Source organism: Pteronotus mesoamericanus, unplaced genomic scaffold (genome assembly GCF_021234165.1).
Source record: "Pteronotus mesoamericanus isolate MK-2021 breed Mesoamerican mustached bat unplaced genomic scaffold, CSHL_Meso_final contig_74, whole genome shotgun sequence".
In the NCBI taxonomy this organism is placed as follows: domain Eukaryota; kingdom Metazoa; phylum Chordata; class Mammalia; order Chiroptera; family Mormoopidae; genus Pteronotus; species Pteronotus mesoamericanus.
The window spans coordinates 33,707,794-33,810,539 of NW_026555247.1; the positions used below are offsets into that span (position 1 = coordinate 33,707,794).

Below are 102,746 nucleotides of genomic sequence, written 5' to 3' on the forward strand. Positions count from 1 at the left end.
AATTAAACAAGGAGGCCATGAGACTGCGGTGGCTTTGGTGGCTGTTTGGTGCTCCCACCAGCACACCAAAATCTAAGCCTGTAAAGACTTTAAGATAACAAAATCAAAACGCTGAGGACAAGCACAAACAGCCAAATGGGCTTTCAACTATAGCCAGTCAAGTAGGTTCGTTTCTTTGTTTCTGCACTTTCTTCATGTCATTCATTCCCCGGCTTGTGTAGGTGGAGTGCTTCTACCCACCCCGGGGCCCCCATCTCAGGTTGGGGACTGTTAGGAACCGGGCTGCACAGCAGGTGAGCTTGAATGTAAGGCTCTTGAATCATTCCGAAACCCCCCACCCCCACCCCCCACCCCAGCCCGTGGAAAAACTGTCTTCCACGAAATCCATTCCTGGTTGCCCAAAAGGTTGGGGACCACCACTGCTCCTAACCACTCTGGCTTGCCAATGCCTGATTAGCATTGATATTTTTCTCAAATAAACTCATAAAATTTTTAATATGCTCAGTTTATCTTTGGACAGAACCCCACCCCCACCCCTTCAGGCTACTGAGTGAAAGGCCTGTGCACGCGTTTCCAAAGTAAGGCTCAGGAACAGGGAGGAGTCTTTGCTACAGAGAATCTATTTATGAAATTGACTAACAAAGGAAAAGGAAAATCGTTTCCTAGATCTCCCCTCAGTTTATTTCTGTTAGGCAAATAGCAATTTAAATCTGGATATCGTTTCTTTCAAGGGTATGTTTTGGGAAATAAAAAAAAAAAATCCCGATACTACTACTATTTTTATGTTAAACACAGGAGATTGATTTTTTTCCCTTTGCTGACCACTCAGCTACAGATCTTTAAATGATAATTCTAGTGTTCAACAGTATAGTAATTCCTTTTAAAACATGCCAACAAATTGGACATATTAAACTCTCTACAAATGCCTAAGTCTAGCTTCATTTAGAGCTAAAAAATGTGTAGTTCAAGTCACAGGGTGGGCGGCTGAGGACGGTTTTCAAGGACTTTTGATGGTGAGATAAAAGGCTTTTCTTGTTTTTCTACTCCTTTCCCTCAAGGAACACACCTTTGTGTGCTCTGCCTAACAAAGGAATTTTCCCAATTTCATAGTGGAATTTGGGGGTGGGGGGATATGAGGTGTAGACTGATATCTATATAGCCTGCAAAGCCAGCTTCGAATCACAAAAGGATTAAAAAAAAAAAAAAAAAAAAGCTGGGATTTTGCAATACACTGATTGGAGGAAAAACCTCAGACATTGAGAGTTAGCAATAAAAACAGCAACAACCAAATCCGAAAGGGTTTGGAATGCCTTTAGTTTCTATTTGGTGTGGGAATAATATGATTTCTTTGTTCTGTCCCTTCTTATCTACAGCACTCAAATAATAGGTTATTTCATTCTTGCCGTCCAGTTACTTCTCCTATTGTTGCCCAAAGCTGAGTGGAGCCCGAGATTTACATATGTAGAATAATAGAAATAACGTTCGAACTGATTTTTTGGGAAGAGGGATAGTGTCATTTTTTAAAAAAACTTAACACTAAAATTTGTTTTTTCTGCTGTGCAATTGCACGATTTCATCCCATGGACTAAGATGAGTGCTCTGCTTTTAACTCTTGCTCTACCTGGCTGGCAGGGAGGTTTCTCAGAAACCTGTAAAAATAGAACCGAGACAATTTGCAAGAAATTAACTTTTACTTTGGGTTGTTTATGGTTTTTAAAAGTAGATGCAATGTTATCTGTTGCTGTTTTTTTGTTTGTTTTTATTTTTTTGCAAAAGATGAGTTGTGTTTTCAAGCTCATTCCTTCCAGCCTAGGTTTGACCAAAACACTGGGCTTTGCACCAAGCTCGGCTTAAAAAGTGTTTGGCATTACGAAGCCACCAGGCAGTTCTACACCGAGACACTTTATGATCAGCAATCCAGACTTTAGTGCAACGCTAACCATTCAGACACTGCTGTGCTGTGCTTTCAGCTCTTAAGGGAAGGGGACGGGGGAGGGGCAAGAGCATTTGCAGTAAACAAAGATTTCGGATCTAGGAAACCTAGGATTTACTCTGGTATGCATATTATGAAATTCCATATATTGTGCTATGTGTAGTGTTATCGAGATTTCCGATAAGCAGGCCTTTGGATACTTTTCAATGCATGTAATGTTTTCACATGCATATTAATAAGGGCCCACTTTTGGGAGAAGAAAAAAGGCCTCCTTTCAGATGAAATCAAGCCCAGGTAAAGCTGAAACTCAACCCACAGAGTACTGGCACTGTTTTCAGGCTAAAAGAAGATGAGTTTCTATTTCATCATCTTGTAACACTGATAAATGTGAGGCCATGGCTGGCAAAATTTGCAGATTACATAGCTCTTTCTAAACACGTGTAAATATGTGTCCCAATTTACGTGCAACTCCAAACAATTTGCTGTTTCAAATGAAAGACCAACGACTCGTCTGTGAGACAATCATTCGGTTCATTTACATGAAAAGCCTTAAATAGCAAAAATGCTACTTGAATTTACATCATACCGTGTCCCCATAACAGAGAACAATGGCTTCCTCAATGGAAATTAATGCAAAGGAGAGGCACACTGAGATTTAAAAAAAAAAACAACAAAAAAACAACCGCCACCAACTTCTCAGCACTTTGCAAATATTAACCAATTAATCTAATTGAAAATAAAACCCAAAACCGCTTCCTATGCTGGGAGTTTTCACTGGAACAGGAGTGAGCCTTTTGAAGAGGTTATGGTGACGTTTTTCAGATCCCTTTATTTTGTACTATTTCTCGGGTACGCACAATTAGTTTGACATGGGGATTCTCTCTCATTTTAAACGACCTCTCCATTGAGTGCAGGCCTGTGAACCATGCAGGAACCAGCACGCAGGACTGGATAAATAGCATACCTGATGGGGTGGTAATATATTGTCTCTGTCGGACGTGTTGACGATTACACACCTTTGTGGGCTTTACGGGGTTTATGTATCCTTTTGTGTTCTGTAGGCTAGGACCACCTGCTGTATGCGCAATATGTGCTTGCTACCTTTGCACACCACCTCCCTTCTTGAATTTAAAGACCTGGCTATTACATCTTGTTTACTCAATACCATTCCCCTATTAAAAAACAAACAAACAAACCAAAAAAACCCCAAAACCTAACTACATGAACTGAACATGCCATGTTTCGATTTGGCCCCAGTGGCTTTTTCTCTGCAAGCAAAACGTGTGTCTTTTACACCAGGGCTTTCTCCCCACCCCAGGGGGTGTCTTCCATTCTTTTGTAGCTCAGTGTAAGGCGAAGAGGGCTCCAAACCACTAACTAAACCGAAGAGAGCCCCTTCTTGTACCTCCAGGGAGAATTTCAGATTGAATTTATCTGAAGATAGCGTGCTCTCTTCTTACTTATTTGCCACCATTACGAGGATAACAAAACACCACCTTGGCTTCAAGATCCTGGGTAGAGGCTCACGGTCTTTCTCAACCATCTTTGGCGAGGCCTTGCTTCCTTCCACTCGAGTAAGTTGCGGCTTGGGGCCATGGAGAGGACTGGGTGAGAGCCTGAAATGTCGTTTGAAAAAAAAGCAGCCCTCCCTCCATCCCCTCACCACCACCACCACCCCGCTCTCCGGGGCGAAGCTGCAATCCAGCAGCCCCAGATGGGCGAGACTTGGCAGGTCTGCGGGGCTCGTCTTCCCTCCGCGCCGCGGCACCGGCCGGCCGCGGGGCTTCGCGCTCTGGCTCCCGAAGCCTCCCTCCCCCCACCGGCCGCCCCCTCCCCCTCTCCCGCGCTCCCTTTTGTTCGCTCGCCGCTCGGCCCGAGCCACCGCCGCCGGGCACGCACCTCCAGCCGTAGGCCCCGGGCTCCCGGGCCGGCCCGCCACTGCCGCGCGGCCTAGAGCGCGGCGCCCGGGGAGGCGCGGGGCCCGGGCCGGGCGCACGGCGAGGGCGCACGGCGAGGCCGCGGCGGCAGCGGCGGGTCGGCCCGGGAGCCTGGGAGGCGGCGGCGGCGGCAGCTGCGGCGCGAGGCCGCTCCACCACACACGCACACACAGACCCCGGCAGCGGGAATGCAGATGACACGCCCGTAACATGGAAGCCGCCGCCGCCGCTACGACGACAGCAGCCGCAGCCCCAGCAGCAGCCGCCGGCGGCGCCGCGCGGAACAGAGGTCATCCGAGCTGCGGCCCAGACGCCCGGGCTTGACCGCTGTGAAGGCCAACCCCGGGAAGGGGGTGGGTGTGCGCCTGGGGGGCGGGGGCCGGGAGGGAGTCGGCGAGCGAGGGGCGCAGGGCCGTGGAGGAAGGGGCGCGCGGTGAGGGGGGGGGCCCTGGGGCGAACTGGGGGCGCGGCCCCTCGTGCTACCCCGCGGCGTGGGGTGAGCGTGTGAGGCTCAGGCCGTTTCGCTTCACTGCAGTGGCCTGTCCCACCCTGGCCTTGGGGACAGCCAGCCTTCGCGCCCGGCCAGCTTCCTTGGGGGGCCAAAGACAAGAGGGTTCTGCTAGGCCCCACAGGTTCAGAGAGGGGGGCCACGTGAGCGCAGGAGCTCGCCTCCTCCCCCTCTGCGCGGGCTGTGCACAGAGGATTTTTAAAGGCCTCTGTGCCCCGCTTTCCCACTGCCCCTGTGTTTGCCCCCCACCCCCACCCTAGGCATCTCTAGTTTTCTGCCCCGAGGTGAAGGGATTTGGACTTCTCCCCCCAGGTGCTTGAAAGAAGAGAAGGTTGGAGGAGGAGGAGACTGGGGGGGGGGTTGCTGGTGGTGGTGACAGGGCTGGGAGAGAGAGAGAGACAGAGAGAGAGGGAGAGAGGGAGAGAGGGAGAGAGGGACGGGAGGAGGGGGCTGGGTGGGGTGGGGGTGACAGGCAGAGAGGAGCCTGGTCAACAAGCCAGCACCACTCAGCCAGGAGGCCGAGGCCGGCCGGCTCCCGCAGCCGACGCATCCAGTGTGAGCAGACACATAGATTGCTTTCTTGGGGGCTCTTTGTCAGCCACCAACACAGAGAACACACACTGACACACACGTACACAAAGATCTGAGCCAGGTTGTGGGAGGTAAGTGGGGGAAGGAGAAGGAGGGGGCCACAGTGTCTGTGGTGGGCTTTCGGGTGGAGGGGAGGGGGGATGGGCCCTGAGGGGCTCTGGGGTGCTTGGGAGGTGGGCATTTCCAAGACTGTGTGCTTGTGTGGTGGTGGGGGACCCATGATGACCTTCCCCTCCTCAGGAAGCCCTAAAAGGGAAAAGCAACCCCCAGTTAGATCCCCCTGTGCTGATGATTTTCAGGGACTTGTTGGCAACTCAGCGAGGGTTGCCATAGCTTTTTTATGTAGGGTGACCAGAACCGGCTGAAACTGGTTTGAGGCAGATCAGCTCCTGAACACAATGCAGTCACTGAGCTACTACAGTGGGATAGCAGCTTCCTCCCTTCATGGCAGCCAAAAGCAGAGGAGCTTGCAGGAAGGTGCCACCCCAACACAGTATGTGAATGCACACTTAGACACCACACAGCACTGGTATGTGACTGATGGAGTCCTACAAGATTCTGTGTAGAGAAGATGGGGAAAAATGTGCAGGTTTGCAAGGTCTGAGATTACTTGGGCTTTTCCTGCCTTTTTCTTTTGCTTAAGGGATGGACAAGGAGCTGAGATTTATGACCCTTATTAAAGAAAAAAAATGTGACTTGCTAGGGTGGGGACACTGGTTTCTGCAGTCTCTCTCTTTCTCTCTCTTCTCTGTTTTTAACAAAACCAAACCAAAATGAACTGATGGATTTGTAATGGTAGTTTGTTTGTTGCTGGAGATTGCTACTTTGCATGCTTTTTTTTTTTTTCTCTCTCTCTCTCTTGCAGGGTATGTTCTGTATTGTGCTTTTCCTTTTAGAAGCTACTAAAGGGTGTTGGGGATACTTCTGACTATTATGAAGGCCAAAAGGTAACAGTATTGTTCTAGGAAATGAGCAGAAATGCTTTCCAGTGATGCTGTAAGGCATACATGCTGTCTTTTTTTTTTTCCCTTGTAGGCCTGTTGACTGGGGCTGCTTTTAACCCTTTCATGTTTGCAGAGAATGCATCTGTGTGACAGTAACTGAACACTGGTCCAAAGTCTTTCCCAAAGGTCAAGGTTCACAAGGTGAGATACGATATTTTGAGCATGAATTTAAGTATTTATTTGAAGATCCATTCAGACGCAGAGTGACAGTGGATTGGTTCCCTGGAGATAATACTGGGTTCGGAGTGGAGAAGAAACCTTCTTAACGTTATCCATGTTTAATGGGAATAGGGTGTCTTTTCGATGGTGTTTGTGTCCAGGCGAAATGGGAATGACTTCATTAAATCGCATGTATCTAGTCATTTAGAAGAGTCAGGCCTGGAAAGAAGCAAGTTTAGAGGATGGTAGGCAACAGGGCCTTGTGGAGAATGCACTGTTTTGCATAAGACTAAAAGCAGTACACAGGTAGCATTTTCCTCGATGATTACAAAAAAAAAAAAAAAAAAGCAAGGACTTTGCAAATCAAGGCAGCCTCACCACCTTTTTGGGTAAATTTGCCTTTTGTTCATTCATCACCTTTCTTTTACCTTGCTCTCTGTGTTAACCTGAAAGGTTTTTCACTCCGAGTCAAGTGGTGGAATGGTTTTATTGATTTTTGGGGGCTGTTGACGGTGAGTTTGCCATTGGATTATTTGTGGCATACATTTTAACGTGGAATCCTAATGCAATACCCAGAGGAAAGCGGGTAGTCCGGCTTCACCTGGGAAAAGATGCCTGTTCACTCAAAGCTTTCCAGCCCTGGATGGCAGAAATGTCTAATGCCTGACGAGACTGCAGTTAGGTTTGAGCTGGCTTTTTTATGCACCCTCCAGAAGCAGAGGTTTTGGAGAAGAGAGAAGAAAGCAGTAATGAGTATAGCCAAGCGAAGAACAAAGACAGTGAGGGCTTACTGGGGAACACTAAACATTTTGCCTTGGGGTTCCTTGTGAAAAGAACTTCCACTTCCCCAAACAGGAAACCAGCAGCTCCAGAATCACATCCAACATGATGTCATCAACAGAACTGGTTCTGTCCTCTGGCTCGGTGAAAGCACAGTCGAGGGGAGCCCCTACAAGACATGAGTGAAAATAAATTTCTCCCCTACTTTGAAGAGGGTATTTTATTCCTCTTCATGGTCAGAGCAGAGCCCTTTCAGAAAAGTCCAGGATCTAGGAATTGGTTGTGTGCAGGCAGTCGGTGGAGGCAGAGTATCTGCCCTGGAGGGTGTCAAGTAGGCAAGGGTTTTTATTGTTCAGAAGTGTTCCATCCGATGGCAGAGCATCCAGCGTGTGAGAAAGCTGGCGAAAGGGAACTGGAGTGCGTGGTTAGCTCAGAATACTTTCTGTAGCATTTAATAGAGGGAACTGTAATCTTGGCCTGGCATACCAGGAAAGAGCTTACGTGCAGGAACACAGTTCTTTACAAGTCACTGCTGAAACTGGTTTGCAATTCTCCAACGTTTTGGACGGCCAGGGGTGCTGTGTCTGAGTGTGGGCAGAAATCTGCTTGCAAAGCAGAACCCGGTCCATGTTGCATGATGTGCTGCTCGGGCTTTTTTGGTGCCAACTAAAACTCAGATGGCTAATATGATAAACCTTCATTAGCTTAATACAATAAGCTGTTTTATAATTTAGTCCTTCACTCCTGTCTTTAGAAAGCCAGTGACTTGTATTTAACTTTGACAGCTAACCCTTTGCAAGGACTCTTTCTTGACGTAACATGTTTAAAAGCCCTTTTGGTAAAGCGTTGCATGTCACAGAATGTTCTGGTTTACTCTCTCTGTGGTTTTTAGCTTTGTTCCTCCCCCTCCACCAGAAGCCTCCGGGAAAATAGCATTCGTTTTGCATTTAGGCCGGTCTTTCCAGCTGCATATGCAGTGTGAGGTGGGAGAGCTAGCTCCCCAGGGCGGCCATGGGGAGCTCTTCTTGGATTGAGGTCTGTCTCAGGTGGCGGCCTCCCGCTGAGGTATAACAATGGCTGCCCAGGGCCCCGGGGAGAGGATCAGAGTTTTCTGAGCTTGGGAATGCGCATGTGAGCCTGGAGGGCAGCCACAGCATTAGCATTCTCTTTCCTGGAGGAGCCAGGAGGGAGCAAACTGGGTGGCACCCACGCTTGTGGCGGGGCCTGCGTGCTGCTGACCCCGTTGCCTTGGAGGCAGCCACACCTGGAGCCGGAGCCCAGCGCCGAGTCGGGGTTGCCCGCGGCAGTCCCCAAGGCGACCATTCCCTCTGGAGGAGGAATGTGTGGGTTTGGCTGAAGAGGGTACACTGGAAAGAAAGTGTCACTTGGTGTCGAACCTTTGCTTGTTTTTGTCATTTGCCTACTGAGGATCATTTTTTCCATGTGAAAGAACATTGGATCCAGGGTTTTCAGAACTCAGCCTCCTGGTTCAGGAGGCCTCTCTATCTCTTTTATCCCCTCTTTTGTGACAAAGAGATTCGCTGCCCCCTCCCCGCTCCCCACTTTTTAAAGGAGGGTCTAGGAAGGAGGCCGCCAACAAGTAAATGGGATTTTTCTGCTTACACCTTCGACTGGGATGGGCTGGAATTTTAGGATTTCCAGTTGCCCAACCCTTTTATTTTTTTCTCTTGAAATGCTTTCTTGGACATTGCTGTGCCGTATAGTGTGCCTCCTGTGGATGTTGAGTAACCTTCCCCATATCCTTGGTGGGACTCCATCTGGCTGAGCACAGTTGGGGCAGAGGTTGTCCAGACTGGGAACCTCACAGAGGTTGTCAACACAAGAGAAACTGAAAGTGTCCGGAGGAGATCTGGGATTACTCCCTCCTTGGGCCCCCAGTATCTCTCCCTAATCAGTGCAATTCAGTAACCACAAAACACTAACAGCCGCCACACCTTTGTGTTAATTACATTTAGGGAAGGATCTTTAAACCAGTCGTGATTTAATAATTAATTGTTTTAATTTTTAAATTTTCACATGGTAAAATTGACTTGGTGGTGTGCGGTTCTCTGGGCCTGACTAGTACATAGCACTGCGTGTCCGCCACCTTAGCATTGGTCTATGATAAGGAACAGTCCCGTCGCCCCCAAAATTGTCCTCCTGCAGCCCCTTTGCAGTCAGACTCTTCTCTCAACCCCCACCCCCTGGCAGCCGCGGATTTGTCCTGTTCCTGTATCTGTGTCTGTCGCAGAAGGTCGTACAAATGGCTTCTTTCACTTAGCGAAGTGCGTTTGAGAGCCATCCATTTTTCTGTATGTGGCTCTTCTTTATTGTCAAGTTGTAGACCACTGTATGGACGCACCTCAGTTTTCTGTCCACCTACCAATGGGAGGACATTGGGGTTTTCTCTGGTGTTGGGTGATTGTGAATAAAGCCGCTGTAAACATTTGCCTACTGGTTTATGTTTGAACATACGTTTTACGTCTCTTTGGTAAGGACTTTGGAGTGGGAAGGCTGGGCCGGATGGTAAGTACAGGAGAATTAGAAATTGGAATGAAAATAAATTCAGCTCATCACAGCTCACAAAAAAAGACCTAGCCTTGTCAGCTGAGTTAAGACTTTTCAAGTAGGAGATTGTAGTGAACATTCTCTGAAGACAAATGAGAGATGTTCGTGATAATAGACCACTCACTAACAGGATGACATGCTTTATAACCCAGAACTAATCGGAATTAGCCAAAAGTGGAAACAAAAAACTGCAAGTGGTAAAATCTCCTTTATTTCCTACAGCAATTATTTTGAATCTCTTCAGAAACATTTGGCAGTTTAATTTTTACGTTTATCTTCAGGTTCAGTAAAACGCCAACAATAATAGAACCAAAATTTTGGAAAGTGGTACCGAAGATCTTTGTTGAATCTTAGTTGTACAAACAACTTAATTATAATTTGTCTGACTTATTGACTGCCAAAATATTGGTGGTATTTTAATATTGGAAGTTATTATTCAGCTTTTATGCCTTTTAAGGAAGTGAAAATACGTAAGCATTATCAAAGCAGTGAAGTAGGTAGATTTTGGAGGCAGGTTTTTGTTTTTTTGTTTTTTGTTTTAAAAGAATAAAATGCAGTTAAGGATCGGGAAAAACAAATAGGAAGAACAACTAGACCAAGGCCGTGATGATATAGAGAGGGAGAGCCCAGAAAAGCGGGGAGTGATGTTAAATTGGGGGTTATCTCACCTACTTAACAGATACTTACTGACTGTTAAGCAGTGGGAATACTGAAGGGAGAGGAATCCAGAGAAAAACGAGTGGGAAGTAGCCTTACAGATGCTATGGCAGGAATGTGAATGGGCCACCCAATGGCCTGTGTCCAGAGAGGAGCCCTTGAAGAGGTGGCTTGTGCGCTGAACTATGAAAGACCAGTAAGAACAGGTAAGGCAGGCAAAGACTTGTGGGGGGAGAGCTGGGTGGAACAGCATGTGGAAGGGCGCTGAGGGAGCTTGGTGCGGCCCGCGGTGTGGGAGCATAGAGGAAGCTTAGGAGGCGGGCAAGGGCCAGACTTCTGAGGGGCAGTTTGTGCAGTCCGTTTGCATGTGGACTTCCTTGTATAGACAGTCTAGGCAGAAAGACTTACCTTCTAGTCCTGGCTGGGCAGCTCAGTTGGTTAGAGTGTCATCCTGATACTCCAGGGTTGCTGGTTTGATCCCTGGTCAGAGCACATACAAGAAGCACCCAGTGAATGCATAGATATGTGGAACAATCCTCTCTCCCCCCCTCCCTCCCACTCTCTTCCTCTCTCCCTTCCTCTCTTTCTCTAAAATCAAGAAAGAGAGAGACTTCTAATGACAGGTCCTGGGCTTGTCCCTGGGAGGATGGAAGGGAGGCTGTTCAGGCTGGAGGCAGAGAGGTGAACTGATGGGACCAAGGCAGATCCAGGAGAACAGACCAGGGCCCGATCCAAGGTGTGGGCGGTGGGCGTGCAGTGGTAGGTGGTGGCTGCCTCGGAGCAGGTGTACGGGGGATGGTATCCGGTGAGGTGCAAGGGACGGGCCCTCGGAGATTACTTGCCACCTCTGTTTCTGTTTCTGAGCTCTGGAATTTAGAAGGCAAAATAGATTTGGAGGGGGGAGGGGGAGGGGCTTGATAGGATGTGTTCATGCTTGGGTTGGGTTGCCTGTGGGAGTGTCCTTTGTCTCCCTGATCTGTTTGGGCTGGAGGGCTAGATTGGGAAGGATTTGTATACACCGAAGATGATAGAGAAAAGATGGAAAAAGGGTTGAGTTTGGGGTCCCTGGGATAATGATTTATATGATAAAAACCATAAGCAAAGTTGGGGGTGGCCAAAGAACGTGAGACGCATGCTTCAGGAAGCTGGGGGGCCAGACGTTCCCAGAAAGGCAGAAACTATTAGTAGTTAATAGTCCCGCATGGTGGGCCCTTCCATGTTACATCATTTATACTGAAACGTGAGGTGAGCTGAGTATGATGGTCCCCTGTGGTGCTGGAGGGGAAACTGAGGCAAAGATCCTGGCCTGGCCACCGGGGTGTGCCAGCTCAGAAGTGGTAGTAGAGGCAGAATTTGGAGCCTCTCACTGCCTATTCAGTCAGGGGGGAGCACGGGGGTTGGACCTAGGGAACTGCTGGGGAAGGTGTTTAGGGGCGGGGAGGCCAGGGGGTGGGGGAGGGCTGGGCTGGGGAGCTGGAGGGAGGGCTCAGGAAGTGCTAAGCCGCACTGGAGATGTTCAGGCGCCAAGTGGCAGGTGGTCGGGGTGAGAGAGTGTGATGGAGACCTTGGAGTCCCAGGAAGGGTCCTTGTAATAAGATTTTCCTGACGAGTCATCACAGAGAGAGAATCTGTATCTACACCCAGAGACAGTGCTAGAAATAGCGTGTTGAGAAGACACATTTTTTTTTAGCTGGACTAGGATGAGGATACAAGTTGGAAGGGAGAAGGATCAAAGAGGTGTTTTTGTTTTTTTTTTATTCTTTGGAAGGGATGAGAAAATCAAAGTAAGTTTCTGAAAAGTGGTGTTAAGAAAAATCTTTTGTTCCAAAAATAAACAAACACAGGTTAAAGAATTCTTTGAATCATCTTCTACAGACTGGGGAAGTTCTCAATTCTGTTTAAGGATGAGGTGTGTGAGCAAATTCTGCTTAATCTAAACCTGAAGACCGAAAGAACTATTTTTAGGCAAACTCAGTGGCCTTTTTAGCTATCCCAAGCAGGCTTTGTAGTGTTTTGTTTTCAGTCAAATATTATTACAACTTTACATAATTAGAGATTCCAGGCATCCTGAAGGATTCAGAGGATAAAATTTGGGTGTTGTAGTTCTTGAATGTTTTCTCAGCTCAGCCTTTTCCTTAAACCCCTTCTTTCCAAAGGCTGACTCAGAGTCGAATAATGGGTATTGATTTTGATAGTTTTCTTCTGTGAGGAACAAAATCTTTCTAGGTAAGAATGAGACGGCGGAAAAACTTACTAGTGTAGAAAATGCGAACATTTACAGTGATTGCCTCATTTCTACAGTGAGCCCGTGCTGGGGTGGAGGGATGGGGGCATCCAGAGGTTAGTAGCAGGTTTGGAACTAGAACCCAGCCCGCTGGGCTGCCTGGCTAAGGCTGCTGCATCATCCCTTTCTCTCTGCCTTCCAAAATGTATCGTGTGTGTTTCGATGGTATGTAAGTCAGCTCATGTTATAATCCTTATATCATGGGAAGCTGAAACCGTGAGTTTTTCAAATTAAGCTTCGTGCAGGTAGGTCCTCATTGATAAGCTGGTTCTTAAAACTTTTGCTGATTTAACATAGCAGGAGTGGGGGAGGTAGTTGGAGGTTTGTAGCTTGAGAATGACTAATGCCTAGTGTTGCAGTTAAATCTGGGGGGGGAGGCCACAGATGTTTTCAGTTGCCTTTGCCTAGCCCTTGGTGGTACAGACTTCTCTTCTGCCAGTGACCTTGAGCAAGTTACTTAAATTCTCAGCCACACTTTTCTTGTGGGGTTTATTAGGATCAAACGCATATAGAAGTGCTTAGCAGAGTGCCTGGTACGTGGTACGCCGCCTGTGAGATCATAGCTGTTCTGCCTTCCACAGCCCCGTTTTCAGAGAGAGGCTTTTGCCCGACATTCTTAGGAGTGCGTTGTTTCTCCTGGCCTTCCTTTGATCTCATGTATAAGTGGATTTCTTTTTTTGGTGCCATAAAAACACATGCAGCCAGTGTCTCCTGCCTCGTTGGTAGATCTTCATGTACAGCTGCCCTGTATCTGGTTAAAGTGGGTGAAATGTGGGCAGGAGGGTAGCATGCTTGTTCCTACTTGGCACTGCTCTCATTTGTAGGTGGAAAATCTTGCATGAATTTTGTGGTTATAATCTTGTATTTCAGTGGTCTTTGCTTCTAGGAAAACCCAGCCCAGTGAGTGGCTGTAGTCTACATTGCATGTCTGTTTGTGTAATTTAATTTATGTGGATCTGAGTTTTTAAAAACAACTTGATGGTGCAAGTATGGCAAGTTGGCTAACCCTTGGATCTGTCCCTTTCCCCTGGCCCTTTGCTCCCCACGTTTGTTGACAGTGACCAGGTATTCCTATCTTGCTCCCTGGGGTTTGGCAGTGAGGGAAGATGGAGTGGAGAAAACATCCAAGGGATCTAGGAAGAATAACTTTGTGTCTGGAACGGCTCCATCCATGGACGGCACTGGCCACCTAGAGCTGTGGGGCACGTTCAGCGCAGCTCGTCCCGTCTGAGATGAGCTGTGAGCATACAGTGCACGCCAGGTTTCGAAGGGTTATACAAAAACCAGAATGTAAAATACGTCATTAATAGATTTTTTTAAACAAGATTTTATTTATTTAATTTTAGAGAGAGGAAAGGAGCGTGAAAGAGAGGGAGAGAAACATCAATGTGTGGTTGCTTCTTATGCACCCCCTCCTGGGGACCTGGCCTGCAACTCAGGTATGTGCCCCAACTGGGAATCGAACCTGCGACCCTTTGGTTTGCAGGCTGACACTCAATCCACTGAGCCACACCAGCCAGGGAATTGGCAGATTTTGGTACTGACTGCATGTTGGAATGCCATGAGGACTGGAAATTAGGACTCATCTTGCACTCAGGGTCCTCTGTCCCCGGCATTGCCTCTGTGCTCATCCCCTGGTAGAGCTGTGTCCCCTCTCCCAGGCATATGGCTGTCCCTAAGCCCTTATATTAACATGCCTTCCTTTATTTATCTGTCTGTTTATTTTACATATTACAATTTATTTTTATTTGTAAAATTTTTAAAAAATTACAATTTACACTCTGTGTTATTTTGAATTAGTGTTGGGTGTACAACATAGTGGTCAGACAGTCATACGCTTTACAAAGTATTGATACATCCAGGACCCAGCGGGCCCCGCCCTCCCCACCCCTGCACAGTGATTACAGTGTTACTGACTGTATCCATGTGTTCCTTTAAACTGGGAGGAGACATCACCTGTGTGCCTCAGTCCTCCTTCTGGTTCTTAGGACAGAAAATCTCATTGGTCCTGGTCTAATCAGCTGTGGCCTGGAGGGGCAGGGTCACTGCCAGCCCTACATGGGTGACAGCTTTCGCTCGGCTTCTAAGACATTCCCTGAGGGGCCAGTATAGTGGGGGTCATACAGGCACATGCAATGAGCCATCTCCAGTGTTGAGACACGCTCATTTTACAGCGGGGTGCTTTCTGGAGGAGGTCGTGCTAAGAGCAAAATTGGGTAGCCGCCTTCCTTCCGACATCCTCAGAGCCACTGAGTGAATGAATCAAGGCGGTAAGAAATGATTTATGCGTGTTTATTAGCCAAGTTTAACAGGCTGGAGGCAGCGGTAGAGGAGGCTGCCTTTGTCCAGAATGAGCACTTGTTCGTGTATGCAAACGACATTGTTGCCCAGCAAGAGGGAGGGATTTTCCTTGGTTTGTCTTACCCTGCATCGTATAGGCCGGAGTACAGATTTTCTCTACCACTACACCGTTTTGGGAAGGCGGCCTGTAGCTTTGCCTTAAATCATTATTGTCAGAAAATAATTTGGCCATTAGTGAGTTGAATCTGCGTCCTTAATTTTTATACTGTTTTTCTGACATGCTTACTTGGATTCTAAGGGTAGAGGTCGGGGGAAGAATACAAAGTAAACGAATAAAAAGATTGACTCTAGGGATTTTGATAAAGATAAAGTTTGGGCAGAATTGTGGAAAAGAAGAAGAATGGAGCTGGACAAAAAGAGAAATGGTCAAAGGAGGAAATGATGGAGAGGTTGAACGCTTGGCACAAAAAGAAATTGTACAGAGGATGCTGGGCATGGCTGTTTGGCGAGGGCGGAGATTTTGAGCCAGGAAATGATGAAACACAAATCTCAAGGAAGATTAACTAAAGAGTGACTTGGTCACCCTGGGAGAGTGCAGCAGAGGAAACTGTTCTGAGCCACTTTTGATTTCTGAGTATTTGGGTCTTACAGCAACCCTGCCAAGTGGGTGGTCTTAACCCCTTTCTTGCCTGAGGAATTTGAGAATCTGAGAGGTGAACAAATAAGCCAAGGCCAGGTTGCCAGCCGGAGCGGAAGCTGGCGTTCATACCTGGTCTTTTGGACCCCGAAGTCTGTACCTCTTACCGTTCTTCGGTACAGTAGCCAAAGTAAATGAGCTCTTGGGAGTGTAGACATGGAATCTTTTCTATTTACTCAAAATCACAAAAACAAAGTTTAGCTTTCAGTATTTGTTTTATAAATGCGTAGTAAATGCTGTTTGTCTGAGGATGCATTGGACTGAGACGCTGGAGGTAGGGAATTTAGCCAAATGGTGAGAGGGATAGTCATGCATGTTTGGGGTCTCATGGGCACACAGATGTGTATTTGAGGCCTCTCCTAGGTAGGGGTATGTGTTGTGTATATTTATGTGTGCACACGTGTGTATGTTTCAGGCTACTCATAGGTATATAGCCTTCTGGCAAAATGCAAGTCTGGATTATGTGGCCAATGTTAATTTTGGGAAAGATTAAACACATAGCTCAGCAGTTGAGTAATAGTAATTATGCTTTAGTGGTTTTGATGTAGATGACTCATAGAATTAAAAAAACTTTCTGTTCCTCTAATCTTGAGCATTAGGATATTGTTGACCTCTGTTGGAGTTTCAAATTTAGCTGTAAGTTCTTTGGTTACATGATGCTCTAATTTCAGGTCGTAGAGGATAGGACAAATTTGTTCTGCATCTTAGAAGACCTTGCTGGGCTGCCTTTCTACAAGAGGCACTTCAGTAAAGGAAACTCGTCATTATACCCCATGTGGTTGCTAGAATTCTGATGGCATCTGTCGTGTTATCATCACCTATTTAGAAGCATCAGAGTTGTGGCTTGATTTCTTCCAGGGTGCGCTCTGTACAAGGACCCGAGTGCCGACATTGTTTTGATGATACTGTAATTCACAAGAATAAGTACTGTATGTTGCCGAGTATAATGTGCACTTTTTTGCTCAAATTTTTGAGGGACAAATAAGGATGCACATTATACATGGGTAGTGCTAATTCCGTATCTATATAAATGTTTTTAATTCTTTTATTTATGCTTAAATGTTAAAAGTGTAACTCTAGAAAGCAGTAATGGTTTCTGTATGTTCAGAAATAAATGCTAAAATTACTTTATAATACAAAAAACAAATATTAAATATAAATAAAAAGATTTGAGTTAAAAATCAAAGTAAAAGATTTTTTTTTGGTGAAAGTTTGGGCCAGCACCATGGATGTGCATTATACAGAGCAAAATAGGGCACTTCCTGTATTCCAGGTCCTGTGTGTGGTAAGCACCTCCCTGGAGCGTTTTGTTGAATGCGCACAATAACTCCACCAGGTGGATCTGATTTCCATTTCACATTGGAAAAGACCAGCCTAAAGAAGTTCAGTAACTTGCTTGGCACCTTGTTACTTTTAAAAGGAAGAGCCAGGGCTCAGCCTAGTTTGTCTTACTCCAAAGCCCTGCTTTCAAGCACTGCCGCCGACTGTGGTTTACAGGTGTCCTTTCTACAGCGGATCGGCCGTAGGCTCGAGCGTCTTGGAGGTTCAAAGCCACTGCGTCTGGGCCAACCAATATTCCCCCTCTTGTCACGATCCAGGTGGTATTTCTTGCTTGGCCCATGCCACTGATGTGGCTGTGACTGCAGAAAAAGAGGTGAACGTTGACAGATCCCTTGTTTCCTTTCCTGGTTTTTCTCCTTTACCAGATACCTGTACGCCTACTCCCATGCGTGTGTCTGTTTTACACCACGAATGGCATCCTTTTGGCAGTACGCACTGAAGCAGCCCAAGCAAGGGTTCCTACTCATTTTTATGGCATCAAAGTGAAGGCAGAGCCCCTTTAGAAATACCTGTTTGTTGCTCTTCCTCCGTAGTTGGACATCGGTTCCCTTGGGCTTGTGCAGGGGGTATCCGTGGGGAGGACCTACTGGGAGAAACATGGAGATAGTAGAGTTACTCACAGACTCTCCTCCGAAGGCACTCCTGTTTCCTAATACCATTCTTTCTTAAACCCTGTTTCAGGAGTCTCCCAAAGATTGCTCACCCTGAAAGCACCCAGCCTCAAATAAGCTTGGGTCATGCCCTCAGCCAGGGTCCCCGTAATAAGATGCATGTTGGAAGTTCAGGGAAGTCTTGAGAAAAGGTGCGTGCGTGCGTGTGTGTGTGTGTGTGTGTGTGTGTGTATTTAACCCAGCATTTCCCAAATTCCTAGACTCCAGTAGCTCCACTTCCCTCTTTGCGGTGGGAAGTTCCGTAACAGGAGGGGTAACATCTCCTTCTGTTCCTAAACTTCCCACCGCAAAGCATTGTCCCAGGCTGCCGGTTGTCTCGGATGAGAAGAACGAACCATGAGTGAAGGCCTTCTGAGGGGAACCAGCGCGTTTCCTCCATTCTCCCCCTTTGAAAAGAACGTAGCGATGGATGAGATGATGTCATTAATTCTCTGTGGTTTTTTGTTTTGTTTTGTTTTGTTTTGTTTTGTTTTGTTTTGTTGTGTTGTGTATCTGCTCCAGGAAGAGAACTTGTATAAGAGTTTATTTTTAAGTCAGCAGCCGGTAGGCATGCTGTAAATGGTAACTTCGGGGGGTGCTTCAGGCATGCGATAGAGAGGAAAGGACCGCACTTCCTAATTCCAAACAGGTTGTAAGTGGGATTGGTATCTGCAGAGAATTGCGTGGTGATCAGGTGAGGGCCCTGTTTTGGAATCTAAGGAGAGTTGTCGTAACTCTGCAGGGAGCCTGTTTGTCCACACCCACCCTCAGCTGGCGGGAGCGGGCAGGGGCGGTGAGCAGCGGGGACTTGCCACCCTGTCCAGGCTGCAAGGCTCTGCTGTGGGGGACTGGGAGGAGCAGGTTCATCGCTCTTTGAGGCGGAATTAGGTCTTGGTGGCAGGAGGACAGGATGATCAGGGGGACGCCTGTTCCCGTAGAGCGGGGTTCCCAGCCTCAGCGCCGCTGGTGTTCGGGGCTGGGCAGTTCAGTTCCTTACTGTGGGCATGTCCTGTGTGTGGTAGGGTGCTGAGCAGCATCCCTGGCCTCCACTCGCTCACCCACCAGATGCCGGTGGCACCCCCTCTCCCCCTGCCAAGTGGTGACAACCAAAAGGGTCTCTGGGCTTTGCTTTTTATCAGTGGTGATGGAGGGGCCACACCGGCCCTCCCCCTCCGTTGCCTTGGAGCAAGAACAATACTTCCAGACTTTGGGTAGTGAAATTCCAAAAGAAAGACCTCCCAGGGGAGCAAGCAGGCGACTTTGAGCTGTAAAATCCCCAGAGGAATGGAGAAGAACCTTCAGCTATTCATTTCCTCTTCCATGTTTCCTAATGTTGGAAGCATCAGCAATGCTCACAAATATTCATTGATGTATTTATAAAAGATTTTACTTATTTTTAGAAAGGGGGAAGGGAGAAAGAGGAGTAGAGACATCAGTATGTGAGAGAAACATCAATTGCTTGCCGCTCACACTCCCCTATGCGGGACCTAGTCCACTGAGCCACACCAGCCAGGGCGGCTTGCAAATAGTTTAAGCTTAGTATTTAACACAAAGAAAAATTACTGGTAAAATGAGAAAGAAAACAGCAAAAAGTAGAGCTCCAGGTTTGATTGAGCATTTCAGGGACGAAGGTTTATGTGCAGAAATTTGGAGGGCTTATTCAGGTGACAAAGGAACATTACTTTGAAGGTCTCCTTTTTTGTACTCAAAATATGACTTCTGATTTAGAAAATCTATACTTTGCTTCAAGCTAGAACTGTAGAGATGCCCCTAAAAAGGGTGGTGTTGATAAAATTCCAAAGGAAAGCTTCTAAACCCTTATGAGTTTTTCCTCCTAAGCTGGGAATCCTGTGCTTTTAGTACTTCAATAGATAAGTAAGTGATTTATCAGTTTTGAAATATTGGAATTCACCAGACATTCTTCGTTTAAAAAAAATAAAAGAGGCAGTTTACATCCAACAGTGAAGGAATTCAGACCTTTTTTTTCTTGCTTTCTCATCATGAAACTATTTGAATAACCCAGTTCAAGCAGAGGCTGTCATGAATTTTCCTGAAGTTTATTAATGGTGACAGGTTTAGCTCAGACCCTTTCAGTATTTCTCATTGACGAATTTGTAAATTGCCGGCACAAGGGTCTTTTAGCTAAAAGAATGTCTATCCAGTGGGAAGCAGAGCTTGTACAACAGTACCTTTGACAGAATTGCCAAGATGGATGACTTTGACTATCCCTGAGTTCATAGGAAATTTAAACTTCCATCCCCTTCCTTGTAGATACAAGGCTTTGAAAATGTGCACCTACACTCAGGTGGATGAACTTCGAAATGCTTTTTTCCTTGTCAGAATGTTTAATGTTCATCCTAAGCCTGTCTATGAATTTTACATATATTGATACATTTTACATATCTACATGTAAACATACAAAATGCTATATACTTATTTTGAAAAATTTTAATGTAGTGTGTGTATATAGTTTTATGACCCGAACATTTTCCACTGAATGGTATATCCTGATTGTTCCACATCAGTGTCGATAGGAGCTCTACCTAACTTTTAACGATTGCATAGTACTCCATAAAAAAAGATGCACCGTAAACAGTGTAAATGTACTCAGCACAACGGAACTGTACACTTAAAAATGGTGAAGGTGGTAAATTTTATATTCCGTGTATTTTATCACAATTAAAAAAGGAATGTACCATAATTGACTTACGTATTTCCCTATTGGGGGGGCATTTGCATGTTTCCCAGTGTTTTGCTGTGTTACACGTAACTGCACAACCCATTTTTATACACTTGCCCCTCACTTTTGGTTGAAAACATTGCCCTTGTGTCCAGATACAGCAAATGCAATCCTCGTCCCTTTCTCTCTGGAGCAACGAAGGGAGGAGCCGGGTTTCTTTCTGGACTTGAGTTTAGCGGTTGTGGCGGTGCCGCGGGAGCAAGAGAATTCCGCAGTCTCCTTTACTTCCTTAGCTCGGAAACTCGGGAGGCCTGGACAGCGCCCGCCCCGAGCGCCTTTGTACTGTCACGGGCCGCCTCTCTGCGGAGGGGGTCAGCCCGGGGGATCGCCCGCTCCCCAGAGGTGTTCCTGGAGGTGAAAGGGAGGACATCCCCGGGGAGAACACAGCCAGATAACCGGGTTAGGTGGCTTATTCCATAACCCAGTTGTGCGGGGAGAGGGGAACCCAGCTGCTGGCGTGGTTTGGTGTTCGGTTAACTCTTAACTCCTGTTTTAATCGGTTTTTAGCAGGGCCATCTTTTGACATGCTAACCTGAGGGTAACCCTGCCCTTCAAATTTACATTCTGCTTTCTAAAAAAAAACACAGGGGCATGTATTTTCGGAAGCTTTGTGTATTCAGTAAGTAGCTATCCCACTGTTCGAGAACCTTAGCACTCATGGTAAGTCAGCACAATTCTATTTTTGACTCTCTAGCCAGAAAAAGAAAACAGTGGTCACGTGGAATGACTGGCGTTGCTTAATTTGGGTATGTTTGATGCACGTTTAGTCACAGGGTGATCCAGGACGCACCCTGTGTGTCCTGGGCGAGGGCGTCGGGTGGGAGAAGAGGGAGATAAGGACACTGTCCCGTCTGCAGCAGCAGCCGTGGGGCTTGTCATCTTCCGTTTGGGCCTTGCCCGAAAACCACAAAGCAGGGCAGACCCCCCCAGGTCGGAGCACGCGGAAGTGCCTGTCCTGCGAGACTAGGCCCTGTGGAAAGCCGCGGTGCAAGTGTCCTTTTCCAAATCCAAGCCCCTCTCTGAATGCCGGAGACACGCTGAGCCTGGGGGTGGGGCGGGGCGGGGCGAGCTGGTGGAGAGCTGTGGTCAGTCCCACTTCCTGAGGAAGTGGCCGCCTTTGTGAAAGCTCTGTCACCCAGGAGTCCCACGGGGCCAGAAGGAGAAATGGCATGCAAATTGATTTTCCTTTGAGCGGGGGCTTTGGAAGTAAAGGAGCCCTCCACAGACGGTCTTTTTGTTAGGTTAGTGCTTTTCTCTCAAAAATGGTTTCCTACTGCTCTGCTGTTCTCTCTTCTCATTGCCTTTTGTGGGTGTCCTGTACTCTCGGAATCAGAACCTCGACAGAGAGAACTTTGGGTCTGCCATAAAGACCTTTCTGGAATTCGGCTCTGATCTAAGTTACGAAAGCCCAATACGTTTTCAGGAAATTTAGTCACTTGAATGATAAGACACAGACTTTATGAGACATTTAATTTTGTATAGGCAGACTTCCAAAATAAAACTGGGTGAGTTGATTTATTAATAGGAATTAATAACTGAAAATGCAGAAAATTGGGCATTTTGGAGCTTGCAGGTGATTTTAGCAAACTGCAAATGCAAATCAAATATTAAATCAGTCAACTCCACATGAAAATGTCAGGAACCACTTTGAATGGACCTGGTCATGGCTCAACATCATGTATCTTCTAATCACATATTTTCACTTTGGGTTTTCTTTTTAAAAATGAGACTATACATGATTCACGCGTTCCCTTCTCTTTTCCCCCGTCTTCAGCATCTTGCGGGCCATATTTTCTCTTTTCCTTGATCTTCCTTTCTTCCCCGCCCTTTACGTAACACACGGGAGAGCCAGAAGTTCGGGCAGTGCATGGGGTAGAGGTGCTGCGTTCTTCTCCCGCCCCCCGAATCAGGCTGTCTTTCTTGAGCCATATAACCTATATCCATGTTGTATCTTTTGCTTTTTCTTCATATCACACTTACCCCTTCATGTATATCTTTTCATTTGTAACTAAAATCCAGTTATTAGGAAAATAGCATTCAGCTTAATTTGTACACTCTACTTCAAAGGACGTTCTTTCAGAAGAGGAGCAAGGGCTTAAGAAACCCTCAAGACAAGGCAATGGTCAGTGCTTAGCTCTTAGACCCTGGCTTATCTCTACTGCCTGCCTTCTCCCCAGAGGGCAGTTTCTGTGCCTGGGGCTCTGGTTGCGTCCCTGCTCTTCTTGACTGGAAGGGGTGGTTATTATCTCTTCAGTGACTCTGGTTACTTTTTCAACCTTTAAGGATACCTAGTATCTGCTTGCTGAAATCTCCAGGATTCTGAAAAGCCCTGATAAATGAATTCTTTTCTCTCTCTTTGAAATTTTTAAAATGTAAGAGAAAGTATGATAGGAATGTCATGTCACATCCTACCAGTGTTCCCATCAACCACTGTTTTGAATGTGAATGTCTCTTCGTGAGCAGGTTCTGTTCCCTCCCTCCCTTCTCCGTTCCCTCCTCTTCCCCCTCCCTTCCCTCCTCCTTCTTGGGGCCCCTCCCTTACTAGTAGGTAAAGAGCTCCTTCCTTCCTTTATACAGGAACCTGGGACCCTTGTACTTCCGAACATTTAAAAATCACCAGATAAAATAGATTATGTTTTATAAGTGGAGTTAAAAAGGTTTCTTATCCTTGGCTTTGGTCTGTGATTTTACATGCTTTAAGACTTCTTACTTAAAATGAGAATTTATTTATAACAAGTTTGATTAAAGTCATCTTCGAAAGTTGTCCAGCTACCTCATTCTGTCTCTCTGACCGGTCCTTTTTCTCTTATTGACCAGACCAGTGTCCTTTCTTCCTGCCATGACAGGATATTAAGTACAGCCTACACTGGTTTGCTTTCCTGAAGAACTTTTGGGTTCACACTTGCTTTGAGGAGGGGAAAGTAATTTATTGTTTAATTTTAAAAAATTGATTGACTTGAGAGAGAGAGTTAGAAACATCTTGATTTGTTGTTCTACCTACTTGTGCATTCGTTGAATGGGTTGATTCTTGTGTGTGCCCTGACTGCGGCTCCAACCCACAACCGTGGCTTCCTGGGACACCTCTCCTAAACTACTGAACTGCGCAGCCTGGGCAATTTATTGTTTAGATAAGATTTCCTTTCAGGCTCAGATTCCTTAGGAAAATGAAACTAAAAGAGTACTGAAAGAGCAGGCACATGGATAATAGATACAAGCTCTCCACAGGAAGCCTAGTTTACTGTGAAATCAAGACTGTCATTTCTTGATGGACCGAATGACCGAAGTTATTCTCTGAGACATGTTAAACATAAGGGTTATGATTTAAGAGCACAAGTAAACGATGCTAATGTCCCTGTTTCCCTCATCTTTCATTTTATCACATGAGTTAAAAATATATCTTCAGAATTTTAAAGCAAATGGGTGAAACACAACACTGTATGCTTTAAAGGTTATTTTTTGAAGTGTTCTTATTTTTGCAGGAAATTTTGAAGGAAGGTCCCAGCCTTCTTGCTTTGGCAAATTTCTTTGGAAAATATCAAAATCTAAATTTCAAAGGGTACTCAACAAATGCATGCGTTGAATTAACATAGATGTGTGTCAGTGGCATGATGGAAACATGCATAGACATGGAACCATGTCTGGGATACAGTGTGGAATGTAAACCTATCTAGTGTATTAAAATTGTGTGTGTGTGTATGTTTTGTGATTACGCATTTAGAAGTCTGTATCCCAAATGTTATCAGAGCTAATCTCTGATGCTTGGGCCGTCTGGAGACTTACTTTCTGCTGCTTATATTTCCAGGGTGTAGACTATTGGCAAAAAGCATACACTATTCTTAATAATAAAAATGTTAAAATCCATGAATGACAAGTATTTCGAATAAATGGCAGCCTGTTGGCCAAATAAAGCTCTTTTCCTAGGCGCTGCCTGGGCATCGAAGGTAAGAGTGATTCCAGTGGAGCAGCGGCATTCACGTAGAGGTGGTGATTGTGTTGGCTGGAAGGTTCCTGAACGGGGGTGTGAAACACAGCCACTGCGATGCCATTCCTGCAGCCCAACTCACACAGGGAACTCAAGGTTCTGCTACGGGTGGACGGAACGATGGGGTTCTGGACCTGCCATTTCTGTAGTGTTCCGTACGTACACAGAAAATCTTAAGAAGTGCTTGGCAGTAACCTGAGAGCAACTTGGTTATTCCAGGTTATCAAGTCAGCGTTTTCTGATTTGTATGTCAAAGAAAAAAAAAAGAAGTAGTTTCGGGGAGTTACTGAATCTTTCCTATGATGGAATACGTTAATAATAGCTTTCAGACATGAGATAATTGGGAAGCTGTATGTGTTTTTGGACCTAAGTGCTCATTACTTAATAGACTAGAACTGCCTGAAAGCCTAGCTCACATGTGAAATGGTTGGCTTTGGCATGTTGTTTATCTTTTAAGGCTTTGCTTGTGCTGCTTCTGTGTGTAGGCAGGGTTGTTGGGGGTAGCATGGTGGCACGTTTTACCTTTACTGTGTGAATCAACGGGGTGGTTCCAGAATGTCCTGATCCTTCTGGAAAGCCCCCAGAATGTTCATTGAGTTTATTGTGGCTTTTTCCTTGTCCTGTTACTGCCTTCGATGGTGACATAAAGGAGCCATTTCCTCTGGTTCAGATTCTAACTCTTAAGGACGAGATGCCCCTAGCCCGTCTCTGTCTCGCCAGTACCTTTGTAGGTTACTGTGGTCTTCTCGCCCTCACTGTCCGCCAGCACTGTTGTGAAGAATTATAAATATGTGGTTTTCATCATAGGAAACCTTTTCTCTGTTTAGGAAGGTTTAAACAGTAAAATAAGGGAAAACAGTATTCTTACTATCAAGCCTAACGAACCACAGCTGGTGCTGGCTCTGGGTGTTAATTTTTGAGGCTTTAAGATTTTTGACCTTATTCTTCCCTAAGGAATTTGGCTTTTGGAATTTGGCCATCATTTGGCTTTTCTACAGTTTTGATCCCCCGTTTACTCAGTTTACTTCCGTCCAACTTGAAGTCCTCCTCAATTGTCAGGCACTCCTTGGTGCTTTGTGAACGGAAGTAACTCAGCAATTTTTTCTAGCAGTTTTGGCAGTTTTACCTAAGTTAATACTGTGCCCTACCTGGAATATTTTAGAAGGTAATGGACATGGAGGTTTTGGGGGCTGGTGGAACCATCTGAGATGCATTGTGGGACCTGGAGAAAAGTCAGCATCCCACAGGAAAAACCAAAAGGAATTGTGCCTGAACTCTCTCCCTTTTCCCGGTGGCCAGGGGCCCATGAGCAAAGGCTCTGCCTGGGTATTCTGTGTTAATTGTCACTAAAGTCTGACGCAAATTGGATCGCCCCAGCCGCATTGTGTAAGAGGGCACACTGGCTGGTATTGGTCACCCTCTACAGAGGAAGAGGCACCTTCTGGGTATCCCGTCATCTCTGCCTCGGTGGTGTGTCGGCTTATGGGCCACAAACGAATAGACTCATCCCTTGAAGGTGGTGTTCCCTGAAAGACACACAGCACCTCTGAGTTGCTCTTAGAAGGAAAAAGGTCTGGAGGTCAAATAGATTTGGTAAACATGGGATACCCCAACCTTTGTGATTCAGTATGCAAATTACTATATTAAAAATCTCAAAAGGGGTGGGGATAGAGATTTGGGGAAGTCTTATGGTAAAGAAACCAGGTAAAACTTGAACCACTTGTCCCTAGACTCTTCCTTCCCTCCTCATGTGTATGCACAGGGACACATTTTGGGGGTGCAGTGGTGCAGAGATGGTTGGGGGGGTTGGCGCTACCTCATCTGCTCGGCAGTTCGTGGCAGGTGCCTCTCTCAGCCCTCCCAGTGACATGATTTTAGTGGCTTGAAACGTATCGCGGTGGGAGTATTTGAATCATAGACACGAATAAACGCTAAAAATCGAGCCCGCCCGTCCCCCAGACTGCTGGTTCTTAGAGGTTGCCAGCGCTCTGCTGATACTTGCCAGCCCAGTTCTCTAAAGATGTACCAGACATTAGAATACTTTTCTGACCTCCACATTTTAAGAGTCATTGTACCTTGTCTTCTCTTTTCATTATAGTGGGGTTTTCTTTAAAAAAAAAATTGTGATAATACACACACAACCTAAGTTTTCATATCACTCATAAGTATATGATTCAGTGGCATTAAATACATTACCCTCACCAAAATGGTTCAGCACCGCCCCCCCCCAACAAAAACTCTGATCCATTTAAACAATAACTCTCCTTCTCCCCCCTCCCTGCAGCCGCTGGTGACGTCTATTCTACTTTCAGTCTCGATGAACCTGCCTATTCCAGGCACCTCATAGGAGTGAGCGGGAAGTGCAGCAGTTTTTATCTGGCACCCCTGGGCGTCTTGGCAGGAAGGTGGGGAAGCAGGCTTAGCACATGCTTGGAACATCTTTTAGCTGTAAGCCTCTGCGTGTGGGTATTTTTATATTTCTCTCCCATTGCATACTTTTTGATCCTTATGAATGTAGTTCTTGCCATGAACCCCCTCAAAGGCATTTTATATATATTGATAAAACAACACATGATGTACATATATGTTGAAAAGACCAGTAAAATGGACGGTTGGGATTAATCAATTAGAGAGGTGTCCTCAGGAATCTTTGAATGGGAAGGAGCTAGAATGGGCTGAGGAGCGGAGCATGTGAAGAAACTGGCGAAGAAACAAGTTGGAGGACAAGGTTCCCAGCCCTGTGTGACCTTAGCTTTTGAAACGGGTGGCCTGGTTAGCTGGAGGCATAAAAGGCTGCCTTGACAACATTCTCCAAAGGCCAGGGTTTTGTCCTGGGGTCAAGTCTTAGGTTGTAAGCCTTTTTTCTTTTTTACTTTGTGTTTCTCTGCTCCCCCTACTCCCGCCCCCCCCTCCCCCCTGGGGTTTGAACAGAGACAGAGAAAGTTCTCTGGGTTGGAATTTCTCTTTGGTATTGGTCCTGGTCGAAGGGAGACTTGTTATTAACATTTATTTCAGTATATATGCTCTTAGATTTGGTAAGTTTGACAAAACAGTTGGCTGTTTCTGAATTAAGTGATCTTGCAAGTTGTGTAGTTAATGTAGGTAGATAATGTAAACATAGCTGAATGCTGAAAGGTTGTCTTCTCCACGCTTTTTTTTCCCCCTTCCTTTTGTTTTTAACCCTCACCGAGTAAGGGTCTTCTAAATGCAGTGAGGTTGGGTAGGAGAGGCCTAAAAAAGGAATACACATTTAAAAGTTCCTCCTGAAGATTTACGAAACCTAATTTTGCCGTCAAAAAGGACTCTTCCTAGGTTTCAGTTACATAACATTTTCTGACAGATAAAGGAATTTGCTGTATTTCACTGTAAACAGTCTTGGGCCTTACTAACTGCAGTAACACCCTAAGGGTTATAATTAGTGAACTATTTTCTTACTGTGACAGATTTGCATTTGCATTAAGAAAAGCCATGGGTATGTTTCATGCAGTTTTGGAAAAATGAGACTGGAGGAGCAGAATGATTTTTAAGTTGTTTACATTGGGGAAATAGATACGTAGTTAAGATTGCTACTTATCTACCACTGAGCCACACCAGCCAGGGGTACTGACCTATTTTTAAGAATTTTAATTTTTTGTCAAAGTAATAATGTGTACATAGATTAAAAAAAAAAATCAAACAGTATTTTCCAGTCCTCTTCTCTGTAGGCAGTTAATTTCAACTCTTTGAAATGTTCTTCTGTTAATTGACATTCTTATTTCTAAATAATGTGCTTTACTACATTTGGATTTTTTAATTTGAGCTATTACCTCCCAACTGTGCATCCTGATAGAGGCTATGAGCCTGGGCTGTGGAGGCAGAAGGTCTGGGTTCTGTTCCATCCTCTGCCATTTACTGGCCATATGTCCGTGAGCAAGATACTTTTAAGCTTTCTTTGCCTAATACATAAAACAATAATAATAATAACAATAACAGCCCAGGCCTGCCCTTAATGTGGCAGGGGCAAAAGTACAAAGGGAGACCAGATGGCTAAATATTTAAAAGGCATAATGAAATATTTAAAAGATCCATTTAAATATTTAAAAGGTATATACCATATGCCTAAATATTTAAAAGGTTTAAATCAAGCTGGATCTGTGGCCCGGCCCCTGTTCCCACGCAGGGCCTGGGAGCCTCCTCCTTGGGCGACTCTCTCGAGACCCAGAGTCTGAAGACACCCTCATCCTGGGCCCGAGCCGGAGAGCCGAGGGAGGCAGGAATCCAGCCCGGAGGGGAGCGGGGCCTGGACCCACAGGGCCCAGCTGCAGTCTGAGCAGCTCAGGGTCCTCAGGGGCTGGAGGGGCGGCTTCTCCATCTAAGATAATCTCGAACCACCCCACACCCAGCTTCTCTGAGGACTCCCAGGCAGTTGTGAGGCTCTCCCCAGACCTGTGCCATCTGTGCGGGGGGGGGGGGGCAGTCAGAGAGCTCTGGCACCCTGGGGCCGAGTCTGGCGTCTGCCCGCACCACCTCCCTTCCCCTCTCTGTTTGTCCATAATTCCTGTTCCCACAGCCAGTTTCCAAAATGAGGCAAACAAACAGAACTTTTCCGTGAGACTGGAAAGAAAAAAAAAGTGTCTTGTGTTTTAGTCTGTTAGACTATTAGACACGTGGGCTGTCTGAATCCCAGGCCCAGAGCACAGGCAAAGGTGCTCGGGGGGGCCCCCTGGGGCTGTGGCGAGGGTTTGGAGGTGACAGAGGCGAAGCTCTCAGCGCGGCGCCGGCCATGGCAGGCCCTGGCAGGCCCTGGCCCTTCACTTGCGCCTCTGCATTTTTGGTGTTTCATTCCGCTATGGTGTGGACTTTCTTCGTTTTCTGTGCTGGGCTGTCAGAGGGAGAGAGTTGCCAGATTAGCAAACAACAACAAAAAATTACAAGATGCCCAGATAAGCAATGGAACATACATACACCAAAAGATGAATCGTTGTTTATCCGAAATTCAGATTTCCCTGGGCAGCCTGTGTTTTATCTGGCAGCCCTGGGAGGGCCCTTTCAATCAGAGACTTGGCTCTTCCACTTGTCTTGGGAGATAGCCCTGTATTTTTTCTTTGATAATATCCCCTCTGCATTTTCTCTTTCTGAAACTCTGTTAGTTAGATGCGGACCAACTGGACTGAACTTTTAATTTTTTTTTATGCCTTTTCTGTTGTCTGGATCTCTTTTCTAGAGATATCCTGATTTCCTTGACTTATTTTCTTTTTAAAAAATATTTTATTTATTTACTTTTAGAGAGAGGGGAGAGGGAGAAAGAAAGGGAGAGAAACATCGCCTTGTTCCCTCTCACACGTCCCCAGCTGGGGACCTGGCCTGAAACCCAGGCTTGTGCCCTGACCGGGAATTGAACTGGTAACCTTTCAGTTCACAGGGCAGCACTCAAATCCATGGAGCCACACCAGCCAGGGCCTCTTGACTTTCTTTTTGTCTCACCTCTTTTTATCTTTTATTTCCATTTTTAATGGTATTGCTGTAAGTTCCTTCTTGTTCTTTGGGTTCTTCTTCGTCATAGGTTCCTGTTCTTTTTTCCTCTGTGGATACTAATTACATATATATTGTTCCACTCTGTGGCATCCCTGCTGTCTTTTTGTTTTTCCGTTTTTGGTTTATTTTGGTCTGGTTCGTGTTGGAGGCTTTCCCACAGGTCTGGCAATCTTATTTAAGGATGCAACTGTGAAAAGCTGATTGGAAGCTCTCCCCGCGCAGGCGAGACCTGTCCATGGGGGCTTCCCTGTGATCGATTATTCGTGGTCTTCATTGACGTCCCCAACAAGCTGGCATCTAGAATCTTTTCTTGGGAGCTTTTGTTTCTTGGAAGACTAGTCCATTCTCCCTGGGAAATAAACTTGGCTTGTGGCCTCAGGGCTGGAGGAAACTGAAGGCCCAGCTTCCTGTCTCAGGCCTCCCTGTGGGGGCTGTGAATCCCAGTCCTTGGGGCCTGCATATCCCAGAGGATTTTCCTCCTGTCAGTTCCTAGCTGTCCCAGGTTGCACAGGGCTGGGGGATCACACGTCGGCTGTGTTCTGACCTCTATCTGTCCGTCCGCCCCAGCTCACTGCCTCCCTCCAGGCCTGGCTAGCCATCCTCTGTCTCCGTGGCGCCCCCTGCAGGACCTCAGGACGCAGCTACCTCCTCCACGCCACCGAGCCTGTTGCCACGCCACCATCATCTTCCTTTTCTCAGAACTTGACCGGTGACTCATGTTGGCATTGACTCTTCTCAGTGCCCTGTCCTTTGGGCATGTAGCGTCTTTTGACAGCAGCTGTATTGAGATACAGTCACATACTGTGCAGCTTGCCCCTTTATAATGTGCAGTTGTGTGGCTTTCCGTCTATTCACGGAGTGGTGTACCGTCTGCAGTCAATTTTAGCGCCTTTTCATGGCCTTAGAAAGAAACTCTGTTCTCCCTCCCCAGGTCTCCCAACCCACCCCTCACCAGCCCTCAGCAACCACCGATCTTACATATTTGCCTATTTTTATCTTTTAAAAGATACTTTTAATGTCATCTTTGTAGAATTTCAGGAGGGAAGGGAAAGAAGCTCATGAATTCAATCAGCATTCTTTCCTGGGGAGTTTTTGCCACATATAGTTTAGTAAAATACCCACAGCATGGTGCCGGTCCTCTGCTAGTGCGTTCTGAGGATTGACTCGGGACAGACGTGGGAATTTTCTTCTGGTTTCTCGCTCTCCTGTCCTCTCCCTCCCTCTCCCTTGTTGAATATCTCTGCTTGACTTGAACTTTGAATCTTTTGGAAATTGCCAAGCCCACATCAGTGGCTGTGATGTCCTCTTGGCTTCTAGCAATTTCCAAGTGTCTGATGAGAGGTTGTACGTTGACTTGGGAGCTGGAAGGCCTACCTTTGAGCCCGGGCCCCCAGGTTGTGGGGACTGAGGGAGTGGGGGCTGTGTGCTGGGAGAAAGCAGAGGTTCCTTTTAGTCACTCCATTGCATCTACATTTTGTCAACGCCTGCTCTTTGGGGAGCATGGCTATGGGCAGTTCTAAAAAGTGGATTTTAACTGGCTTTGACTGAACCAGTTAGGGAGAGAAGACAAACAACAGCACCTCTTCTAAGAACTGACAAGTACACCGGCAGGAGAGGAGGCATAAATTCCTATATTTTGCTGTGTATAATGTGCACTTTTTTTTGCCCAAAGTTTTGAGGGAAAAATAAGGATGCACATTATACATGGGTAATACTAATTCCTTATCTATATAAATGTCTTCAATTCTTTTATGTATGCGTTAAAAGTATAACTCTAGAAAGCAATCATGACGTCTGTATGTTCCAAAATAAATGCTAAAATGTCTTTATAATACAAAAACCAAGTATCTAAATATACATAAATTGATAATTGAATTAAAAAACTAAAACGAAAGATTTGTTTTTCCCCTGAAATTTTGGGCCAAAAATGCAAGTGCGCGTTATACATGGCAAAATGCGGTAGTCCCGAGGGAACAGTAACCAGTCTTGGGCCGCTGCTGGGAGCGCTGTCCCATTTCCTCTGGACCCCCAGGACCCCTGCGTTGGCTCCGCACCTCACCCCCTGCTTTCACAGCCCGCCAGGCTGTGGTCTTGCCCTCTCCCACCTCCAGCGCTGCCTCCCTTCCTTCTTCCCCGCAGAAAGGACAGCCGTTCAGTCCCCAGAGAACTAGATGGCTGTGGGTAGGTACCGCTACCTGACAAAGACTTCAGAGCCCACTTGGCTTTGACTTTTCTGCAGGCCCAGCCTGTCCATTCCTGGTTTTCTGCAGCTTCTCTTAGGCTGTTGGATGAGGACTTGGGGCCGCTCCTGCCGTAGCCAGCCGTCCGGGGGCCTGGTGTGGAGCTGCCAGTTGGCTGTGAACGTGCTGTGGAGACGTGGGCTGGGCCAGGGTTAGGCCAGGAGCCGTGGAGAGCGCCGCCGGCCCTTGGTGATGCTTGGCTGGGAAGACACTTTCAAAATTAAGAAAAAGGGCCATGAGACTGTCAGACATTGAAGTATTTTGCTTCGTGAGTTGAAACTCCCCTGCCATTTAAGAGGAAACTGCATTCCTTCCCAAGGAGGAACTCCTGGTGACCCTCCCCTTGGCTGATGGTCCCTGAGGAGGCCTGGAGGCCACGGTAGGGCGAAGGCCACACATTTTAAAATGGAATGAGGTGTAATTAGGAACCGGTGCCACCGCTCCGGCAGGAACCCAGGAATGTGCCTTCTCCTTTTCCTTCAGTCACACCGTCAGGACCTCAAACTCTGTCGCTTCCTTTTTTGTTGTTAATTCATTTTATTTTTTAGGTTGATTTTTCAGTTACAGTTGACATACAATGTTATCTGAGTTTTAGGTGTTCATCATGGTGATTAGGTATTTATATACCTTGCAATGTGACCACGCGGGTAAGCCCAGTACCCAGCTGACACCGTATATAGTTGTTACCCTGTTATCGACAACGTTCTCTGTGCTGTGCCTTACCTCTGAGGCGCATGCCTTTGTATAGCAGGCGATTTGTACTTTTTAATCCTTTCACCTTTTTTACCCATCCCTCCCTGCCTCCTCCCAATTTGGCGACCTCCTTCACTTTCTTGTTCCAGAAACATTTACCTTTTTTTCTATTTTGTTTTAGTATTTTAACAAATAAACAGAGGAGGAATATAGCATCTTATTGCTGAATGTGTTTGGTACTTTCCGTCTATGTTACTTGTTTTCATTTGTGCAACAACCCTGTGATACGGCCAGTTTAATTAGTACCCGTTTTATTTATTTACTTTCGAGTTCCCATTTTTAAAAACATGGAGGCTCTTCAGAAAAACTTGAGAAATGGGTTCTTCACACTCCGCTGAAGGGCACAGGCTTGTGTGTCAGGCCAAGGAGGTCGGACTTAATTTGAAAGGTGATTTGAGGATGTTTTTTAACAGAGGGTGTGATAGACGTGATTAAAAATGGAATTTGAGAAAGACTAATCCGGCACTTCTGGTTGAGAGAGGAGAGACATGGAGGACAGGGCGTTACATTTGTCTATATGTGAGATGAGACGGTTTGCCACTAGAGGAGGGGCCGGAATTGAATGAGGATGGACACAAACTACTTTGCCAAGGAAAACAAATGGGCAGGATTCGGGGAAAGGGGAGAGTTGGAGGTAAAACTCTTCGTTGAAGTGACTGAGAAGAATGGTATATAGAAAGAGAGACTTCCAGTCTTGAGGAATAGCAGGCGACTTCAGTTGAAGACGTGTGAAGCACTTGTGGGATATCTAGCTGTAAATACCCCCAAGGCATTTTAACTAGCTATTCCAGGAAAAAACAAAATTTGATTTGAACCTTTTTGAAGCCAGGTGACTGTTGTATGATGCATGGGTGTTCAGTGAATATGTACACAAAAATATCAGAAGTCTAAAATCTATTGGATAATGTGTGTATTTAGAAAGGGCCCTTTAGAGGTTTTTAAAGAAAGTTTCAGTCTACCTTGGGGGACAGCTCAACTAACTGTTTTTTATTCCTCTGCATGTCTTTAGTAATACTAGGTAGCACTTTCGCTATTATTATTTTGTGTACTCTTCATATAAAAATGAATTGTATATCGTTAAGATGGTAAGTTTTATGATATATTTATTACAATTTAAAAAATTAATTGTATACCTTGCTCCGTTTTCCTGTGTGAGAGCCATGAATTTAATTGGCTCTGTGATATATGTGGATTTTAGTATATGATTGGGAAATTATACAGGAACACAGAAGTTCTCATTTACCGCTGCTCCTTTTTCGAATGGCATATACCCAGTTACATTGCTGTCGTGGAAGGAAAGACTGGCCTTGTTAGAAGGTACCTGAAGGATGGTAAGAGAGGTAAACCATTCATTTCCTTCCACGTGACCTGTGCAACCAAATCCTTAGGAGGGAGCTATTTTTTATGGGCTATTATTTTATAGATTTAACTATCAGTGATCCAATTGTCCGGCTGCCCACCACTCGGCAAAAAGAGAAACCAAATAATCATTTATCTTCTTTGGCCACAGACTGTGGCTGGCAGTCGCTTCTGAAGATCCTCTAAATTGCTTTGTGCCCAGAAAGCATGGAGAACACAAACTTTAGGAAATTCTATTTCTAATAAACTTTGGTTTAAAAGTTGCTAAGCTGTTTGCATTAATCAGTGGCTGACCTTGAGGCAGCTTATTGGTAAGAGGATAAAATGGAAAATTAATCTCCACGTATAGAGTTGTTATTTAAACATTTTAGGGATTATTTCTTGTTAGTGCTGCTCTTCGCCAACATTGTTTGGAAGCAAAAGGGTTGCAGTTCCCATCGCCTGCTCCTGTCAGCTCTTTTCTTTGCATTTTTTTCTTTTAAAATACTTTATTTTTAGAGAGGGGAAGTGAGGTAGAAAAAGAGGGAGAGCGCCCCCATCGGGGGACCTGCCCTGCAACCCAGGCTCGTGCCCTGACCCGGAACCAAACTGGTGACCTCTGGGCCTGCGGGACAACACCCAACCTATTGAGCCACACCAGCCAGGGCTTTTCTTTGCACTTGAAGTCTCCCTGCCCTCTTAGCTATTCATCATCTCTGTCTTACGTACTGTTTCTAAAACCTAAAACCCATGCTTTTTAAAGATGCCCTCCGTTTTCTCCTACTGTCCTTTTTTGGCCCCAGAATCTCATTCAAGATATCATATCACATTGAACCATCAGGTCTCCTGAGGCTTCTCTGAGCTGTGACAGTTTCTCAGGCTTCCCTTGTTTTTCCTGACCATGTCCGTTTTGAGGATACCTGGTCAGGTATTTTGCAGACTGTCCCTCAGTTGGGATTTGTCTGAGGTTTTTCTCGCTGTTAGACTGCGGTAATGTTTCTCGGATAACATTTCCAAACATCACATCAAGGGCATCCGCCATCCAAATGAGTCATCACTGTTGATATGACCTTGGTCACCTGCTTGAGATAGTGTTTGTGGGGCTTCTCCTCTGTAAAGGGGTTCTTATCCTCTCCCCTTTCTACCCTGTCCTCTTTGGATGAAAGTCACGAAGGAGCGGGGCGTTATTTTTTGCCTCCATAAGGGCGAGGCATCTACCCAAGTTGTTTGGAATTCTGCCTCACAGACTTGTCTCCTCCCCATTTATTCAATCATTTCCATCACTGATACCCGTGTGCACGCATGGGTATTTATTTTATACTTTGGATTATAATCCAGTACGGCTTTATTTGTTGCTCAGTTCTATCAGCACTGGCCACGGAGGGTGCTTTCAGTTGACCTCTGTGTCCCTTTGACCTGTCTTGTTTGTTTCTCTCTTATCCTGGGACCACTAGGTGCTCCAGGCTCATTTTGTGCATGTTCTGCCCATTCCTAAAATCCATTCTCCAGGTGTCCTGGTTCCTTCCCGTGGAGAAGGTGCTGGAAATGAAGAACGGGACGCTGGGCAGGCTCCTCAGTTTTTGGTGTGTGCTCTTTCGGCACCGATGGTGGGTTCATCTTCTCACGTGACTCCCTCTCTCCTTTTGCTTATCGGCACTTCCCCCAAGAGGGCCCACATTTGATTTTAAGAGCCGTCAGGTTTTTAGAAGGCGAGATCAATGCAAAAGTATTATCCCTTGGATGGGGAATAAAGGCTGATTTTTTTTTTAACGTGGTTTGAGTTCCAGTATTAACACTACAAAGGGCTCTTAGTTATAAAATTAGATTGAATTGGGTTCAGTGATATTCTTGGTCTGTGATTTGTCTCTTGTATGACAGTTTCCAAGAATTTTACAGATTCATGAACCATAGGAAGGTAGTTAAAAACTTACTCAGATTAAAATTTGAGCATGTGGTTTCATCAAGGCAAAATAAGCAGGTGAACTAAAGCAGACCGGGAACTAGAGGTTCGCATCGATCTTTCCCAGTTTAAGGTGCCACTGAGATCGTAGAATGTGCCAGGGGCCATGAGGTGGTTACATGAAGGAGAGTCACTACCGTGTGGGAAACTGGAGCGATGAAAAATTCACTTCTTCAGGATATAATATCTTCCCTATATTTGTCTATTTTTTAAATTAAATTTATTGGGGTAGCATTGTTAAGTAAAATCCTATAGGTTTCAATGATACAATCCTATGAAACATCCGTATATTGCATCGTGTGTTTACTACCCAAAGTCGGATCCTCTGTCACCGTACATTTGACCCCCTTTACCCTTTTACTGTCCTGCTTCATATTTATCTGTTACGGAAAACAGTATTTGAGAACCACTTTCTTGCTGTTAAGTGTGAGTAAACTGTAAGCCGAAATGAATATACTCCTTTTTGCTCTGTGTCTCAAAACAGCTATAGGCAACATTATTTTCTCTTGTTCTTCATAGCATATTGATGATTGATTGATTTTTAAAAAAATTAACCCCAAGACTCAAAACTTAGAGTTTGATATAGTTCTTGGGGCCCCCTTGCGGGGGCTGGCTTACTTGCCAGGGTTCTGAGGATCGGAGGCAGCATGAGTCTCGGCCGCACCTGTTCTGACTCTTGCCCCTCTAGGATGGAGCGAGCGCCGCCTTCTGCAGGGTGCAGGGACACGAGTCCTTCCAGATGTGACTCTCAGCCAAGGCTGCTGCTGCAGTGGCTGTTCGTGAGAAGTGGTGCACCCTGTAAAATGCTGTGTCTGTGTACCTTTTTAATTCTGTTGTCATTTGGGGCGGCAGAGGTCAGGTGAGCTCGGGCGAGGACGGCACCATTGCGCCTCTGGTCTGAGCAGCTCTACCGTCCACCTCTCTGGTTCTGACCCTTGTGGGTCATTTTGTCTCTCAGCCACTAGTTCTTCATTGTAACCGAGGTGCACGCCTCAGCCCATGGGTTCTGTGATGGACAACGTGAGCCCTTGGCCCCTCAGTACCAGCCGGCCCTCCCCCCGCCCCCGAACGCGCTGCCCACTTATTTTCTTGCCTGCTCTTCCTCACATCCACATATGCTGGAGTAAGGAAGGTTAGCGATCGCCAGCTGTTCTCCAGAACTTGGTCCTGACTGTTTGGCCCCCGTAGGTCTCCTGACTGGTTGTGGGATGAAAAGAATGGGAACTCACCTTGAAATTCTCTGACCACTGTCCAATCTTTGTTTGAATTTGACGCTTCCTGGGCTGCTTGTGTGGTATGTTTGATTTTGACAAGGCTCCCTCTAAATATCTAAGGATCAGCCCTCCCCTCTCATAGGCCTGGGGATGGGTGTATTCTGTTAACCCTCACTTTTTTAGGTGGAAAACTTATCAACAGAAAGAAGCCAGAGGGCAAAGGGCATGTCAGGCTGGACCGGAAGGGTACAGGAAGGGCTGTTGTGCCCTCCCACCTGTGGTCAGTGTCTGTGTGGTTGGCACATGAGGAGCTCATTCTCTTCACCAGGGTGTGTGTATGGAAATGCATTTGTTTTTGGGAACTGTATGGATGAGTTGCGTATGCTCTTGCTTATTATTAAGTGACAAGAGTGTAGATCAGTAAGTTATTTCATGGAGCTGCAGAAGGAAGTAAATGATCTCCCTCTTCATCATTCACTGCACCAGTATTTCTTTTGTTTTAAGTATATTTTATTGATTATGCTATTACAGTTGTCCCATTTTTCTCTCCCCTTTATCCCCCTCCACTATGCAACCACCCCTCCCTCCAGCATACACCCTGCCCTTAGTTCAAGTCCATGGGTCGTACATGTAAGTTCTTTGGCTTCTCCATTTCATATACTACTCTTAACCTCCCCCTGTCTATTTTGTGCCTATCAATTATGCTTCTTATTCCCTGCACCATTTCCCCTCCCTCTCCCTACTGATAAAGCCCCCCTGCTGAACCTTTCCTCCTCCCCATCTCTGCTGATAGCCCTCCATATGATCTCCATTTCTGTGATTCTGTTTCTGTTCTAGTGGTTTGCTTAGTTTGTCTTTGTTTTTTAGGTTCACTTGTTGATAGTTGTGAGTTTGTTGTCATTTTACTGTTCCTAATGTTTAATCTTCTTTTTCTTAAGTAAGTCCCTTTAACATTTCATATAAGAAGGGCTTGGTGATGATGAACTCCTTTAACTTGACCTTACCTGGGAAACCCTTTATCTGCCCTTCCATTCTAAATGATAGCTTTGTTGGATAGAGTAATCTTGGATGTAGGTCCTTGCCTTTCATGACTTTGAATACTTCTTTCCAGCCCCTTCTTGCCTGTGAGGTTTCTTTTCAGATATCAGCTGATAGCCTTACGGGAACTTCCTTTGTAGGTAACTGTTTCGTTTTCTCTTGCTGCTTTTAAGATTCTCTCATCTTTTCTTTACTTTCTTTCTTTTTCTTTCTTTCTTTCAAGATTTTATTTATTTATTTTTAGAGAGGGGGGCAAGGAAGAAGAAAGAGAGGGAGAGAAACATTGATACATGGTTGCCTCTCACATGCCCCCTTACTGGGGACTTTGCAGTGTGCCCTCACTGGTAATTGAACCAGCAACTCTTTGGTTTGCAGGCTGGCACTCAGTCCACTGAGCCAGCCAGGGTTTTCCTTATCGTTACTCGGGTAATTTAATTATGATGTGTATTGGTGTGTTCCTCCTTGGGTCCAACTTGTTTGAGACTCTCTGAGCTTCCTAGCCTTGCATATCTGTTTCCTTCACCATACTGGGGAAGTTTTCCTTTATTATTTTTTCAAATAAATTTTCAATTTCTTGCTCTTCCTCTTCTCCTTCTGGCACCTCTGTGATTCACATGTTGGATCGTTGAAAGTTGTCCTAGATGTTCCTAAGCCTCTGCATTTTTTTTTGAATTCTTGTTTCGTTATCCTGTTCCAGTTGAATGTTTATTTCTTTGTTCGGTTTCAAATCGTTGATTTGAGTCCCGCTTTTCTTCCCTTCACTGTTGGTTCCCTGTATATTTTTCTTTATTTTACTTTATATAGCCTTTACTTTTGCTTTATTTTGTGGCCACACTCAATCATTTCTGTGAGCCTCCTAATTACCAGTGTTTTGAACTCTTCATCTGATAGATTGGCTATCTCTTCATCACTTAGTTCTTTTTTTGGAGTTTTGATCTGTTCTTTCATTTGGGCCATATTTCTTTGTCTTAGCACACCTGTTACATCGGAAGGGGCAGAGCCTTAGGTGTTTGCCAGGGTGGGGCAACCCACTGCACTGTGTTGTGATGCTGTATGTGGGAGAAAGGGTCCTAGAGGGAACAATGTCGCTTGCTCAGCTCTTGGCCACCTTTCAGTCACTTTCCCAGCTACCCACAATCAGATTGGGCCCTTCTGGAGCTGCTCCTCAGGTGGGTGGGTTTGTGTGCATTCTAGCACCCTGGGAGCCCCTCCAATGGACTGTCCTGTGAGGCCGGGAGTTTCTCCTCCCACCACATCCCCCAGAGAGTTGTACAGCCAGAGGTTTTGAGGCTTGCTTTCCTTGCGCTGGAACCCTGGGTTGCGGGGTCTGTCTCACTCCCCAGCTCTTCCTCCCAGTTTATCTGCATGCGAATGTGGGACCGCCCAGTCACCAGCCAACGCAGCTGCCACCTTGCTGCGCGTCCTCTCCAACCTGGCTGCCCGTCTCCGCCCCGCCTACCAGCCTGGATGAATGTTTCTTCTACTCCTTGGTTGTCAGACTTCATACAGTTCCATTTTCTGGTAGCTCTGTTGGTTTTTGTTTTTAAATTGGTTGTTGTCTTCCTTTGGTTGTGCGGGGAAGCAAAGTGTACCTACCTACACCTCCATCTTTGCCAAAAGTGGCCACTGCACCAATATTTCTTTGACACGTTTTAAGCCAGCTATATGGGGAACAGTTTAAACTTTGTAATACTCAATAATGCAGAAATTTATATATAATAACTCATCATTTTGCTGCCAGACAGGTTAGCTAATAAATATTTATAAAGAGGGGGGCATTGTGCTCTTAAAGTAAGTCTTAATTTATAAAGATGACAACAAAAATTGGTGCAGCCTTTGAAGAAATGATTTTGGCGTTTGTATTGATGGGTCAGAACAAAATGACCCCTGGTTAGGTCAAAATTCAGGAACTATTGCTTCCCTCTTTCCAGAGATTTATCTGCCTGAAGGCAGCCCGCTCAGCGTAGAAAAGTTCGGCATTTACTCCATGTATTTTTGGCCTGTGTTGGTGAAAAGGCCAGTACGACCTACAGAACTAGTGTCTCTGTTTCAGTGTGTGAAATGCTGCCTGAGGGTTTTCAATATTTTTTTAGGGAAGGTTGAGCGTCTCTGACGTCACACAGCTAGGACTTGGAGGAGGAACAGGTTGGGACGGAACGGGAGGGCTTTAGTGCAGGTTGGACAGACGGCTGAGAGAGCCAAGCGTGGGGAGTACAGCCTGCAATTGGAAAGGGGCTCTTAAGGTACAACTAGGGCCGACGGTAGAAATACGTGCATTCCGTGAATATCGATGATTGTGCGACCCTGGGAGGTGCTGAGGTCGCCTCAGCCCAAAGGCAGAGGACAGTCTGAAGGGACCCACACAGCAGAGGGGGATGAACCAGAGCGAAATCAGCTCATGGCAGCGCGGCGGCGTCCGCGGGAGGAAGGACCGCTGGAGCAGGAAATTCGGCTGAAAATGCCACGGGCGGACAGAAAGGTCACAGGTAACAGCACAGGCTCCGGGGACAGAGGTTGGGACGGGATCCTTTGGGGAGTGTCCTGAGCCACTTGCTTTATTTCATTTAGTCCTTTTAGACTATTAAATGGCATTTAACTTTTTATTTCGAAGTATTTTTAACTCACAGGAAAGTTGCAAAAATAAAACAAAAGAGTTTCCATGTTCCCTTTACCCAGTTTTCCCTAACCACTTGACGTAATGATAACACATTTACCAAAACTAAAAAACTGTCATGGGTATACTACTAATAAGTAGATTACAAACCTTTTTTGTTCCCTGTAGTCTTACAGTATACAGTAACAATTTTGTTTTTCCGAAGTTGCCTTGGTTAGTCCTTTTCTCCCCTCCCCCCTTTAGCATGGTAATGCTACTCACTTCTAACATGGTTTGGTTCTTTCTTACAGTTGGTCTTTCATTTGGGGCCTTCCCTCATGCCTGGTTGCCTTTTCTTTCTTCCCAATTTCCATGCAGTAAAATTCTCTCGGTGATGGCAAATGCAAAGAAGTGTGTATCCGTCCCCACAGTTGTGATATACAGAACAGTTCCATCGTGCCCCCAAATTCCTCCTTCCAGCCCGGGTTGGAAGTAGGTTGCAAGGGGCCAGGAAGGAGCTGGGAGGTGCAGGCGTTGTCCCGGTGGTGGAGAACTCGGCTGTGAAGGCCGCATGTCCGTGAGACAGAGCACCAAGGTTGAGTCACTAGGGGAAGGCTGGGGGAGGTCTCCTCATGCCTGAAGGCAGAGGTGAAGGGAGTCACCAAAAGCTCAGGAGAAGGGCGACCAGCCGATGGGGACGAAGGAGGATCGGCTTGGTGGGGCCAGCCCCAGGACCAGGCAAGGTCGGGAGGAAGGAAGGGTGTGGGCCACGGGCTTGCCGCATTCCTGTTATCTTGGAGGTGGACTGCAGAAAGAAAAAGGCCAAAGCGTGGAGTTAGTAGGTAAAGGGAAGAGATTAGAAAAGGCCTCTGTCTCCTGGCAGGGTGGGAGTTAAGTGAAGGGAAAGGGGATTGTGGAGCTTAAGTGACACCGAGGACCCCCCAGGGAATGCAGAGCAAGGATTTAGGCAGCTTCTGGCAGCTGCGGAGTGGGGAAGGCAAGGGTTCTCTTTTTGGCTGAGCTTTCGTTTTGACCTGAGTGCTTGGAGCGCAGGGAGGGGGTGGGGGGTGGGGCGGGTTGGTCAGAAGTAAGCCAGGAATTGCAGGTTGAGCAGAAAAGGCTGAGGTATGTAGGGATCGTTCCATTACTTGGTGGCTGTGTCCCCAGGGTCCCTGGGAGAGGGATGGGTGGAGGAGGGCAGGGAGGCCTTGTGGGAAGGGTGAAGAATAACCACAGGGAAGGGCTGGGGCTGCTCTTAGTCTTGTATTTCCCAAGGTTATGCCCTGATTATGAGACTCTTGAGTTTATATTCCCAGAAGCACCTTGAACGTCCGCGTAGGTTATATACACATAAGGACTATTAGGTGTTCACTGAAGAAGAAAACACTACTTTGGCTGAAGTATCTGTATATAAAGAGATGGTAACATCAGGATTGAGTGAAACAAGTCAATATCTATTCTGAATCATAGCAGATGTAGTACTAATTTCTTGTTTACATGTGCAGAATTAACAAAATGTGCCTTCTGTTCATTCCACCTGTGTATGAACTGTTCGCACGCGGCGTGCCACCCACCTAGAAGATGTTCTGCCCCAAGGGCAGTGGAATCAGGGCCCCCAGCCACCAGGGCTGGACGGTGACATTGTGGATCACAGTTCCTCTGTGTGGCTGCACAGGCAGCGTAAGACCCTCAGGGTGCTCGCTTGCGGTCCAGAGTCACACCAGGTCTGATTGGTGTGGAGGACAAAGGATAAAATGAGCTCTTTCTTCGGCATTTGTCACTTGCCTGGGGCCTTCCAGTACATGTAATTTTTATATTCCTTCTGTGGTTCCATTTATTGTTGCTTATTTTTCCTCAAAGCTATACGCACTTAGACGTCCATGTCTGTGTACGGAAGTGTTTGTGTTATTTATTACTCTGAAACATAAGTGTCTGCCAGTTTGGGGGCCCAGTCTTCTCCTTCTGCACCCACTTTCCTCCAGACAAGCGCTGAGGCAGAGGATCTTGACGCCTGCTCCAGCGGCTGACACCTTCTCCAGCAGCCGATCCGATTTACAACAGACAGACAGACAAAACCCCTCAGAACTGACCTGTATTTCCAGCTGGTTTAGGAAAAGTGGAGAAGCATGAGGAAGGCGTCAGTCACTGTACCGGCTTGGTGCTTGGGAGGCAGTTGCAGCGACAACATGGTCTCTCCCTCCTGAGCATTTAAGATTGAAGGGCGGGGCAGAGGCTAAAGGTCAGCGGGGGGGAGAGATACATGATTCCTCCACGCGCCCCCCCCCATTCCTTCCTTTTTGTAGCTGAAGAGGCGTAATGATAGAGGGTCCTGAAAATGCCAGAGATGGAAAAGATTGGTGGTGGGGGAGGCTTGAAGGTCTGCATACTAGTATAACGGGAAAAACAAGAACTGGAACATCCAGGGCCAAGAGAAGAAGCCCATCCCCACGGAAGACTTGAAAAACGGGAGGTGCTGGAATCCTTTCTTTTATTTTCTTAAAAGATTTTATTTATTTACTTTTAGAGAGAAGGGAAGGGAGGGCAAAGAGGGAGAGAAACTTCAATGTGCAGAGATAAGTAGATCAGTTGCCTCTTGCATGCCCCCCAGTGGGGACCTAGCCTGCAACCAGGAGAGCCGGTGACTTTTCGTTCTGCAGGCCGGCACCCAGTCCACTGAGCCACACCAGCCAGGGCCAAATTATTTCTTTAAGAAGGGCCTCAGTGGCCAGATAGTACTAGAAAATAGTCATAAATATAGTCCCCAAAGAGAATAATAGACCTTGGATTATTACCATTATTTTATGGGAAGTGTGTGGAATACTGTCAGGGTGGTCAATGGACTTTGATTTGTTTTTCTTCACGATTATTATGATTAAGAGTTTATTGACTTTCGTTAAAGAAAACATTAGTTTCTCCATTTAAGTGGGAGAGCTGATGTGTTTTCACTGCTCACATTGACCTTGCATTCGTTTTGGGGGCAGAGCCTTGGCTGGGTTTAGGCGTGGCTCTGGGATTAAGTCTGGTCCCTGGTTAAGCAACGCCTGAGCCTTTCTCCCTGTCATTCTCTAGCTGGACATGGGGAAACAGCTCCATGAAACAAATTTTTTTTTTTTTTCATTGCAAAGCGTGAGTAAAGGGTGAGTAGGTTTTTCTTAAGGTTTTCTTTTGACTTGATAACTTTTGACTTTTGCTAACAAAGATGAAATAGCTGTCTGATTTTTAAGAGGCTATGGTAGGAAAGGAAAGGTTTTGTCTGTGTCATAGGAGGGAATAAAGTGAGCATGTGACACACTTGAGTTCTTTCCATTTCCTTTTCAGTAGACAGGCCTAGCTTTTTCCCTGAGATGTTTTCAGTGTTGCTGGGTAAAAGGACATTGTCTGTTAAGCGCAAATGCTCTTAGTGAATTATAGGTTATTGGAATGGGGAATAGTCTTAAATGAGAAGACTGTTAGTGCCTTTGAAGGAAGATATATTTTAGAGTGTATAAATGAAATGAAAGATTGTTACAACCACTAAAGCTAATTCTGTTTGAAAACCAAGCTGTCGAGGCCAAGAGAATCTCAAATTTTGACATATTTTTACGTTATCTTTTAAGAGAGGAGGCAGATTTATTTCTGTAGTGTTTTGAAGCAAAACAATCTATTTCTAAAAGAGTAGCACTTAGGAATTAGGGGAAAATGAAGAAACCTTGCAAACGTAAACATTTCTCCTGCTACTTCATATAACTGAGCCATGAAGTGAGATTTAAACATTTTTTTCCCTCCTGAGTGGAAAATTTGTTCTCATCTTCCCGAACGTGGGAAGGTAGTGGGTAATAGGACGATGTGATTGTGGGTATGAAAAACATTTCTATAAACCAGAAAAGAAGTGTGAAGTTACAGAGAGTGGTATTTATTACATTAATTACACAACCCGGAGAGGTGAGTCCACCCACACAGTGTCGTCTTGGGTTTCAGACAGTGTGACGTGCTGTCGATGGCCCCCTGCGCGCAGTGTTTTATCCTCATTGTGCGTTTTCACCTTGGAGTCAGGGTTCCGTCAGGTGAACTCTGAGGGGCCGACTCACTGCTTTGTAAACCACAGCTACTTCCCTCTCACCTCTCAGGGTGTCTCACTGGTCCACCCTTTTCCTTCAAGAGAAAGCAGAAAGCATAAGGTGACACGGAGGCGTGAGACAGCAGGGTGCATGGCTGGATTGCTACGGAGAGAGAGTTGCTCCTGAATCGGGAACATCTTCTCCACCCCTCGGGAGGGGTTTGCAGGCTGGTGTTTCTCCAGCCTCAACTCTGCTTTACTTGGGCAGGTAGGGAAAGATACAGTCACTAAAGGATTTATTAGCTGCCCTGAGGCACCTGTGCAAGGACCAATCAGGCAGGTCCCCAGTGTGGAAACAGGAGAAGGCAAGACTAAGAATCATGCATTAATCTTCCAGATATTCGTAAGAATACCTGCCAGTTGCATGGCTGATCTGAACTGCCCATCGTTCAAGGTTGCGTGTGGTGACCTTTTATCATTTCTTGTGGTTGTGTCTTGGACCTGGCACCCATGAGTGTTTGCATTGTCTCCTGTTCTTTTTACTCTTGAACTGACACCCCTCTGGGACGAACGATGTGACACTGGATGACGTCTTTTGCATAAAGAGAGGGCAGTTGACGTACATCCCGTGTAGCTGTAAAGAAAGGATGGAGGCACTTAGGAAGAGCCCAAGTCCTCTGTGACTTCCAGAGCCCAGATCCAAGCTGTGAATAAGTGGTAGCATTAATAAGAATCAGCCCTGGCTGGTGTGGCTCGGTTGGTTGGAGCATCCTCCTGTGGACCAGAAGGTCACTGGTTCGGTTCCTGGTCAGGGCACATACTCATGCTGCAGGTTCGGTCCCCGGTCGGGGTGCATACGAGAAGGCAACCAGTTGATCTTTCTCTTTCACATCGATGTTTCTCTCTTTCCCTTCTTTTCTCTCTAAAAGCAATGAAAAAAATGTCCTCGGATGAGGATATAAAAGGAAAACAGTCCTCTTTAGGCCTGGTGGTAGGGGATAGGGGTGGCTCATGATTCTGTGTCCCAAGTTTTTCGAAAATAGGGATCTACCCGCTTGGACGACCATGGTTGGTAAACAGTCCGCAGGCCATGGTTTGCTGACCGTGGTTGTGAGTTTTCGATTTAGAACTGCAGTGCGATGCTTACATGAAAGTGGTGATATTCTGGGATTATTCCTAAGTGGGCAGACTCTAAAGTAGACATACTATCTGACAGATGGAGTTTTCATTGCCCATACTTTGCAGATTAAATGTTCAACTTCATTAAAAAAAAAAAAATCCTCTCAAACTTCTCTACTGGGTAGGATTTCTTACAGGTATTTTCACATCAGTAAGAGCTTAGAAGTGTTGTCTAGTTTCCTCTGCTCCTTTCTTCTTGGCTGTGGTTCAGTGCTGGGGGTACGTTCTTCCCTGTCCGGTCCTATAGCCACCCACCTGAGTGAAGAATGGTCACTGGGGTTTTCTCTAAGCGAAGCAAACCATTTAGAGAACAGCATGCGGGCTTTTTTAGATCTGTGTTAACTGAGATATGTGAATGGGGGTGGTTTTTTTCCTCCAGCTCCTATTGAACCATGAGAGTCCATGAGAGTCCATTTCACCGTCAACAGTAGTTTTGCCAGCCAAATTCTTAGAAGTGTTTGGACATGTCCCAGAGTGACTGAGTGTGCTAAGGGTGTCTGAGCCACTGCTGGTGGCTCTGTGGTTTGAGTTCCCATTGGTATATGGCCACCCGAGTGAAAGTTCAACCTTGACCTCATATCATTACTTTTTTTAGGGATGCATGATCTTTGACAGATTGTACAAGAAAATGAACTATTAAATCCACCAGTAAAATGTGGAAGACCACTTCTTAGTGATTTAAAGCAGATTTAAAGGAGGGATAACGTAGGACAACTGAAGAAGGAAGAGTTTAGGAATATGTGTCTACAAACCAGTGAGGCTAATTTCCCCATTGAAAGTTGCCAAAAATCCGCTCTAACCCTCCCCTCTTCCCTTCTGACATGGCTTATTGCCTCCTTTCCTATTTCTCACCCTCCCTCTCCTCTTTCCTTCCTTTCCCTGCTGCTTGCCTCCCACCCTGCACTGAGCAAGGAAGGAGCCCACCCAAAGAGGTTCCCTTATTTGCCAGGGTTGCAGAGCTGGCTCTGGGCCACTCCTCTGTTAGGGACCCAGTGTCCTGGCCCCTGATGCGTGGCGCATTAGTTGTGTGGCATCGATGGTGTGAAGGTGAGTGCTGACAGACGAGTAGGTAAAAAGAGGAGAGTGCGCACGTTCTTGTGTGCCCCAGAGTCTAAGAGGAGCGTGGGAGGGAGTACTCTGGGGTTCAGGGGGGATGGACATCCCTCTTACAGTGCAGGTTTGATCTGAACCCCACGAGCGTGCATCCTCAGCAGGTGGGGTAAAGGGCACCTGTTAAAGACCCCCAGCGCTGCGTGTATTTATATATCCTTCATCTTCAGTAGTGACTGTCCATTTTTCTGAAATGGTCCTACCATCCAAGGCCTCGTGGGCACGAATGTTCTCCACCCGTATCTAGCTCAGGGATGAAAGAGAGGGCCTTCCCTCTTCCAGGCTCTGCAGTCCTGAGCCCAGGTTGAGGCGCATGGAGGACAGATTCGTGGCGAGGTCTTGCTCTGCTACCACAGGCACTTGCACAACTGTGTTGGATGCGTGGGAACTAGGAAACAGCCACGTGGCACCGTGACCACCAGAACCACTGAACTGGGCTGGGACAAGGAAGGGATGCTGTGCTTTTCTGCGAGGACGCCGTTTCCCCCCTAACATAATAGAGAGAATTAGGATTAAATAAAAACTGATGGAATCAGCTCCTTAGGGATGGTTTTTTTTTTTTTTTTAAATCCCAGGTGGAACTTTATTAACAGTAGCTGTGCTATGATGGGTTGGAATGTTTATTCTTCTGGGAGTAAATGGTTATCTGTAATTGGTTATTTTTATTGTAGTACATTTCTTTTAACTTGATTTCCTGAATCTGATGGTGACTATCATAGTGATAATTCTGCCAGTGGAAATAAATACTGTCAAGATCAAAATGTGTTTAGAAGTAGCTTTTTGTGAAAACAAGGTGATGAGTCCAGTTATAAATGACAAATTTTCTAGATGTTACATCCAAACCTGCTTTTCTTAAACTAACAGTTTTGCTCAATTTTATTCTTGTTAGAGACATGTCGCACCGCTCATGCTGTATAGGGCATGTTGAAGGAATTACTTTGAAGTCGTACTTATCAAGGTCTTATATATATATTCTCTGGGTATTTGTTTACTTGGACTCAGAATCCTGTAGTTACAGTGATTGTGCAGTTATTGACTTACTCTTCTTAGTAATCTTCACCGTGTTAGTGTAAATCCTAGAGGGATATTTATCTCATCATCACGAAGTGCCAGTTGCTGATGGAATGATTTTCTGTTTGTTTAACAGAACGTCTGATCAAATTCATGACCATGGGGGATATGAAGACCCCAGACTTTGACGACCTCCTGGCAGCATTTGACATCCCAGATATGGTCGATCCGAAAGCAGCGATTGAATCGGGACACGATGACCAGGAAAGCCACATCAAGCAGAACGCTCACGGAGACGACGACTCCCACACGCCCTCCTCCTCTGACGTCGGCGTCAGCGTTATCGTGAAGAACGTTCGGAACATCGATTCTTCCGAGGGCGCGGAGAAAGACGGCCACAATCCCACCGGCAATGGCTTACATAATGGGTTTCTCACGGCGTCCTCTCTTGACAGTTACAGTAAAGATGGATCCAAGTCCTTGAAAGGAGACGTGCCTACCTCAGAGGTGACTTTAAAAGACTCTGCTTTCAGCCAGTTTAGCCCCATCTCCAGTGCTGAAGAGTTTGACGACGACGAGAAGATAGAGGTGGACGACCCCCCCGACAAAGAGGACATGCGAGCGAGTTTCAGATCGAACGTGCTGGCGGGGTCCGTTCCCCAACAACAGGACTATGATAAAATGAAGGCGCTTGGAGGGGAGAACTTGAGCAAAACTGGAATCTCTGCTTCAGGCAATGTAGATAAAAACAAAGTCGTCAAGAGAGAAACGGAAACTAATTCTATAAATCTGAGCGTTTATGAACCTTTTAAAGTCAGGAAAGTGGAGGAGAAATTGAAGGAAAACTCTGAAAAGGTGCTTGAAAATAGGGTCCATGACGGGAAACTGGGCTCTGAGAAGAATGACACCAGCCTTGGCGGCGTGGCCCCGTCGAGGTCAAAGCCATCCTCCAAGCTTTCTTCCTGCATAGCTGCCATCGCAGCTCTTAGTGCTAAAAAGGCTGCGTCCGACTCCTGTAAAGACCCGGTGACCAATTCAGGGGAATCCTCTCCATTACCAAAAGAAGTAAACGATAGTCCTAGAGCCATTGAAAAGTCCCCTGAATCCCAGAGTCTCATCGATGGGACGAAGAAGGTGTCCCTGAAGCAGCCGGATAGCCCCAGGAGCATTTCAAGTGAGAACAGTAGCAAGGGATCTCCATCGTCCCCTGCAGGATCGACACCAGCAATTCCCAAAGTCCGCATCAAAACCATTAAGACGTCATCTGGGGAAATAAAGAGAACAGTGACAAGGGTCTTGCCAGAAGTCGACCTTGACTCTGGAAAAAAGCCTTCTGAGCAGACGGGGCCCGTGGTGGCGTCGGTGACATCGCTTCTGTCATCGCCCACCTCCGCCGCGGTCCTTTCCTCTCCCCCCAGAGCGCCTCTGCAGTCTGCCGTGGTCACCAACGCAGTTGCGCCTGCAGAGCTGACCCCCAAACAGGTCACAATTAAGCCTGTGGCAACTGCCTTCCTCCCTGTGTCCGCCGTGAAGACGGCGGGCTCTCAAGTCATCAATTTGAAGCTCGCTAACAACACGACGGTCAAAGCCACGGTCATATCTGCTGCATCTGTTCAGAGTGCCAGCAGCGCCATCATCAAAGCTGCCAACGCCATCCAGCAGCAAACCGTCGTGGTGCCGGCATCCAGCCTGGCCAATGCCAAACTTGTGCCAAAGACTGTGCACCTCGCCAACCTTAACCTTCTGCCTCAGGGCGCCCAGGCCACCTCTGAGCTCCGCCAAGTGCTCACCAAACCTCAGCAGCAAATCAAGCAGGCAATAATCAATGCAGCAGCCTCGCAGCCACCCAAAAAGGTGTCTCGGGTCCAGGTGGTGTCCTCCCTGCAGAGCTCTGTGGTGGAAGCTTTCAACAAGGTGCTGAGCAGTGTCAACCCCGTTCCAGTTTACATCCCCAACCTCAGTCCCCCTGCTAACGCAGGCATCACGTTACCGACCCGCGGGTACAAGTGCTTGGAGTGTGGCGACTCCTTTGCTCTTGAAAAGAGTCTGACGCAACACTACGACCGACGCAGCGTGCGCATCGAAGTAACGTGTAACCACTGTACAAAGAACCTCGTTTTTTACAACAAGTGCAGCCTCCTTTCCCATGCCCGCGGGCATAAGGAGAAGGGGGTTGTGATGCAGTGCTCCCACCTGATTTTAAAGCCCGTCCCAGCAGATCAAATGATTGTTTCTCCGTCAAGCAATACTTCTGCGTCATCTTCCGCTCTGCCGAGCTCCGTGGGGGCTGGCACACACACTGTCACCAAAATTCAGTCTGGTATAACTGGGACCGTCATCTCTGCTCCTTCCAGCACCCCCATCATTCCAGCTATGCCTCTGGACGAAGACCCATCCAAGCTCTGCAGGCATAGTCTGAAATGTTTGGAGTGCAATGAAGTTTTCCAGGACGAGACGTCGCTGGCCACGCATTTCCAGCAGGCAGCAGATGCGAGTGGACAAGTAGAGTATCATTTACATTTTGGTGTTTCGGTGATGAATCTGTAGACATGAGTGCTCTATACAATGCCCTTGATTTTATGGGTGGGAACTCAGTTAAACGGAGAGGGCGTGGGAGGCGTGTGCGTGGAAGTATGTGTGGACGTACGTGAGAGAGGAAGGATTGTTTTCATGGAACAGGACAGTGTGGAAACACAAATCTTACTTTCAGAAAATTTTCGGGGTAGCTGATTCTTTTTAGACGGATAGGATCTCTGTGTACTAGTTGAGTTATGGCACCTTAGATTTAGGGTAAGTAACAGACTTCTTAAGTGTTGGATCATTGGAATTTACGCAGGGAGTCTGAGATCCAGCCAATTTTAGTATCATCCTGTTGAATTAAGGGTTCAAGTCAGGCTACTTACATAACCAATGTTCCTTAATTGTTAGGGACAATTTTGGTATTTAAAAAATTCCTGTTTTTACTTACAATTACTGTTTTTTATAGTTAAACATACCAAATGGGTACCTACTTTTCAGTTTGCTTGGTCCTGAAGTGTATGGAATAATATTCTTTACTGCAGTGAATTTAAGCAACAAATAGAAAACCTACCTTCATTAAATAGGATACCTCTGCGTTTGTTCGCAGCTTTCTTGTTGTTTTAGTGAAGGGCAGGTTGATGTTGGCGAAATACGCTTCACAACGGGCGTCAGTCAGCTTTTTATCCCTATAGTTGTTTCTCTCCACGAGGCCAATTTTTGGCTACTAGATGAATGTGTTTTACAAACACATGATTCCTATCATCTGAAGTAGCTGGACATGTTGAGTGAAACCCATTCGAGCTTAGAGAGACCATACGATTTATTCTCCAAACCAGAAAACATGAGAAATTGGAAGGGCGCAGTAGTTCAGGTTAATGTTCTCTCACCCAAACTTCCGTTTTTGAAGACTGAATGGTAAAACCGACTTTTCTTTCATTTGACTCCAACATCCCTATGATATTCCTCCAAGGGCAACGACTAAGTTCTTTGCAGAATTTTGAATTTGGGGAACAGGAGATCGGCATACCTCAATAATTTTTTTTCTGTTGGGTCTTCAGTTTAGTGGAAATGGAAGCAATAAGGAGTTTTGAAAGCGTTCTTGCAGCCGTGGATGTTAAATGTTTCATCGGCTTCGATCGTAAAACACTCAAAAAGATTCAAGTAGCCAAAAGTTCAAGAAGGCAGTGATTCTGCTGTCCTTCTAGCATGTCCTCATGACAGTGCTTGGGCTCTGTATGGGCACCCTCTTATCTTGTCCCCACTTCAGCAAAAGGGCAGTATTTCTTTCCATCCTAAAAGGAATCAGGGAAAAAAAACTCCCCACTAAACCCATGTCTTTAGTTCTGTTTGTTCTGCTGCCTTGTTTCCTGTCTGCTGGTATTTTGCATGTCCTGGCTTTCGTGGTTCCCCCACCCCCTCCTAGGTCATGTATGCTGGTCGGTATCTGGTACCTTGAGCTGCCATCAGGTGTGTCTGCTTTGCTTGGGATCCCTTCTTCTCTGGCCGGGAGGAAGGACATGGGCAGAAAGGTGGGAATTTCCCCTCCTCCCCGTACCCGCCTAGTTTTGGGTCTCTGTTAACTCTTCAGGCTCAGTAGCCAAACCAGGGGCAAACAAGGGTGAGCCTTTCCTCGTCAGGGAAGGAGGTTAGCATCTCTTCCTAGTGCGGTTGCTGTTCCACCTTGACTTTTGCATTGCGCTGTCTCACCTGGAATACTGAGCCGTGCATCATGGCCGAAAATACAATAACTCTTGGGCCAAATAAGCACAAAGCCAGACATTCGTCCCCTGTTCTGTTTCTCAGCTGAGCACCCATGCAGCTTGTCAGAGAAGAGTGTCTGTTGAACGAGCGCTAGGGCCGGCATCCTGGCACCGCTGGGCGGGCAACATAGAGGCGCCCCGTACGCTCTCCCCGCGCCCTGCTTCCCCGCCTCGCACTGAAACCCAGCCCGGAACACCTCCTCCGCAGTTCCCTCTTCTCACACTCAGCCCGCGGGTTCTTGTGCAGACCAGGCGGGCGGCCTGGCCTCTTGCTCAGCAGCCCAGCCTGTGCCTGCTGTCCGTGGAGGACTGTCCCTTGTCCCGCATGCCGAGTTACGCTGACCCCATCTCAAATGCTTCCATAGTTCAGGAGCGCGGTGGGGTCCTAGAGCTGTTGCTGGGCTAGCCTCAAAGATAGCAAAAGCTGGGTTGGTCCTCGCCCGTCCACGTCACCTGGTGTGGCATCCGCTACCAGTGCCAGTGGGAGGTGGGGCTGAAGACAGGAAGACCGCTGGAAGGAGAGAGAACATTCTTCATCTCAGCCTCTCCAGTTCGCCATTCACAAGACCATTGGCCAGTTCACAACTTGTGAACTTAAATTCAATTGGGGGAAAATAATCCACTTACATAAACTGTTTCTTTTGTGAGAAGGGCACTTAAAACACTTATGTCTTCTTACTAAGTTTAGAAGTTGAACTAGCGGCACATCAGGTACCAGTCCATCCTGAGCGCCTTCTTTCCTCTGTTGTCCACGCCATTCGTGTGTTTAAAACGTCTGTCTCCCCTTTGACCTTCGCCTTCTTGGCAGCTCGCTGGTGTCTCACGTTTGGAACAGCCCTCCGTGGCTCACGCCCGGCTGTCCTTTCTGGATCAGGGCCCCGGTGCTGTGTGAGCCTTGTGCCTGCAGCTGCCCGCTTCTCTTCTGGCTTTGCTGAGGGTCCCCGGGGCTGGGCTCCCCGCTCAGGCCTGCACGGTAGCCTGGGCTCGAGAGCCGTTTACACGGACTCCTGAACGGGCCGCACTGCCTCTGCCGATGCTGATGGTTAAAGCTTGTGACCTCAGGGCCCCCGCAGGCCCAGCATGCCCACACTCCCCTCGCTTATTCCCTCTCAGCTCTGGCCTTGCCCGGGCCCAGAGGAAGGTGGACCTGCTTGGCTGGCAGGAAGGATACCGCTCTCCCTGCCTCCTGCCAATGTCTACCTACAATTACCCTGACGGTTTTAAAGGCTTACCTGATAAGGCTGAAAGGTCCTGTGCTGACGTTCTGGGTCTTCCTTTACAAATCATTCCATTTTAAAATTAAGACCTTTATTTTGAGATGGTTTCGTTTCATGTAAGAAAAAATACAGAGAGAACCTATACACCTTTTATCCACTTCCCCCCAATGGTAACATCCTGCAAAATATAGAATAATAGTATAATCAGGATGTTGACAACGATGTGGTTCATATGCATAGTGTTTCCGTAACCACAGGGATCTCATAGTGTCTTTTTAGAGCCACCTCGCCCCTCCTTAAGCCACGGCACCCCCAGATCTAGTCTCCATTTCTCATTTTGCCACTTGAGGAATGCTGTATAACTGGACCCTCACCATTTATTTATAACCTTTTGGGATTGGCTTTATTCACTGGCCACCATTCCCTTGAGATTCATCCAGGTTGGTGGTTGCATCAAGTTTGTTTCTTTTTCTTGCTGAGTAGGAGTCCATTGTATGGCCGTACCCACAGGGTATTCTACCCTTCAGTCATCAGAGGGCGGGTGGCTGCATCGTTTCCAGTTTGGGGCTGTTGTGCATAAAGGTGCTGTAAACATTTGTGCACAGACTTTTGTGTGAGCAGAGGTTTTCATTTCGCTGGGATAAAGGCCCGGGTGTGCAATGGCTGGGTTGGCTGGTGAGCCATATTTATATTTTTAAAAAACTTTCCCAGAGTGGCTGCACCATTTTATATTTGATGAGCAGTATATGAGTAGTCTAGTTTCTCTGTGTCTTCGTCTGCATTTGGCGGTGGTATTTTTTATGTTAGCCGTTCCAGTAGGGGTGTAGTAACAGCTCATTGTGGTTTTAGTTTGTGGTTCCCCAATAGCTAATGATTTTGAACAACTTCTTGTGTGTTCATTTGCCATCTATATATCTTTTTGGTGACATGTCTCTTCATGTTTTTTGCCCTTTTCTTATTAGATTTTTCCCCACTGTTGAGTTTTAAGAATTCTTGATATATTTTAGATACCAGTCCTTTGTTGGATATGTGGTTGCCAGTCTTTTCCCCCAGTCTTGGCTTGCTTTTTTGTTTTAAGATTATTTATTTATTTATTTATTGGGCGGGGGAAGGGAGGGAGAAAGAGAAGGAGAGAAATGTCAATGTGTGGTTGCCTCTCATGCATCCTCTCCCGCTGGGGACCTGGCCCACAACTCAAGCATGTGCTCTGCCTGGGAATCAAACCAGCGACCCTTTGGTTCCCAGGCCGGCACTCAATACACTGAGCCACACCAACCAGGGCTGGGTTTTTTTTATTTTTTAAACGTTCTTTGGTAGAGCAGAAGCTTTTGCTTTTGATGACGTCCAATTTATCAGTTTTTTCTTTCATAGCCTATGCTTTTGTTCATCTCTAAGAACTCTCTTCCAGATCCTGAGATGTTTCTCCAATGTTTCCCCCCGAAAAGTTTTGTCATTTTCTGTTTTACATTTAAGCCTGTGATCCACTGGAGGTTTTAGTTTTTGTACAAGGAGTGAGACTTAGGTTGAGGTCTATTTATTTGTTTATTTCTGCCCATGGGTGTCCTCTTCCTTTAATACCGTTTGTCCAGGAGGCTGTCTGTCCTCACTGAACTGCCTTAGCACCTTTGGAAGGAATAGGGAAAGGGACTTCTAGTCCCTTTCCTTGGAAGCGAAGGCTCTGCTCTGTTGTTTAAATGTCTGGATGGATCTGTTGTTCTCACGGAGAGGTGTTGGAGAGGTTCCAACACCGTTGGGCTCTGCCTGAGGCTTCGTGTGACGCTTAGTTGTTTTTGGAACTCGGCTCCCCAGAAGGGCAGCTCCCTTCCCTGAGTCTCAGACTCTTGCACTGCCAAAGGTAGGTCCCCTTTTCCTCAGCCTCACCTGTGAAAGGACGAGGTCAAGCTCTTCTCCTCCCTTCCACATTGGTGGGGTCCAGCCCCTGGAGACCTCGGCTTTTCTCTTGGGAACCACCTCTTCTCAGTTTAGTCCGTCACTGTCTTCCTTTGCTTTTGATCTTTCTTTTTCCACTCATCTCTATTCTGACTCCCGTTTATGGTTTGATGGGATCCTTTTCTGAGTTGTTTCTAAGGGTGCGTGTTTGAACCCAGCAGGGGATCTCTTCTGGTGACACCGCTCGTGGCTGTCCATGCCGGGTGTCCACTCCCCTCCCCCACCTGCGTGGTTAACCCCTTGAACTTGGCCAGCGTGTCAGGGGACGGAGGAAGGCCTTGGCGGCGTCTGCTGAACTCTGCCTTGCCAGCCGCTCCCCCTCCTCTCACGGATGTTCTGTGGGCATCCTCTGTGAAAGCGGTGATTGCTTTAGAGTTGATGCATCGTGACCTGGCCCTGTGCTCAGCAAGCCCTATGCGACAGGTCTCTGCTAGGAGCTGGGCTGGAACATAGGGTTTAGCTGAAGCCTGAGTCAAGTCGTGGAATTCTGTCACACTCTGGTACCTGATAGGGGACAGTGCCCCATGCGTGCTTATGTGGGTAAGACCGCCCTGCCTGCGTCTGCTTACCCTGCGGTGGAAGCAGCAGCTGAGGGAGAGGACGGGATGGTGACATTGCCGGCGGTGGGGGCACTTCCCTTCCCAGCTTCGTGGGATCAAGGGGTGCAATAAAAATGGAGTCCACAGGCGCTGGACTTCTCACGCCTGCAGATCTGCTGTGTTGGGGGTTTGTGTTCTGACCTGTCTGATTAACAGCCTCCGGGACCCCTTGAGGAGAGGAGTGGGTGGAGGGCCCAGAGACGCTTCCCTCCCCTCCACGAAATATTTAGTGGGGCTGACAGCTTTCGTTTAAATAATTGATACTCCAGTGTATCGGGATGTCATCGCTTCACCTCTGTAAAACTGAATTTAGTGACTGAATTTAGCTAAGTACACTGTTGTGGCCTTTTCATTGGCAAATCGCTCTTCCTCCTGTGCTGTCTCCATTGGCCAGAGAATCAGGTGGTGCGGGCCTTGTGGTCAGGCCTTTTGTTTCACACCTGAAGCCACAAATGCCCAGTGAGTGTCGCAGTCAGGGCTCAGGGCAGGATTTTTTTTTTTTTATGGCTGGTTCATTATTCCTTCCCCTCGGCTGTGCTGATAACCTGTGACGTAGACACGCAGCATTGTGCTGTTGCGGGACTGTAGGAATTGTACGAGAATCGACTCTTGGGCATCTCCAGAGTGGCTGCAGGAGTGCAGGGGAAGGGGACTGACCTGTACTGGTCCTCATTTTCAGGGAACTGAGCTGACTCAGTTCCGTTTCAGGAACTTTCTGGATATTCGCTGATCAGGCAGCTTCTGGGAACCGTGGAGCCCACCACAGTTCCCCTGCCCGCCTGAAATACCGTTATTCGCTGAAGACTCATGACTTGTAGCTTTCAGTCCTGTTCTCCCAAATGCTTAATTTTGATTTCGGTCAGACTAGGCCTGTCCCAATTTATTTTTTAAAAGATTTTATTTTTGAAGGGAAGGGAGAAAGAGAGGGAGAGAGAACGTGGATGTGAGAATGAAACATTGATGAGTTGCCTCTCACATGCACCTCATCCGGGGACTGAACCCGCAACCCAGGCATGGGCCCTGACTGGGGAGTGAACCCAACCAACTGAGACACACGGGTCCGGGCTGGCCTGCCTCAGTTTATATTCCAGTGTTATCAACCTTTAAATTAATTCTGTTCTCCACTGATTACCATCTGAATAGATTATATGTGTCCGACATACTGTTTTCTGAAAATTTGCTCATTTAACTGTCAACTCTTACTAGGAGTTTTTACTGTTGCAGGATGATTTGAGAAAAAAAAAAAAAACAGGACCACAACCAACTAGCTTTGGGAGCAAAGGTGTATAGAGTGATTTCTGCTATAATTCTTGCTTTGGCTTATTTCCATTTCAGCGAGTTCTAAAATGAAATGCTTTGTGTCCTCATTGTGAGATTGTAAGAGAGTGAAAGCCAGAAAACAAACTAGTATATTTTATTATTGTTACTTCTGGTCATTGTACTGTAGACAGAAGATTAGGAAACTGCTGTTAATGAGGCAGAAACAATTACTTTGCATCTGGGCTGACTGTGAAGCCAGCAGTGTTATGACCTTAAGATCCAGTGTTTCAGGCTTTTGGTCTCTGAAATTTAAGCATAAATATATGCTGTATTGACTCACGTATTGCGAGCTTTTCTCACCTTTTCCCCCTTGTACCTTTCCCACGCTGTTTTTCTCCCTAAAGTATGAATTGAAACACAGGGAATTGTTGTCCTTGTTACTCAGACATCTCCGAAGCGTTGATAGGGGCGGGAGGTGCCCCTGGCCCCCTGCCCCTCAGCCCGCGTGGCAGCCGCTGGTTTCAGTGACAGGGTTAGGCCGAGAAGGCGCAATACAAATAGTTGTCAAGTGTGAATCGTGATAACATTTCAGCTCCGTTTTCCTGTAGCTTTCTCGTGTTTCCTGACGTTTGAAAAGTGCTATCTTTTTTGAAACAGTAACAGTTCTCTGGGTAAATGAGTCTGCCCCAGAGTAGAAATTAGCTGTTTATTACTTAAATACTGAAAACATTGATCCATTTTTTTTTAGATGATGTAAATAAAATGTCAGAAGACACTTGAAACCAGTTACGTACTTTTGCTATTTTCTATTCAAAAGGCAGGTACTGTTACACTGAATTCTTTATCTTTTTGTAAATAGCCTCAACTTGTAGAGAGTTCGAGTTTTAAGATAGGCTGTAGTTTCTTTGATTTACAAAAAAAGGAAGGGAAGTTGGGTTCTTTTAGACCACGGAAGTCCCGGTCTGCTCCTCTACCCCAGTACGTCCCCCAAATCCAGAGGTGTGTTCCGGCCACAAGTGCTGAGGATCCCAGAGAAGCTTGTGGGGTGCCCCACCCTCCCAAGACCAGGCAGGCAGAACAACGTTATGTAAAACAGAAACAGTGACAAAAATTCGAGGACAGTTAGGTACACTGTCCTCACGTGAGGCTAAAACTGGATGTTCTGCCAAGAATGAAGGAGAAATGCCTGCAAGCCCCATGGCATGCTTTTTCTCAGAACGGAATGGAGGCGAGGAGTGGAAGCAGGTAAACAAAGTGGGAAATGCAGGAGTCTATGCCGTGCATGCATGGATCTGTATGCATCTGTAGGTATAAACCGAACCTACGGTCTTCAGTTGACACGGTTCCCCAGTGACTGAATTCTCCCATGTCCATCGTGGGGGCCATTGTCCACACTGGCTCCCACTTCCTCCTGGAACGTCTGTGTCTAACGTGGGTGGACATGGAGTGAGCGATTCCTGTAGCCAGGCAGTGGCTGGGGGTGGGGTTTGGGGGGTTGGGAGACTACCCCGCCACGCAGCCCATGGTGAAGGGAGCACTTCCTCTCCAAGAGCTGATAGGAGAGAGCTTGGTATTGAAATGTGGGTGTTCTGCAGCCACAGATTTCTGTCCTAAAGAACACTGAATAATTTATGAAGTCTATTTTGAATTGAAGCGTTTTGATAACTTTATTGTTCATGTGCTAGAAACAAAGCCTTTTCACCCACCAACACCTTCATAGCTATTGATACAGTTATATATGTATTAAAAACGTAAATGTCTACTAGGGAAGAACATTTAAGCAATTCATTGTGAATTGTATTTGTATTGTGAAGTATATATATATCTTGATGAGAGATCATGTAAAAAGTTTTCTCAGCTTTTATGGAACACAAACTTTGTCTCCTTTGTAGATTCCCTTCTTTTTGTTGTTGTTTCTCCCTATTATAAAAACAGTACAACCACATTACTTTAGAGAGAAGCAGCTGTGGTGGGAGGGGTCTCACCTCTGATCCTAACATTCTGGTCATCGCTGGGACTCAGGTGTATTTGCAAATAGTTTTTCTCCTGTGTATTTTTGCTTGTTCATTCCTTGTGACCTCCATGACACCCCTGTGACAAGCACTCGTCACAGGCGTGGGACGTAGTCAGAGTCCAGTTCAAATCCTGGTTCTTAACGTTACTAACTGTGGGGCCATCGTAGTTTCTTAACTTCTCCAAACCTTGTTCCTCATCTGTAAAATGGACATAATATCATCTACGTCAGAGATTATTATGAGAACTAAATGAGATGTTGTATTTAAATGTATTTATTTGAAGTACTTAGTTCATCACTTGGCTTATGGTGGAATGGGGTCAGTATCTATCTAAATAAAATTTGTTTTGACTTTAGTATAGAATATATTGATCTTGCTCCCAAGGGAGTGCAAGACATTCTATGATGCCTGTGGAAATGCAGTTGTTATACTTCACTGCCTGGGATTAATGACTGTGTGAAAGTAGAAGACTTTAGTTCAGAGAAACAAATGATTACCTGTGATAAGGTAGATGCCAGCAGGGTCTTATGATTAATTAACGAATCTGTTGATTGGTTTTCTTTGTTGTGGCTTGTTTAACCTTTGGAATATTGTTATTAGAAAAGGAATGCTATTTTTTTAATGATGCTAACCTCATCAAAGCTGCCTGTACTGTTCTTATTCTGTGATTATAATAAACATTTTGTGGGATAAAATTTGTATTTTAGTTCTTTCAGGAGCAAAACAAAAGACTTTTCAAGTGAGTTTCTGATTTTTCTTAGTTTTGAGTCGCTCAGAAGTTTAAATCTTTATTTTTGGGCTCAATTCAAAAGCTAAAAGAATAAAACATCTTTTTAAAATGTCACAATTCTGTTGTCAACATAAAAGATCATTTTAAATCGTAGACTATATTTTGAGGCTTTTGAAAAAACAGACTTTAAAGCCAATTTTACATTTTAGAAGATAGTAGACACTTACTGCATGGATATCCAAATAGTATTCAAACACATTTACTTATGCTATGTTAGATTTATTTTTGGAATGGAAGCCCTCAGTTTATATTTACCTTAAGTTTTAAAAATATGCCATGTTTAGTGCGTGCACCTAAGGGATGAAAAATAGTGTGTTTCAGTTTTTCCTGGTTAGTTAATAACATAGGGCCTTTTCCAAAGAGGATTTCAGTCTTAATTTTATTTTTATATGTGATTAGATTTTAAGCTTTATATAAAGTTTCAATTCCATATCTAAATTTATGTATCTGAACTTGACTTCCTTGGTTTTAATTATAAATCTTGTAATGTCCAGTTCATCCATTTAAAGATCAGTTAATGTGCAAAAAAGAACAACTGGTTGCTGTGGCCATTCGTTTGCATTTCTGTCTCTCCGATTTCAAGCAAATGAAGTGACTTAAAAAATAGAAACTGGATTAGACTCTTAATTAATTTTTATTATTTTCAAGAAAGTTTGGTGAGTTGTGGGAACTGTGACTACTGTCAAGATAGATGCCCATAAACTTGTATTTATCCATTAATGTTGATTTGCTTACATAATTTGCAAGAATGCCCCTCTGATACCTCTCCTTTACATTTAACGAAATGCCAAGGTAACAAAATTGGAACTCTACCTAAAGCTGACATTCTCTTCATACTTTGGGATGAGCCTGACTACTCAGTGCATATTATTTTTATTTTACAGGGTAAGGAGTTTTCCATTGAACATGTAACTTTCAATTTTGCTTTTTCCATGGGCTTAGAATCAATTATCGTCATGTTTGAAATGACCTCTGTGTGATAATTTTGAGGTTTAACCAAGCTTCTTTGCGTGTTAGAAAGTACTTCGTAGGACCAACCCTGTCTCCCCCTTTGGTTTATTTAGAAGACTTGCACTATCTGCCAGATGCTGCTTCCCAACCAGTGCAGCTATGCATCCCACCAGAGAATCCATCAGCACAAATCTCCCTACACCTGCCCCGAGTGCGGGGCCATCTGCAGGTCGGTGCACTTCCAGACGCACGTCACCAAGAACTGTCTGCACTACACGCGGAGAGTTGGTTTTCGGTCAGTATATCGTTCACTTAACGTGCAAGTAAAGCTCGTTCACTTAATAACCGCACAGCGTTTTGAGTGGTCTGTGCATCCGGTGTTCCGGGTCGTACAGTGATACCTCGATTAACATCCTCTGGGGACTGAGCTTGTTTGTGGTGGAGGTGATCTGTTTGAACCCTTTTCATGTGGTCTTGGCCCTCTGATCCACACGAACCTGAGGATGAATGGAGCCCCTCCTTCCAGGCAAAGTATGCATGTGGCACGGTTTGGCTTTGACTGTTCGAGCCTTTTCTTTCCGCATCCTTTCTGGCATACTTTTATTGTCTTCCTCTGCATTTTAACCCCTGCAAGAACACCATGCATGTCTGTGCCTCTGAATCCTTCCTGTCCCGTAAACCAGAAAGGGTGCCATGGTTCCTTACTTTGATTTTGGCGTGATAAAGGATTGGGTGTATGTTCTTTCCTAACACTGCTCTTTGTGGAAGGGCTTCCAGGCATCCTTCCTCGACTCCTCCTCCTCCCTGCTGCTGTCCAGGCTCCTCCCTCCCTTCACACGTCTTGACTGTGACCCCTTTCACTGCTCCCTGAGATGCTGAGATGTGTCTTTTACAACAGCTGACCAATCTAACGTTAGTTTAGCTAATAGCCATTGATGATGTCTGTGAACTTGATTCTCTACCCTGTGACCTTCTGAAATGTATTCCTGTGCCTTTTCTATTTTGACCCAGTGAAGGCCTACCAAGAAAACTGTCATCGATACACGGTGTCTTTGTTAATAGAGGTATTACTGTATTGGGTGTCTCTCTTAAGTGTTTGGTTGCCTGGTATCTTTTATGTTAGACTTACTATATAGTGATTTTTTTTTTTTAGCTGTAATACAGTTACGATGTTTTATAAAAGGGAAGTCTAGTTGGTATGATTGGACAGTTCTTTTTCAATGACATTGAGGTGAATGTATCACCAATTCTTAGATGGCTCTGCCCATCTTTATAACATCGAGAGAGACTTACTTCCTATTTTCATCTCATGCCTCCAGACCTGGGATGCACACATGTTTAATGGACTGGGATCTACCCCAGTAGAAAACCTTGGGTTTGGAAGTTAGGAAACCAGAGTTTTTGGTACCAGTCCTGCTCCTAACTTTATGGTTCTTCACATGTTCTCTCTAGCGCCATGGTGCCCTGTGTGTGAAATTGGTGGGGTGCTGGCCTCCCTCCCCGCCGGCGTGTTAGGGAGTAAAGCAGGATAATCAAGAGCGTGTGCCTGCTGCGTCCTTCGGGGGAAGGTGACACGCTGAAGGTGTCTCTGCCTCTGCAGAAGCTGCACACAGTGGCGCAGTGGCTCTTACCCCATGCTTAGAATCCCTCTTTGCTGGGTTCTTTGTTCGGTGACGATGAGAAGCGATCCTACAGCGTTTTCTGGGCGCTCGTCTTTTAACGGATGCCCAACATTCTTCAGATGCCAAGTTTATTTTTCTAATGTAATGAAAGTAAACGTAATTTGGAACGACTAAAGGAAGGAAGACATCTATAATGGAGCTTTTCCTGGTCTCTTTCCTAAATTAAAACACAGGCTCCATGGTCCCTTGCTTTTGTTTTTCCTTTTTCTTTTTTTTTGCCACATTCACAGAGTTGCTTCAATTTGGGACCTTGAATTTTACCAAAAATGTCTGTGTTTAGTAAAGACCTTTTCCCCTAGACATGAGGCTTATAATAGCCGTAAAAATATTATGTGTTTGTGTATTTTGAAGTTAAGTTTATGTTTACCTTTTTAGATGATAGAGAATAATTTGACCTTAGTTTTTTTCCTGCTGTTTTAAATAATTATATTTGACTGGGGCTTAGCAGCCCCTTGGGGTTGTCTATTTTCCCCTCCTTTTTGGCTCTTGTTTTTGTTTCTGTTTTTAGGCAGAAGTGTCTCTAACGCGGCTCACGTGTCTTACTTTGGCTCCTTTTGACTCAGTAGGCCTCATTTTCTCTCTTCTCAACCATACGGAATTTCCCACATATTGAGAAGGGGGCCACTTGTAGTTTCTAGTTGATTTGGTAAAAGGCAAGTATTTCTCTGAATTTCCCTGACCTCAATCTATTGGATCTGAATCTAAAAAGGGGAATTAACAGGATTCTATATTGTAAACAGTTTTTAAATTTAAAAAAATAAAGAGAAACTTGATCGATGCCCAGAACACAAAGGATTTCAGGTGTAGTAAATGTTAATAGACCGAGTTGCGGCAGCATTAGGGAACCGCGTGACCCCTTTAATCGCTGCCTTCTGTCTGTCTCACGCACATTCACTGCTGGCCTCTTCTTGCCCTTGCAACTTTTTCCCACTGTAAGCAGATAGCCTGCAACTTTCTCTTTCCTTAGTTCTTTTTACATTCCCTTTTTTCTTTCCTTACAGGAAAGAGGGTTTTCTTTTGGTCTCCATGATGTTTCTTGGACCAGACCTCAGCCACCCGCTTCAGTAGCTGTAGGCTCTTTAATGTCCTGCTAATTTTCTTTGGGATTAACGCTTTCTCTCACTCGAGGTGCCTTCAGAGAATGAGCTCTTTATTCCTTCCGGCCCTTCCTTGGTCTTTTGCCTTTTGAACGCCACCCTTCTACCCTCGATGGGAAAAACCTTTTGTGGATGACTCAGGAGGATCCTTCTGTTTCATTAGTAACCCATCTATTTTTATTTTATGTAATCTTTTTTCTTTCATAGGAATCACAGGCTTCTAGGGTCGGGAAGGACTTAAAAAAAAAAAAAGATCTCACACATGAGCAGCTGGCCCAGAGAGGATCGATAATATCCTGTTCAAGACAGCACAGGGTCGGGCTAACCCAAAATAACTGCAGCGTGCTTGGGTAGCTTTGTTGCCCAAAACAGAAGTAGACCGGATGGAGGGGCTTTCCTTCCTTATCCTCCTGCTGTTATTTAGTGTTCTTAGTGTGTACGCTGCTGAACATTGTGCTTTCAGTCATTTAAAATGCTAATGCATTAATAACGATTTTTGTAAAATGCTTGCAAAGCTTCACATGGCACGCTATACAGAACACATGTTATTCTGAGCATGCCACTCCTCTGCGACTCTGGAAGTGTCTCCATGAATTCAGAAGCAGGGCATCTAAGAATAGAAGTACCTTAGATTAATCTAGAAGTTGCTGAGCACTGCCTCCTAGAAGGCGGGCCCCATCTGCAGTCCTCATTCCTCAAGTGGATGTTCCCATTCACACAGTCAGACCTCAAACAGTCAGATGTCAACCGGGAAGGACAGCTGGGTCATCCAAGGGTCACACACACACTCTCGGTGTTGCTGAGAGTCCTTGAATGTTAAAAGTGAGGTTGGGGAGAAACCTATCTCCAAATTTTAAATATTGTTCCTATCGGACTAGATTGGAACAGGTGATTTATTTAGAGATGTTGATTTTTCAGAAGTTTATTTTTCATGTCTTAAACAAATAGGAGTGGACTGAAATTTATGTTTTAGGAGACAGACAATCTAGGTGGTGGGCCTTCTCTACCTAATGGGGCCCCAGAACCTCCAGATACATCAGCCATACCAGTGTGCACCAGGAAATGGTGGCCTTGGCTTTGGAACCCACGCACGCTTGTTCCTCTGTGCCCCTCCATCGATGGCATGAAGGATTCAGTAGCGAAGATTTCCTCTGTTGGAAATACCATTTGGGTAAAGGGGGTGGGGAGGAACCGCAGTGCTGCAGTGTCCGAATTCGGCATGTAGGAGTCTTCACCAAAGCCAGGAGTCACAGTTGCTGTGTCCGTGGCCTCAACAATGGCCCCCAGGACCCACTGGTGGTGTCACAGTCTGGAGTCTGGATACCCAGTCCTAGAAACTTTAAAAATGCTCAAAAAAATAGGCCATTGGAGGTTTATTTTGCTTCTTCCTGATCTTCCTTCTTCCATATATAAAAACATTTTGGTCTGCTCCCATTAGAAAAAAAATGAAACCCACTTCCAGAAAACCGTTAGAAACCCAAAGGGGCTATTACAATGTGTTCGTTTTACCCCGTTTTGACCCAGTTAAGTTACCCATGTTGAATGGTCTTGTGCTAACGACTCTGTGTTTATCTTCCTAACAGATGTGTACATTGCAATGTTGTGTACTCTGATGTGGCCGCACTGAAGTCTCACATTCAAGGTTCTCACTGTGAAGTCTTCTACAAGTGTCCTATTTGTCCAATGGCATTTAAGTCTGCCCCAAGCACACACTCCCACGCCTACACACAACATCCTGGCATCAAGATAGGAGAGCCAAAGTAAGTCATGCCGCCTTTGACTTGTGCTCGCTACTGTATGAGTGATGTCGAGGAGGTAGGAGTTCTGTGGAATCGAATGTACGACAGGAAGAACGATGCCACCAGGCAGATGCCACTGCTTGATGAAGCGCAGCGCATACCTCCCTAAACCTTTCGTTCTCTCCCGGGGGTAGCTTTGTCCAAAAGGGTCTCATATTTATTTATGCTCTTGCCAGCACTTTTTAGTAAACAGGCAAATATTTATCAGTTTTGTTCTTTTTCTTAAGGTGATTTTAACAAGTTCTAGGAAAACAATAGAACCCTGCCATCCTTCCATTTTTCCATAGTTTCTTTTTTACAGTATACACTTTTCGTAGTAACATTTGTAAGATGAAGTCAACTTAAGATACTGGTTACTGAATTGAACTTCATTGCCAGTATCTGTCCTTGATTAGTAAAAAAATATTTATTTTTGCCTTAATCACATGCATGCTTCATCTCGCTGACTTTTTTTTGCTTTTTTGTGTCTTCCGTGAAGTGGTGCTTTCACCGGCAGTTCTGGGCTGCCTGCCTACAGGAGAAGCGGCTTAGCACCCGAGTCAGAATCCCGCTGCCCGCCCCCCGGCCGTGGACTTGCACCGCCCCTCACCCTGTCTCAAACCCTGTTTTTCCCCCCATCAAGTGAGGGTAATGCTTACATCCCAGGGTTTGAGTGAGGATAAAACAAGGTGACGTGTTTGAAATGCCTACCCAGCACGTGGTCCCTACACCCCGAGCACAAGGGGTCCCTGTAGCCTCAGTTGCTGCCCACAGTTCCTCGCGCCCTCGGGGGACACACACACAGAACACTGGTGAGATGCTCGAGGTTATGTTCCCTTTTTTCCGTATTATTTATGGCAAAGTGGAATGTCAAGATTTTGTGAGGCCACATTGGCAGCCTCCTATCTGTTGTGTTTTTGCCCATAACTCCACATAATCAAGCAGGTTTTAGGGAGAAGATACGCAGAAGTGACTGTTTACTAAATACTACACTATGGAATTTTATTCACTCTGATTTCTGTAGATCATCACATGAGACAAATTGCAATGTAGGGGATCCATAGACAACTTAGTGTGTAAATTTTAAAGACGGACATTAGCAAATTCTAGTTAATTTTCAGTGTCCATGGTAGTAAGACCTCTGGACACTGATGTAGTCATTTCTCCTCAGTGACTCAAGTTTGGGATTTTGTTCTTTATTCAGATTTTAAAATTGTGTTCACTGAAAAGCACGTGAGGTCTGGAACACTAGTTATTTGGAAATACAGGGCAGCGAATGAATTTAATAAGTTAAAACGATACTTCTCAAATTTGAGAAATATATAGGAAAACATAATTCCAGTACTTTCTTAACATGTTTCTTTCCACATGGTTCTTCAACAAGTGCCAAGCCTAAAGACAGGCATCGGTATCTGTGTTTTACCTATAAAACTACAACAGATTGGCAAATGCAACAAAACTTTTGCAAACCAGTGAACTTTTAAGTTACCAGCGTTTCTTTGGGCTGCTGCCCGGTGCCTGGCTAAGTGGAGGCCCCGCCCACAGCCCAGCTGTCGCTGCAGGTGCGACTTCGCGGGCTCTGTTATTGCCATGCCTGCACTGCACTGTGCATTGAGGACACTCTCCTGGCCCCCTTCCCTATCCAGGCTCCTGTAAACCCTCTTTCCTGTGCCATGGTGGAAGGTCATTTGGCCTACATGTGACCCAAAAGCCTTCTTTTGACATTAAAGTCATTTCTGGTCTCACTGTGTTAGCCCAAAACAAATCAGTAGCCCCACTCCAATGGAACTTCGGGCATTAAAATTTCCTAGCAGTATTTGGTTAACCAGTGGTTTTATGCAAATAAGTCAATTATGCAAATGATTTCCCTAACTCTTTATTAAAGATCAGCGTAGAACCCCCTGCCCCTATTTTCTTCAGCGAACACAGGGCAGTCTGAAACTGTTCCCATAAAGCCCTGCGGCCCCCACCTCAGTTTGAGAAGCACGACACTGGATTTTTACCACATGTTGACATGCTGTCACTGTGTTCCGGGGGCTGCTCCAGTGCCTCGTTGCTTGTTGCCCACAGTAAGGCCGGGCATACTTCCCTCCCTGCTGGGCAGAGCAGGGAGCTTTGAGTACCGTCTAGTCTTTTCTGGGTAATTTGAGATCATTTTCAATGGCCATTACCGGATTTTATGGTGATCCAGTTCTGTGTCTGTTCATTTTTGTTTTCCTTGACATCTGATGAACAGCAGTTTCTTTTGCTGTTCTGGGCCTTCCTTTCATGTGCCAGCTCTAAATGTTTCTCAGTGGATAAACGAGAACTCCAGAGTTTAGAATTGTATGAGAGAGGTTTTGAACCAGTTCCTAAGGAGTAAAATGTGCAAGGTTGTAGTAGCGGCACGGTAGAGGACTTGGGAGTTGGCCGGGCCGAGGTTGAGCCACGGCCCAGGGGTTACCACGGCTTCCATGGCATCGAGGCGATTCTCTAACCTGAATCTCAGCGTCTGTCCCTCTGCGAGGTGGCGGCCGAGGCGTGGGGACAGGACGGTGCTCGGGACAGTGCATTGTACCTAGCTGGGTTCAGCTGGTGCTGGAGGAGCTTTGTGGCCGTGATACTTAAGGTCTGGTTACTCTGCCATTCCTTGACCCTTTGATGTCTAGGATTAAGTCACACTTTTAAGTTCGCCGTCCCCACCCCCCCCAGGAACCCGGCACCCCGAGTTTCTCACTGGCTCTTCACCATGCCGTGCCCGGTGAGACTCTGCGCCCACAGGTCTCAGTGTCGAGACCGCCAGCTCCCTCCCCCACATCCCCGGCAGGCCGCTGTGGTTTTCCCGTTGTGTTCGCTCCATCTTCATGCTCTGCCCCTGTGCCTGGGAGGTTCATGGTCCCTTCACTTGGGCTTTGGTTTCCCATTAGCACCGATTTTGTGGTGTTTAACCGTTTCTGTCCTACGGACAAGTTGGAAGAGCGCTCTGGAGAACTCTTGCGTCTCCCTCACCCCGGCGCCCCGGTTGTCAGCATTTCCTGTCGTCCCCTCCCTGTAGCTGTCTCCTGGCTGGGAGGAGCGAGGTGTGTGACGGAAACGGGCGGGCGTTTTCTGCCGCGCCCCCCTAAGGGCGCTGGCCGTGCAGCCCCCAGTCAGGACTTGGTATGGGCCACGCTCGCGCCCAACTCGCAGAGCCTATGACCACTTCTCCAGTGGTTCAGACAGTGTTTTCTTAAAAATTTCTGGCCCGAACTTCTGTCCAGGAGCCCATTTTATGTTTAATTGTCCTGTCTTGTCAGTGGTCTTCCACCTGGAACAGACTCGCAGTCTCTCCCCCTCTCCTGCCTCTGGCTGTCCAGCAGGGGACCCTAGTTTTCGTTCTGCGGGTGACCCTCCCTCCCTGGCTCTGTCACTGCTTCCTCGCAGCGGGGCTCGGGGCATGCACTCTAGGCTGGAATCTTCTCACTGCGTCCCACTGGGGACACGCTGTGCCGACCCGGCCTTGCCATGCTGTTGTCACTAACCCCCAGCATCCAGTGCACTGGGTGTCCCTGTTTCCCGTTTAGGTTTGGAGCCGTTTGTGGGGCAGAATTCTGATACACCACCAAGAACCCGTTCCTCTGAAAGATGCCTAAGTAAATACATTCTCTGCTGTTTTATACTTTTCTTTACTATTCAGTTCGGGAAGGCAGCAAATCAAACCAAACAAAACCCCACTCCAAAGAATGTAGCATGAATAAAACGAGCCATGCTGTTTTTTTCATGAAATAGTTATTTCTGAAAAAGTAAGAATAGAATCCTGAGAAAGTTCTTAGCCTACCTAGTAACTCTTCTTTTCAGCAGGCTATTTTTTTTCTCCCCTTATTACTGTGTGCTAATTACAGAAAAAGAAATCAGGAAATATGGACAAGCAAAACAATAAAAGGAATACATATATTAATCACCCGGCAGAGATGATGACAGATACATGGCTTCTATTTCATTTCTGCATTCCTTTAAAAAATGTGACCACATCATACATACTGTCTTGTTACCTGTTGTTTTAATTTTCATTAAAGTCTTTCCATGTCCTTGGTCTATGTCTGCAACGTAATTAAATTTTTCACGCAGTTGCTCTTGTTTAATACTTACGTTACTAGACTGCTTAAAAAAATTCAGCTATTTCCAACAGCGAGGAAGTGAACACCTTTGTTGCACCTGATGAAGCTTAAGAGGACACAGGAGGGTACCTACCACCTTGGAGCTGTCTAACCAGACAGCTGTCTGACCTTAAAACTGTCCCCGCCCAGTCAAGGGTGCTTGTGCTCTCTGCCAAACGAACACGTCAAGGCCTTGTGAAAACACATGCCACTTACTCCGATTACATTTATCAATGTCATGGGGGAAGAAAGGGGAAAAAAAGGTACATTTGTAATTTTTGGACAGAAAAACGCAAAGTGAGGTTCGAAGGTGCATGAGAATTGCCCTCTTGAAAAGACCCCGAGAAGAAAGACAAGGGGCTATGAGAGGCCTTCCTTTCTTGACCTTTGCTGCTGAATCACCAGAGGAAACCTCAGCATTTCCTTTTTCCCTCTGACCTTCATTGTCTCTCACTGCTTCTCTGACATTTTCCTATAAGCTGCTCCCTAGGATGCTTTGTGCCCATTCTCCTCATCATTCTTCAGAGGAGACACTGGTCCTCTAGGGCCTCCCGGAACGACCAGGATGACCTGGGGCAGTTGGAGTCAGGGTGACCTGCTGTGGGCAGATGTGTTCACAAAGGATCCCTCAAATTCACTGGAGGCGAAGGTTGTAGCGGGGAGTCTAGGAACGTTCATTCCTCCAGACAACTCTGGCCTGAGTGTCTGTGGAGGGTTGTCGATGGACGGAATGGATAATGTGTTGAAGGTTAAACCTGCAGAATTAACTTAAGAAGGCTGCTTGGTAGTACATAAGGTACGGAAATGGTTTGTTGTGGTCAGTGAGTGTTTTAAGCCAGTTAAAGCGCAGTGGACGTTCAGGTGTCAAAGTGTGGATTTTTCCTTTCTGTCCAGAGTTCTGTGTTAAGATACAGAATGGTGCGTTCTGTGTTAAGAACAGACTGTTGATGTTCAAGTGTAAAATTGCTACTAAGTCCTAAAGAAAACTTGCAACAAGTGAGAGCTTGTGTAGTTACAGGGGTGGAGCAGGCCTGCTTTTTGGTTCATTCATCAAAATCTTTTTCAGGTTAGGATGCCACTGTGGAGCCTTGTTCCTTGTCTGATCTTAAAAACAAACAAACAAACAAACAAACAAACACTTTAAAAAAAAGCACCTAGGGTGCTTTTGCTGGTTGTTAAGTAAGTGGAGACCTTATAAAAATGTGTCACTTGTCTAAGTCATATAATGGTCATTAATTTAGACATCTAAGCAAATGTGCCTAAATCTTTACCCAAAATGTTGAGATGCACCTACACTGGAGTGATACCTTTGAAAGTTTGTTTCGAAGCTAAACTGTTTTCATTCTCCTTACCATGTTTATGTGTTCTCTCCGCTTCTGCCTCCTGAATTCTTGGGATGAGATGCAAGTTCCTTTGGCCTGAGCCACGAGAGCTGACTGACATGTCCATGCACTTCTCTGTTTTAGAATAATCTATAAGTGTTCCATGTGTGACACCGTATTTACCCTGCAAACCCTGTTGTATCGCCACTTTGACCAACACATCGAAAACCAGAAGGTGTCTGTGTTCAAGTGTCCCGACTGTTCTCTTTTATATGCACAGAAGCAACTCATGATGGACCATATCAAGGTGTGTGCGCCTCTCTCATGTCTTTTAAATGAATCCCGGATCCAGGCATTGGTCGTAAGTCAAGGTTGAGCTGCAGATGACGATAAAGCGCGGGGGCTGCGCGGGAGGGATGGAGGCTGGGCATCGGTAACGAGCAGTTTTCCACATGCTCTCGCCATGGGTACTTCACTGAGGGATGCTTTTGATTCCCGAGTCCTGGTCTCCATCCCGTGAAACATCAAATCAACACAGAGGAACAAACTCATGCACGGATTTTAAAAGCATAATGAATTATTAGGGTTCTTTTTTCCTACAGGTGAAAATGATGATTGTGATGTTTACTGTTTTTAAATAATATTTTATTTATTTATTTTTAGAGAGAGGGAAGGGAGGGAGAAAGACAGGGAGAGAAACACTGATGGGTGAGAGAAGCATCAGTTGATTGCCTCTCGCACACCCCCAGCCGGGGACCTGGCCGGCAACCCAGGCATGTGCCCTGACTGGAATGGAACCAGAGACCTTCTGTTTTGTGGGGTGATGCTCAACCCACTGAGCCACACTGGTCAGGCCTGAAGTTAGGGTTTAGAAATAGAGACTCTGACAAATTGTCTAATTTGTTTAAATATTGGAGTATTTAGAAAAATGAAGGTGTTTCCTTGTGAGACGAAGCATTTCGTTTGCACTAGAATGGATGCCCTGGACCTTTTATCTTTTTATCCCTTTTATCAAGGCTGCGTGGCTGCTGACTATGAAACGTCCAGGGTACAGTGCAGTGTCTGGCACCTGGCGGGTGATCAGTTAATGAAACAAATAAATGTCCAGTCTGGATGACCAACCCTCCAACCCTCAAAGGGGACACTTAAATCTCTTCACGGCCTTTTAAGCTCACTAAGGGCTGAGCTTAGTCCTGGCCTCTTAGCCTTCCGCTGTGGTAGGTTAAGTCATTTTATTCCCGTGTGATTAGGAGAGAGTATCCATTAGCTCTCAGAGATTAAAGTGATTTAACTTTTTAAAAAGAGAAACAGCAGATCCAATATCATCGTGATTGCAATCTCTTTCTCTTAGTTTACCCTCCGTTTTAATGCGTTCTACAAAAAGGTCAGTGTAGAGAGCAAATCAAGTCTGAATTAGTCTATTCTCATCTTCGTTAAATGAATGGACTGTTAATCCTTGGAAGGTCCTGTGTGGGGTGTAGGTGAGCTCACATGGCATAATCACCTATTGCAAAGGACTTCGTGTCTTGGAGTCTGCACATTAGAGGCCAGACAAAGGCGGGGGCGCTGTGACACGCTTAGCGCCAGTCAAGTGCAGGGGCGCCATGTTGCATCGTTCTCACCTTAAGTGCCATACAGTCCTCTTAAGATAGTCTAAAGGTGTTTGCTAAAATTACAAAACTATCTTGACAATAAATACTTAATGAATGATCAGGGGAAATGAGAAACAGCTAATAAAGATGTAGGGACATTGGAATTAGACCCAAATATTTTAATACACTTTATGGGGCAGGGGGAGCATGAAGAAGAGTCGCTCCTTAAGAGGCTTTTAAGGTGTTTGTTTTCTGGAACTCAGCTTTATATTTGGAATGGGTCATCGACTCAGTGCCTAGGGTCTTCCTTGTGTTAGTGGAGAACCTGGAGGACTACAAGGCCGCAAGAAATAGAGGCTGAAGAGGAGTCCTAAAATCTTGTGGCCACAAGGAGGAAAGAATTGTTTTTATTCATCTAAATTTTATGGGACATGATATGAAAGTTGTGGGAATGAAGACTCTTTTATATTCTCATTTCAAGTATGTTCTTTGCATTTTAAGTACTATCCTGCCTGTGTTTGAGATGGGTAAGAATGAAGATCAGGTGTTAGGGGCACCCTGTTCTTGTTATTTTTAAGATATGGACCTGCCTCTTGGGAGTTTATTTACATTGGCCCAATATCTGTGCTGTTCATTTGTAAGGAGGAAGGAAGGAAAAAGAAGTAGCACAGGAACATTTCTCCATATAAGCATTTATTTAAAAGCAGCTCTCTATTTGCCCAATCTAATCCAGTCCATGGCATTTCCTAGTTCCAGCAAAGGACAGATTTGCTCACCATAGGCCCCTCGCCTATGTAGGCATTTACATGTAAAGGAAACTTTCAAGTAACGATGATCATTCAAGATATTGTCACCAAAGCGAAGGAGAATCAACTCTGAGAGAATCAAGTTGTATTCCTGTTATTAAAAAGATTTGTTTTAAATAAACAGTCTTTTTACTTACAATGTGAAAATAAAATGTATAAGTTAGAAATTCTTACTCTAGCACACAGTCTGTTGATCACGGCAGGAATTCTTTTTTTGCATGCTTTTCTCTAATTTCTGTAGCAAATGGGTCATTTTATAAAAGACTACTTTAATACCGTATTCTCTCTTCACCTTTTTAGTCAGTAAAAATGCACTTGCCTAGAAACTTACCGAAGCCTTATTAGAAGATTTTGGGTTTAGGTGTCCTTTTTTTGGGGGGGAGGTGGATTTAAATGGTTAACAATGTAAAAATGTGGCTTGTGTTTTGAAAAAAAGCCCGCCTCTGCGCAGTGTGGTAGAAAGGCCAACGTCTAGCGTTTCACTGTCAAGACAGCACGCCTCACCCAATTTCTCTTTGCAAAGGAATGTTGGACGTGCAGCCCGAGCCCATGTCCAGGGTAGAGCTGGAACCTCTGCTCAGGGGACAGTGCGAGAAGCCCGTGTCCCTTCTGGGGTTACACAGTATTGCAGGAGGTTGGCTCCTTCTCGGGACTGTTGAGAGAAGACCTTGCCTTGAGAACATATGCTGGAGAGTCTGCGGAAGGGACGGCCCCTCACTCAGGCTCAGGGAGGAAGGTGGAGCCGGGTCTTGACCGAGCGAGCCCCGCACCGGGGAGGCCTGCACGTGCTGGCGCAGGAAACGGGCGGGATGTCCCGTGTCCTGCCGTTCCGCAGCCACAGGAACGCGGGGCCTAGTGACAGCCTAATGCGAATAAAAGGAGGTCCTGTTCAAAGATCACTTGTATATTGAGACACAGCAATTTGCTTCCTTGGTTTTTTGTTTTTATTTTATTTCATGCTTCTAGAACAGAAAACAAAACAAAAACCAAAGTGAGCTGATCTTCAGGATCAAATGCACTTATTTTACCCCCGTAGATTTTGAAATCCTGAGATTTTTAACTTGAAGGTAGCTGCTGAGGTTAATGAGAATAAAGAGTTCAGCAGTTTTAAAAGGCTTTTTGAGTCTCTTCTGTGTATAGTTTGCAAGTCTGGGTGCTATCAGTCAGACTGATGGATTCAGATAGGATGTAGGGAGATTATAGTTAACCCCCAAGCCCCAGCAAAACTCCACACTGTTACGAGTCTCCCAAGAAAGCAAAAGGCGAAAGGGAGGGAGAAAGTTCGCTATTATTAGCATGTTGGTCCTAGGTGTTTGTTAAAGTTGGTTAGCTGAGGGTCTTTACTCGCACCAGTATGTGAAAGTAAAACATTTTTCCCAGAGCTGGTTGGTTATAGAGAATATTCACTGTGTCGTGCCAGAGTGTTAGGAATAATCTGGATTCAGTACAGAAGTCTTTATCTTCAAAGAGTTTCAAGATGCCACAAACAAGTTTTCAAAAATAATTTGGAACTAGAAATGTCTATCTAGTTGACATGCAGACAACACTTCATCTATTTTTTAAGCATATATTTTGCTTGAGTTTTCTTCTTCATGTATTAAATACTTCAGGATGAATATAAAAATCACATTTAATCGTCCTGTGCCTTAAGATAGTCCACGCGTGCTCTTTTAGTTGTGCGGTTTGTGATAGATCTTTCTTTTCTTTTCATGACATAGTCTATGCATGGAACATTGAAAAGTATCGAAGGGCCTCCAAACTTGGGTATAAACTTGCCTTTGAGCATTAAGCCCGCAACTCAAAATTCAGCAAATCCAAACAAAGAGGACACCAGATCCATGAATGGGAAAGAGAAATTGGAAAAGAAATCTCCATCTCCCGTGAAGAAATCAATGGAAACCAAGAAAGTGGCCAGTCCTGGGTGGACGTGTTGGGAGTGTGACCGCCTGTTCACGCAAAGAGATGTTTACATTTCCCACGTGAGGAAGGAGCATGGGAAGGTAAGAGGGAGAGCCTCTCCCCTAGCCCCCTCCCCTCCTTGGTGTAAGGCAGCGTTCTGGCTGGACAGACCTCCAGGACAGACAGATCTCCAGGATGTGGGTTCTTGGCTCTGTCAGTAATTGGTAGGGTGACCTCAAAAACCACTGAGTGTCTCTGAGCCTCAGTGTCTCTATGAAGTGGACATTTCTAAGCCCCCCCAATCTTGTTCTGTGATTTTACTAATAATTGCTGTCCCTTACACACCTAAGGCTGGCAGTGAGTGATCAACCACATTCGTGAGGAAACTGAGAGCAAAAGGTGACCCAAAGTTCAAAGTGTTTGAACTTACCTCTTAGCCCTCTGACAAACACAGAGGAAAGCAGGAGAAGAAGAAAGTGCATGTTTTGAAAACTGCTAGTAGCATTTTATGACTTCCGTAATTATTTCCTGAGCTCGGTAGTGGGAAGAGGGGCCTCCTCCTCAAAGGTGTCTAGGAGAAGTTCTAGAACTCAAAATCCCTGAAAAATCTGAGTTGCAATATGTATATATTTTTTTCTCTCTTTTAAATTTTTATTTCTTTTATTCTCACCTGAGGACATTTTTTTCATTGCCTTTAGAGAGAGAGAGGAAGGGAGAGAGGGTTTAGAGAGCAGAGAAGGGAGGGAGAAGGAGAGGGAGAGAAACATCGCTATGGGAGGGAAAGGTCAGTCAGCTGCCTCTCGTACGTGCCCTGACTGGGACTGAACCCACAGCCTTTTGGTTTGCCTGATGACACCCAACCAGTTGAGCCTTCCTGGCCAGGGCTGTTCTTTCTCTTTTAAAAATAGGTACACATTTCTAGTTAAGAAAAAATTTTCAAATGCTCATTATTAGACTTAATAAACTAGCAAGATAATTTTTTAATATTATTATGATCTCAACATTGGTTTGTTTTGGTCAGGATCCAGAGAAGAGTCTGCATTATATTGGGTTGTTGTATAACTTAAGAATTCTGTAGCAGGTTTATTTTATTTTTTAATGTGCTATTGTTATTGGAAAAATTGGGTATATAGTCTCCTGAGTGTCTGGATTTGGGTCATGGTTTCCTTTTGATGTTTAACTTGTTTCTCCTTATCCCATGATTCTTAGAAATTCGATTAGATTCAGGTTGAATATTTTTAGATAGGAATATGTCATAGGTGCGGTATTCTTTTTGTATTGCATCCCAAGGCACATCATACCAGCTTGTCACGTTTGTAGTGATTCCCAGATTGATTAGGGGCTTCAGAGACATTACACGTTAAACAAACCATTTTATTGCTTTAACTTAAGCCAATGAAACCAAATAGTCGACCGTGGGAACCTGTGTAAAGCATGCATAGGAAATGGTTTGTGATTACTGACAGTTTGCACTAGATTCTTGTTACATTAAATGCTTAAGCATTGCTTTGTAGTCTGATTTGTTGAAATCATTTAGTTGAACTACTCATGACGCTCAAGTTTGATCTGGCTACCATTCCCAGTCTTATAAACTTGCTTTTGAACATCAGTCACAATGATCACAAATTGCAAAAAGATATTCTTGTTGTATTAGGTCTAACTGTACTTTAATTCAGTATCTCTTCATATAAAAATTAGTTACTGATGCAATAGCATGGCTTTAGTAGCCCGTTGTTGATTTCGTCATGTCAACCTCAGGCTCCCTGAATAGGCCGTAGCGTCTCACAACGTGCATTGTTAAGTGCTGGGTAGTTCTTGATGGTCAGTACTTGGTAAGCCTTCTGTGTAAATACCAGTAGTTCTTTCAGAGCCTGATGTGTTAGTGATTCCAGAAGTCTTGTCTTGGCACCCAGACTGGATTTCACAAATACTAAACACCAGCAGACCTTACTTATCTAGCAGTCCGATCCTTTTGTCTCTTGTACATTTGAGACTTCTGTAACCATCTTGTAACATTGCAGAATTCTTTTTGTTTATTTCTCCCCCTAAACTGTCTTTTATCTTGCACATCTGACAATTACTGGATCTAGACTCGAAGATGAAATTTAACACTTGCTTAAACTATTTGCTTTGGATGGCAGCATGGAGCCCGCCCGAACCGTGTGTGTGCCAGCGTGCTGTGCACGATGTGTACACTTGCATTGGAGGCAGCCATTCATCACAGAGGAAATGGTAGGCTTAGTGGGATTTTAGGATTAGCTTTGAAGAGGTTGAGACCCTGCCTTTTGGAATGAGCCACATCAGATTAGATTACAGTTTCAATTCAGTTCAGGCAGCCTCCTGAAGGAACTCAAGGGAGGTGGGGGAGGAAAGGCAATGTCTTTATAAACTGCTGAACTGTAAAGAAGGTTGGGTGAACGGGAGTCAGAAGCCAGCATGTGAGTGGAGTTCTGCCGGCTGAGCCTGACTGGAGCCCCCCACCTGCAAGCACCTACCTGCAGACGTACCTGCGTCCCTTCCCGCTCTCCTCCTCTTCCCGCCTGTCGGGATTCTCCTGTCACCTCGCCTGCGTTTAAACCCCAAACTTCACATCTTCGGCACTCTCTCTTTTCCTGTGCCTTTCTGAAAGCCAACCAAGCACCTTTCCACTCCCAGTCACCCCTCAAGTGACCACCTTTGGGTTTTCGGCTTCAACTTTGTCAACAGACTCACCTCTCCTGTGGCCTTGTTGTTGTGTCCAGTGGAAGTTTTTTGGGACTTGACCTCTATTGACTCCACTGCAGTATTTCTCACCCAATCGACAGTTCTCCTAAAAGCGTTTCCCACCCTAAGTGTTGAGTGCTACATTCTTCTGGGTTTTCTCATGGAAACGTTTCACTGTCTCTCTGGGGAATATCAGTTGCTCGTCACTTCTCACATAGATGTGCAGATAACTTCCCAGCCTCTGTCTCCAGCTGTGGTTTCTTACCTGCATTCCAGTCTCTGGAATCCAACCACAGTATCAAGCCTTTCAGCTTGTTGGATAATTCACAGAAGCTTTAAAGTGGCCTAACAAAGAGCGTACCCCGCCCCCTCCCGCCCCCTCAAGCTTCTGCAGGCGAAGCTTGGTGTCCAACGTGACATGGTGTTTCCTTCTCTCTAGCCCTCTCCCCATCCGTTCACTTAATACCCTTAGTTCACCCATTGATCTCTGCGTGCCCAGAGTATTAGCCTTACCGTGCAGTTCTGATTGTGCAAGGTGTTACGCCTCTGTGGCCCTCAGTCTAGTGGCTTCCTGGGAGTATGTCTACCCCTTTCTCTAGTCGGGATTGAGCTGGACAGGCTGGCTGGACAGGCTCTGAACGGGAACTGCTCTGAACGCTGCTCATCTGCCTCTGGGCATTTCAGGCGCCTGCCTTTAGTTGAAGGATCTCACCTTTCAGGTGGTGAACTTCTTTTAACCCTTCAGGTTTCGGCTTAGACATCAGCTCATCTGGAAAGCCGCTCTTGGGCCCTTGGGCTGAAGCAGGCCCCCTCCCCGCATCGCCCACAATAGCGTGGGCTCCCTGCTGTGTCCTTGCCACTCTGAAGGGCGCCTCTCCCTCAGGCACGTCAGGCTTTCCTCTCTCCTCCGTTCCCCTCCGTAAAGTCTCTGGGAGCTTCTCTCCCTCGCTCACAGTAAGCCAGTAAATATTAGTTGAATTACTGGATGAAGAATGGGTGCTGATTTGGAAGAGATCTTAGATGGGACTTCCTCTTCCTTGAAACGGGCATCGTGCGTGCTTTCGTGACCATGCTGTCCTGGGTTGTAGGTACCTAGATCTAGGGCAGCCATTCTCAGCCTCTTTGGCACCAGGGACCGGTTTCATGGAAGACAGGAGGGGAGGGGGCGGCGGAGCTTAGGTGAGCTTCACTCACTGGCCCACTGTGGATGGATGAGGGGGAGCGGGGGAGACATGAGGCAGAGCTCAGACGAGCTTCGCTTGCACCCGGTTCCTAACGAGGGTTGGGGACCCACAATCTAAAGAACTGTATGTGATGTGAGGAGCAGCCTCCAGTCCTTTCGGGCCTCAGCTGAGATAGAAGTATGAAACATGCTATACACGTGTAAGGAGTTTGAAAAGTGTACTTGGCTAAAGGTCTCAGGAAAGCATAGTTCCTGAGCTATGGGTGAATGTACTGGGACTCGAGGGCTTAAGAACGTTCTTATTAAAACGTCTACCAGGCTAGAAGTTACTGGGAAGATCTGATTTTACTGTGTGCTACGACAGCACATAAATGTTCTGAACCAGTGGACTGCAAAAGTCGCCTGATGGATGATTTTGGTAGTTTGTGCTAAATCGGAAGGTAGAGGGTGATGAGGATGACAGGGTGGCCAATGCTGACTTAGGGCTGGCCACGTGCTGTCTAGTGTTTTACTTACTCTTAAAACAGGCTCGTGAGGTAGACGCTGTCACTGGTCCCGTTTTATGGACGAGAAAAGGAAGCGTAAGCAAGGTTCAGTCATTTATTGCCCCGGGTTCTACAGCTTGTAAGCGGCAGATGTGGGAAGCGGTCCAGACTCCTCAAACACTGCTGAGCAGTCTACTCTTTGCAGCGCAGAAAAGCTTGGTATTTGAAAAATTCCTTAATTTTAGTCTCATTAAATCTTTCAACATGGGATAGGAAGAGTTAGCAAATATAAGACTTTCCATCCATCGTTACTTTAATTGGTTAAGGTTGTTTATGGTCAGTCTTGGTTAAAGTTGTTTTTGCCATCACTGAATGAACGAGTGTGCATTTATAGTTTTGGAACAATGTTGAGTGTAACAGTCTTATAGTGTTCACTTGGGACCTACTGCCTTACTGGAGTGAGTTGCAGTTGTAGTCAACAGTGCTGTGATGTTGTTAATTTATCACATAAATCCTCCGAGAGTCATGGATCTTTGGAGGGACTTGTATGTCTTAGTCACTGCCTGGGATGTGTTCGGGGCTGGCTGGGTAGTAGCTGGAGCGGGTTTCCAGGTACATGGAGGCTCTTCCTGCAGAAAGAGTTTCAGGAATCAGGAGAAACACGCGGGAGAGAGGCCCCTGCCTGCCTCTAGTTCTCAGGTCAGTCCTGCGGAGTGAATTACGCAACGTGATGGTCAGCTCGGCTCTTTCGGACCTGCAGTGTGGCCAGTCACGCTCACTCCTTTTCATAGCCAAAGACTGCACCTTCACTTTCACCAGCCACCTGGCAGGTGAGCGCCTTTGGCCAGAACGACCGGCCCAAAGGGACTGGATCCACACAGACTCATCAAGCAGGTATTAGAAGGTGACGTAACGTGCTGGCCCCGCAGATACCAAGCTGTGTCTTTGCACATGAAGCGCCGTTCCTGCAGCACTCTGAAGAGTCAGTCCTCTACAAGGCGAGTGAGCAGTCACTGGTTACAACCGGGCGCTTCCTGCCTCCCCAGTGACGACGGTGTTTACAGACGTGCCAGCTTTTGCAGTGAGCGCATCACCCGCCATGGCTGCTGTTATTTTGGAGACTGACGACGTCACTTCCTCCCTGGGCCCTTCCTGTTTATCTCTCATGGGGAGCTCGGCCTCAGGAGGTAGAGGCTGCCCTGAGACTGGGCCGGTGCCATCGCCAGACAGGAGAAATGTGAGACTTGGCTCCCGTCTCTGTCTGCTTTGCGTGAATGTACCAAGACTTGAGGGCTTAAGCACATTCTTATTAAAAACATCACCTGCAGCCAGGGACTGACTCCCCTGCCTGTTGCAGAGAAGCAGTTTTCCTTCTCTCTGCTTCCACTGCCCCGTGGCTGCCCGGCATGGATATAGTTCCTGCCCCCGCCCCTCCTCCTTCACTTCCACCTCCTCCTCTTCCTCCTCCTCCTCTTCTTGGTTTGTTGGAGGTTTGATTTTGCTGTCTCTTTATGCTGCTCAGAACCAGCAACTTGCCTTATTTTAAACCCATGGCCTCTCATCCTGTTTCCTGCCCAAGACCCAGACGGATGCCCCCCGAAGTCCCCACCCTTGTTCCCTGGCAGACCGCAGCGGCTCGCTGCATTCCAGGTTGCCTCCTTGCCCTGTGTCCCTGGCAGGTACAGTGTAGATCCCACGGGGCAGAGGGAAGAGGTAGGAAAGTAGCTTCTTTTATGACTTGAACTCATATTTGCTGTGGGATGAGGTGTTTTCATTGAATGGGTGCTGAAACGTCGTCGGGTTTTAGAATATCAGTCCAATTTTATGGTTCTGTTATTACGTGGGTAGGTTTTTATGTACTTGCCTGAGAATGCAGCATTGATTTGTAATTTCTTTAGGGAAATAGGTTCCTAAATCCAATTGGCAGGCCAAGGTTTTAGGTTTTAAGAATTTAGCATGTGATTGTGTCTGTAAATCGATACTACCTCAAAGCCCCAAAAAGATGGATGATAATTTTACATGCCTCAGGCGGGGATGTCAAAGGAAATAAAAGGCCACTCAAGCCATGGCCGACCTAATAAGGAATCGTGGCATCGACAGCATGAGAAGGTAACGGAGAGGTCATGCATTCCCGCTCAGTTTGCACGCGGGAGAACCGCAGACTCAGAACTGCTGCCGCAGGCCTTTTTCAGAACTTAACCCTTGTGCCAAAGGCTGCCTTAGAACCCACCGCCTCCCCTCCGCCTCAGGACCAGGGTGTGGGGTTTCCAGCAGCCACCCCAAGGTCTGCGTGGGAACACACTCTTGTTTGGCAGGGGAGGAGCCAGAGCCTGGGGTGAGCAAGGTGGAAGCTTCTGTGTATATTGCGTACTGCACAGGTGCTGCAAATAAAGATTTGGAAGGTTGTCAGGGAAGAAAGAGGCAGTATTTTCTCTACATCCATGCGAAGCCAAGTCATTGCAAAACTGAAATCAACACCAAGACAAGAAACACAGAAGAGCCTTTCAGGGGCTGTAGGACAGTCGGTTCTCACACGGGGGCCAGACCGGCTTCCTGGTAACTCGCGTGGCGTCACGTGCTCCTTCACGCCTTCACATCTGACGGTGGGTGAGTCTGCCCTGCAGCACTTCGTTAATATGGTTTGTTTAGACAGCTGGGGAATCAGTGTATCATGCAGGGCTGGGAGAGACAGGTGAAAATTACCATCGTCAGTCAGTTTCAGTCTTAGCTTTTTAATATTAGCGCTTATTTACTTTTTAAGCTTTTTTATATTTAGACTTGTTTCCTTTTTAACGTTATTAACAGTTCTTACAGATCATCTGATAAAAACAGTGATTATCTTCAAAAGGAACAACTAGTTTCTTTTGTCTTGATTTGTGGAAATAATATCACAAAGAATCTACATAGGTCTTTAGACAGTATATTTTAATTTTTCATTCTGTAGCAGTATTTGTCCTTTTATAAAATAGTGATTGTCAGAAAAAATTCCTTCCTGAAGACCTCTTTTCTTGTAGATTGCTTTTTAATTAAAAAGGGCAAGAGGACTGTATTAAAAATCACATGAGAAGAAAAACATTCTCTATATTCTTTCCAGTGGTCCCTCTTTGAGGACTGGATTCTCTGAGAACAGAAATAATAGAGAAATGTCACCATTGACAGGCACACATTTTAGGAACCAAGGAGGCTAAAAAGACGGGACAAACTTACAGGTGGAAGGGGAATGAAACTGAACCAGGCTCAGAAGAATTCGGCGACAAGATCTTTCCCATGCTCGTGTTATCTTTGATTCCTGAGCCCTAGAGCCAGTGAGCTGCGGCCGCCCCCGGCTCCCCCGTTCCGTTTTTCCCGCTGTGAACTGTGACGGAGAGAGAGGAGCAGTTCACCAGGACTTTCTCTGGCAGGGCCTTCCATGGAGTGGATGGCGGGATGGCAGAGCCCCGGGGCCTGTTTGGGGTCTGTAGCAGGACCTTCACGCCCTTGGTGCATGACATCACTGGTCACCAAGGCCCCAGGCGGTCCTGTGCCTGTGATGACCCAGTGATACCCGGGCAGGCCTCTCCGAGTGTCACGGCCATGAACCTGCCAGCCGGGTCAGGAAGCCAGGCTTTCTCTGAGCGCTTACCTTTTCCCATTGCCGAGTACCTCGCGTGGCTCTGAGCACAGCAGCTGTGGAGGGACACCCTCCCGTCCCATCTGCCCTGGGCGTGGCCTTCTGTTGTACACTGATGACAGGTCTGTGTCTTACCTTTTCAGTTGTGCAGTGTCACCAGCAAACCAGGCAGTCTCATAACCAGAAAGTTAGGAGACTGGCTTTGTGTGTTGTCGTGTTAAACAAGCATAGCAACAAGCAAATATTCGTTCTTCAGGCATACTGTCACCTTAATAGCATGGGACAGTGATAGGGAGGGGGCATGTTCTCAGGACATGTTCCGTGCATGTCATCTGAAAAAGAAACCATTCTCCTTGCTTTAGATGTGTGACTTGTGTTGACCTCAGTCGATCACCTACTTTCCTAAATAGACTTGGTTCTGAGTGATGGAGACTTGGCTTTGTTTCTGTAGACTGTGAGAGAATGGTCTAAATCAGGGTCAGCAAACAATGTTTGGCAGCCCCGCGACCTGTTTTTGTAAATAATTTGTTGAAACACAGCCACGCCCCTTCATGTATGTATCATTGTTTACGGCAGCTTTGGAACTACAAGGTGGAGTAGTAGCGACGGAAACTGTGTGATCTGCAAAGCCTAAACTATTTACAGCCTGGCCCTTTATAGAAAAAGTCGGCCAACCACTGGTCTAAATTTATTCTCTGTGTTTAAATATTTCCCTGAGACACTCAGTTCCAATTTGTAGAAACTTGGATCATTTTAGTACTCAGAAATTATTTTTCTTGGTGCTTTCACACGTATGTAAGTTGAGTTTCCTATTCTGCACTTGTCTGAATGCCCATTTATTTATATATTCTTGGATATAGCGAGACAGGAACTGGAAAAATGTCACTAGCGTCCTAGGTATCAAGTTCTCTCAGTCAGGACTTCGGAATTTATGACCCGCAGTATTCCAGACTTCAGGGGCAAGGCAGGCTAACTGCTGATGTGTGAAAGACCATTTTCTAAGAGGGCACGGTGGTTTCGGTTAGCAGCCTCATTTCATAAGATTTACCATCTATAACTGTAGGGAATGTTTATGTAAAGGGAGTGAAAGCTCGTCAGCGTTGAGGCACACGTTGACTATATCCAGATCTAACAGATGAATAGATGAAGAAACTGAAATACATAAAAAGCATTGTATTTTAACTTATCCTGGTAGAAGTTTCAAGAATTCTCACAGTGAAAATTATACCTTTTATCTATTGAATAGCTTTGCTCAGGATGTGATCTGTTTCTTCAGTGAATTTCTTTTTGTAAAATCAATTTAGTTGAGTTATGATTTATAGGTAGTCTTAGCACATTGTTATCCTGTAGGAAAACTAAGAGCACGGACTGTAGATTTTTTTAATGCATTCATGATATCAGTCTCTACTTTGGTTTGTCTGGGTACTTAGATATTACAAGGATAACGTACAATTATGAAACTATTTAGAGAAGGCCATTCATTCATACTTTGGGAATGTTTAACTTTTAACCATGTTTGTTCTTTCGTATATACCTTTTATTCTATAAATATTTATCAGTTTGCTATGGAGAAGCACAAATAAAGTTTAAAATATAAGTCTTGCCCTGCAGGTGCTCACAAGTGGGTATAAAAAAGGAAGCATAAATATTTTAAGAGCTAAAACTTGTAGGAGTTTGGGTGTAAAACTAGAGTCTCGGAGGAACCACGAGGCGATGTATGATTCAATATGAAGTGAAAGGTGCTTTCAAGTCAGATTTTGGCTCAGTTCTTGTTGAGGCGCTGTGAACAGAGTAAGCAATAAAATCTGTATTGAATAGTTCAGTCTTTAAAGAGGTTGGAGGAGGACAGAGTAAAATGAGAAATGAAAATCGTGTGTGGTAGGTGGAAGAGAACTGGATTTCCATCTAAGGTGCAAGGAAGCGGAGGTTTGAGCATCACTGTTAGGTGAGAGGTGGGCATGGTTTGGAAGGTGCCAGGGAAGGCCACAGAGCAAATGCCACCCCAAGGGGTATTTGGAGGCTGCAGCGGGGAGTTCGCCCCAGGTGCAGAGTAGCAAGAAGTGGTTGTGGTAGAAACCAGCATGACAGGCTGAGGGACCGCCAGCAAGTCATTTTGGGGGGTGATGCACCAGGGAGGGTTTGAAGGGAGGGCGGCATGGCCAAGAGCAGGGCCGCGTTTTAGGCAGAGGAACAGATGTTGAGTTGTGCGTCTCCAGTGGCTCGCTGTGGCGGTTGTGTGGGGTGTGAGCGGGAGAGGAAGAGGATGGTGGCTGGAGAGGCGGGGAGCGCCCGCCGAGGAGCTGCGAGGCGAGCTGGCTGGGGGTAGAGAGGGTTTCAGTGGGCCTGGGGCACGTGGGGACCTGTCTCAGAGGTCAAGGGAAGAGCGGGTCATTCAGAAGATGTGAATTTGGGGGCCTTCAAATGGAACATCCATAAAGGCCTAGGAGACTAGTCAAAATGCTTGGTTGAGGACTAGATTGTGGACAGTCTCAAAAGTCAAGAAATTTGGATTCTGCCTCACACGTGAGGAGGGACGGCGCAATGAAAGTCCATTTGCACCTGGATGCACGTACGCTGTCCTCTCCCCTTGCAAAGGGTGACTCTTGTCCCTCCCTAAGGACAGGCCCCCTGTCTGAGTGCTTCATTCCGCCACTTTGCTGACCCGCGAGGATGTCATAGCCACGCTTCTCCCCGCTCTCCTGCATCTTCAGCTCTTCCCAATTATTTTCAAAATCATGGAGCATCATGGTACCTTTTACAGAAACCAAACAAAGGAACCTTTCTAACCCCCTTTTCTCTGCCTCCCTTTATGACCGATCTGCCAGAGGTCATTTTCTCTCCTGTTACTCTCCACGTCTCTCCTCCGCTTTGGGTGTTTGTCTCATCTCACCACCCAAACCACGCTTACCGAGCTCCCCGGTGACTTCCGTGGCACCCAGCCCAGGGGTTTTGGCTCCCCCAGGTGACATCTTCCTTACCTGTCTGAAGCAGTTGTCTTGTTGGGTCCCCCTTGAAATGCTCTCTTTTGCTAGGCTTCCGGGACACTCTTGGTTCTCATCCCTCCTCCTTGATGGTTCTTCTCAGTCTTTCTAGACTCATAAATGTTGGTGTGTCCATTTACACTCAGAAAAGTTCTCATTCAGACCCATGATATAAAAAGCTGTCTGTCTGTCTGTCTGTCTAAATCTGTCTCCTAATAACTCAACAAGTTTAGACCCCCGGCCTGGACGTCTCCCCTAAGGCCAGACTAGAATTGAACCACCAGTGGAGCATCTCTTAGAAGATCTCCAATGGGCCCCGCAGACTTAACCTTTGATTCCTCCTCTTCCTGCCTGCTTCTCCCGCCTCTCCCAGTTAGTAACCGGTAACTCTTCGACCAGGTGCGTAGGCTGGAGAATTTGGGGTGACGCTTGACTCCTCTTTTTCTCTCCTTGGTCACCCACATCCAGCCCATCCACAAACACTCCTAGCCGTCGGAACTGGACATACACACATACGAGCTCCAATCATTTACCATCACCTTCGCTTTCCAAGCCCAGGGCACACACACGCAGTGTCTCCACCAGATCGTTGCAGCCTCCTCGCTGGCTTCCTTGCATGTGCACTTGGCAGCCGAGTGATGCATTGAAAATAAGTTGATCATAGTACTCACTCCTCTGCTCAAACCCTTCCGTGTCCTCCCATCCTTCCTGGGGGGACCCAGAGCCCTCGCCATGGTTCACGAGGCCGAGTGGTCTGCCCTCTGCCCCGCTCACCGGCCACTCTCCCTGCCCTCCCTCCTCAGAGAACTGCAGAAAGGGTATGATCGGGCATTTCACTGGGGATACCAGTGGCTCAGGACGCCCAGCGCCACTGGGGACCATACAAAGTGCAGTGTAATATTTTACCTGTCACTGGCAGAGTTGGTGAATGGTGATCTGATGTTGACTCTTGGGGTACAAGCTCCAGTTGACATGGTTGGTGTCCTGTTCAAGGGCAGTTTTGCAAGAAGCGCCAAAGAGCCTTAATGTTTTTACAATTTCTAAACTAGAAAGGCTGCTTTCAGAAATTTATCAAAGGAAACAATTGGCTGACTACTGAAATTTTTATCTAATTCCTGAAAAGCTGAAACAACCTAAATCATTAATAGAAAATATTTCAATTGGGGTTCATTTATACAAGAGAATACTGTGCAGGCATTGCGAAGAATGTAGAAACAACAAAACATGTAGCTGTGTGTGTTTTACAAGTGAAAAAAATCAGGATACAAGTCAATGTGTATACTATGTAGCCTTATTATAAATACACATAAGTGTATATTCAGAAAAGAAAGACATGGGAAAGCTATGTAGCTAGAAAATGACTTCAGTGGGTGAAATTAGAAGCAGTCTTTACTCTCTCTCATTTTGCAATAAGCATTTGTTATTTTTATAGTTGGAAAAGATAAGAGAAAGGAAATGAAGCCTGCGTGGTCTAGATGTGCCGTGTCTTCTTCATTGGAAAACAGAGGCCACCTGAGCAGGAATTCCTTCAATTTCCTGGTCCTTTCCTCCCCCCCGCCCACTGCTGACTGTAATAAGCATCGCACCTGTCTGTGGGTGTCGCCTTACCTCCGGCCGCACAGGAAGCCTGGTCCTTCCTTCTGTCTGAATCCCTCCCTCCTCTTTGACCCATCTCTTGCTTTTGTCCTCAATATTTTCAAGGTTTTTTTTTAATAGGCTCTTTCTTATCAATATTTAAACATGCTCATGGCTCCCCCATTTTCCAGAATCTAAGCAGTGCTTGCCCCGTGTCCAGCACTTTATCTTAAATTGTTTACTCTCCGATTACTTTGTGGAACCTGCTCACATCATTCCAGGAGATAAATGTGCATGCCTTTATTCCTTTCAGTGTTCATTCACTCGTACAATGAGAGCTGACGTAGTATTCTGTGTGCGGAAGGCCCGGGATGTTTTCAGTGTATAGAGGAGTGAATTCACTCTTTGGGGAAAGAGATACACGAATGGACTTTTTTTTAAAACCTTAGTACTTTAAGTCATTTGAGAAACACAAATTAAAAGCACAGTGGAACGCCGCTGACCGCCCTCTGCAGCGGCTGCGATAGAGTAAAGTGGCAGCCCCAGCTGCGGGAAGGGTCCCAGAGCCGTTGGAGTCCCTACGTCGCTGGCAGGGAGGCAGGGCACCGCCAGCCTTGAGGCTGGCGTGAGGGTTTCTCATCCAATGCGCCGCATGACTCAGTGATCCCAAGACATAAAGTCACGTGTTCACACCAGAACCTGTGTGTGAATGTTTCTAGTTCACACACCTAGTTGGAAACAACCTAGATGCCCTTCGCCTTGTAAACGGATGAACACACTGAAGTATCTCCATACCGTCCACTGTGAAAAGGAATGGACCGCCAAGATTCTCAGCAGCATGGATGGACTGTGTTATGTATTACAATTGTGTTACGCCCAGTGAAAGAAGCCAGACTCGTACCTGCTCTGCTACATGGTTCCATTTGCTTAAGTGGAAAAGCAAAAGTGTAGCTGAGAAACAGACCGGCTCTTACCAAAAGTTGGGTGTAGGAAGAGGGGCCGACTATAAACGGGCATGTGGGAATTTGAGGGGCAATGAAATTGTTCTGTATCTTGATTGTAATGGCAGTTACTCAACTGTACCCATTGGTCAAAACTCAGAACTAGACGTTAAAAAGAGTGAATTTTATATTTTATAAATTATACTTCAGTAAACCTCACAAAATTTTTTTTGAGGCAGCAAAATTATTTTTGGTATATGCTCTAGTCACGTGTTTCAAAAGCCCAAACAATATGCAGGAATACAGCAAAAAGCCTCTTTCCTCCCTTGCTACCCACCATCGCCAGGTTCTGCACCGTGAAGTTCCTCTATATAAGTATCATCATATATGCATCTGTTCCCACTTTTACTATTTCAAACACAGAAGACAGCTTGTTAACATGATTTTCCAGCTCTTTCTCCCTCTGGTACATGTTACGCTTCCCTTCGTACCAGTGCGTTGAGATCTCCCGTTCTTTCCTGTGGCCACGTGGCGAGAATGGTGTGGTATGACGGCATGTGCTGCATTTGGCCAACTCAGTGGCCCCAGATTTATTCCCCATTATTATATAGTCCATGCTGTTAAAACTCTAGCGTTGGAAACGCAGATTTGTCCCCATGCAGTCAACACATCAGGGAACAGGGGTGGCACCACCTGACGTCTGAGTTTGCTCGTGTGCGATCTCGCCCCTGAGAAACACTAGGCGAACTTGGCAAACTGTGGAACGGATTGTGCAGGGATAAACAAAGCACGCGTGCACCTCACAGGTCCACCCGCGACCGCGTCTCCCCCGGGGTTGATTCACCCTGGCGCCCACCTGGTGTTATTACAGCTTCCCTCCGACCCTCCCATTTCAGATCACCCTTCTCCCACCCCCTCACAAAAGCTCCGTAAGCCGCAACCCTCTACGCTCACTTCCACATGCAGACGGCCGGTCATTTTCCAGCTAAAGTGCCATCTTGATTCTGCATTATCTGTTTTTTAACCATTAGACGTGTATAAAATCATGCTCCTGTTGTATAACTATACCACTGACAGAGTGTTTGGGTATTATGCCCCTCGCTTATTTTTTGATGGAGGCCCTGTAGTTTTTGTTGGCTGGTTTTGCATAGTGCAGTGATTTAGAACATGTTTATATGTACGTTGTGTTACTACTGTAGCAGAACTGATTGGACCATGTGTGGGTCTCTCTGTAGAACAGATTTCCAAGTGGAAGGGTCCAGAGTTTAGAAGTTAAGTTCTGAGAGAGGGCTACTGTGATCCATTGAAAGGATATAGGTGGTTTTCCCCTTTTCATGAAAAAGGATAGAGCTGAAGAGTGTGTCTGCATGACTTGGGAATAAGCTTAAATTTGTGGGTGTTCCTGGGTGTGTGGGGGGTCGTGAGGAGGAGGAGTTTTGCCTGTTGGGGCCGGCAGAGGCCCCCGGGAGGCGGGAATCCCAGGAAACAGTGAAGAGGAGGTCTAGCCAGTTGGATTTGTGAAGCTGGGAATTTTCTCAAATGGAGAGACAAGAAGGGACTAGTTCTCAGCACGGGAAATGGCTCATTGCGACAGAGCCGGTGGCAGCCCGGGACACACTCACCGGGTGCCACCTGAACGCAATGGGCCTCAGGGGCATGTTCGGCCTCAGACCTCGGACTGTGGGCCCAGGGCTGGAGCCCCCCAGCACGGATCTGCTGGGGAGGCTGATGCTTGCTCTCCTTTGGTGTGTGTGGGGGGGAAAGAGGCAGAACTTGGAAATCGGGGAGAAAGTTTAGGAAGTGTACCCATGTGTTGATTTGTAAGGTTCCACAAAATTTTTCAGCCCTGCCCACTCACTATATTAATTCAGTATTTCTTCAAAGAGCTCTACTGAAAAAACAAAACAACTAACACTTGAGGGAGGAAATGTGTATTTTTTGATTTTAGTTAACTATAAAAAGCCCACTCAAGGCCATGGTTCCCTCCAATATCAGCTTACGCCGCATTGGAGCCAGAAGGAAATAAACGACCTTAAAAGTTTTGAACATAGAACAATGATAAACTTTATACTTTTCTTAAAACTATTTTTTTCATCTTTGACAAAAATTGTAGCAGTGTGAACTACTGTCATATTTAAGATACAGTTATGAAACTAGATTAGGTTAAAGCGCCTTTGAGTAAATTAGTGCGTATTTAAAATTGAGCAAAGAAGAAAGTCGTTTGTTTTCTGAGGCAGATTAGACCTGGAAACTGGTGTTTAAACCTGTAATTTTCTTGTCGCCAGTGATGTGGAAAGCCTGCTCCACTGTTTTGGGGCTTACAGAGTTCATGTCTGCAGTTTTTAAATAAAGATGTTGAAAAAGAATAATATCTCACACGTTGTCAACTCTTTTTGAAAACAGTAATTATTGATTCAGCTAAGCTGCTTTTCATTTAATTTATTATCTACAGAGGATTTCTTTATTGAAATTTCTCTATTAACATTTTGGTTTGCTATTAATGTAACTACAGCACCTCAAGAAACAGAATATTAAGCCCTTCACTTGACAAGAAAATGCAATAGGCATTTCTCTGAGGCCTCTTGCCCCTTGTGTGGTTAGACAGATAGGAGTCTATTTCAGTTCTCTGTATCCTTTAGGATTCTTGGCAACAACTTTGCTTTTAGAAATGTGTCTTGTGTTTTGATTCTTCTAGGTGATCTTAATACTGTCCGCCTTATATGCGCAAAGTTCAAAGGGAATTAAATATTAATAGATATTTAAAGAACTTTATTGAAACATAGGAGACCCACTCATGATTGAGTGTTCCTTGCTTAGAGCTTGATTCTGAATGTAACCTCGTCTTCATTCTCAGGCTACGTAACTCTAAGAGACTAGGGGTTTGCTGGTGTCTGCTTTGTGTGACCACAGTTTTGATGAAGGAATGCCTTTGGGAGAAGGGACAGCACGTCTCAGAGGCACCAGCTGGCAATTGGCTTTGTTCTCTCTCTTTGCCCAGAGATTATATGCTTAGGAAAGCAATAAAGGCAGTGGGCCGACTTTCATCTTTAACACAGAGAAGAAACTTCCCACTTTGCCTTTATCCGGGTTCAAGACCCTTTTGAACACCTGCCAGACTGATTTGCTTTATTTAAAAGACAATTATTTTCTACTCTTTCAAAATGAGACTTGGTCCCTGACAGCAAAATATCGGGGGTTTGATCCCCAGTCAAGGCACACACCTAGGTTGGGGGTTCGATCCCTGGACAGAACGCATACAGGAAGCAACCAGTCGGTATTTCTGTCTTTCATCATTGCATTCTCTCTCTCTCTCTCAAATCAATAAACATTTTTTAAAAATGAAACTTGGATGCATAACTTCACTGGTAAGAGAACATTCTTTGAGGCTTTCTCTGTGTCCCCTGCTCTGGGCTAACCTTTGCTTTCGCTCCTCATCCCCTGCCCCCTCTGAGGTGTGATCTCCACCTTACAGTTGGGAAGTAGACGTTAAAAACTCTCAGCCACTTAGATTTGCTTTTCCGTTTGACTAGGACATGTTTGCCAGGTGGTGTAAAAGTAATTTAAAAAATATACTTATCATCTCTTTATCGCTTAGTTCACAATTGCTTGCTTATCTCTCTCTATGGCCAAAAATAGTAATGTTACTTGAGAGCCTATATTCCCCTGAGAACTTATCTCGCTTCAGCCTTATTTTTAGTGAGGGCCGAGCCAGATGCTGTTCGGTTCTGGAGGCCGACAGTTCTTCTTTGGTCTGGTTTACTTGTGATGCGTTGTTTCGTGGCAGACTGCGATGCTTATCATACCCGAAGGATTTGTTTTAAAGTTAAGCCATTAGTTTTACTTCCTAGGTTCTGCATGGGAATATGTCATGATAACATAATTATGTTTTAGCTAAAGTGGGAAGTTTTTAACTTTGATTTTTATGTAACTTGATCACTTTCTCCTGTGCCCTGGCCCGCTCCTACCACACCCCAGTCTCCCTCTCTCTCCATGTGCCAACAGGCAATGCCCATAAAGTGGTTTCAGACATTTGTGTTCTTAAGATAACCAAATGGTATTATTTAAAACAAAAGGTCTCCTGTAAAACTTTCTTTATATAAGGAATAATTCATCATTAAGTGGCAAAAGTTAACAGGTTTAAAATTAGCCAGAGATTTAATTTAAAATGGCACATTGGGTGAGGCGACATACTCTTTCTGGATATAATGAATGAAAAAAATGGCTCGATTTGGCAACTACTGAAGAGCTACATTTTCCTATATCACCTGCTTTTAAAAATAACATTATATCTGTTTTGCAAAGAAAATTATGTAATATTTTTTCTTAAATACCTGGGTGTTTGTGTTGAATCAAAAACGTGTTTTTGAGGAAAAAAAATTTTTTTTTACACTTTCATGATGACGTTTGTTTAATTCTGTGGAAATTAGCTTCTTGGCTACTCTGGCCCGAATGCTGAACAATGATGAGCATTTAACTTCAGCCCTTGGGAAGGAGCTCTTAGCTTTTAAAGCGTTTTCCATCTTCGTTCTCTTACGTGGCTCTCTCTCTCCCCTCCGCGATGAAGCAAATGAAGAAGCACCCCTGCCGCCAGTGTGACAAGTCGTTCAGCTCGTCGCACAGCCTGTGCCGCCACAATCGCATCAAGCACAAAGGCATCAGGAAAGTCTATACCTGCTCGTAAGTTGTGATTTCTAACATGGGGGGAACGGGGAGAGGAGGCCGCCGGACCTTCACCGAGGTTCTCCTGGTTTGCCGTCCCACTCCCACCTCGTCCCACAGGTTATGAAGTTCACGTCGTCATGATAGCCTGTTGTGTTGACACGCAGTGCGGTGGTTGGGCAGTAACCCCTTAAAAATATTAAACTCGAAAGGAGCCGTGTCTTGCACACACGGCGTGGGTTCCTGTGTTCTTGGCTGTTTCCCAGACGCGTCCGTGGTATCGGTGAGGATTTTGGAGAAGTGAGCGACTTGCAGGGCCTGGTCCGGTGAGCCGGCCGCCTGGGCAAGTTGGTCTGCCTACTTCTACTTGACTGACTCAGTGGTTCAGAGAGGCCCTGTCAGGGCCTGGTCCTGGAGTCAGTCTGAGGGGGACCATTTGTCCCTTGGCTCTAGTTCGCCACCTAATGCAGGGCAGCCTTATCCATGACACCCGTCGTTGGCTAAGAGACAAGAGGTGCGGGACTGAGTGGTCCAGCACGCCACGCCGCTTGGGTGGTCATGAGCGTGTGTGACGATCAGAGCTTGTTATGGTGTTATTGAGAAAGCTTTATCTTACACTCAAGATAGAACATGCCTGAAGTGAGTGCATATAACAAGGATACTTACTTTAAAGGCACTTCTCATCAAAGGCCGAGAGCTAAAGACATACAGAGTCATAAAGACAGCGATGCCACAGAGCCAGTCTGCAGCCTGCGGCTCCGGAGACTCATGCAGGCTGGCTGTCAGGTCAGCGGGGCATGGCTGTGGAATGGTTAGTTAGGGAGTGTTTCTTGGGACATAGACTCTCCTTCAGAGAAATGGAAGCTGAGAGTGGTTCGGGAGAGATGAGGACACTCTGTAAATAGAGTCAGTGTGTTGAGAGGGTATGGAAGGAATCAGAATTTAGAGGGAAGGCCTGGGCTGGGCAGAAGATGAAAAGGAAGTCTGGCATGGCCTAACCCTTGAAGTGACCGGTTTTGTTTATTTCCCCATGAAGTTACGGTAAGGCAGTCAAATGCTAGGATTGTCTGGCTGATTTCCGGTGTTCTGTGGTGTTGGTGCTGGTTCCCACTGCTTCCCCGGTTTGGGTCTCTCACATGAAATCAGCAGAGTTTGGGGCCAATTCTAAAACCCACGGGAGCTTCTCTAGAGGCAGCAAATTTGGTTCTGCACAAGACCGTGCATGCTGTTCGCTCCCCTCCACTGCAGCGGTGTTCTTGATGTCTGGCTTGTGATATCCATGGGCATCATGGTCATTAACCTTTTATTTATTTTTATATATATATTTTGGTCTGTTTTATTAAGAAAACTGTAAATTCATGTCTTCCAAAGAAAAACCATATTCATAATCAACAGGGGGGTTTTTTTTGCATAAGATAACATGAAAACTTTTAAATAATTGACCGATTTTGGGCATCTGTTTGTAGTTTTCTACACAGATCTCTGGATGGACACACATATTTGAGCGTTGGATTCTGACCGGGCATATTGTGTTTGTGCCAGGAGGAGGGATTTGACTGGGCAAAACACTCTGTCTTCTCTTTGCTGTGGCAGAGTGGACAGGAATAATTAATGAAGCTCAGCGTGAAGGAGTCAGGGAGGGACTTCACAGTAAAGTGTCTTTCTCCCATGACGCAAATTCTGAGGGAACGCCCTGAGTCAGGGTAAAGAAAACTTTTGAAATTGAGCATTCTCCCTTTTAAAATTAAAGCCATCTAGAATTACGAATTAAGTGATTCTTGCACCAATCCTAGAAAATAAATATTCCATCTGAACCAAATTAGGCTGGTCCTGTGAGGACACAAAAATGGGCAGAAAACTTTTTAGGAAAGTTGCAAACATTTTTTTCCCCCCCAAATCGGAAACTGTGCGATTTTGCTTGAGCCATTGGTGTTTACACAGATCATCTTGGCCCCTCCGAGTGTACCGTGCCATTGGCAGTGAAGGTCTCGCGGCTGTGACGGGCGTCTGGGGCGTGAGTTACTTTTCAGCAAGTGGGTTATCCCCTGTCCTCTGCCCACAGGCACTGCCCAGACTCCAGGCGGACCTTCACCAAACGGTTGATGCTGGAGAAACACATCCAGCTCATGCACGGGATCAAGGACCCTGACTTGAAAGAAATGACAGAAGCCACCAACGAGGAGGAAACAGAAATAAAAGAAGACGCCAAGGTCAGACATTGCAGATGTTCTCTTTACGGGGACTTTGTGTTGCCTTGGTTTTTTCATTTAAAATTGTCTACAGTCGTTAACAGGATTTTAAAAATTCAGACTATGCGTAAAGGTATAAAATAATAGGCAATCTCCTTCTACACCCATTCCGACCTTCCCCCTTGCTCCTGAAAGGGGACCTTTGTTAAGTTTCCTCTGTACCCTTCCAGAAATAGCTGCAGGCATCTGCTTACATAAATAAATTTTAAAATGTGATGCTGATGCACAGAAATTGCCTCTTAGCCAGGCGGAATGTTCAAAACTAGATTCTTTTTCCCTGGCAACAACATCAGTTGCGATAGCGTCCTTATAAAAGGTGTGGTTCCTTTTAGCTTGTCTTTGCAATGATAGAAGATAACATGGTGAATCCACACCTTATTCTTACATCAGTAGACAGTGAACTTGGACCAGACAGCAATGTACCTATTAACCGGTGCATGAGACGTATGCGTGCTGAGTGCCCTCAGAGTAAAGCCACAGCCGCGCAGCCATTTCGGAGCTCCTGCGGTCTTTGGCACCGGGCTCCGTCTGGAATGTACCTGTGTAAAGCCTACGAGTATTTTCAAGGAGTTGATCATTGAGTCGCGGTCCATCAGAACACAAGTCAGATTAATGTCTCATTAGATTGCCATCCTTTCCCTCAAGTGATGTCCAGAGAGGGAAGTAAGGGGGGGGAATCAAGAGTACAGGTGAAGCCCTGGCTGGTGTGACTCAGTAGACTGAGTGCCGGCCTGTGAAGCAAGGGGTCACAGGTTCGATTCCCAGTCAGGGCACATACCTGGGTTGCAGGCATACCTGGGTTGCATACCTAGGGGGGCATGCGAGAGGCAACCACACATTGATATTTCTCTTCCTCTCTTCCTCCTTCCCTTCCTTTCTCTCTAAAAATAAATAAAACATTTTTAAAAAAAGAACGTAGGTGGAGGGGCAGCTTCAGGTCAAGGTGCCTGTGGTCATAGCTTCAGGTCATGGTGTATGAGAGACACCCTGTGGACAAGGCAGAAAACTGGGGCCGTGGAACTGGGAGGAGGGAGATCCCTTTGGCTTGGATTTTTGGAGATCGAAAAGGGAGGGGACCGGATGTGGCTGAGATCTAGAAAGCTGGAAAGGTAGGAGAAAGGCACGACCTGCTGGGGAAGGAGTGGAACAAAGGTGAACGGGCAGGACAGGGCAGTTACCAGGCCAGCTGGGTCCTCCAGGGACTCTCCATTTTAGTCACAGAAAAGGCAGAATTCCTGGCCTTTTCCCTCCCACAAGGTGTTTTCCAGTCCACCCCACCCCCGCTTCTCCCCGGCCCTGTCTCTGCACTCAGCCCGTCGCCCTACTCCCGTCCCCGGCGCCTTCTGCGGTTCCCCCAGGCACAGGCCCCACTCAGGCCTCTGCGCACACAGCTCCCCGTGTGCGGACCCTGTCAGGTGTCCTGTCACGCCACGGGTAACCTAGCACCCCCACCCCACTTCATCGTCCCCAGTGCCGCTTTGTTTTCCTGTGTGTGAGGCTAGATGGGCACCTTGGTTGCAGCTTGTCACGCTCCGCTGGAGCCCAGCTCCCATGAAGGCAGGGACTGGTCTGTCCCCTGCTTGGGCCCCTGGGCTGGAGCGCTGCCTGGGACAGAGGAACGGTCAGGTTTGTGGAGTGGATGAAAGGTCTGAGCCTCGGGTGGGGTGGCAGGCTCGCAGCCATGACCGAACCAAGCTCCCAAGCCCACAGTACGTGATTTCCCGGCAGCCTCGAGTCTGAGGGAGCTGGTCACCGGCCCCCCAGCCAGCCCGACGGCTTTCAGTTGTGTCTGTTTCTTTCTCCAAGGTTCCCAGTCCCAAGCGGAAGTTGGAAGAACCAGTTTTAGAGTTCAGACCTCCCAGGGGCGCGATTACTCAACCGCTGAAAAAGCTAAAGATCAATGTTTTTAAGGTTCACAAGTGCGCTGTGTGCGGCTTCACCACCGAAAACCTGCTCCAGTTCCACGAACACATCCCGCAACACAAGTCCGATGGCTCCTCCTACCAGTGCCGGGAGTGCGGCCTCTGCTACACATCCCACGTGTCCCTGTCCAGACACCTGTTCATCGTGCACAAGCTGAAGGAGCCGCAGCCGGTGTCCCAGCAGAACGGGGCCGGGGAGGAGAACCAGCAGAACAAGCCCAGCCCCGAGCACGAGGCGGCCGACGGCGCTGTGTCCGACCGGAAGTGCAAAGTGTGCGCAAAAACATTCGAGACAGAAGCTGCCTTAAACGCGCACATGCGGACCCACGGCATGGCCTTCATCAAATCCAAAAGAGTGAGTTCAGCTGAGAAATAGCCACAGACCTTCCACAAGGAAGATCCCTGTCCACATTGGAATAAAAAAGACATTTTTGTTACAAAAAGGTTGCAGTATAATAGAGTTAACAGTACTGTCTAGGCTGTTGCAATATATTCTCTCTCAGCATCCCTTCTTCTCATGTATATCCTCCATAAGTATTAAAACAGTATTTGAGTTTAAAAGAGTTTGTATATATTTAAATGAATAACTTTTTATACTCTTTGTTACATGTTTGTATCAGTATTTAGTAGCAAATGTTTTGAGTTTGGGTTTTTGTGTTTTGTTTTGTTTTGTTTTTTGGTGGGGGGAGGGTTATAATTTTTCTTTTTGTATCGCGTTCCTTTAAAGCAGAGTTCTTAGTAACGGGCAGTTCCTGAATTCAAATAAACCATTTTGTATGTTACGGATTTAAAAGGGTGAACTAATTATGGGCTAAGATAATGCCTTTTTTAGTGTTTTTAATTTTTAGAATTTACTACATCAATTGTAGGTGATTGTGGGTCTCAAAACACCTGGGGACTTTCAAGTGTCTTAGCACTACCCTCAATGTGCCTGCTCTAAGTCGGGGGTTGCGTGTTTCAGACATATGCGCGCTCCGGCGGCGTGTGGCATCTTTTCCAGGCCATGCCAAACGGTGTTTAAGCAGCAGCCTTGCAGGTGAATAAAAAACTTAGGCCAGAAATCCAGTAATGCTTGAGGGATTTCCTTAATGCCATCTCATGGGGAAGCAGGGTATCGATCCTGAAGGTCAGAACGGGGGCTGGTTGTTTCCTGGCCCGATGTGCAAGGCTGGTTCCAAGAGCACAAGGAAATCAGATACGAAAGGGCTGGACTACTGTAAAAGTTACAAATCTGTAGTTAGACCAGTAGATTTATATAGTCAAGTTTTTGTCATGTAATTTATTAACTATTATAAAGACACAACTGAAGATATCCAGTATTTCTCTGGCTCTTGACAGGAAGATGAAAAATCTTAGTTAACTTAACCCTTTGCTGTCTAAAGAGTTGGCGTTTCCTGTTCTGGGTGCTACTGCCAAACGTCCTGGTACTTAGAGTTGGGATGCACAACTTCAACCACCACCTTATCAGTGCGGCCGCCTTCACGTGGCCCTGGGCCGCTGGGTAAGCACTGAGCCATCCGGGGTTAGTTCGGTCATTTCAACCCGTACATTTACTGTCGGAGGTTCTGCTCTATGGAAGCACAGTGGAGATACTCTTCTGTCCCTTCCGTTTATAGTTCTCTGGGAGAGTTTCATTTTTTTGTTTTGTTTTGTTTTGTGTTTTCTTTGGAATTTTATATCTTGTATTTATCCCTAAACATGTTTTGTACCTTTTTTTTTTTAAGAAAAGAAAGTCTTTTGTGTATATATAGATATTTGCATGATATACTGTAGTCAACGTTCGGTTCCTCAAAAAGGTCTTGCTGCTGTCAGGTGGTATGCACTACATCCATCATAACTGTATTCAACACATTTCATATGTAAATAAACGTGGGACATTTGGCCCTTGTGCTTCTGTGAGAGAGTTATTGATGGCGGGATTGTGACGTCTTCTTGAAGTTTAGGAAGTGGTTAATTTCAGGGACAGGCTACAGGATGTTGCAGAATTCTTCCCACTCAGAAGAATGGCATATTCGCTCTCATTAGCAATCAGCTATTTTGTCACTTTCTTATTGACTCCATGAGGACATCGGTGTCATCTGGGGGCATGATCGAGTATTCCCCAACTTGAAATTCAATTGCTGTTACTGTTATACTTGTATTGCTCTAAGTTGTATTCGTAGCACTTTCACGTGTGTCTGCATTTGAACCTTGCAATAACCCTGTGTGTGGGCTGCACAGGTCTTCCTAGGCAAGTTTCACAGTTGAGGAAGCTGAGCTCAGATTACATTCTCTGCCTACGCCCTCATAGCTGGTAAGTGACTTTGCGTATTAGAACCAGATATCCTTGCTCTAAATCTAGTGCTCGCTCTGTGTTTATGTACATATTGACAAATACTCATTTATTCAACAAATAAAAAGTATGTGCAAAACACGATACTAGATTTTTTGTTTGTGGCACTATGGCTTTTATCAGATAACCCAGAAGTCTACCTACTCTTAAATACCCAGAAACGCTTAGTAAAATGAAATGAGCATCTATGAAATGCCTTGTTGAGCCTCCAAAAAAGTTTTTTAGGATGCTCAGAGGTCCAAGATGAAGAATAGGTAAACCCCAGAGCACAAAAACAGCACTGGGTGCTGACACCCGGGGAGGAAAGCTGCACGGTTGGACTGAAGAGAGAATCGGAGAACTGGGAGGCAGGTTGGGAAGATATTACCGAGAGTCCACAGAGACGGGGAAATGAAGTTCGTGAAAGAGATTAAAAGTCAAGAGTGGCCAAGGGAGACGATCTAAGAAGTTTAATAGGAATTCCAGAAGGAGGGAACAGAATTGGTGAGGGCCATGGCAGCCTCTTAACAAGAGACATGAATTCTTTGGTTAACGTACTGAACACGGAGCAAAACTCCACATTGGGACATGTGAATTCTGCCTGTTCTTCGTTAGTTGTAGATGCTGGGTGAGGTGGAAGGTGTGGGCATTTGAGGAACAGGATATAGGGAGACCTGGGGCTTCCTTCACAAATTCTCAGGAAGCCCATTTCCTCTCCTTGGTGGGAAAGTGATTGCTGAGGCAGAGTAGGCTCCGGTCAAGTTGCAAAATGCCTTGAATGATGGACTAAGGAGTTTGTACTCCAACAGAGATGAGTTCTTTGGACAAGAAAGTGATGTAACCAGACTAATCGGTGACAGTGTTTAGGATGGATGGTGGGGTAGTGTATTAGGATAAATTAGGTTATGCTATGGTTACACCCCTAACTCTTAATGGCTTATGACAACGAGATTCACCTCTTGCCCACATTCCATGTCCATTGTGGGTTGACTGGAAACATGGCTCCAAATCTGCCTGTCCCCTCACCCCACTGACACAGACATTTCTGGTTACCGTGGTAGAGGGAAAGGGCAATGAAATGCCTTGGCCCAGAAGTGGCAAATGTCACTTTTCACAACTCATCCGCCCAAACCATTCATATGACCCCACAGAATGACAAGGAGACCAGGAAGTGCAATCCTGCCATGTGCCCAGAAGGTGGAAAGCTGAAATTCTGTGAACGGCATCAATAACCATCATAGAAATAACATGGAGGACTTGACACCAGCCTCCCCGGCCCCTGCCATGGTAGGAGCAGCCTTGAGAAGAGGCTGTCATAGGTAGCACTTCAGAAGTGGCGTCAAGAGGGTCTCATGCTGAGGGAGACAGAGAAACAAGGAGGGTAATCTGCAAGTTCAAACCTAGGTGATTTCTTAAATAGACTTTCTCAAGGTTTACATTACTTTAGAGAGATGAGAGTCAAAATGAGAGTATGGTGAAGATTGCACTTGAGATATACATACAGGATATGTTTTTGTTTGAATGTGTGTGGTTGGATAATTTTCATCAATCATGGAGGAACAGTGCTGCAATAATGCCGGCAAGATGATACAGACTTAAAAAATGGGAAAGAGGAAAATATGGACTTAGACAACGTGGCCCAAACCACTACCTCCTAGAGACGTTTCCTACAAATTGTAAAGAATAGCTACCTGTCCCACCCAAAGCTCTGGTGGGCACTTCTTGCCAGGGTTGGGGGGCTGCTGAGCTGCATCCGGGGACCATTGACCAACAGGGTATTTCCTGTTGAAAACTTGGGCAGAAGCTAAGATGTTATTTCATATTAATGTATTCATTGTGCTATAATCTCTTTAAAATGTCTTCATGGAAGGGGGAAAGAGAAAAAAGTGTTTAAAGAACTTCATGAAATAAAAAATATGACTGAACAGAACCATTTCTTTATCCCCCAAATGGTCTGAAAATAGAGGGGCGTGTCAAAGGTGGGATGCCATCTACGTCACTTCACACGTGCGTGCATACCAGGTGCTATGGGCGTTCCACGCTGCAGCTCCGAATTGTAAGCAACATCTTAGAACCCAGATTTAGTTACCTTGGAAACTGGCTCCTAGTCCTGCACAATCCATTCTTTGCTTGCATGGACACGTGAACCTCCTTGGTTACTTCGAGTTTCTTTTTGAAGTTCTAAGTCTCGCACCCCCGTAGAAGTCACTGGAAACCATTGAGATACGACAGTGCAGACCTGCATCTCTGCAAAGAGCCTCTTCCAGCTCCCAGAAGCTTCTGAACTAACCAGTTAGTACTCCGTGGTCACCTTTACACCAAACCACTTACTCTGAGTAGCCCAGCCTCCATCCTCAGGTTTGGGTGTGAGGCTGAGTTAGAGACAGCCTTCCCTTTCCACATCATTTCCCTCCCTGTGGTCCCAGTAGGTTTTGGTGAACAGTTTAGTAGAGGCTCCGTTGTTTGTATGATGAAACTTTCATAATCTTAGCCTGTGTTTTTCTGGGAGTTCGCTTATTTGTATTTGCTGCCCTAGTTGGGAAGGTAGATCTAAAGGTGCCCAGCATTGGGTGCTATATGAACTAGCAGGACACAAATCACACACTAGAAAAGCTTTAGCTTTACAGAACTTAAGGAGGGAACAAAGGATGCTGAG

The 102,746-nt window shown here is 45.9% G+C and overlaps 1 protein-coding gene across 4 annotated transcripts; it reads left to right on the forward strand.

The window, feature by feature from the left end:
* Positions 1-3,968: 3,968 nt before the first annotated feature.
* On the forward strand, positions 3,969-99,453 carry ZNF532 (zinc finger protein 532). 4 transcript variants are annotated; one of them, XM_054583738.1, is made up of 11 exons: positions 3,969-4,223; positions 5,835-5,916; positions 6,005-6,114; positions 48,255-50,620; positions 61,294-61,475; positions 65,543-65,719; positions 71,319-71,481; positions 75,291-75,572; positions 93,514-93,626; positions 95,671-95,818; positions 97,664-99,453. In XM_054583738.1, the coding sequence occupies exons 4-11, from the start codon at positions 48,272-48,274 to the stop codon at positions 98,153-98,155; spliced, it is 3,906 nt and encodes a 1,301-aa protein (XP_054439713.1). In that variant the 5' UTR covers positions 3,969-4,223; positions 5,835-5,916; positions 6,005-6,114; positions 48,255-48,271; the 3' UTR covers positions 98,156-99,453. The 4 variants fall into 4 exon arrangements, with proteins under 4 accessions (XP_054439713.1, XP_054439715.1, XP_054439714.1 ...); XM_054583740.1 differs by lacking the exon at positions 5,835-5,916; XM_054583739.1 differs by lacking the exons at positions 3,969-4,223; positions 5,835-5,916 and adding an exon at positions 4,849-5,040.
* The last annotated feature ends 3,293 nt before the right edge of the window (positions 99,454-102,746 follow it).

Coding starts and splice junctions, on each gene's coding strand:
- ZNF532 (XM_054583738.1), top strand. CDS start 48,272: ATGACCATGGGGGATATGAAGACCCCAGACTTTGACGACCTCCTGGCA. Junction 61,476..65,542: donor ACGCGGAGAGTTGGTTTTCG/GTCAGTATATCG, acceptor TCTTCCTAACAG/ATGTGTACATTGCAATGTTG. Junction 95,819..97,663: donor AAATAAAAGAAGACGCCAAG/GTCAGACATTGC, acceptor TCTTTCTCCAAG/GTTCCCAGTCCCAAGCGGAA.